The 144,179-nt window shown below is 42.4% G+C and overlaps 5 protein-coding genes and 1 pseudogene across 8 annotated transcripts; 3 read left to right on the top strand and 3 right to left on the bottom strand.

Moving 5' to 3' along the window:
* The window catches only part of LOC130375694 (beta-1,4 N-acetylgalactosaminyltransferase 2-like), a 13,432-nt pseudogene extending 9,071 nt beyond the window's left edge, over window positions 1-4,361 (bottom strand).
* Window positions 4,362-8,313: 3,952 nt separating this feature from the next.
* LOC130403555 (beta-1,4 N-acetylgalactosaminyltransferase 2-like) lies at window positions 8,314-13,400 on the bottom strand. Its single transcript, XM_056607971.1, has 11 exons — window positions 13,333-13,400; window positions 12,839-12,982; window positions 12,297-12,403; window positions 12,050-12,087; window positions 11,350-11,416; window positions 11,129-11,242; window positions 10,846-10,932; window positions 10,539-10,720; window positions 10,185-10,328; window positions 9,820-10,048; window positions 8,314-8,610 (listed from the first exon to the last, which is right to left on the bottom strand). The coding sequence occupies exons 1-11, from the start codon at window positions 13,395-13,397 to the stop codon at window positions 8,426-8,428; spliced, it is 1,362 nt and encodes a 453-aa protein (XP_056463946.1). The 5' UTR covers window positions 13,398-13,400; the 3' UTR covers window positions 8,314-8,425.
* A 47,114-nt stretch (window positions 13,401-60,514) lies between these two features.
* LOC130403565 (beta-1,4 N-acetylgalactosaminyltransferase 2-like) lies at window positions 60,515-65,601 on the top strand. Its single transcript, XM_056607983.1, has 11 exons — window positions 60,515-60,582; window positions 60,933-61,076; window positions 61,512-61,618; window positions 61,828-61,865; window positions 62,499-62,565; window positions 62,673-62,786; window positions 62,983-63,069; window positions 63,195-63,376; window positions 63,587-63,730; window positions 63,867-64,095; window positions 65,305-65,601. The coding sequence occupies exons 1-11, from the start codon at window positions 60,518-60,520 to the stop codon at window positions 65,487-65,489; spliced, it is 1,362 nt and encodes a 453-aa protein (XP_056463958.1). The 5' UTR covers window positions 60,515-60,517; the 3' UTR covers window positions 65,490-65,601.
* A 3,952-nt stretch (window positions 65,602-69,553) lies between these two features.
* LOC130375648 (beta-1,4 N-acetylgalactosaminyltransferase 2-like) lies at window positions 69,554-83,935 on the top strand. 3 transcript variants are annotated; one of them, XM_056582690.1, is made up of 12 exons: window positions 69,554-71,214; window positions 76,599-76,723; window positions 77,212-77,355; window positions 78,132-78,238; window positions 79,079-79,116; window positions 79,596-79,662; window positions 79,753-79,866; window positions 80,158-80,244; window positions 80,433-80,614; window positions 81,311-81,454; window positions 81,662-81,890; window positions 82,779-83,935. In XM_056582690.1, the coding sequence occupies exons 1-12, from the start codon at window positions 70,876-70,878 to the stop codon at window positions 82,961-82,963; spliced, it is 1,761 nt and encodes a 586-aa protein (XP_056438665.1). In that variant the 5' UTR covers window positions 69,554-70,875; the 3' UTR covers window positions 82,964-83,935. The 3 variants fall into 3 exon arrangements, with proteins under 3 accessions (XP_056438665.1, XP_056438672.1, XP_056438671.1); XM_056582697.1 differs by having other exon boundaries at window positions 69,554-70,374; window positions 82,779-83,926; XM_056582696.1 differs by having other exon boundaries at window positions 71,123-71,547; window positions 82,779-83,933.
* Window positions 83,936-100,051: 16,116 nt separating this feature from the next.
* LOC130375663 (uncharacterized) lies at window positions 100,052-113,226 on the top strand. The gene is made up of 4 exons (XM_056582698.1): window positions 100,052-109,519; window positions 111,158-111,265; window positions 111,495-111,702; window positions 112,536-113,226. The coding sequence occupies exons 1-4, from the start codon at window positions 109,359-109,361 to the stop codon at window positions 112,998-113,000; spliced, it is 942 nt and encodes a 313-aa protein (XP_056438673.1). The 5' UTR covers window positions 100,052-109,358; the 3' UTR covers window positions 113,001-113,226.
* On the bottom strand, window positions 104,120-109,418 carry LOC130375674 (coiled-coil domain-containing protein 106-like). 2 transcript variants are annotated; one of them, XM_056582718.1, is made up of 4 exons: window positions 109,378-109,418; window positions 107,629-107,742; window positions 104,938-105,138; window positions 104,120-104,618 (listed from the first exon to the last, which is right to left on the bottom strand). In XM_056582718.1, the coding sequence occupies exons 1-4, from the start codon at window positions 109,388-109,390 to the stop codon at window positions 104,320-104,322; spliced, it is 627 nt and encodes a 208-aa protein (XP_056438693.1). In that variant the 5' UTR covers window positions 109,391-109,418; the 3' UTR covers window positions 104,120-104,319. The 2 variants fall into 2 exon arrangements, with proteins under 2 accessions (XP_056438693.1, XP_056438684.1); XM_056582709.1 differs by lacking the exon at window positions 109,378-109,418 and having other exon boundaries at window positions 107,629-108,853.
* Window positions 113,227-144,179: the final 30,953 nt, after the last annotated feature.

Here is a 144,179-nt window from a genome sequence, read left to right as displayed (position 1 = left end):
TTGCAAAGGGATTCTGCACTCTCGTGTACATAAATCAAGACCAGTCTAAGAAATATCCCTTTCATTGTAATACAAAATGGGCAATTTCAAGGCAATGCAAGGAGAAAGGTTTAACTTTTAGAAATATATATTGCTCTAAAGTTGGGGGGGAATAAGGATTTTACGCTTCAGAGACACAAATATAGACACACGCAACAGGACATGACTTGACCCTACAACAATCGTTTAACAACGATTGTGTACTCATAGTAGGCCTATCTGTTGGCGTGTTGGAGGCAGCCTTCAACTCATTCCCCTCCCAGATACGGGAGATTCAGGCACTGCGTAAGTCTTCCTCGGTGAACACAGTGGATCGCAGTAGCTCGAATGGAGTGGTCATCAAAGGTAGGGGATAACTGTACATTATTAGACAGCCCCCAATCATCGGTCGAGGGCCGATGACAAAAGCCTGAAGTTGCACAGGATTTGGAAGGATGGATGTAGTTGATGAGAAGGGCGTCACAAATATAAGTTATTCCATTGGAGCTCTTTTTGGGGCAAGGAGAAATTTGGTGTGCGGAGTGGACCAAATGCGAACTACTGCAGCTGCTCTAAGTTAAACCCCAAACTAATCGGAATAAGTGTATGCACGTCGATTATAGCGGACTACACCAGCTCTTCTGTAGCCGAATAGAATTATATTCCGAACAGATAATTGTATTCCGATTGAGGCGTATATATGATGCTTTTCTATTCCGATTGAGGTGTTCTTCCACATCTATGCGGATCAGATGTGTCCATGTAAACACGGCTGACAGTGATCACACACACACACACACACACACACACACACACACACACACACACACACACACACACACACACACACACACACACACACACACACACACACACACACACACACACACACACACACACACACACACACACACACACACACACAGGCTTTGACGCCGAACTTCCTTATTCTAATAAGCATCTAATAAGCATCAGTCCTTCCACCCTCTCATCCCTCTCCAACTGTTTGACTGACATCAAGACCTGGATGCAAAACAGCTTCCTCAAACTCAACTCCAACAAATCCGAAATCCTCATCATTGGTCCTGACACCCTCACTCACTCCACTCTGAACTTCACCCTTAACATTGACGGCTCCACCATCACCCCCTCCACCAAAATCCGTAACCTTGGAGTTATCCTGGACCCCACTCTCTCCTTCCTCCCCCATGTTAACCATATTACCAAAACTGCCTTTTTCCACCTCCGAAACATTGCCCGCCTCCGCCCCAACCTGTCAACTACCGCTGCTGCGACACTCATCCACGCTTTCATTTCATCCAGGCTTGACTACTGCAATGGTCTTCTCTACGGCACCACCAACTAAGTCCTCAAAAAACTTCAATATGTCCAGATTCCAGCTGCACGCCTCCTCACTGGTACCCGCTCCAGAGAACACATCACACCTGTCCTCCGTGAACTCCATTGGCTTCCAATTAAACACAGAATCAACTACAAAATCTTACTCATCACCTACAAGGCCCTCAACAGCCTAGCCACCCCCTACCTTGCCGACCTCCTCCATCACCACGCCCCCTCCCGATTCCTCAGGTCCAATTCTGCCAACCTGCTACAAGTTCCACGGACTGAGCGACGGACTTGGGGTGAACGGGCCTTCTCAGTTGCTGCCCCCACCCTTTGGAATTCACTCCCCTCCCACATCAAAGTCTCTCCAACCCTCTCTTCTTTCAAATCTGCCCTCAAAACATACCTTTTCACACTAGCCTTCCCCACCTAACTCCCACCTAATTCTTCATGTTTAACCTCTGTTTTTCTTTTATTCCTAGTCTGTCTTACATAGTTTTGATAGGGCAATATGTAAAGCGTCTTAGAGTACCATATTAAGCGCTATATACATTTCATTTATTATTATTATTATTAATAATATATTTTGAATATCAAAAAATAAATCAAAATTCAAACGAATATTAGGCAGCCCTTAAGATTCGAACCTGTTATGGCAGGCCAAGAGGGAGAGACGTCGGAGAACCCGACGCAGTCTATTCAAAATATTGTAATGACCACGGAAGAGGCAGTGAATTAAGTATTGATTAGACAGCGATTTATTAGATACCTAATAAACCGTCGGAACACGCAGGACCGGTAACCATAGCAACGCCGGTAAACAAACCCCGCGAAGCTCGATCCAGGTCTTACTGAAGGAATTTAATGGTCAAAGTATTATGAATAGATATTTGAATATATTCGAATATTAATATTAATAAACAAACAAACTTCGAATATGATTTTTGGGCAAAAGTCAAAGCCCTACACACACAATTTTATTAATTTACTGTTTGGAATACTTACATTAAAATGATCCAGCATGAACTGTGATCCATAATACCGCGATATGATATGGCTGTCGGTGTCGTCCGTGGGCCAGTACCTCACATGGATATCCATCCGTTTGCTTTTAGTGGTTTTGTTAACTGTCATCGAACATGTGAGGACGTACTGTTTATCGCTTATGCTGCGTGACAGCTCGCTTTATGAAAGATGCGATGCCGTATTTTGCAAGATAGGCCGTTTTCTTTTGTTTTCACCCCAGGTGAACGACTTCGCAAACTCAGAATCTGGGAACATAGCAGTCAAGACGCTACTAATGTCCTCGTTCGATTTGAAGGAATTATGTCTGCTCACCGTGTGGAGAACCCACAATACCTCCGCCTTCTGGGTTTCTGGTGGCGACACAAAGCCGGTTAACGCCGTCTGATGTGAAGTACTAGCCACGGATGCTGAACTTTTCAGTCCACTTCTTTCAAATAATATGGGCATCGTTGTAGTCCCGCTAGCTGCCACGGAGTATCGGATATATTTCTGCGACCTCATGTGGGACTCAAGAGCTTTTGCTCCCATGGTCCCTAGTATGAATGCCTTTCGGGATAGACGACACCTTGCCTCGTAGCCACCTGCCTTCTCCAACCACCCCCAAAACGTATCCTCCTCAAACCATTTCTCATTGAATTTGCACCGTCCCATCCTGAAAGTAGCGCAAGTTGGCCTAATGATGTCAGCCGTCACTAGCTTAAAGTAGCGCCAGCAAGTTAGCCTACTGATGAGTAACTGATGTCAACGTTAACGTAACGTAAAACTCCTGAAAATGCCGTAATTAAAAGACGCACTATGTGATTTGTTGTGTGCGACAATTTCCCCTAGTCTTAAAAAACCCTCTGCAAAATGTAATACCTAGAGCAAATTTACAGTAAATTTAAGAAATTTTATGGCCTTAATTTCACACAAAAAAAAGTACGACTTTTTAAGGACCCGCGGGAACCATGGAATAGACACTGTTATTTTATTTAACAGTCTTGAAATTAATTAATGTGACGTCAGCTTTGCAAAGAAACAGCCGGTAGAAATGTCAGGGCTATTTTTTAGAAAAAAAATTATTGATACTTTGAGAACATTTCAGAGCCTGTACTTTTCCACTTTTCTTTTAGTATAAAGAAGTTCAGTGCAGTATTTTTTTAACCAAATTACCTGTATTTCTACTCGACTAAAGAATGCGTTGTAGTGCCGGAGGAAAAGGAGGACGTAGGCAACTTAATTATAACTGTTTAATCCAATAAAACAGATCAGAACAATCAGTCACAGTGCATGGCTAGATCTCGTGTGCAACACTCTAACGCGTCCCCCTAGCCCCAGTGACTCCTAACCAGTTCTTCTTCTTTTTGGTTTTATTGGCAGTTGGCAAACAAACATGTGCATTACCGCCACCTACTGGTTTCTTTATGCGTCTTTATTTACTATTGTAACCCTGAGTTACCCGGATTTCATATTTTCTTTATCAAATGTGTTTCTTTTAGATATCCAAATACGTGCCTATAGCATCTATCTCCTGACATCTTCCTTAATATATTCACCAACTCATATCTTTCTTTAATTTCTGCCAACTTATCCTGCATTTGTCGTCTCTCTACTTCATACTTCCTACAGCTGTTCATTACATGATCTACAGTTTCCTGCTCCTCACAATGATCACACCTCCCTGTGTCATGTTTTCCAACAATAAATAACGATGCATTTAGCCCTGTATGTCCAAATCTCAGCCTTGATATTACGGTTTCTTCCCTTCTGCTCCTTCCTGTTCCCCTGGCCTCTCCTACTTTCCTCTGAATTTTATAAAACCACCTTCCCTTCCTCTCCTCCTCCCACCTCTTCTGCCATTTCTCCTTCATTTTCCTTTTAATTATGTTTTTACCCTCCATCTTGCTGATATTTATACGTAATTCAATTTCCTCACATTTTGTTGCCTCTTTTGCCACCTTATCTACCACCTCATTCCCTCTCACTCCAATATGTGCCGGTACCCACACAAACACCACTGTTATACCCATCCTCTCTATTCTATATAAAATCTGTTTTATCTCTATTAAAATGTCCGGCCTGCTATCCGACTTACTGCTCTGTAGACTGGTTAAAACTGAACTTGAGTCCGAACATATTAAAACACTTACTGGTCTAGTTTCCTCTACCCAATGTATTGCCAATAAAATTGCAATCATTTCTGCTGTATACACCGATACTTCATCACTGACCCTTTTACCCACCCGCACCCGAAACTCCGGGACCCAAAATGCCACTCCTACTTTACTTTCTGCACTCTTTGATCCATCTGTATATATCTTTACATACCCATAGAACTCATCAATATACTCCTGCACACTTATGGCATTACAAACAAACTCTCTATCTTTATTTTTCCTTTCTAAAATTGTCAGATCTACTGTAGCATCTGGAAGAATCCAGGGTGCGAGTGCTGGAATTGGTACTGTTGGACTAAACTGTATCTTTTCAATTCCAATTTCTTTTGCCCTCTGCACTGCTGTCCAACCAAAATTCCTTACTTCCTTTTTCTCTTTTTCCCAACTAGGTTTTAACGTGTCTTGCGCTGGATGGTCCTTGCTATGTCCTTGTAAATGCACCCAGTATGTCAGTGACAATTGCAGCCTTCTCAGATCAATAGGCATGACCCCCATTTCTACCTGCAGCGCAGCTATAGGTGTTGTTTTAAAACCGCCTGTACATAAACGCAATGCCTGATTCTGTATCCCTTCCAGTTTCTTCATATGTGTCTCTGCTGCTGCCCCATATACCACACTCCCATAATCTATAAACGCTCTAATTAAACCATCATATATACCCTTTAGTGCCACTCTATCCGCCCCCCACTCTTTTCCAACTAGACACCTCATTATATTTATAACCTTTTTACATTTGTCCACAACCTTCTGAATGTGTATATTCCATGTTAACCTTTCATCAAACCACATTCCTAATAACTTAAAGTGTTTTACTCTTTTTAGGTCTTGTTTATAAAGTTTTACTTTAATCTCATCTCCCACTTTTCCTGGTGAAAAACATTAGGTTTGTCTTCCCTACCGAAAACTTAAAACCCCATTTATAAGACCATTCCTCCACTCTATTGATTGCCTCCTGTAATTTTTTAACAATGAATTTCATATTTTTCCCCCTCTTCCATATTGCCCCATCATCTGCAAATAATGAAAAACCCATACCACTCTCTATTTCTTCAAAAACGTCATTTATCATAATGGAAAATAATAGTGGACTAATTATGCTCCCCTGTGGTGTTCCATTCTCTATTTTAAATTTCCCTGACAAGCTTTTTCCTACTCTCACCTGTATTGATCTCTCAGTTAAAAAATCTTCAATCCATCTGTATATTCTCCCTTTAACTCCCAACTTCCTTAATCTAACTAATAATCCTTCTACCCACATCATGTCATATGCCTTCTCAATATCAAAAAACACAGCTACAACACTTTCCTTATTTATCTGTGCCTTTCTGATCTCATGTTCTAGACATATGGTCGGATCCATAGTGTTCCTCCCCTTTCTGAACCCACTCTGATACTTTGACATAAATCCTTTACTCTCCATATAGTATGTTAATCTTTCATTTATCATTTTCTCCATTATTTTACATATATTCGATGTTAAGGCAATTGGCCTATAGTTCTCTGGGTTAGAACTATCCTTCCCTGGTTTAGGTATTGGTACAATAACTGCCTCCTTCCAACTTTCTGGTAATTTACCTTCTTTCCAAACTCTATTGTATAACTCCAATAATATTCCTTTTGCTGCCTCACTTAAATTACTTATCATTATATAACAAACCTGATCCTTTCCTGGTGCGGTCATCTTTGTTTTCCTCAATGCACGATTCATTTCTGTCATTGTGAAAGTCTTATTAAGCAAATCTTCATTTTCTTCCTCATCTTGCATCAACACTTCATACTCCACTAAAGTAGCCTCCCTCCCTCTTTTTCCCTCTTCACTAATATTTTCTGAACTATGAACTTTCACAAAAGCCTTTGCTAACATCTCCCCCTTTTCTTCTTCCTTCATTGCTATTGTTTCCCCTACCTTCAAAACTGGATATCCATATTCTCTCTTAACTCCATTCATCTTTTTAATCATGCCCCAAATCTGTCCCAATTCCGTTTCCCGTCCCACCGAATTGCAAAAATTCCTCCAACAAGTTTTCCTTGCATTTTTAATAGTTCTCCTTACATTTGCTTGACTTCTTTTATATTCAATAAGGTTCTCAAACCTATGGTTTCCCTTTAGCCTTCTAAATGCTTTATTTCTACTCTTGATTGCTTTACTACATTCTTTGTTCCACCATGGTACCATCCTCTTTTTCCCTTTTCCTTCTTTCCTCTTAATTGTTCTCTCAACAGCCTCTAATATAACTCTGCACACATTCGTATTTAGCTGGTCAACATCTTCTCCTATCTCAATTTCTAACATTTCTTTCTCACTTATTTCCTTAAATAGTTCCCACTCTGCATTGTGAAAGTCCCAATTCATCACTCTTTCTAGATTGCACTCTTCAATTGTCAATTCTACTCCAATGATTATAGGATAGTGATCACTTCCAACAGTCGTTTCTTTCCTTACTTCCCATGAACATACTCCTGCCAGTGTATCTGTTACTAGTGTAAGATCTAACACTGACTCCACTCCATTGCTTACATTTATTCTTGTCCCCTCCCCATTATTTAAACAAACTATTCCCTTGTTGTCCATTAATTCCTCTATCACCTTCCCATTATCATCATCTTTCCTTCCTCCCCATAACGTGCTGTGTGCGTTAAAATCTCCACACCATATAGCATTTTGCCTTTGTCCTACCCTCTCCAATTCCTCCAACTTAATTTTCTTACATGGATTGTACAAATTGATTGTAGTCATTTTCCTTTTATTAACCCAGATTTCAATAACAATTATCTCTAGACTAGTTTCATAATTCATTGGTACTCTTTCATACAATATTCCTTCCTTAATAAACGTTGCACATCCCCCTGCCTGCCGCTCATTCCTATCCAGTCTAACTGAGTTGTATCCTACAATTTTAAAATCCAAGTGTGATTTCATCCATGTTTCTTGTATACAAATGATTGCTGGTTTAACGTCTAAGTTCTCTATATATCTCTTAAATTCTTGCCCATTCGATATCAGGCTTCTGGCATTCCACTGCAGAATAAGGAACACCATAATTATATTACTTAGTAACCCCTTCATTTCTATTGATCTCATCCTGTACCATCTCTCCCGTTTCATCCTTTATGTCTAAGTATTCCCTTGTTGCCTCCACAACAATCTTTATCCGATCTGACCTTGTATTTTTTTCCTGCATAGCTAGATTTATGACCTTCGCCATGAAGAATACAAAGTTAGCCTTATCCACAATCAAAGTGTCCTTATTCACATCACATTGCAAACCTACTGGCTCTAAAGCTTGCTGTGAATACTGAGAGGGTTCAACAACACCCACACTTGCACCACCTTGTGGTCCTTTTAATTGTTTGATTGCCTCTGCATATGTTACTTTATTCTGGACTTTATATTTCTGAATTTCTTTTGCTTTAATCTGTGCTTCGCATCCTTGATATGCCGCACTGTGATCCCCTCCACAATTGCAGCATTTAGCTTTACTCCTAACCAGTTCCCTCCAACTCGATCAGTAAGAGGGGAACACGAACCCATAATAGTAGTCACTACAGTGTGTACTTTTCCCAAAAGTGACATTTCAATGAAAAAAAAAAAAATGCATTAATGAAACAAGGTTACATACAACAGATTTAAACCCACACTGTCACTTTTCTACAGCAGGCATTTTCTGCATTAAATATATGAACTAGTGCAACATATTGTCTTCTGAAATAATAAAGGTTGTCTGAAAATGATGAAGACGTTACTCTAGCAATCACTCAAGCCAAAGGAGGTTGCTTATGGTAAAACATACATAGTGCCGGTTTAAATATGGTTCCAAAAAGTGGACCAGAAACTGGAAGTTGACTTTAACTTATAGGGTGAGGATCATTCGGGATTCTTTCTATCCATAGTGGATACATTTTAGATGGTTTTTGTAGTAGTGCAGCTGTAGTTTATACTGCACTTCAGCATTTCCGGAATGTCTGAAACGCTGATATTCAGCAATGGCCATTTTCGACTGATGGCCGATGGAAACATGGCCACACGAAGCAACCATCAATTGGCCGAGACCATCCATGAAGAATTCTATGGAAAAAACAAAAAATAATAATTGAACCTTAAGATGACTTACCATTCCCCCAGAGAGGGCTATTGTTTCAAGGAAAATAATCTATGAACTAGACTGTTAGATTGCCTCATTCTGCATCAAGTAAAATAACCAGGGCCGTACACAGACATATAACGGAGGACTAACAATTATAAACAGTATAGCTGAGTTGATGGCAAGGAATCCAGGTCTATGCAGTAAATGTCAATGTTATTTTTAATAAAGAAGAGGAAGATCAGTAATGGGTGGTATATCGATAAAAAAGAGATGGGCAGAAGGGCGGCTGACATCTGTATCAGAAAGCTAGATTTCATTAAAACCCAAACCTATTACCAGTGTGTTACCAATGTCTTTTAAAGCCACTATTATAATCTACAAAATGGATATCTACCCAATTCCGGAACAACAAGTCCTTGCACTTGCAAGGCTTGCAGTTTTTATTGTGCCATAGTGGTTTTCTGACAGTGGATGAGAAGACAGTTTTCTATGGCATTATATTCAAACAACAATATTTATAAAAGCACTTCTGCCCATGCCACAATAGCTGCCAACTCAAGCTGCTGTCCAATTCATGTGATAACTATAGGAAAGAAATGCAAAATATTTGCATGCTGAATTTAAATGACCCCTATATTTCATTAATACAAAACTTTGAAGAGATTCTGGTGTCATGTCGTGTATCATCAGTGCTTGTGCAACTGCTCCAAAGAGGACGTCATTTTACAGCCAGGAGTAGCACTCTATAACAGCTCTGTTGGTAGCTAATAATTAAAGAGTAAGGACCTACTTTGGCATCTAAGGATAGCCCTGTCTTTACCACATTGATATGTTTTTTGACACAACTTATCTTCTAGCAGGCTACAAGTCGTCTGTAGCCTGCTAACCCTAACCCTACTGACCTCCGTTCTAGTAAATCGCTACATTTAGCTGAAGCTCTTCTCAACTTCTCTTCCCAAAGGACTTGAGGTTTCACAGTCCTCCTCTTCCCTGAAGTTCTTCACCAATACACACTGGCTATAGTTCTGCTCAATAAGCCTTCCGGTCATACTGGGTCTATGCTCGGTTCTGCACTCTGCACGGTTTTCAACATTGACATTTCGATATTAGTGTGGGCCCACAAAGAACAAAAATAAAAACATTTGTGGATGTGTGTACACACCCACATGTAGAAATGGCCGGCTAAATACCTGAATGTGCCACTCTCTTCAGCTTGGGGTCAAATCTCACTCGATTCACAGCAACGGTACGAGCCAGGAAGAAGTTGACCACCCCATCGACTATGGAACATTGTGGGTAATTTGGTAGTGATCGGATCTTTACTTTGGACTTCCTTTGCAGGCAGCCTCCGTAGACTCCATCGCCTTCCTCATAGTCGATGGAGAAGTAGAACTCGCTTCCAATAACTGATGCCCCAACCTAAGAAGGATTACGAGACACTATAACCTCACACCTGCTGGTGTGAGGTTATAGTGTCTGCATTCTTTAAAAATCTGCATTCTTTAAAGATCCTGTAATAATAATATATTTGATCAATGAGTAATAACATTCTCACCACATCCAACTCTGGTGTTGCCTCCATCACCTCCACAAGATCCTCTATCTTTGTTTTATCAGTGAATAGAAAGTCGTCATCCACCCAAAGAAAGTACTTGGTGGTGACTTGAGAGACAGCCAGGGTTCTGCCAGCAAACCAGCCCTGTGGAAGGGAAAGATTTGACATCAACTTACTGTAAGAATGTCACTTCTTACTTGAATTGTTTTTGTTGATTATTATTTTCAATGAGTCATATTTTCCTCTAGAGGTCCCTCTTTCAATACATTATGCTAGACTACTCTTATACGACAAACACAGGAAATACATATTCTGTTCTGCGTGCATGCATGAGCTTGGTGCTAACACGCCTACCTGTCCCCCAGGCATGATGTATTGCAGAACATTTTCTTCTGTGATCTTTTCTGGAGTAAAGCTGTCATCGGCCACGATGAGCACCACGTCTTTGTAGAATTGTCTGAGGCTTCTTATGAGCACCTTCAACTCCTTGTAGCGCAGGAAGGTCTTGGTGGTGACTGTCACTTGGTCTCTAATGTCTTTGGAAGAATGTGTGTGTGTGGAAGGGGGGGGGCAGGGGATAGAGAGAGGAAGATGGTAAGGGTTCATGATTCTTCTTAGGTAAAAATGGAAGATTTATGAGGAAACACTTTTGTTGTTATACTTGTTCCCATGTCGAAAAGTACAGGAACGGTTGGTCGCCGAATGACAATGGGGAAGACAGCTTCATGATGCTCAAACGAGAAGTGAACTGCAAAACAAATTAAAACCATCCAGCATAAATAAGATTTGACCCACATACCATAATCCACTGTAATATTGGAAGGCTTTGAGTGCAGAATGAGAACATCAACAGAAAAAAAAGTTTAAACCTGACCACACGTTCAGTATGTATCTTTAAATTACATCACCCAACCCATACATCAATTGAAAAGGTCTTGGAGTACCCAGGTCTCCGGTGTGTATGTGGTACACAGTGCTGGTGTAGGTGACATTTGCCAGAAGTTTGTTGAGTTCCTCTAAGTTCAGCTTTTCCAAGATCAACAAGTTCTTCCCACCACCTATTGTTTTTTTTTCATAAATCATATTTCATACAAGTCAATCCCATTGACAAGTAGTTTATTAATTCATTTAAACAATGTAAACTATGCTGGGGTTCATTGATCACCTTCGACACTCTCTGCTTTACTTGTGCTCCCTAGACGGAGCACACCTTTGGTGACATTTAGTGATACCTAGAAAAAAACAGGGAGAGGCGTATTTAGAGTGAGTGAGTACCTAGCTGTGGTCAAAGGATTTTTTTTTTTTTATATTGTTACTTTTTGCAAACATCAGATGGAAGGCATGAACTCAAAGAACATCAAGCAGTAGTTTGCATGGATTATGCAAGCTGCATGGAACCAAATGATTATGGTATAATAAAAAATATATTGGAAAATTATCTGCATTGTTTAGAAAAATAATTATTCATCACACAATATTAAAAGCAGGATGATTAGAATAAAGTGGCATGTAACTGGGGGAAATGTGGCTTGATTTCAGTGTTGAAATCATCTGCAAGAAAAAAAGAGTGCTGCCAAGAAAACCCAGAAGTCACCAAAACACACTAAAATGATAAAGACCCATAGCAATGTCATTGAAGGGATGAAAGGACATTTCAAACATATAACTATTGCTTGATGAAACACAAAAATATTATTTTAGGGGGACCTGTGTGATGCTGGAAGATATAACATGGAACTGTAACCTGTAGCTACAGGTTACAGTTATATATCCAGAAATGTCCAGAAATGTCCCTTGTTCCAATATATCCAGAAATGTCCCTTGTATCCTGATTCTGACTTGAAACCCAGAGTTTTACTACCAACCTTGTAGCTGCTTCTTTGAGCTGAGTTCAACGCTAAACCTGAAACAAAGCTAGGATTAAACTATTTCCTGAGGTATACATTGAAAATGAAGACTGAAAGGATGCTGAGGAAAAAGCTTATTGGGCACATTTTCATTGTAAATGTTTGTATATCTGTGCATTGCACTTGCACAGCAACTGAACTACTCTTGACTTAAAAGCAGTATCAGGACAATTTCATTGAACCACCAAAGAGCAATATATTGTACCTGGAATAAGAGTGGGGACCAAGGGGCGTACTATGAAACCCTGAATGGGATACTGCAGTGGAGAGTTGGACGCAGCAAGGAGGAGTGTGTTCAAAATGGAGCCTGTTCTGGACACAGGTGATAGAAAGAAATATGATAATCCACAAATCAATTAACCAATACAAGCATTACGCCAATTAACCAATAATCAACCAATGTCAATTTAACAATATTCAAACTGAATAAAAAAAATAACACTATTTAACAGTTTCTGTACTAAATCATAAAATGACCATGATTTGAAATCAAACATTCAAGTCAAAATACTGGCTTCTCACAAGGTTTGTTTTGTTTTGGCCTGTGTGATGATTTAATTCTCAGGGTACTCAGGGTTGCTAGATATGAAAAAAAAACGATCATCTCAAAACTTTAATTTGAATAGTGAACATCATTTAGAAATGGATTAATTGATCAGTTAATACATTCTTTGTATTCTTTGTGTCTCTCCTCCCCACCATCACTTTGTTCCATCCTGTGTCCCTGGTACTGGTGGCCGTGCATACCTCGCCTGGTGCTTCTTGTACTCCTCTGCCCGTCGTTTCTGAATGTCTGCTCGGTTGGCAGTAGGAATGTGCCCGGCAAGATCATGTGCCATCGCTGAGCAATTGCAGGAAGCCAGGGGTTTCACTTGACCAGTTATCGGGGACCTACAGGTAACATTAATAATCATACACTTTATTTATTGTGTGCCTTTCATGAATGCAACTGCCTTCAAGAATGAATAACCATTACATTTAAAACATAAGAATAACATTTGATAAAAAACAATATCATTAATATCATTCCTTCCCCAAGACTTTTGTGTGTGTGCCTTGAATTTCTTGTTGGGATTGTGGTATTCCTTTGCTCCAAAACTGTTCACAAGCACTGATGTATTGACAAATCCACCCATTAGCTTATGCTTTGTCCGAGGTCAGCTGTGTAAATACATGAATATTGCACTGAGAGTGACTGAACTCTCACACGCGTACACTTTCAAATCAACTTTGAGCCTTACCACTTTTTCATTGGGGCTTCAAACTTGTCCTCTTTAGAGAATCTTGAATGCCAGAGGTAGCTCATTCCACTGAAGATAACAAGAGACAGCAGCAGTAGCAAACCTGTTCTGACAAATGAGGGCATCTGGAGACACAGAGAAAGACACTCGAAACACGATTCGATTCGATTTTAGTCAGACAAATGTATACATGCATCTTAAAGGGGACATATTATAGTTTTTTATTATAGCCATTTCAACAATATAGAAATACAGTTGATAGGAATGTGTTTTGGTATGCTCAAATGTATCACATAGCAACAATAACAACACAACCTAACAAGACAAAAAGCAAAAAACTGCACTTAAATAACAAGGAGTACAACACTTAACACACATTAAAAACACACAATGCATATTTCGCAGAGAATTGCAGCAGTAAAGTACAGTGCAGTAGTGCAAAAACTGCAAACTGACCATGAAGACCGTAAAGTGCTTAGTGCTAGTTCAAGTGGTGTATAGCTTGTAGATAGGTACTATCCCTAAAGCGTGATGTTTTACTTGTGATGCTTCTGTACCTCCTCCCTGATGTTAAGAGTGTGAATAAGTGGTGTGCTGGATGAGAGGGGTCAGAGATGATCTTCCTAGCTTTCCTGGAAATTCTGGTGTCATAGTGCAAGCCTATGGTAGGCAGACTACAGCCAATGATTTTAGAGGCCCTGCGTACTACCCTCTCAAGCTGTTGCGTTCTGCGCATGCTTGAGATCTTTTCCGGGGGCGTGAGCCGGAATTAGAAGGAGACGGTAGTCAAGTTGTTGTCGACGTAGGAAATCGAGAACCAGCGATTCATTAAAAAAGGTGGCGCAGAAGATGGAGGAAGCCGGTGTCGTGCCATTGTAGTTACCCTCTAGAATCATATGTATCATCATCAACATGCATTCGGTACACACTACGCTTCGATTTCCCCAAAGGCTCAATTAAAGTGCATGTTTTTCTAAATGTTGGTCATCAACGAAGTAGTAAAGTAGTAACTTTGGGCACATCTTTCAAAATAAATGTTTTTTTCTTTTAAGGGTTAGATCTTTATTCATTCAGTGCTCCGCGGCCTAACTGACAGGGATATTCTCTGATATTATGAATCTAAAGACTGCGTCAGGTTCTCTGACTCTCTGGTACTTCCCCAACAAGACTCGCACGTAGTGGGGGTTATCTCGGCCATGGTGGAGAAGGAAGTGGGGCAAAGGAACTTTGGCTTTGACTCTCTGAAGTCCAGATTTAGCCGCGACATGGAAGAGAAAGGGATTGTTCCCGTATGCAGACTCACCGCCGTAGGGGCTCTGCCGCCGGAGGAGTCCTCATACCAACGAGAGGTCGGACCAATCGGAGAAATGACATTGACCCGAAGTGAACTGACAGCTGTCTACTGGAAACATCTTTCTCGAATGCCACCTGAGTTTGTTATTACTGGTGACGTAGAGAGGTCAGCCGGTGGCTCTATTACCACTAGTTGAAATGGGTACAGTGCCACTGAATCTATTTTCTCCCCGTCGTATAATCAGACAATTGCTGTTGTCCAATTGAGGAGCATAGTCGGAATGGCTTTAATCTGATTAAGCTGTGCATGTAAACATACTGACTGATTACCCCCCAAAATAAATGAGGAAACTAGGTTTATGTCTGCACAGGTTAGACCAGCCATCACCACACACAATCAAAAAGATCTCCTACATGGCAGCATTGTTCAACATAGATTACCAACATAGTAATCTATTCAATTATATCACTGTTGATGAAAGAAGTCCCTAATTTTGAAGAAAAAAAGTTAAAGAATCCTATTTAGGCGAGTGCTGCATGCAGCGCTCAACTATAGCCCCTATTAGATTTTAATCTTTCTTTCTTTATTATTCTCTGCAAACTTTGGGACCCTCCTTCCAAAAAAAATCACCTAGAGATTCGCACTCTTCCTTTCATGTTTTTTTTTATATTTTTAACTTTCCGTCCGCCCACTCTCTGACACTTTGTAACTTGGTCAAATTTTAAGCGTTAAAGGCCTACGTGCAGGTTAACCAGAAGTTTTGATTAATGGGTACATAAAACACTCAAAATATGTGTATCATTCATAAAATGTCTCCAAAATAGTGTTGAAGTCCAGTTTTGGGCGTTTTTGGCAGTAATGGGTGTTTTCTAATGCCATTCGGCGATGACGTCACGTTGGGGAGACATGGTGGAAGGTAGCCTCAGCCTAGCACTAGAACTATGGCGTCTAAGAGGTGGCAAGAACCACAAATAAAATGTATGATGGCCCACAGCAGTATAATTTCGAACCTGTCAGACGTGAGAGGGCAAATGGGGAATTGCCGAGAACTGATGGAGGTCAAAGCAAATTGAATGCCTGGTCAGAGGAGAATGAGTGGAGAGTTGCTATCATTTAGCAACGCAGCAATGAGCGCTGGAGCTAGTCAATGAACAGCAGTGCATACAATAACGACACTTTTATTTATTTTTACTGTCAGCGAATAGCAGCGAGTGAAAGTCAACGTTTTCTTTATATCTAGCAAATACGACCAGAGAGGTGTACATTGAACACATACACAAAGCACATCATCCAACCCCGCGGGTGCTGACCGACAGCCCACAACAAGCCAAACATCACCACGGCGGGGGTGCTCTCTCTCACTCTTGCACGCCCGTACACAATCACTCCAACTTATCCAACTCAAAGGCTAAGCTGCTTCACTAAGACCACAACTAACCACAAGGCCTTCATAACCATGCAGTATGCCGAAGCCGGAAAGGACACATGCACAGTCGCATACACTCATCTAATGCAAAACAATCCGTTTTATCATCAACATTCAGTCACTGCAAATATTTAAAGACTAGCCTCTTACCATAAGTTAGTATGGACCCAAAGTATGTGATTGATACAGTCTGGTTTAGCTTTCGCTCGCTATCCGTTTTTAGTATGACTTCTCAACATTACGACTTTCTTGTGTTAGCCGCACATAGCTAATTTGCATACACGCACAGGATTGGCTGGCTCCGCAAGACAAATAATATATATTTGTCTTGCGTAATAAAACTTATGGAAAAAGTGCTATGTGCTAGAGTGCTTAGTTCTAAAGTGCTATGTGCTAAAGTGCTATGTGCTAAAGTACTATGTGCTAAAGTGCTAACCTATTTATTGCACATCATTCTATTGCACATTGTTCATCAGCATAATGGAGGCTGGGACAAATGATAATTTAAGGCGGTTGGATTTGCATAGCGGCACACGGAGTCTTCTCCGTGTGCCGCTCTGTCTGTCTGTCTGTCTGTCTGTCTGTCTGTCTGTCTGTCTGTCTGTCTGTCTGTCTGTCTGTCTGTCTGTCTGTCTGTCTGTCTGTCTGTCTGTCTGTCTGTCTGTCCATCTATCAACGCATGTGTCTAGTTTTAATGTGATGTATTTTGTGTATGTCCAGTCAGACTTGTTGTCTCCCTTGTTCTGTGTGGTTTTGTAGGCTATACTGTGTGAGCCGAATCACCTCAATGAATTCCCGACGATTTGTGTAGTTTGGTAATAATAAAGACTTGACTAGGCTATCTATCTAGACTTGACTAGGCTATTAACCAACAATTATTCGCCGAAGGCGAAGTGAATAGTGGGGAATAGCCCCTGAGATGAAGGTTTATTTGTTATAAGCGGACATTTGGCGATGAAAACAATATTGAGTTTGAGATGTCAATCATGGGATATTGCCCAATATCCCGAGATAGCGAACCAATCAAATTGCACCATCTTAGGAGGTTCACGTGTAGCATATACTAACTATAGATAGTATAAATGTATTTATCTATGTATCTGTATAATCTGCTGAACACTCTCTTACTAGTCTCTACTCTCAACGGTCTCAATGTGGCTTGCAATGCATTCTGGGGGAAATGAGAATCAATAGAAAACCGCTAAAATAGTACCTATTTTTTCGTATTACATTCCGTTTTGTGATAGGCCTACCTAACAACATTAAATACAATAAATTACAGTTTAAATCTTTATTACCAACAAGCAAATTGCACAAATTCGTTGGAAAATAAACCCTGCAACACAGCCTTTAACCTTCGTTGAAATATTTAACAAATAGACAAACTTCAATAACATGAAAGACAATTCGATATCGTTTATACTTTTACAGTTTAATTTCATACCGGCTTCGTATATTTCAAGTTGATCTCTTGACTTACGTTGAGGCGAGCTTGAGGACGTTCTAGCAGTGATGCCAGATTGAGCGGTTTTTAGGCTACTTTTAATCACGTTAGGCTGCAAAAATTAGCATTGGGCGGCTGATTTAAAAATAAATAGTTAACGAGTATTAAGGGGTGGTAGATGGCCAACTGTTCAATCGTAATTAGGGGCGAGGGAGGGCCATCAGACCTGTCAGTCAATCCTCCGCTCCAGATGTAAGGAGATTTGATTCATGATGTATTAGTCGAGCTGGCGTTGACTGTAGCCTACATAGCTATCCGGTTGATGTTCTTGAGGTTAATCTTATGCATGACTATTGTGAGGGTTGATTTATTTTAGCCTATGTAGCAAACATACTGTAGCAAGCAGCACGGGAAGGATGAGAAGGGAGCCCAAGTTTAGCTGTCAGAGTTGCCTTTATTGAACACCACATGACACACCAAAACACACTCAGTAACACTAACCAACCCATAGAGACAAACCCCACACAATGTATTTGCCCCAAAGGACCTAGGAGGGCGCCTATTGAAAGCCAAGAAAGCCACTAACTGGCCCTAGAATGGCGCGGTAAAAGTGCAAAACCGCACGGAAACCGTACGGAATCCATATGGATTCCGTGCGGTTTGGCAGGAATTCCGTACGGATTCCGTACGGTTTTTGAATGACGAATAGCCGCGGCTATTAGTTATTCACTCCAGCTTTTAGTTATTCACTCCGGCTATTAGGTATGCAGAAGGAGCCCCTCCCTCTTCTTTGCTTGACCACTAAGTTTGAAGGCTGTCTAACCAATCAGTGAAGAGAAATACCAGACTAAGGTAACGCATTGTCGAGAGCTGCAGTGCCTCCATGTTTCGCCGTAACATAAAGCTGTGTTGTCTTTACTAGTTTCACTACAATGTAATGACCACCACTAGCTAGTGGAAAATACATTTGTGTCTATTACAGTGATATATTTGTATATGTTAGGCTATATATTGAGATGGCAGTGTGCGAAATACCTGTCAATATTCGGGGATGTCCTCATCCCCAGATTGTTCTCGATATGCAGTAGCCAGCTAGGCCATAACATTACAATATTTCATGGATGCAAGCAAGCCAAGACAATCAATCTATATCTATAGCCTACATCGTACCTTAACGCGCCTGTGGCTGCGCTGGATTTAGGAGTCCGAGGTAGGAAACCCAAACGCCTCCGTGTTTGGGTGCATGATACATTTGTTTGTTTAATTATAAATTTGATTTTCTATTAAAATCCATTAATGATGTTTTTTTAATTAACATAACTAATGTTCTAATATTTTTTCAGGGCCCCTGTCACTCAAGGACCCTCAGAATTGTCCTAACTTTTCGCCCCCTAATGGCGCCTCTGACCTTTTGTGTAATAAAAGCTGGTTAAAATACATGAAAAAGTACTATTATTACTATATTATTTCATAATGATAATATGTAATGATTTTTCACTGCCGCATTGAAAATGTCCCCGATTTTCATTTCAGAAATCTGGTCGCCCCAAACGTTGCCCCCGGAACTACCCTTCATACCTCCGTCTGGTTTCAGCGTTGTTATGGATGTTACACAATAAATCCTCTAGAGGGCAGTGACTGTCGTTTCACAAATTAACGGCATCGACAATCGCAAACATGACATCTGTAGAGATGATTTTGCTTTGCGTCATCCGAAATTGGCAAAAAAAAGTGCAAAAAGTGTGCGGTGGCATGTGACACCCCTCACCAACCCGCAGATTATCTCCTCAAAATGTTGTTAAATGACCAGTTACAACTCATTGCCAAAGCAGGGGAACAATAACAATAAAATAAAAATGTCAGGTATATAGTATAATATAAGTACAAAACGTCAAATACTATATATATAGGCTATATATATGTATCAGATATTATAGTACTCTATTTTATCTATTTTCGCGAATGCTCTGACTTTTGACTCTATACTGCCGCCTCGATTTCTGGTGGCATTGCTCCGGTTCTCCCGGAGCACTCCGGATTCGTAAGCTCAGAGGCGACGGACCCATTTACGGACGAAACACCTCCGGGACCGGACGAAACTGTCCGTATCCGTATTTACCGTAGGGTGTGAATGGGCCTTAACGCCCCTAACGCAACGCTTCAACGCTTGTAACGCGCCTAGACCAATGGTTCCCTATGCAAAAATGCAGTTTTTCAACGCCCCTAACGCGGTTGGTGTGGCCGTACCTTAAACGCGCCTGTGGCTGCGCTGGATTTAGGAGTCCGAGGTAGGAAATCCAAACGCCGCCGTGTTTGGGTGCATGATAGAGCTTAGATCGGGTTAGATTAAATAATCTCGGATATAATAACAATAATCGGGTTAAATAACTTCACATGGTGTGTCTGGTGTGTTTCCAGCATTCGTAGTGTTGATCAGCAGATATAGTCCGCCAAGACGTTGAGGTTGCTTAGCAACCAGAGACGCTGTCCATGCAATTGAATGGAGCGTTCCCTCTTCGTCATGACTATCAAACCAAACATCCTTCACATTCACCGAGCGAACATTTTGAAAGTAAAATGCACATTTCTCGCTAAATTTTTTTTAAATAAACGCATTTAATGGCGTAACTATGTTACTATTTCGAACCAGAATAAAGAAAGATGTCGGCCGTATGCTTCTGTGCAAGCGTCACTACTTTCTGCCAGTGACGTCTGACTATCCACCATCCGTTCTACTTATGCGCACCGAATGAAGGATTAGCCAGCTCTGATCTGAAAACTGGATCCACAAAAGACTGAACCATAGAAAAAATAGAGAGAGGGGTCCATATAAATGTAAAATACAGATTATCTAGCCAAAATATGAGAGAACACACACAAGTTTGTTTCTTGGAACTGAACTCTTCCTAAAGTAATCCTTTTAAATGTATTCAACGAAGGATTTAAGTTTCTAAATCAAATGATGACATTAATAGAGCTCGAAGCCTGAATAAATAAAGAAGTCCAATGGCAAAGGCAAGGGATCATACAGTGGCGGATAAGTCTCAGAAAAGCTGAGAACAGCTCTGCTCCCCAGTAAAACTGGGTTAGCCAAATGGTAGTGGTCACCATTGATGGAACTCGTCGTCAATGAGGGACGTATCCGTTCCTTATCAGAGCCAGTGATCCTCGACTCCCTCGGTCAGGAAAGGGCACACCCAACAAAGGGCAATTAGAGATTATTATTTTTTATTACAATGAAGTCTGCATTATTTATATCGTCCATAACTACTTTCGTATTTTGATAAATTAATAGCGCACATTAAGGACAATTCAAAGACATAAACCTTTAGGCAATACCTTTCCATATTTAACAGTCTAACGAATCAAACTGAGTATTGTTTTAGTGTTACCATAAAGTGTAGGCAAAATCAACATTATTTTCAATATGATTAAAATTCAAACTTAATCAATCGACAATTCAATCATAGCATCAATAACATATCTCATCTAAATTACTTACCCTACAAACGGAGTAAAGTGCATCAAGTAGACCTAACCGTCAGGTTCATTCGGGCGAGTTGGTCCTATTGAGACACAGACAGGGGAGTGGCGACCTAGGCTATCATATAACAACATTGAGGATTTTCATTGTCCTCTTTATTTGCATTTAATATCTTTTGAAGGGTTAGGCTCTTGGATTTTAGGACAGACTTTTGTGAATCGGATGGGTGGAACCCAGTCTCATCAATATGCGTACAGATAGAAAAATAGGTGGGGCTGTAGGTGCCAGAAGCTTTCGGTAACTATCCCAATAAAAGAACCCAAATCAAAAGATACCATTGTTTTAGGGATAAACAATAATTATTTAATTGCCCTTTAAAAACAACAGTTTGACAGATAATGACAATGATATGAGATGAATAATAGTGAATACTATTAATACAAAATTCAAGTTCTTGAGAGACATTTACAAGTGGATGATTAAAAATAACTATATACAAAGAAAAACTGTGTCATAGGAAGATAAAATGTAACAATTGGATTAAATATATTAGTGAATACTCTCAGTACCTAATTACAATATCATTGTATATTATTGTAATATCTACAGGTGGATGATTAAAGTTAACTATACACAGAAAAACTGGTATAGGAACATAAAATGTACCAATTGGAGTCTAATCAGCATTTATGTCTCACTCCCTTGAAACCTGGGGACTGTGTGTAAATACCGAGTTGTATGAGTGAGTGAGTGAGTATATGTGTGAGTGTGTTTGTGAGTGAGTGAGTGTGTTTGTTTGTTTATTTGTGAGAGTGAGTGAGAGAGTGTGTGAGTGAGTGTGTTTGTGAGTGAGTGAGGGAGTTTGAGAGTGTGTGAGTGAGTTTGTGAGTGAGTGAGTGAGTGAGTGAGTGAGTGAGTGAGTGAGTGAGTGAGTGAGTGAGTGAGTTTGAAAGTGTGTGAGTGAGTGAATTTGAGAGTGTGTGTGAGTTAGTTTCAGAGTACGTGTGTGAGGGAGTGAGTGCTCTTATTTGTACATGAACTTTGCTCTTCTGTCTTTCTGAGTGGCAAACTTCTCAATGACTTTGGTGTTAAAGTCAGGAATGTTCTGTATCAGGTTTTTCTCCATGGAGAGCATAGCCACTGCGTTCAGGCGGTCTTGTGCCATGGTGTTCCTAAGGAATGTTTTTATCCTCTTTATCCTCTTTCTGTGGTAATCGGTGTGGTGATGAGAATCTTTAAAAGACTTACAGTCTCGCTGAATGTGTCCTAAAGGTTGTTTTCCATGAAAACCTGGAAGAGAGCCAGTGCGCCACTGCAAGCCTTGAACTCTTCATTTTCATAGACCAGGGACAATTCTGTCTTCAGTTTGGCCTTGTCCAGTGTGGGGTAGGCTTCCACAGCGGTTTCCAGCGCTGAATCTGGGAACTTTACTCTGTGTTGGGGGAACAAGTCTCCTTGCAGCAGAGTGGCACTGATGAGGTGCTTGGTGAAAGAGAACCTCTCCTTGGCATGACTCGTATCACATACCTATGAAATGATACATCATTTTACAAAAGCTCACTACACATAATAAACAGTAGAATTAAATGTTCATATATCACCATGTAAATATCATTAGTATCTCACAAGGACAAGGACAGCTTATTGTTAAATATCATAAATATGAAATAACTACATCTAAACATTTGCTTTTTTCAGTAGCTGTATGGTGAATAGTTCAAAATATTTAAATGCATAGGCCAACTGTTTTATACAGGAATTTAAGACAAACAAAGATACCAAAAGTAAAACACCTCATGTCCTGTATATAGAACAATGTTACAGCTTACCTCTGTAGCTAACCGGTGCTGCTCCTCTTGGCCTAGGGCCTTCCGTTTCTTGGTGAATGGCTGCTGCACAGATAGAGGAACGGAGTCCCTGATACAAAACAGATGATTCATAAGTCGCTGTGCACAATAACAGTTTCAGAAACCTGCTGGAGATATAAAATTAGTCCAGCTCTGTGTATTGTCACTGCATTAATACATTTTTACTAGCTCATCCCAACTGGATGTCTTTAAAATTTTGAAAAATGGTTTGGTTATCAAAATTATGAGTTATTCTACTGTGTTCTGACATGTAATTAATGTTTGTTCTTTTCATAGACATTTTATCAGTCAATGTGAAAATACCTGATAGCTAGAAATAGGAGGAAATAGAATAGAAGAAATGGAGTACCGCTTGATTTGAACTGCTAATTTATTTAATTTAACTGTCAGCCACCCCTTGCTCACCGTCATTTTATATATCCACTATATGATATGATATTTATCCACAATGCCGTATACAGCCATGTGTTTGTGTTTTTTTGTGTATGTGTATGTATGTGTAGGTATATATATATATATGTGTATATATATATATATATATATATATATATATATATATATATATATATATGTATGTGTGTGTATATATATATATATATGTATGTGTGTGTATATATATATGTATGTGTGTATATGTATATGTGTGTGTATATGTATATGTGTGTTTATGTTTATGTGTATATATATATATGTTTATTTATGTTTAGATTTATTTATTTATTTATATATATTAATTTATTTATATTTATATTTATCCTCTATACAGTTCTCTACATTTATCTTATTTTATTTTACTTGAATCCTTTTTTACTTCTATTATTCTATATTAGCTAAGAGTTTATAGTTTACTGTTTACTGTTTTGTTTACTTTTTATAGTTAGTTAGTTAAGAGTTTATTGTTTATCTTATATTATTATTATTGTCTACTGTTTACTTTTTTGTTTTACTTTTTATAGTTATCTAAGAGTTTATTGTTTATCTTATATTGTATATAATTTAATATTGTGTTGTGTTTCTTTCTGTAAACTACTGGACAATCAATTTCCTTGAGGGAGTCATCCCAAAAGGATCAATAAAGTCTAATCTAATCTAATCTAAACTCTAATCTATTTTGTATGCTGTTGGTGAACCTCTGAAAGACTCCTGCAGTGGCGGCTGGCCAATAGGGGGCGCTAGGGCGCCGCCCCACCTGATTGAAAGTGATTTTTTTAAATTAATTTAAATTATTATTTTTTTCCAAAATAATAATTTAAAATAAATAAGTACTGCTTATTCTACAAATAAATGTGTTTTGAATTATCAAGAGTGAGCCATATATATGATATAAACTATAAACCATTAGCTAGGGGGTAATTTGTGTCCATGGTCATTTCTCCTCCCTCCTGGGGCGCTGGGAAAGTCGCTCCAGCACTGCAGCAGCTCAGCCAATGGTAGGCTGTTGCTGAGACAAAAAAACACATAGCAACGGGTAAATTAGCCAATGAGCGTCATCAAATTTGATAAGCTTGGGGCGCTAAAAATATCGCCCAAAGCTTTAAGTATCCTAGCAACCAGAAATAAGTGTGGGAAATCGAGATGGCGGCGTCAAGTAGACAAGAACACACAGGGCTTCAGCTACCCATCAATTCTGTAAAATCTCTCTTGCCAAACCCCTTCGAAAGGAGAACTTTAGGGGAAAAGCAGAGAAGCCCGGCCTGAATTTAACACAGCAGACACAGGAGAAAGGTAAAACGTACCAGAGGAGCTTCTCTCTTAAATGGTATGACAGGAAGGCTTGGCTTCCTGTCATAGAATACTGCAGAATACTGCTTCCCGTCATACCACGGGAAGCAGTATTCTGCTTCCCGTGTTTACTTTTTAAAATGCCGGGGACAGATACTACGTGGACTGTAACAGGAGTTAGAGACCTAAAACATTTATCCGAGTGCATTAAAAAACATGAATGCTCGAAGGTGCACATGAACAACGCCGTCAAGCTAGCTATGCTGGGAAGGATTAGCATAGCTGCACAGCTGGATGAAGGACACAGGATTGCGGTGAGGAAACATAACGAAGAGGTGGATAAGAACAGACATGGCATTGCGGGGCCACGATGAAACGGCATCCTCCAACAACCCTGGCATTTTTCGGGGATTAGTCGATCTTGTGGCGTCACTGGACGGTGTGTTAGAGGAGCACCTGAAGACCGCTACTGTCTTTAAAGGCACCTCAAAGACAGTTCAAAACAAACTTTTGGACTGCATGCTGTCGGTTCTTCGAGACTGCATTCTGGAGGATGTAAAAAGGGCAGATTATCTGAGGGTCTAAGGGTCCCGAGGGTCTAACCCTAACCCTAACCCTAACCGCCCATCAGGCGTCCCCGTCATGACACAAAAATGTCCATCAGGCGTTCCTGTAGCGTTTCAATCACGAAGAGGTGAGTTTCGCAGGGCATACTGGGTATGCTACCCTTCCTTTATTGGCGGTTTTACCTCGTAGTATGTTTCCAGAAAAACGAAAGGGTAATGATGAGAGATTATGTCAGTAAGTATGATATTGTTTATTTGACAACATTGGCTGTGAAGTATTCTCATTTAAATCACTGATTTAGCTGTGGTATCGTTGTATCCGAATTCGAATCCGACATAAATACTCGTGACAAGCATGGTTCGGTAGCAGCAAATGCTATGCTATCTCGGGTTCGTGCGCGTGCGCGAAAGCTGCAGGCTGCCGGTTACGTTGCTCCAGCCTTTGAGTTCGCTTTTTTTTAACTTTCTTAACTTTTATTACTTTTGTTCATTCTTGTTTGTTTCACTTCTAACCCGGTGGAGTCCTACCCTCTCTAAAGAGGCTGCTTTTGAGGGTTTTAGTGCTTTTTTAGTGATTGTTTTTTATGCCGCAGCAACAAGCTGCCTTTGTTTACTCCGGGGAACAGCTGTTTGCGCTAATGCCGACCAGCATAGTGGACAGACCAGCTGATATCCCACCTGAACTCTGGAGGAAAGCTAACCGGGGATGCAGAGGAGGGAAACAATGTCGTGGGATGAGAGGAGGGTCGAGACGGGAAGGGCTTATGGATAGGAGAAGATTTAGGCTGTGTCTCCCCTCGGTTGTTATGGGAAATGTGCGGTCTCTTAGCAACAAAATGGACGAGCTGACGGCGCTGACGCGGAGCCACCGGGAGTACCGGGAGTGCAGCCTGATGTGTTTCACTGAGACATGGCTGCACAGGGACATTACGGACCAGATAGTCTCCGTGGATGGCTTCCACACCATCCGAGCTGACCGGGATTGTATTGAGAGCGGTAAGCGGAAAGGAGGGGGGGTTGCCGTTTTTGTAAACAGCAGTTGGTGCAATCCTGGTCACATCACCATTAAAGAACAGCTCTGTAGCCCGGATGCTGAACTGCTCGCCGTTGGACTTCGTCCATACCATCTGCCTAGAGAGATCCCGCATGTTATCATTGTTGTACTGTACATCCCTCCCTCTGCAAACCCAACATCTGCCTGCAGCATCGTCCACACCACCATCTCCAAACTCCAGACTCAACACCCCAGTGCCCTCATCATCATTTCGGGAGACTTTAACCACGTCACCTTGGATAGAGTTCTGCCGACCTTCAAGCAATATGTGAGCTGTCCTACCAGAGAGGAGAGGACCCTGGACCTGATGTATGCTAACATTAAGGATGCATACATCTCCTCTTCTCTCCCCCTTCTGGGCAGGTCAGATCATAACCTGGTTCACCTCAAACCCTGCTATGTGCCTCTGGTGAAGAGGAAGCCTACGACCACAAGGACTGTGAGGAGGTGGTCGGGGGAGGCTTATGAGGCACTGCAGGGCTGCTTTGAGGTGACTGACTGGCCTGCACTCTGTGAGCCCCACGGGGAGGACATTGATGGGCTTACAGAGTGCATCACGGACTATATCAACTTCTGTGTGGACTGCAATGTCCCTGCTCGGACTGTTACCTGTTATGCCAACAATAAGCCGTGGATCACCAAGGACATTAAGGCCATCCTGATTGAAAAGAAGAGGGCGTTCAGAGATGGCAACCGTGATGAGGTGAGGAGAGTACAGGTGGTACTCAAACTTGCAATCAAGGAGGCAAAAGGCAGATACAGGAGAAAGCTGGAGAATAAACTCCAGCAAAACAACACGAGGGATGTGTGGAGTGGTATGAGAAACATCACTGGGTTCCAGAAGACTGGTGGCATGGGGTTGGAGGGCTGTGTGGACCGGGCCAATGAACTGAACCTATTTTTCAATAGGTTTGATACTGTGGCCCCTCCCCCACAAGACTCTTCTGCTGGCTGCCAAACACCTACTGCCACTCCACCTCCCCCTGCTCCTTCTCCTTACAGACCTCTTGTCTGCCCCTTGACACCTCAATTCACTCCTACCTACTCCACCCCTCCTCCCTGCTCTGCATCATGTCCTCTACAACCTGAGGACCTCCCCCCTCCCCCAACTGTCACCTCTACAGTGTCCTTCACGCCTGACCTGGTGAGAAGACAGCTAACAAGACTCCACTCCGGCAAAGCTGCAGGCCCCGATGGTGTGTTGCCCAGGGTGCTTAAAGCCTGTGCGCATCAGCTGTGTGGAGTACTGAGTCTGGTCTTCAGCCTGAGCCTGCACCTCCAGAGGGTCCCCGTGCTGTGGAAGACGTCCTGCCTCGTTCCTGTACCTAAGAAGCCGTGTCCCAACGGCCCTCAGGACTACAGACCGGTGGCCCTGACGTCCTACGTCATGAAGACCCTGGAGAGGCTCATCCTGGAGCAGCTAAGGCCTATGGTCAGGCCCTTCACTGATCCACTACAGTTCGCCTACCAGCCCCGCCTGGGAGTTGAGGACGGCATCATCTACCTGCTGAACAGAGTCTACACTCATCTGAACAAGCCGGCAAGCACTGTGAGAGTCATGTTCTTTGACTTCTCCAGTGCCTTCAACACCATCCGTCCGGCTCTACTGGGTGAGAAGATGACTGCGATGGAGGTGGAGGCCCCCATCGTGTCCTGGATTGTTGATTACCTGACGGGAAGACCACAGTACGTACGCCTACAGAACTGTGTGTCTGACAAGGTGGTCAGCAACACTGGGGCCCCACAGGGGACTGTCCTCTCTCCCTTCCTCTTCACCCTTTTCACCTCAGACTTTAACTATTGCACTGAGTCCTGCCACCTTCAGAAGTTTTCTGATGACTCATCAATAGTTGGCTGCATTGAAAAGGGGGATGACCGTGAATACAGACTGTTGTGGACAACTTTGTCACTTGGAGTGAGCTGAATCACCTGCAACTCAACGTGACAAAGATGAAGGAGCTCATTGTGGATCTGAGGAGGGAGAAAACAGCAGCTGTGACCCCTGTTTCCATACAGGGGGTCCCAGTGGACACTGTTGAGGAATACAAGTACCTGGGGGTGAACTTTAATAACAAGTTGGACTGGACTAGAAACGCCGAGGCTGTCTACAAAAAAGGCCAAAGCCGACTCTTTTGCCTCAGGAGGCTGAGGTCCTTTAACTTCTGCCGGACGATGCTGAGGATGTTTTATGAGTCTGTTGTAGCCAGTGCAATATTCTTCGCTGTCACGTGCTGGGGCAGTGGGATGAGGGTTGCAGACACCAACAGACTTGAAAGACTGATTAGGAGGGCCGGTGATGTTGTGGGGGAGGAACTGGACACCCTGACGACCGTGGCAGAGAGGAGGATGCTGTCCAGGCTTCAGTCCATCTTGGACAATGTCTCACACCCTCTCTACGACACACTGGCCCTGCAGAGGAGCACCTTCAGCAGGAGATTCCTCTCACCCAGATGCACCACAGAGCGCCACAGGAAATCTTTCCTGCCTGTGGCCATTAAACTTTACAACGCCTCCCTTAGAATGTCAGACACCGTCCCTCTCTGTAATCTCTGACCTCAAACAAGGACTATAATTCTTGCACCTTTTGCACAATACTGTACAATTATTTTTGTACAGTGCTGTCTTTTGTGTATGTATGTGTATGTGTATGTATATATATATATATATATATATATATATATATATATGTGTATGCATATATGTATGTATGCGTGTATATGTATATATATGTATGTATATATGGTGTTGTATATATATTTATATTGTCCTTAAATTTGTTATTTGTATATTTTGTTTTTCTTAGGTTGTATCTTTTATCTTTTGTGTATGCATGTGTATTTATGTTGTATGTATATATATATATACATATATATATATATATGTGTGTGTGTATGTATATGTATATATATGGATATATATATGTTATATTTTATATTATATTTTATTCTTAATATTTATTTATTTGTGTATGTATATCTGGAGTTCGTGACAAAAATAATTTCTCTCTGGGATTATTAAAGTATCTATCTATCTATCTATCTATCTATCTATCTATCTATCTATCTATCTATCTATCTATCTATCTATCTATCTATCTATCTATCTATCTATCTATCTATCTATCTATCTATCTATCTATCTATCTATCTATCTATCTCGTCCATAAACGTAGCATATACTAGCCAGAAATCAGCAACGTTTTAGACGGTTTGTAGATAGAGGGTAAAGTTTGCAGCGAAGGCTTTGTCGGTTATTTTACTGGGAGGTTAACAAACCATAGTCCTAAATTGTTAAGTTGGATGTTAACGTGTCAGCTGGTATGGTAAGAGGCATGAAATCGCGGCCACGCTGCTTTGTTGTGGTGACACACGCATCGGATTAAACTGTGCATGTAAACGTACTAGTACGTTTACAATTATGGCATATCAGAGAATATCCCCATCAGTTCGGTCGCGGCGCAATGAATGAATAAAGATCGTTAACACTCTGAAAAACAGATGACAGATGTGCCCGAAGTTACTACTTTATTACCTCGTAAATGACCAACGTTTAGGAAAACATGTACTTTTAATTCACCCATCGAAGCGTAGTGTGTACTGAATGCGTGTAGATGATGATGCACTTTATAGGGGGAAACTACATTGGCATGACACCGGCTTCCTCCATCTTCTGCACTACATTTTTAAATAAATCGCCGTTTCTCGTTTTCCGACGGCGACAACCATAAAACATATAAAGAAATTATAAATATTAATATTTATGAAGAAATAAGAATTATTTACAGTCTATGGCGACAACAACACGACTACAGTCTCCTTCTACTTCCGGCTCATGTGTGTAGGCTACTCCGATATGCGATATGATGCTGGTATATTAGGTAGAAACCCGACTATGAACAAGTTATGGGTAGGTGGTTGTAGGTGTTGTTATCCGATTTCGCTTGTCTGTTTTTGTGCCGGTTTTTATGCGAAGTAGATCGGTTAATGGTGTTTACATGCATTTTTTTTCCAGTCCTGTTGAGGTCTTATTATTTTACCCGAGTATGACTCTGCATGTATACGCACTGCATGTAAGAGACCTGACATAGGAGCCACGCTGCTTCGTTATGGTGACGCAGTAGGTAAGAGCTAGGGCTAGGAGGGTGAGGAGAATTGAGCTTGGTTAATGTTCTCCATATGTCTCTCTATAGCTACACTTGTCAATTTTGCCCAGCGGCCACAAGCCCCAGGCCACAAACTGTTCAGAGCAAGGATGCCAACTTCTTCACTGCTCCTTTTGCCCGCTTTATAAGGGTGATTACTCAAAAGTGGAGACACATTTGCAGTCTCATCTAAAAACAGTGGTACAGCATGGAGGTATGTTTACTGCTTGCTGATTCATTGGTGAAGATTAATAACCTTGTGTTGACTTTAGTTATTAAAACCTGGTGTGTTTTTTAACTTCCTTTCAGAGTATGTGATGTATACCTGCAATTGGGGATGCAGAAATGACTCCCATTACCACTGCTCTGCGTGTGGTCTACTCTTTTCAAGGAAAATACAACTGCTTAAACACCTCATTACCTGCCACCCTAAGCCATCTAAAGGCCAACCTCACTCCCAGCCAGCAGAAGGCCAACCTCACTCGCAGCCAGCAGAAGGCCAACCTCACTCCCAGCCAGCAGAAGGCCAACCACACTCCCAGCCAGCAGAAGGCCAACCTCACTCCCAGCCGGCAGAAGGCCAACCTCACTCCCAGCCAGCAGAAGACCAACCACACTCCCAGCCAGCAGAAGGCCAACCACACTCCCAGCCATCTGAAGGCCAACCTCACTCCCAGCCAGCAGAAGACCAACCTCACTCCCAGCCAGCAGAAGGCCAACCTCATTCCCAGCCAGCAGAAGGCCCATCGCACTCTTTTTCACCTCAACCCTTAGATGGCCCACTGAACCCTGTGGAGGCCACGGTGAGACTGGACATGGCGATGCTTGGCGTGTTCAACAGGGTTTCAAACACGTTCCGAGAACTAGTCAAGCCTTTCCACCCTCCCATATATATAATGACAGTTTGGCAGGGGACCTTAAGCTTAATAAAGACAATCTCATATACATAACAGTTAGAAAGATTTACAACAATGCAGGCTGTGGCAGTGGCCTTGCGCTACGCCTCAAAGGCTTCTCAAAAAAGAGGAATTGGCCAAGCGCACGCCTGGTACTGAGGCACGTTGCATATGGCAGGTATGTCATAAAAGATGTCTGCCTAGCATAATGTTTTTATTACTCCTTTTTTGTTTTATTTGGGACGTCTTGTTTTGCAATCCCTTTCATTTGTAAATGTACATACTACTATAGTAAATGTATCTTCCCAGAAATGCTGGTATTTTATTACTCCTTTCTTTTTGTTTTTGTGACAGATGCTATACGATGGATACATTTGTGCCTATGATGTATAACATACATTTGTGCCTACGATGTATGTTGTAAGGTTAATTGTTACAGAACAATTACTGTATTTTGTCTTTATTGAAAAAAAAAATCATTGGGAAAAGTAAGTGGAGTCAAATGCCTTCATAGTGTCTGGTAACTGGATTTGAACTTCATAATGTCCCAAGTGTTATTTTAATCTATTCATTAGTTAATTTGGGCATATTCTTAAACAACTGTATCAAACATCTCACTTATACCTAATACCCTACCTATACTAAGTAACCCAGAAGATAATGAACATGTAGGCATACTGCACAACCCAAACATTCTCATTAGATTTAGCAATCATGGAACCTCCCTTAAATGATCGTGTTGTAATATCAAGTTTGATGCAAAGTTTGGGCTGAGATCCGACGCATAAATGTAAGCTAAAATTCTGTAGGCTTAGCTGGCTAAGGTACCCGTACTACGAGATCGAAGAAAAAGGCGGCGCTAACGTCAGTTCTATGCTGCCCATACTACTAGATAGACGAAGAAGAAGAAGCCTGCGTAAACGAGAACGCCCACCACACGAGAACGCCGGGGGGGGCGTTCTAGTCTGCGTAAACGGGAACGCCCACCACACGGGAACGCCCATTTGTTTCTGCAGTCGGATGATATTGGATTATCTGGCTATTCAGGCAGATGAAACAACAGACACTGCCACTCACTGTCAGCTGGTGCTTGTGCTACGTTACATTGACAGCCTGAATAAAGTCCAAGAGCGTTTTTATGAGTTCATCCAGCTTCCAAACTCGACCGCTGACACAGTCGCCACCGCGGTGTTGGAAAGGCTGAACACTTTTCTTCCTGAGGGACAACGGGGGAAATTAATCGCCCGCTATGATGGAGCTGCTGTGATGAGAGGAGCCACAGGTGGAGTGCAGCGCAAAGTTAATGACGTGTACGGAAGTGCCCACTACGTACACTGTTATGCTCATCAGCTCAACCTGATAATGCAGCAGGCAACATCCAACATCACCAAGGTCTGTGCTTTTTTTCAGATCTGGGTGGTTTTGCTTCGTTTTTCCCCAGGTCATCCAAGCGAACCGCTGTGCTTGATAAAGTCGTGGCACACAGACTTCCTAGAGCTTCATCAACAAGGTGGAACTTTCACAGTCGTGCTGTTAACACCATTTTTGAGCACAAGGACGACCTCCTGAAGTGTTTTCGGACCATCAGAGAGAATGGTGAATTTGATGCAACAACTGTGAGAGAGGCTGGGGGTTTTGAGAGGAGGCTGGAAGATGAAGTTTTGAGGTTTTTTTTTCATAAGATCATGGCACATGTAGACATGCTGTTTAACCAGCAAAAAGAGAACATTGACTCTGTCTACATCACAGGAGTCGGCTGGTGATCAAAAATGTTGGTGGGGCACAGTAATAGACAGGGGGTCTGAGGTTCCCCACCCCCCCCTACTTTTCATTCAGATTCATAGCCTACATCCTGATTTGCAGGGCCTGGACAAGCTTACACTGCATATATAGACCTACTTCATGGCCATTCCACGAGCCATTGTTATTTGACCCATGGTTGTTATTCTGATATTGAGACAAATCATGATCAATGTCCTATAGCGTCCATTTTTTGTGAGTCTCAATGTCTACTTTAAATGCAGTTAGAAATATGGGACAGTTGCTTCATTATGTTTATATGCTACAAGACTTTAATTAATATCTAACTTACTTGCTCCTTTTAAATATTACATTGCTTGGGGAGTCCAATTCCTCCAGTGAAAAGGATGGAAAGTGCTTGCAACTCTCTGCTAGTGATCTCTTCTCTGTATGTAGTTGTGGTGCGCGAATGCTGCTGAGGGAGGTAGCCTATTTGATTGATTCGCTGAATTGTCCAATCATGTGGTGATAACAAAAAGAAAAGCGATACCATTGGCCTGGGGCGCACACTGGTGTGACCCGAGGGGGAATTTTCTTGCGCCAATGTAAAGCTGTCTCTGCTTGATAGACAGCAAAAAGTTAGAGAGCTTACATTGACTTCAACGTGGCCGGCGCCCCTGACTTGGAGGAGGGCTTTATTTCGAATGACCAATAACTAGCCTATCCCAAATCATTGACGTTCAGTCGCATTTAAATGGTTGCTGGCAGTGACAAGTATATCGCACAATTAAACGACGATAAACACTATGTATTTTTGTTGATTTATTTCGTAATGATAATAGTTTATTAATAGTTGGCAGATATATTCAACTCAATATTTCACGGAGGGGCGGCGCCCTAGCGCCCTCTATTGAGTATCTAGTGTGGGCGAAGTTGCCAAGTAGTGCTCCTTTGTCACCTGGGAGCACTGTCATCGTAGAGCCCACCTCTTCCCGTTCCGCCCCTAGAGGCATCATCGTCGGACGGGTTGTGGCACCCATTTGGGGAGATCGCTGGGTCTCGATGAAGATCCTCAACCAACTAAGAGACCTGTGACTCTGCGCCGCAATGCAAGAGTGGCAGATGTCTTTCCCTGTGTCGCTGTGGAGGACCTTCCTACCTCCAAGGATGTGTGTCGGCCACAGGCTTTTCAGGCAGCTTATCCTGTCTCCAACTCAGAGGCCTCCTCTGCCCCCTTTCAGCGGCTTAAGGACTGTGGATTGGCAGATGTCAACCTTGAAGGCTGTGAAGGTGCCGATGAATGGAAACAACGGCTGGCTGACCTTGTGATCACCTATCAGGATGTCTTCTCCAAGGACAAACTGGACTGTAGGGAGGCGGAGGAGTTTGTACATCGGATTCACCTTACTGATGATCGCCCCTTCCGGCTACCCTATCGGCGTGTCCCTCCAGCTCACTATCATAAACTGAGAAAGTTGCTGCCTGAGATGAGGTTAAAAGGTATCATCAGTAAGTCTGTCAGTAAATATGCTTCGCCGCTGGTCCTGGTCTTGAAGAAGCCAGGAGACTTGAGGATCTGCACTGGCTTTCACTGGCTTAATGCCAAGACCCTCAAGGATTCCCACCCGCTGCCCCACCAAGCCGGCTACCTTGCTGCCCTTGGTGGAAACACCTTTTTCAACACCATGGATCTCACTTCGGGGTTTTACAACATCCCCCTCCATGAGTCTTACAGGCGGTACACGGCCTTTACGATACCCTTGGGCCTGTACGAGTACAACAGGCTTCCCCAAGGCCTGTGCAACAGTCCCGCATCCTTTATGCGGATGATGATCAGTGTCTTTGGTGACTTGAACTTCTCCAGTCTCCTCTGTTATCTGGATGACCTCAATGTGTCTTTGCTCCATCTGAGGAGGAAGCCCTGAAACGACTGGTCTTCTCACGTTTCAGAACCAACAACCTGAAGTTGGCACAGTGCCACTTTCTTCGGAAGTCTGTGAGGTTTCTTGGGCACATGGTGGACAGCAGTGGTGTCTCAGTCAACCAGGAAAAAGTGAAGGTTATCATCACTGGGGATTTTAATCAACCATGCCTAAAGACAGTCCTAGCCAGATGTGTACAGTATGTACGGGGCTCCACCAGAGGAAACAACACACAAGTGGACCGTGTCTATTCTAACATAAAACATTCTTATAGAGCAGTCCCCCTCCCACATCTAGGCCTGTCTGACCATCTTTCACTGCTCCTCATCCCAGCATACACTCCCCTTAGGAGGAAAACCAAGCCGGTCACAAGACTGTAAAAACCTGGCCGGAGGGTGCACTCTCCCAACTGCAGGACTGCTTCGGTCACACAGATTGGAGTATCCTTGAACAACAGGATCTACAGGGCTTCACGGACACCGTATTGTCATGCATCAAATACTGCACTGACAATGTGACGGTTGATAAGAACATCAAAGTCTATCCAACCCGAAAGCCCCGGATGACAAGTGAAGTCCAGTCACTCCTGAGAGCCCGAAACGCTGCCTTCAAAACAAAGGTCAAAAGGATGAGGCTTATGACTCATCACATCAAAGAATGCCTCCCTTCAACCTTTGACCCCTTCCAATTTGCATACAAAGCAAACCGATCAACTGATGGTGCCATCTCCACAGCCCTCCACATCGCACTCAGCCACCACGAACAACCGGGGACCTCCGTAAGGATGCTCTTCGTCGACTACAGCTCAGCCTTTAAAACCCTTATCCCTGACATCCTTGTGAGCAAGCTGGCTGCCCTGGACTTCCACCCCCCGCCACCTGTGCCTGGATAAAAGATTTTCTTACAATTCGACCGCAGTCTGTTAAAATGGGCACCCCCAGGTCCTCCAACCTCATGCTCAGTATGGGTTCTCTACTCAAGGCTGCATGCTGAGCCCACTCCTCTGTGCCATCTACACACATGACTGTACTCCCACCCACCCCACCAACACAATAGTCAAATTCGCGGATGATACGACTGAAGGAAGAGACGAGTTGGCCTATAGGGATGAGGTGCAGCGGCTGGTGGAGTGGTGTGCTGCAAAGAACCTGACCCTTAACACAAAAAAAACAAAGGAGGTTATAATGGATTTCAGTAGCTTGGGTATACCCATGCTGCCTTGCGCTTGATTTCATTTCACGCTGCTAGGCAGCCTGGATTCCATGGATGCGATTTTCGCCTGTGATAGGGAACCAATCACAGAACGGGGAGGGACGGCAAGCTGATGACGACGTCTAGGTGACACACCATCGTCTTCTTCCTCATCGAATTCCAATAAACGGCTCCGGGCAATCGTAATCCACGCCTCAAAAACAAGAAAATTAATGTATGGTTCCCAGACCTCTTCTCAATGTAGATTGAGATGAGGTCTGGCATTAGCCAGGATAGGATTTCAGGAGACACAGAGCTGACCCCGCCCCTCTCGACATAAATGGTGACTGTGTGGAGAGTCTCCACCTTCATGTTCCTCAGAACTCACATCTCTGAGGACATATCCTGGTAAGCTAACACGAGGTGGTGAGGAAGGCCCATCAATGACTCCACTTCCTGAGGGTACTCTAGAGAAACAAACTGGGGGGGAAGCTGCTGGTGACCTTTTACCGCTCCACCAACGAGAGTGTGCTGGCCTTCTCCATCACTGTGTGTTAGGGTTGGATTTAGTGATTAGTTTCCGTGATTCAGTTTACGTCGTTCAGTTCGCCAAGAGAAGTCGTTCGCGAATCGTTTGTTCGTTTGTTCAGTCGAGTTTCTGGTAGCGGTGAATCGAATCTTCACAACAAGAGCTGGTAGGCTGCAAAAAATGTGGTATAAAGGCTGGGACGAATTTCGAATTATAATATGTACAATGTATCATTTAAATACGTCCACGCAACAGATGGCAAATGGGAATAATGGATAGCTCGCTCACTAAGCCCATTTGTTTTTTGCCCAAGAAACCGGTTGATTTCTGTCTCTCATTGGCTAAAATTCAACAAGAGCGTCCTAGACTCAGTCCTAGAACTGCATACGATTGGCTGGCTCTCCTGAGTCGTGACGTCTCTCAGTCGGTCCCTCCTCACCACTCACACAGTGAGACAAACGAACGAGACGAGCGAGACAGAGGAACAAGTTTGGTTCGTTCGTCTTAAAGATTTGTTCCTTCGCCACCGAGCCAACTCTACTGTGTGGTATGCTGGCTGCACAGTGGCTGACAGAAAAAGGCTGCTGAGGGTGATAAGATCAGCTGAAAAAACGATTGGCCCTCCTGACATCGCCAGCTCTCGATGTATCTCAAGAACAAGAAAGATCATCCGTGACCACCTCCATCCCGGCCACCACCTGCTCAGCCTACTGCCCTCTGGTAGGAGGTACAGGAGCCTGAAGAGCAGAACCAACAGACCGAACAACAGCTTTGTTCCTTGCGCAATCAGGACACACACACAATAAAACATAAAACGTTAAACAGAAACACATATATAATGAATAACGGAAGAAGAGGAGATGTGACCCGGCCCGGAGGAAGCCCGGGGCCCCCGTCTGGAGCCAGGCCTAGACGGAGGGCTCGATGGCGAGCGCCTGGTGGCGCTCGCCATCAAGCCCTCCGTCTAGGCCTGGCTCCAGACGGGGGCCCCGGGCTTCCTCCGGGCCGGGTCACATCTCCTCTTCTTCCGTTATTCATTATATATGTGTTTCTGTTTAACGTTTTATGTTTTATTGTGTGTGTGTCCTGATTGCGCAAGGAACAAAGCTGTTGTTCGGTCTGTTGGTTCTGCTCTTCAGGCTCCTGTACCTCCTACCAGAGGGCAGTAGGCTGAGCAGGTGGTGGCCGGGATGGAGGTGGTCACGGATGATCTTTCTTGTTCTTGAGATACATCGAGAGCTGGCGATGTCAGGAGGGCCAATCGTTTTTTCAGCTGATCTTATCACCCTCAGCAGCCTTTTTCTGTCAGCCACTGTGCAGCCAGCATACCACACAGTAGAGTTGGCTCGGTGGCGAAGGAACAAATCTTTAAGACGAACGAACCAAACTTGTTCCTCTGTCTCGCTCGTCTCGTTCGTTTGTCTCACTGTGTGAGTGGTGAGGAGGGACCGACTGAGAGACGTCACGACTCAGGAGAGCCAGCCAATCGTATGCAGTTCTAGGACTGAGTCTAGGACGCTCTTGTTGAATTTTAGCCAATGAGAGACAGAAATCAACCGGTTTCTTGGGCAAAAAACAAATGGGCTTAGTGAGCGAGCTATCGATTATTCCCATTTGCCATCTGTTGCGTGGACGTATTTAAATGATACATTGTACATATTATAATTCGAAATTCGTCCCAGCCTTTATACCACATTTTTTGCAGCCTACCAGCTCTTGTTGTGAAGATTCGATTCACCGCTACCAGAAACTCGACTGAACAAACGAACAAACGATTCGCGAACGACTTCTCTTGGCGAACTGAACGACGTAAACTGAATCACGGAAACTAATCACTAAATCCAACCCTAACACACAGTGATGGAGAAGGCCAGCACACTCTCGTTGGTGGAGCGGTAAAAGGTCACCAGCAGCTTCCCCCCCAGTTTGTTTCTCTAGAGTACCCTCAGGAAGTGGAGTCATTGATGGGCCTTCCTCACCACCTCGTGTTAGCTTACCAGGATATGTCCTCAGAGATGTGAGTTCTGAGGAACATGAAGGTGGAGACTCTCCACACAGTCACCATTTATGTCGAGAGGGGCGGGGTCAGCTCTGTGTCTCCTGAAATCCTATCCTGGCTAATGCCAGACCTCATCTCAATCTACATTGAGAAGAGGTCTGGGAACCATACATTAATTTTCTTGTTTTTGAGGCGTGGATTACGATTGCCCGGAGCCGTTTATTGGAATTCGATGAGGAAGAAGACGATGGGTGTGTCACCTAGACGTCGTCATCAGCTTGCCGTCCCTCCCCGTTCTGTGATTGGTTCCCTATCACAGGCGAAAATCGCATCCATGGAATCCAGGCTGCCTAGCAGCGTGAAATGAAATCAAGCGCAAGGCAGCATGGGTATACCCAAGCTACTGAAATCCATTATAACCTCCTTTGTTTTTTTTGTGTTAAGGGTCAGGTTCTTTGCAGCACACCACTCCACCAGCCGCTGCACCTCATCCCTATAGGCCAACTCGTCTCTTCCTTCAGTCGTATCATCCGCGAATTTGACTATTGTGTTGGTGGGGTGGGTGGGAGTACAGTCATGTGTGTAGATGGCACAGAGGAGTGGGCTCAGCATGCAGCCTTGAGTAGAGAACCCATACTGAGCATGAGGTTGGAGGACCTGGGGGTGCCCATTTTAACAGACTGCGGTCGAATTGTAAGAAAATCTTTTATCCAGGCACAGGTGGCGGGGGGTGGAAGTCCAGGGCAGCCAGCTTGCTCACAAGGATGTCAGGGATAAGGGTTTTAAAGGCTGAGCTGTAGTCGACGAAGAGCATCCTTACGGAGGTCCCCGGTTGTTCGTGGTGGCTGAGTGCGATGTGGAGGGCTGTGGAGATGGCACCATCAGTTGATCGGTTTGCTTTGTATGCAAATTGGAAGGGGTCAAAGGTTGAAGGGAGGCATTCTTTGATGTGATGAGTCATAAGCCTCATCCTTTTGACCTTTGTTTTGAAGGCAGCGTTTCGGGCTCTCAGGAGTGACTGGACTTCACTTGTCATCCGGGGCTTTCGGGTTGGATAGACTTTGATGTTCTTATCAACCGTCACATTGTCAGTGCAGTATTTGATGCATGACAATACGGTGTCCGTGAAGCCCTGTAGATCCTGTTGTTCAAGGATACTCCAATCTGTGTGACCGAAGCAGTCCTGCAGTTGGGAGAGTGCACCCTCCGGCCAGGTTTTTACAGTCTTTGTGACCGGCTTGGTTTTCCTCCTAAGGGGAGTGTATGCTGGGATGAGGAGCAGTGAAAGATGGTCAGACAGGCCTAGATGTGGGAGGGGGACTGCTCTATAAGAATGTTTTATGTTAGAATAGACACGGTCCACTTGTGTGTTGTTTCCTCTGGTGGAGCCCCGTACATACTGTACACATCTGGCTAGGACTGTCTTTAGGCATGGTTGATTAAAATCCCCAGTGATGATAACCTTCACTTTTTCCTGGTTGACTGAGACACCACTGCTGTCCACCATGTGCCCAAGAAACCTCACAGACTTCCGAAGAAAGTGGCACTGTGCCAACTTCAGGTTGTTGGTTCTGAAACGTGAGAAGACCAGTCGTTTCAGGGCTTCCTCCTCAGATGGAGCAAAGACACATTGAGGTCATCCAGATAACAGAGGAGACTGGAGAAGTTCAAGTCACCAAAGACACTGATCATCATCCGCATAAAGGATGCGGGACTGTTGCACAGGCCTTGGGGAAGCCTGTTGTACTCGTACAGGCCCAAGGGTATCGTAAAGGCCGTGTACCGCCTGTAAGACTCATGGAGGGGGATGTTGTAAAACCCCGAAGTGAGATCCATGGTGTTGAAAAAGGTGTTTCCACCAAGGGCAGCAAGGTAGCCGGCTTGGTGGGGCAGCGGGTGGGAATCCTTGAGGGTCTTGGCATTAAGCCAGTGAAAGCCAGTGCAGATCCTCAAGTCTCCTGGCTTCTTCAAGACCAGGACCAGCGGCGAAGCATATTTACTGACAGACTTACTGATGATACCTTTTAACCTCATCTCAGGCAGCAACTTTCTCAGTTTATGATAGTGAGCTGGAGGGACACGCCGATAGGGTAGCCGGAAGGGGCGATCATCAGTAAGGTGAATCCGATGTACAAACTCCTCCGCCTCCCTACAGTCCAGTTTGTCCTTGGAGAAGACATCCTGATAGGTGATCACAAGGTCAGCCAGCCGTTGTTTCCATTCATCGGCACCTTCACAGCCTTCAAGGTTGACATCTGCCAATCCACAGTCCTTAAGCCGCTGAAAGGGGGCAGAGGAGGCCTCTGAGTTGGAGACAGGATAAGCTGCCTGAAAAGCCTGTGGCCGACACACATCCTTGGAGGTAGGAAGGTCCTCCACAGCGACACAGGGAAAGACATCTGCCACTCTTGCATTGCGGCGCAGAGTCACAGGTCTCTTAGTTGGGTTGAGGATCTTCATCGAGACCCAGCGATCTCCCCAAATGGGTGCCACAACCCGTCCGACGATGATGCCTCTAGGGGCGGAACGGGAAGAGGTGGGCTCTACGATGACAGTGCTCCCAGGTGACAAAGGAGCACTACTTGGCAACTTCGCCCACACTAGATACTCAATAGAGGGCGCTAGGGCGCCGCCCCTCCGTGAAATATTGAGTTGAATATATCTGCCAACTATTAATAAACTATTATCATTACGAAATAAATCAACAAAAATACATAGTGTTTATCGTCGTTTAATTGTGCGATATACTTGTCACTGCCAGCAACCATTTAAATGCGACTGAACGTCAATGATTTGGGATAGGCTAGTTATTGGTCATTCGAAATAAAGCCCTCCTCCAAGTCAGGGGCGCCGGCCACGTTGAAGTCAATGTAAGCTCTCTAACTTTTTGCTGTCTATCAAGCAGAGACAGCTTTACATTGGCGCAAGAAAATTCCCCCTCGGGTCACACCAGTGTGCGCCCCAGGCCAATGGTATCGCTTTTCTTTTTTGTTATCACCACATGATTGGACAATTCAGCGAATCAATCAAATAGGCTACCTCCCTCAGCAGCATTCGCGCACCACAACTACATACAGAGAAGAGATCACTAGCAGAGAGTTGCAAGCACTTTCCATCCTTTTCACTGGAGGAATTGGACTCCCCAAGCAATGTAATATTTAAAAGGAGCAAGTAAGTTAGATATTAATTAAAGTCTTGTAGCATATAAACATAATGAAGCAACTGTCCCATATTTCTAACTGCATTTAAAGTAGACATTGAGACTCACAAAAAATGGACGCTATAGGACATTGATCATGATTTGTCTCAATATCAGAATAACAACCATGGGTCAAATAACAATGGCTCGTGGAATGGCCATGAAGTAGGTCTATATATGCAGTGTAAGCTTGTCCAGGCCCTGCAAATCAGGATGTAGGCTATGAATCTGAATGAAAAGTAGGGGGGGGTGGGGAACCTCAGACCCCCTGTCTATTACTGTGCCCCACCAACATTTTTGATCACCAGCCGACTCCTGTGATGTAGACAGAGTCAATGTTCTCTTTTTGCTGGTTAAACAGCATGTCTACATGTGCCATGATCTTATGAAAAAAAACCCTCAAAACTTCATCTTCCAGCCTCCTCTCAAAACCCCCAGCCTCTCTCACAGTTGTTGCATCAAATTCACCATTCTCTCTGATGGTCCGAAAACACTTCAGGAGGTCGTCCTTGTGCTCAAAAATGGTGTTAACAGCACGACTGTGAAAGTTCCACCTTGTTGATGAAGCTCTAGGAAGTCTGTGTGCCACGACTTTATCAAGCACAGCGGTTCGCTTGGATGACCTGGGGAAAAACGAAGCAAAACCACCCAGATCTGAAAAAAAAGCACAGACCTTGGTGATGTTGGATGTTGCCTGCTGCATTATCAGGTTGAGCTGATGAGCATAACAGTGTACGTAGTGGGCACTTCCGTACACGTCATTAACTTTGCGCTGCACTCCACCTGTGGCTCCTCTCATCACAGCAGCTCCATCATAGACTTGGGCGATTAATTTCCCCCGTTGTCCCTCAGGAAGAAAAGTGTTCAGCCTTTCCAACACCGCGGTGGCGACTGTGTCAGCGGTCGAGTTTGGAAGCTGGATGAACTCATAAAAACGCTCTTGGACTTTATTCAGGCTGTCAATGTAACGTAGCACAAGCACCAGCTGACAGTGAGTGGCAGTGTCTGTTGTTTCATCTGCCTGAATAGCCAGATAATCCAATATCATCCGACTGCAGAAACAAATGGGCGTTCCCGTGTGGTGGGCGTTCCCGTTTACGCAGACTAGAACGCCCCCCCCGGCGTTCTCGTGTGGTGGGCGTTCTCGTTTACGCAGGCTTCTTCTTCTTCGTCTATCTAGTAGTATGGGCAGCATAGAACTGACGTTAGCGCCGCCTTTTTCTTCGATCTCGTAGTACGGGTACCTTAGCCAGCTAAGCCTACAGAATTTTAGCTTACATTTATGCGTCGGATCTCAGCCCAAACTTTGCATCAAACTTGATATTACAACACGATCATTTAAGGGAGGTTCCATGATTGCTAAATCTAATGAGAATGTTTGGGTTGTGCAGTATGCCTACATGTTCATTATCTTCTGGGTTACTTAGTATAGGTAGGGTATTAGGTATAAGTGAGATGTTTGATACAGTTGTTTAAGAATATGCCCAAATTAACTAATGAATAGATTAAAATAACACTTGGGACATTATGAAGTTCAAATCCAGTTACCAGACACTATGAAGGCATTTGACTCCACTTACTTTTCCCAATGATTTTTTTTTCAATAAAGACAAAATACAGTAATTGTTCTGTAACAATTAACCTTACAACATACATCGTAGGCACAAATGTATGTTATACATCATAGGCACAAATGTATCCATCGTATAGCATCTGTCACAAAAACAAAAAAGAAAGGAGTAATAAAATACCAGCATTTCTGGGAAGATACATTTACTATAGTAGTATGTACATTTACAAATGAAAGGGATTGCAAAACAAGACGTCCCAAATAAAACAAAAAAGGAGTAATAAAAACATTATGCTAGGCAGACATCTTTTATGACATACCTGCCATATGCAACGTGCCTCAGTACCAGGCGTGCGCTTGGCCAATTCCTCTTTTTTGAGAAGCCTTTGAGGCGTAGCGCAAGGCCACTGCCACAGCCTGCATTGTTGTAAATCTTTCTAACTGTTATGTATATGAGATTGTCTTTATTAAGCTTAAGGTCCCCTGCCAAACTGTCATTATATATATGGGAGGGTGGAAAGGCTTGACTAGTTCTCGGAACGTGTTTGAAACCCTGTTGAACACGCCAAGCATCGCCATGTCCAGTCTCACCGTGGCCTCCACAGGGTTCAGTGGGCCATCTAAGGGTTGAGGTGAAAAAGAGTGCGATGGGCCTTCTGCTGGCTGGGAATGAGGTTGGCCTTCTGCTGGCTGGGAGTGAGGTTGGTCTTCTGCTGGCTGGGAGTGAGGTTGGCCTTCAGATGGCTGGGAGTGTGGTTGGCCTTCTGCTGGCTGGGAGTGTGGTTGGTCTTCTGCTGGCTGGGAGTGAGGTTGGCCTTCTGCCGGCTGGGAGTGAGGTTGGCCTTCTGCTGGCTGGGAGTGTGGTTGGCCTTCTGCTGGCTGGGAGTGAGGTTGGCCTTCTGCTGGCTGCGAGTGAGGTTGGCCTTCTGCTGGCTGGGAGTGAGGTTGGCCTTTAGATGGCTTAGGGTGGCAGGTAATGAGGTGTTTAAGCAGTTGTATTTTCCTTGAAAAGAGTAGACCACACGCAGAGCAGTGGTAATGGGAGTCATTTCTGCATCCCCAATTGCAGGTATACATCACATACTCTGAAAGGAAGTTAAAAAACACACCAGGTTTTAATAACTAAAGTCAACACAAGGTTATTAATCTTCACCAATGAATCAGCAAGCAGTAAACATACCTCCATGCTGTACCACTGTTTTTAGATGAGACTGCAAATGTGTCTCCACTTTTGAGTAATCACCCTTATAAAGCGGGCAAAAGGAGCAGTGAAGAAGTTGGCATCCTTGCTCTGAACAGTTTGTGGCCTGGGGCTTGTGGCCGCTGGGCAAAATTGACAAGTGTAGCTATAGAGAGACATATGGAGAACATTAACCAAGCTCAATTCTCCTCACCCTCCTAGCCCTAGCTCTTACCTACTGCGTCACCATAACGAAGCAGCGTGGCTCCTATGTCAGGTCTCTTACATGCAGTGCGTATACATGCAGAGTCATACTCGGGTAAATAATAAGACCTCAACAGGACTGGAAAAAAAATGCATGTAAACACCATTAACCGATCTACTTCGCATAAAAACCGGCACAAAAACAGACAAGCGAAATCGGATAACAACACCTACAACCACCTACCCATAACTTGTTCATAGTCGGGTTTCTACCTAATATACCAGCATCATATCGCATATCGGAGTAGCCTACACACATGAGCCGGAAGTAGAAGGAGACTGTAGTCGTGTTGTTGTCGCCATAGACTGTAAATAATTCTTATTTCTTCATAAATATTAATATTTATAATTTCTTTATATGTTTTATGGTTGTCGCCGTCGGAAAACGAGAAACGGCGATTTATTTAAAAATGTAGTGCAGAAGATGGAGGAAGCCGGTGTCATGCCAATGTAGTTTCCCCCTATAAAGTGCATCATCATCTACACGCATTCAGTACACACTACGCTTCGATGGGTGAATTAAAAGTACATGTTTTCCTAAACGTTGGTCATTTACGAGGTAATAAAGTAGTAACTTCGGGCACATCTGTCATCTGTTTTTCAGAGTGTTAACGATCTTTATTCATTCATTGCGCCGCGACCGAACTGATGGGGATATTCTCTGATATGCCATAATTGTAAACGTACTAGTACGTTTACATGCACAGTTTAATCCGATGCGTGTGTCACCACAACAAAGCAGCGTGGCCGCGATTTCATGCCTCTTACCATACCAGCTGACACGTTAACATCCAACTTAACAATTTAGGACTATGGTTTGTTAACCTCCCAGTAAAATAACCGACAAAGCCTTCGCTGCAAACTTTACCCTCTATCTACAAACCGTCTAAAACGTTGCTGATTTCTGGCTAGTATATGCTACGTTTATGGACGAGATAGATAGATAGATAGATAGATAGATAGATAGATAGATAGATAGATAGATAGATAGATAGATAGATAGATAGATAGATAGATAGATAGATAGATAGATAGATAGATAGATAGATAGATAGATAGATAGATAGATACTTTAATAATCCCAGAGAGAAATTATTTTTGTCACGAACTCCAGATATACATACACAAATAAATAAATATTAAGAATAAAATATAATATAAAATATAACATATATATATCCATATATATACATATACATACACACACACATATATATATATATGTATATATATATATACATACAACATAAATACACATGCATACACAAAAGATAAAAGATACAACCTAAGAAAAACAAAATATACAAATAACAAATTTAAGGACAATATAAATATATATACAACACCATATATACATACATATATATACATATACACGCATACATACATATATGCATACACATATATATATATATATATATATATATATATATATATACATACACATACACATACATACACAAAAGACAGCACTGTACAAAAATAATTGTACAGTATTGTGCAAAAGGTGCAAGAATTATAGTCCTTGTTTGAGGTCAGAGATTACAGAGAGGGACGGTGTCTGACATTCTAAGGGAGGCGTTGTAAAGTTTAATGGCCACAGGCAGGAAAGATTTCCTGTGGCGCTCTGTGGTGCATCTGGGTGAGAGGAATCTCCTGCTGAAGGTGCTCCTCTGCAGGGCCAGTGTGTCGTAGAGAGGGTGTGAGACATTGTCCAAGATGGACTGAAGCCTGGACAGCATCCTCCTCTCTGCCACGGTCGTCAGGGTGTCCAGTTCCTCCCCCACAACATCACCGGCCCTCCTAATCAGTCTTTCAAGTCTGTTGGTGTCTGCAACCCTCATCCCACTGCCCCAGCACGTGACAGCGAAGAATATTGCACTGGCTACAACAGACTCATAAAACATCCTCAGCATCGTCCGGCAGAAGTTAAAGGACCTCAGCCTCCTGAGGCAAAAGAGTCGGCTTTGGCCTTTTTTGTAGACAGCCTCGGCGTTTCTAGTCCAGTCCAACTTGTTATTAAAGTTCACCCCCAGGTACTTGTATTCCTCAACAGTGTCCACTGGGACCCCCTGTATGGAAACAGGGGTCACAGCTGCTGTTTTCTCCCTCCTCAGATCCACAATGAGCTCCTTCATCTTTGTCACGTTGAGTTGCAGGTGATTCAGCTCACTCCAAGTGACAAAGTTGTCCACAACAGTCTGTATTCACGGTCATCCCCCTTTTCAATGCAGCCAACTATTGATGAGTCATCAGAAAACTTCTGAAGGTGGCAGGACTCAGTGCAATAGTTAAAGTCTGAGGTGAAAAGGGTGAAGAGGAAGGGAGAGAGGACAGTCCCCTGTGGGGCCCCAGTGTTGCTGACCACCTTGTCAGACACACAGTTCTGTAGGCGTACGTACTGTGGTCTTCCCGTCAGGTAATCAACAATCCAGGACACGATGGGGGCCTCCACCTCCATCGCAGTCATCTTCTCACCCAGTAGAGCCGGACGGATGGTGTTGAAGGCACTGGAGAAGTCAAAGAACATGACTCTCACAGTGCTTGCCGGCTTGTTCAGATGAGTGTAGACTCTGTTCAGCAGGTAGATGATGCCGTCCTCAACTCCCAGGCGGGGCTGGTAGGCGAACTGTAGTGGATCAGTGAAGGGCCTGACCATAGGCCTTAGCTGCTCCAGGATGAGCCTCTCCAGGGTCTTCATGACGTAGGACGTCAGGGCCACCGGTCTGTAGTCCTGAGGGCCGTTGGGACACGGCTTCTTAGGTACAGGAACGAGGCAGGACGTCTTCCACAGCACGGGGACCCTCTGGAGGTGCAGGCTCAGGCTGAAGACCAGACTCAGTACTCCACACAGCTGATGCGCACAGGCTTTAAGCACCCTGGGCAACACACCATCGGGGCCTGCAGCTTTGCCGGAGTGGAGTCTTGTTAGCTGTCTTCTCACCAGGTCAGGCGTGAAGGACACTGTAGAGGTGACAGTTGGGGGAGGGGGGAGGTCCTCAGGTTGTAGAGGACATGATGCAGAGCAGGGAGGAGGGGTGGAGTAGGTAGGAGTGAATTGAGGTGTCAAGGGGCAGACAAGAGGTCTGTAAGGAGAAGGAGCAGGGGGAGGTGGAGTGGCAGTAGGTGTTTGGCAGCCAGCAGAAGAGTCTTGTGGGGGAGGGGCCACAGTATCAAACCTATTGAAAAATAGGTTCAGTTCATTGGCCCGGTCCACACAGCCCTCCAACCCCATGCCACCAGTCTTCTGGAACCCAGTGATGTTTCTCATACCACTCCACACATCCCTCGTGTTGTTTTGCTGGAGTTTATTCTCCAGCTTTCTCCTGTATCTGCCTTTTGCCTCCTTGATTGCAAGTTTGAGTACCACCTGTACTCTCCTCACCTCATCACGGTTGCCATCTCTGAACGCCCTCTTCTTTTCAATCAGGATGGCCTTAATGTCCTTGGTGATCCACGGCTTATTGTTGGCATAACAGGTAACAGTCCGAGCAGGGACATTGCAGTCCACACAGAAGTTGATATAGTCCGTGATGCACTCTGTAAGCCCATCAATGTCCTCCCCGTGGGGCTCACAGAGTGCAGGCCAGTCAGTCACCTCAAAGCAGCCCTGCAGTGCCTCATAAGCCTCCCCCGACCACCTCCTCACAGTCCTTGTGGTCGTAGGCTTCCTCTTCACCAGAGGCACATAGCAGGGTTTGAGGTGAACCAGGTTATGATCTGACCTGCCCAGAAGGGGGAGAGAAGAGGAGATGTATGCATCCTTAATGTTAGCATACATCAGGTCCAGGGTCCTCTCCTCTCTGGTAGGACAGCTCACATATTGCTTGAAGGTCGGCAGAACTCTATCCAAGGTGACGTGGTTAAAGTCTCCCGAAATGATGATGAGGGCACTGGGGTGTTGAGTCTGGAGTTTGGAGATGGTGGTGTGGACGATGCTGCAGGCAGATGTTGGGTTTGCAGAGGGAGGGATGTACAGTACAACAATGATAACATGCGGGATCTCTCTAGGCAGATGGTATGGACGAAGTCCAACGGCGAGCAGTTCAGCATCCGGGCTACAGAGCTGTTCTTTAATGGTGATGTGACCAGGATTGCACCAACTGCTGTTTACAAAAACGGCAACCCCCCCTCCTTTCCGCTTACCGCTCTCAATACAATCCCGGTCAGCTCGGATGGTGTGGAAGCCATCCACGGAGACTATCTGGTCCGTAATGTCCCTGTGCAGCCATGTCTCAGTGAAACACATCAGGCTGCACTCCCGGTACTCCCGGTGGCTCCGCGTCAGCGCCGTCAGCTCGTCCATTTTGTTGCTAAGAGACCGCACATTTCCCATAACAACCGAGGGGAGACACAGCCTAAATCTTCTCCTATCCATAAGCCCTTCCCGTCTCGACCCTCCTCTCATCCCACGACATTGTTTCCCTCCTCTGCATCCCCGGTTAGCTTTCCTCCAGAGTTCAGGTGGGATATCAGCTGGTCTGTCCACTATGCTGGTCGGCATTAGCGCAAACAGCTGTTCCCCGGAGTAAACAAAGGCAGCTTGTTGCTGCGGCATAAAAAACAATCACTAAAAAAGCACTAAAACCCTCAAAAGCAGCCTCTTTAGAGAGGGTAGGACTCCACCGGGTTAGAAGTGAAACAAACAAGAATGAACAAAAGTAATAAAAGTTAAGAAAGTTAAAAAAAAAGCGAACTCAAAGGCTGGAGCAACGTAACCGGCAGCCTGCAGCTTTCGCGCACGCGCACGAACCCGAGATAGCATAGCATTTGCTGCTACCGAACCATGCTTGTCACGAGTATTTATGTCGGATTCGAATTCGGATACAACGATACCACAGCTAAATCAGTGATTTAAATGAGAATACTTCACAGCCAATGTTGTCAAATAAACAATATCATACTTACTGACATAATCTCTCATCATTACCCTTTCGTTTTTCTGGAAACATACTACGAGGTAAAACCGCCAATAAAGGAAGGGTAGCATACCCAGTATGCCCTGCGAAACTCACCTCTTCGTGATTGAAACGCTACAGGAACGCCTGATGGACATTTTTGTGTCATGACGGGGACGCCTGATGGGCGGTTAGGGTTAGGGTTAGGGTTAGACCCTCGGGACCCTTAGACCCTCAGATAATCTGCCCTTTTTACATCCTCCAGAATGCAGTCTCGAAGAACCGACAGCATGCAGTCCAAAAGTTTGTTTTGAACTGTCTTTGAGGTGCCTTTAAAGACAGTAGCGGTCTTCAGGTGCTCCTCTAACACACCGTCCAGTGACGCCACAAGATCGACTAATCCCCGAAAAATGCCAGGGTTGTTGGAGGATGCCGTTTCATCGTGGCCCCGCAATGCCATGTCTGTTCTTATCCACCTCTTCGTTATGTTTCCTCACCGCAATCCTGTGTCCTTCATCCAGCTGTGCAGCTATGCTAATCCTTCCCAGCATAGCTAGCTTGACGGCGTTGTTCATGTGCACCTTCGAGCATTCATGTTTTTTAATGCACTCGGATAAATGTTTTAGGTCTCTAACTCCTGTTACAGTCCACGTAGTATCTGTCCCCGGCATTTTAAAAAGTAAACACGGGAAGCAGAATACTGCTTCCCGTGGTATGACGGGAAGCAGTATTCTGCAGTATTCTATGACAGGAAGCCAAGCCTTCCTGTCATACCATTTAAGAGAGAAGCTCCTCTGGTACGTTTTACCTTTCTCCTGTGTCTGCTGTGTTAAATTCAGGCCGGGCTTCTCTGCTTTTCCCCTAAAGTTCTCCTTTCGAAGGGGTTTGGCAAGAGAGATTTTACAGAATTGATGGGTAGCTGAAGCCCTGTGTGTTCTTGTCTACTTGACGCCGCCATCTCGATTTCCCACACTTATTTCTGGTTGCTAGGATACTTAAAGCTTTGGGCGATATTTTTAGCGCCCCAAGCTTATCAAATTTGATGACGCTCATTGGCTAATTTACCCGTTGCTATGTGTTTTTTTGTCTCAGCAACAGCCTACCATTGGCTGAGCTGCTGCAGTGCTGGAGCGACTTTCCCAGCGCCCCAGGAGGGAGGAGAAATGACCATGGACACAAATTACCCCCTAGCTAATGGTTTATAGTTTATATCATATATATGGCTCACTCTTGATAATTCAAAACACATTTATTTGTAGAATAAGCAGTACTTATTTATTTTAAATTATTATTTTGGAAAAAAATAATAATTTAAATTAATTTAAAAAAATCACTTTCAATCAGGTGGGGCGGCGCCCTAGCGCCCCCTATTGGCCAGCCGCCACTGCAGGAGTCTTTCAGAGGTTCACCAACAGCATACAAAATAGATTAGAGTTTAGATTAGATTAGATTAGACTTTATTGATCCTTTTGGGATGACTCCCTCAAGGAAATTGATTGTCCAGTAGTTTACAGAAAGAAACACAACACAATATTAAATTATATACAATATAAGATAAACAATAAACTCTTAGATAACTATAAAAAGTAAAACAAAAAAGTAAACAGTAGACAATAATAATAATATAAGATAAACAATAAACTCTTAACTAACTAACTATAAAAAGTAAACAAAACAGTAAACAGTAAACTATAAACTCTTAGCTAATATAGAATAATAGAAGTAAAAAAGGATTCAAGTAAAATAAAATAAGATAAATGTAGAGAACTGTATAGAGGATAAATATAAATATAAATAAATTAATATATATAAATAAATAAATAAATCTAAACATAAATAAACATATATATATATACACATAAACATAAACACACATATACATATACACACATACATATATATATATACACACACATACATATATATATATATATACACACACATACATATATATATATATATATATATATATATATATATATATATATATATATATATATATACACATATATATATATATACCTACACATACATACACATACACAAAAAAACACAAACACATGGCTGTATACGGCATTGTGGATAAATATCATATCATATAGTGGATATATAAAATGACGGTGAGCAAGGGGTGGCTGACAGTTAAATTAAATAAATTAGCAGTTCAAATCAAGCGGTACTCCATTTCTTCTATTCTATTTCCTCCTATTTCTAGCTATCAGGTATTTTCACATTGACTGATAAAATGTCTATGAAAAGAACAAACATTAATTACATGTCAGAACACAGTAGAATAACTCATAATTTTGATAACCAAACCATTTTTCAAAATTTTAAAGACATCCAGTTGGGATGAGCTAGTAAAAATGTATTAATGCAGTGACAATACACAGAGCTGGACTAATTTTATATCTCCAGCAGGTTTCTGAAACTGTTATTGTGCACAGCGACTTATGAATCATCTGTTTTGTATCAGGGACTCCGTTCCTCTATCTGTGCAGCAGCCATTCACCAAGAAACGGAAGGCCCTAGGCCAAGAGGAGCAGCACCGGTTAGCTACAGAGGTAAGCTGTAACATTGTTCTATATACAGGACATGAGGTGTTTTACTTTTGGTATCTTTGTTTGTCTTAAATTCCTGTATAAAACAGTTGGCCTATGCATTTAAATATTTTGAACTATTCACCATACAGCTACTGAAAAAAGCAAATGTTTAGATGTAGTTATTTCATATTTATGATATTTAACAATAAGCTGTCCTTGTCCTTGTGAGATACTAATGATATTTACATGGTGATATATGAACATTTAATTCTACTGTTTATTATGTGTAGTGAGCTTTTGTAAAATGATGTATCATTTCATAGGTATGTGATACGAGTCATGCCAAGGAGAGGTTCTCTTTCACCAAGCACCTCATCAGTGCCACTCTGCTGCAAGGAGACTTGTTCCCCCAACACAGAGTAAAGTTCCCAGATTCAGCGCTGGAAACCGCTGTGGAAGCCTACCCCACACTGGACAAGGCCAAACTGAAGACAGAATTGTCCCTGGTCTATGAAAATGAAGAGTTCAAGGCTTGCAGTGGCGCACTGGCTCTCTTCCAGGTTTTCATGGAAAACAACCTTTAGGACACATTCAGCGAGACTGTAAGTCTTTTAAAGATTCTCATCACCACACCGATTACCACAGAAAGAGGATAAAGAGGATAAAAACATTCCTTAGGAACACCATGGCACAAGACCGCCTGAACGCAGTGGCTATGCTCTCCATGGAGAAAAACCTGATACAGAACATTCCTGACTTTAACACCAAAGTCATTGAGAAGTTTGCCACTCAGAAAGACAGAAGAGCAAAGTTCATGTACAAATAAGAGCACTCACTCCCTCACACACGTACTCTGAAACTAACTCACACACACTCTCAAATTCACTCACTCACACACTTTCAAACTCACTCACTCACTCACTCACTCACTCACTCACTCACTCACTCACTCACTCACTCACAAACTCACTCACACACTCTCAAACTCCCTCACTCACTCACAAACACACTCACTCACACACTCTCTCACTCACTCTCACAAATAAACAAACAAACACACTCACTCACTCACAAACACACTCACACATATACTCACTCACTCACTCATACAACTCGGTATTTACACACAGTCCCCAGGTTTCAAGGGAGTGAGACATAAATGCTGATTAGACTCCAATTGGTACATTTTATGTTCCTATACCAGTTTTTCTGTGTATAGTTAACTTTAATCATCCACCTGTAGATATTACAATAATATACAATGATATTGTAATTAGGTACTGAGAGTATTCACTAATATATTTAATCCAATTGTTACATTTTATCTTCCTATGACACAGTTTTTCTTTGTATATAGTTATTTTTAATCATCCACTTGTAAATGTCTCTCAAGAACTTGAATTTTGTATTAATAGTATTCACTATTATTCATCTCATATCATTGTCATTATCTGTCAAACTGTTGTTTTTAAAGGGCAATTAAATAATTATTGTTTATCCCTAAAACAATGGTATCTTTTGATTTGGGTTCTTTTATTGGGATAGTTACCGAAAGCTTCTGGCACCTACAGCCCCACCTATTTTTCTATCTGTACGCATATTGATGAGACTGGGTTCCACCCATCCGATTCACAAAAGTCTGTCCTAAAATCCAAGAGCCTAACCCTTCAAAAGATATTAAATGCAAATAAAGAGGACAATGAAAATCCTCAATGTTGTTATATGATAGCCTAGGTCGCCACTCCCCTGTCTGTGTCTCAATAGGACCAACTCGCCCGAATGAACCTGACGGTTAGGTCTACTTGATGCACTTTACTCCGTTTGTAGGGTAAGTAATTTAGATGAGATATGTTATTGATGCTATGATTGAATTGTCGATTGATTAAGTTTGAATTTTAATCATATTGAAAATAATGTTGATTTTGCCTACACTTTATGGTAACACTAAAACAATACTCAGTTTGATTCGTTAGACTGTTAAATATGGAAAGGTATTGCCTAAAGGTTTATGTCTTTGAATTGTCCTTAATGTGCGCTATTAATTTATCAAAATACGAAAGTAGTTATGGACGATATAAATAATGCAGACTTCATTGTAATAAAAAATAATAATCTCTAATTGCCCTTTGTTGGGTGTGCCCTTTCCTGACCGAGGGAGTCGAGGATCACTGGCTCTGATAAGGAACGGATACGTCCCTCATTGACGACGAGTTCCATCAATGGTGACCACTACCATTTGGCTAACCCAGTTTTACTGGGGAGCAGAGCTGTTCTCAGCTTTTCTGAGACTTATCCGCCACTGTATGATCCCTTGCCTTTGCCATTGGACTTCTTTATTTATTCAGGCTTCGAGCTCTATTAATGTCATCATTTGATTTAGAAACTTAAATCCTTCGTTGAATACATTTAAAAGGATTACTTTAGGAAGAGTTCAGTTCCAAGAAACAAACTTGTGTGTGTTCTCTCATATTTTGGCTAGATAATCTGTATTTTACATTTATATGGACCCCTCTCTCTATTTTTTCTATGGTTCAGTCTTTTGTGGATCCAGTTTTCAGATCAGAGCTGGCTAATCCTTCATTCGGTGCGCATAAGTAGAACGGATGGTGGATAGTCAGACGTCACTGGCAGAAAGTAGTGACGCTTGCACAGAAGCATACGGCCGACATCTTTCTTTATTCTGGTTCGAAATAGTAACATAGTTACGCCATTAAATGCGTTTATTTAAAAAAAATTTAGCGAGAAATGTGCATTTTACTTTCAAAATGTTCGCTCGGTGAATGTGAAGGATGTTTGGTTTGATAGTCATGACGAAGAGGGAACGCTCCATTCAATTGCATGGACAGCGTCTCTGGTTGCTAAGCAACCTCAACGTCTTGGCGGACTATATCTGCTGATCAACACTACGAATGCTGGAAACACACCAGACACACCATGTGAAGTTATTTAACCCGATTATTGTTATTATATCCGAGATTATTTAATCTAACCCGATCTAAGCTCTATCATGCACCCAAACACGGCGGCGTTTGGATTTCCTACCTCGGACTCCTAAATCCAGCGCAGCCACAGGCGCGTTTAAGGTACGGCCACACCAACCGCGTTAGGGGCGTTGAAAAACTGCATTTTTGCATAGGGAACCATTGGTCTAGGCGCGTTACAAGCGTTGAAGCGTTGCGTTAGGGGCGTTAAGGCCCATTCACACCCTACGGTAAATACGGATACGGACAGTTTCGTCCGGTCCCGGAGGTGTTTCGTCCGTAAATGGGTCCGTCGCCTCTGAGTTTACGAATCCGGAGTGCTCCGGGAGAACCGGAGCAATGCCACCAGAAATCGAGGCGGCAGTATAGAGTCAAAAGTCAGAGCATTCGCGAAAATAGATAAAATAGAGTACTATAATATCTGATACATATATATAGCCTATATATATAGTATTTGACGTTTTGTACTTATATTATACTATATACCTGACATTTTTATTTTATTGTTATTGTTCCCCTGCTTTGGCAATGAGTTGTAACTGGTCATTTAACAACATTTTGAGGAGATAATCTGCGGGTTGGTGAGGGGTGTCACATGCCACCGCACACTTTTTGCACTTTTTTTTGCCAATTTCGGATGACGCAAAGCAAAATCATCTCTACAGATGTCATGTTTGCGATTGTCGATGCCGTTAATTTGTGAAACGACAGTCACTGCCCTCTAGAGGATTTATTGTGTAACATCCATAACAACGCTGAAACCAGACGGAGGTATGAAGGGTAGTTCCGGGGGCAACGTTTGGGGCGACCAGATTTCTGAAATGAAAATCGGGGACATTTTCAATGCGGCAGTGAAAAATCATTACATATTATCATTATGAAATAATATAGTAATAATAGTACTTTTTCATGTATTTTAACCAGCTTTTATTACACAAAAGGTCAGAGGCGCCATTAGGGGGCGAAAAGTTAGGACAATTCTGAGGGTCCTTGAGTGACAGGGGCCCTGAAAAAATATTAGAACATTAGTTATGTTAATTAAAAAAACATCATTAATGGATTTTAATAGAAAATCAAATTTATAATTAAACAAACAAATGTATCATGCACCCAAACACGGAGGCGTTTGGGTTTCCTACCTCGGACTCCTAAATCCAGCGCAGCCACAGGCGCGTTAAGGTACGATGTAGGCTATAGATATAGATTGATTGTCTTGGCTTGCTTGCATCCATGAAATATTGTAATGTTATGGCCTAGCTGGCTACTGCATATCGAGAACAATCTGGGGATGAGGACATCCCCGAATATTGACAGGTATTTCGCACACTGCCATCTCAATATATAGCCTAACATATACAAATATATCACTGTAATAGACACAAATGTATTTTCCACTAGCTAGTGGTGGTCATTACATTGTAGTGAAACTAGTAAAGACAACACAGCTTTATGTTACGGCGAAACATGGAGGCACTGCAGCTCTCGACAATGCGTTACCTTAGTCTGGTATTTCTCTTCACTGATTGGTTAGACAGCCTTCAAACTTAGTGGTCAAGCAAAGAAGAGGGAGGGGCTCCTTCTGCATACCTAATAGCCGGAGTGAATAACTAAAAGCTGGAGTGAATAACTAATAGCCGCGGCTATTCGTCATTCAAAAACCGTACGGAATCCGTACGGAATTCCTGCCAAACCGCACGGAATCCATATGGATTCCGTACGGTTTCCGTGCGGTTTTGCACTTTTACCGCGCCATTCTAGGGCCAGTTAGTGGCTTTCTTGGCTTTCAATAGGCGCCCTCCTAGGTCCTTTGGGGCAAATACATTGTGTGGGGTTTGTCTCTATGGGTTGGTTAGTGTTACTGAGTGTGTTTTGGTGTGTCATGTGGTGTTCAATAAAGGCAACTCTGACAGCTAAACTTGGGCTCCCTTCTCATCCTTCCCGTGCTGCTTGCTACAGTATGTTTGCTACATAGGCTAAAATAAATCAACCCTCACAATAGTCATGCATAAGATTAACCTCAAGAACATCAACCGGATAGCTATGTAGGCTACAGTCAACGCCAGCTCGACTAATACATCATGAATCAAATCTCCTTACATCTGGAGCGGAGGATTGACTGACAGGTCTGATGGCCCTCCCTCGCCCCTAATTACGATTGAACAGTTGGCCATCTACCACCCCTTAATACTCGTTAACTATTTATTTTTAAATCAGCCGCCCAATGCTAATTTTTGCAGCCTAACGTGATTAAAAGTAGCCTAAAAACCGCTCAATCTGGCATCACTGCTAGAACGTCCTCAAGCTCGCCTCAACGTAAGTCAAGAGATCAACTTGAAATATACGAAGCCGGTATGAAATTAAACTGTAAAAGTATAAACGATATCGAATTGTCTTTCATGTTATTGAAGTTTGTCTATTTGTTAAATATTTCAACGAAGGTTAAAGGCTGTGTTGCAGGGTTTATTTTCCAACGAATTTGTGCAATTTGCTTGTTGGTAATAAAGATTTAAACTGTAATTTATTGTATTTAATGTTGTTAGGTAGGCCTATCACAAAACGGAATGTAATACGAAAAAATAGGTACTATTTTAGCGGTTTTCTATTGATTCTCATTTCCCCCAGAATGCATTGCAAGCCACATTGAGACCGTTGAGAGTAGAGACTAGTAAGAGAGTGTTCAGCAGATTATACAGATACATAGATAAATACATTTATACTATCTATAGTTAGTATATGCTACACGTGAACCTCCTAAGATGGTGCAATTTGATTGGTTCGCTATCTCGGGATATTGGGCAATATCCCATGATTGACATCTCAAACTCAATATTGTTTTCATCGCCAAATGTCCGCTTATAACAAATAAACCTTCATCTCAGGGGCTATTCCCCACTATTCACTTCGCCTTCGGCGAATAATTGTTGGTTAATAGCCTAGTCAAGTCTAGATAGATAGCCTAGTCAAGTCTTTATTATTACCAAACTACACAAATCGTCGGGAATTCATTGAGGTGATTCGGCTCACACAGTATAGCCTACAAAACCACACAGAACAAGGGAGACAACAAGTCTGACTGGACATACACAAAATACATCACATTAAAACTAGACACATGCGTTGATAGATGGACAGACAGACAGACAGACAGACAGACAGACAGACAGACAGACAGACAGACAGACAGACAGACAGACAGACAGACAGACAGACAGACAGACAGACAGACAGACAGAGCGGCACACGGAGAAGACTCCGTGTGCCGCTATGCAAATCCAACCGCCTTAAATTATCATTTGTCCCAGCCTCCATTATGCTGATGAACAATGTGCAATAGAATGATGTGCAATAAATAGGTTAGCACTTTAGCACATAGTACTTTAGCACATAGCACTTTAGCACATAGCACTTTAGAACTAAGCACTCTAGCACATAGCACTTTTTCCATAAGTTTTATTACGCAAGACAAATATATATTATTTGTCTTGCGGAGCCAGCCAATCCTGTGCGTGTATGCAAATTAGCTATGTGCGGCTAACACAAGAAAGTCGTAATGTTGAGAAGTCATACTAAAAACGGATAGCGAGCGAAAGCTAAACCAGACTGTATCAATCACATACTTTGGGTCCATACTAACTTATGGTAAGAGGCTAGTCTTTAAATATTTGCAGTGACTGAATGTTGATGATAAAACGGATTGTTTTGCATTAGATGAGTGTGTGCGACTGTGCATGTGTCCTTTCCGGCTTCGGCATACTGCATGGTTATGAAGGCCTTGTGGTTAGTTGTGGTCTTAGTGAAGCAGCTTAGCCTTTGAGTTGGATAAGTTGGAGTGATTGTGTACGGGCGTGCAAGAGTGAGAGAGAGCACCCCCGCCGTGGTGATGTTTGGCTTGTTGTGGGCTGTCGGTCAGCACCCGCGGGGTTGGATGATGTGCTTTGTGTATGTGTTCAATGTACACCTCTCTGGTCGTATTTGCTAGATATAAAGAAAACGTTGACTTTCACTCGCTGCTATTCGCTGACAGTAAAAATAAATAAAAGTGTCGTTATTGTATGCACTGCTGTTCATTGACTAGCTCCAGCGCTCATTGCTGCGTTGCTAAATGATAGCAACTCTCCACTCATTCTCCTCTGACCAGGCATTCAATTTGCTTTGACCTCCATCAGTTCTCGGCAATTCCCCATTTGCCCTCTCACGTCTGACAGGTTCGAAATGATACTGCTGTGGGCCATCATACATTTTATTTGTGGTTCTTGCCACCTCTTAGACGCCATAGTTCTAGTGCTAGGCTGAGGCTACCTTCCACCATGTCTCCCCAACGTGACGTCATCGCCGAATGGCATTAGAAAACACCCATTACTGCCAAAAACGCCCAAAACTGGACTTCAACACTATTTTGGAGACATTTTATGAATGATACACATATTTTGAGTGTTTTATGTACCCATTAATCAAAACTTCTGGTTAACCTGCACGTAGGCCTTTAACGCTTAAAATTTGACCAAGTTACAAAGTGTCAGAGAGTGGGCGGACGGAAAGTTAAAAATATAAAAAAAAACATGAAAGGAAGAGTGCGAATCTCTAGGTGATTTTTTTTGGAAGGAGGGTCCCAAAGTTTGCAGAGAATAATAAAGAAAGAAAGATTAAAATCTAATAGGGGCTATAGTTGAGCGCTGCATGCAGCACTCGCCTAAATAGGATTCTTTAACTTTTTTTCTTCAAAATTAGGGACTTCTTTCATCAACAGTGATATAATTGAATAGATTACTATGTTGGTAATCTATGTTGAACAATGCTGCCATGTAGGAGATCTTTTTGATTGTGTGTGGTGATGGCTGGTCTAACCTGTGCAGACATAAACCTAGTTTCCTCATTTATTTTGGGGGGTAATCAGTCAGTATGTTTACATGCACAGCTTAATCAGATTAAAGCCATTCCGACTATGCTCCTCAATTGGACAACAGCAATTGTCTGATTATACGACGGGGAGAAAATAGATTCAGTGGCACTGTACCCATTTCAACTAGTGGTAATAGAGCCACCGGCTGACCTCTCTACGTCACCAGTAATAACAAACTCAGGTGGCATTCGAGAAAGATGTTTCCAGTAGACAGCTGTCAGTTCACTTCGGGTCAATGTCATTTCTCCGATTGGTCCGACCTCTCGTTGGTATGAGGACTCCTCCGGCGGACTCCTCCGGCTCTGTGTCTCCAGATGCCCTCATTTGTCAGAACAGGTTTGCTACTGCTGCTGTCTCTTGTTATCTTCAGTGGAATGAGCTACCTCTGGCATTCAAGATTCTCTAAAGAGGACAAGTTTGAAGCCCCAATGAAAAAGTGGTAAGGCTCAAAGTTGATTTGAAAGTGTACGCGTGTGAGAGTTCAGTCACTCTCAGTGCAATATTCATGTATTTACACAGCTGACCTCGGACAAAGCATAAGCTAATGGGTGGATTTGTCAATACATCAGTGCTTGTGAACAGTTTTGGAGCAAAGGAATACCACAATCCCAACAAGAAATTCAAGGCACACACACAAAAGTCTTGGGGAAGGAATGATATTAATGATATTGTTTTTTATCAAATGTTATTCTTATGTTTTAAATGTAATGGTTATTCATTCTTGAAGGCAGTTGCATTCATGAAAGGCACACAATAAATAAAGTGTATGATTATTAATGTTACCTGTAGGTCCCCGATAACTGGTCAAGTGAAACCCCTGGCTTCCTGCAATTGCTCAGCGATGGCACATGATCTTGCCGGGCACATTCCTACTGCCAACCGAGCAGACATTCAGAAACGACGGGCAGAGGAGTACAAGAAGCACCAGGCGAGGTATGCACGGCCACCAGTACCAGGGACACAGGATGGAACAAAGTGATGGTGGGGAGGAGAGACACAAAGAATACAAAGAATGTATTAACTGATCAATTAATCCATTTCTAAATGATGTTCACTATTCAAATTAAAGTTTTGAGATGATCGTTTTTTTTTCATATCTAGCAACCCTGAGTACCCTGAGAATTAAATCATCACACAGGCCAAAACAAAACAAACCTTGTGAGAAGCCAGTATTTTGACTTGAATGTTTGATTTCAAATCATGGTCATTTTATGATTTAGTACAGAAACTGTTAAATAGTGTTATTTTTTTTATTCAGTTTGAATATTGTTAAATTGACATTGGTTGATTATTGGTTAATTGGCGTAATGCTTGTATTGGTTAATTGATTTGTGGATTATCATATTTCTTTCTATCACCTGTGTCCAGAACAGGCTCCATTTTGAACACACTCCTCCTTGCTGCGTCCAACTCTCCACTGCAGTATCCCATTCAGGGTTTCATAGTACGCCCCTTGGTCCCCACTCTTATTCCAGGTACAATATATTGCTCTTTGGTGGTTCAATGAAATTGTCCTGATACTGCTTTTAAGTCAAGAGTAGTTCAGTTGCTGTGCAAGTGCAATGCACAGATATACAAACATTTACAATGAAAATGTGCCCAATAAGCTTTTTCCTCAGCATCCTTTCAGTCTTCATTTTCAATGTATACCTCAGGAAATAGTTTAATCCTAGCTTTGTTTCAGGTTTAGCGTTGAACTCAGCTCAAAGAAGCAGCTACAAGGTTGGTAGTAAAACTCTGGGTTTCAAGTCAGAATCAGGATACAAGGGACATTTCTGGATATATTGGAACAAGGGACATTTCTGGACATTTCTGGATATATAACTGTAACCTGTAGCTACAGGTTACAGTTCCATGTTATATCTTCCAGCATCACACAGGTCCCCCTAAAATAATATTTTTGTGTTTCATCAAGCAATAGTTATATGTTTGAAATGTCCTTTCATCCCTTCAATGACATTGCTATGGGTCTTTATCATTTTAGTGTGTTTTGGTGACTTCTGGGTTTTCTTGGCAGCACTCTTTTTTTCTTGCAGATGATTTCAACACTGAAATCAAGCCACATTTCCCCCAGTTACATGCCACTTTATTCTAATCATCCTGCTTTTAATATTGTGTGATGAATAATTATTTTTCTAAACAATGCAGATAATTTTCCAATATATTTTTTATTATACCATAATCATTTGGTTCCATGCAGCTTGCATAATCCATGCAAACTACTGCTTGATGTTCTTTGAGTTCATGCCTTCCATCTGATGTTTGCAAAAAGTAACAATATAAAAAAAAAAAAATCCTTTGACCACAGCTAGGTACTCACTCACTCTAAATACGCCTCTCCCTGTTTTTTTCTAGGTATCACTAAATGTCACCAAAGGTGTGCTCCGTCTAGGGAGCACAAGTAAAGCAGAGAGTGTCGAAGGTGATCAATGAACCCCAGCATAGTTTACATTGTTTAAATGAATTAATAAACTACTTGTCAATGGGATTGACTTGTATGAAATATGATTTATGAAAAAAAAACAATAGGTGGTGGGAAGAACTTGTTGATCTTGGAAAAGCTGAACTTAGAGGAACTCAACAAACTTCTGGCAAATGTCACCTACACCAGCACTGTGTACCACATACACACCGGAGACCTGGGTACTCCAAGACCTTTTCAATTGATGTATGGGTTGGGTGATGTAATTTAAAGATACATACTGAACGTGTGGTCAGGTTTAAACTTTTTTTTCTGTTGATGTTCTCATTCTGCACTCAAAGCCTTCCAATATTACAGTGGATTATGGTATGTGGGTCAAATCTTATTTATGCTGGATGGTTTTAATTTGTTTTGCAGTTCACTTCTCGTTTGAGCATCATGAAGCTGTCTTCCCCATTGTCATTCGGCGACCAACCGTTCCTGTACTTTTCGACATGGGAACAAGTATAACAACAAAAGTGTTTCCTCATAAATCTTCCATTTTTACCTAAGAAGAATCATGAACCCTTACCATCTTCCTCTCTCTATCCCCTGCCCCCCCCCTTCCACACACACACATTCTTCCAAAGACATTAGAGACCAAGTGACAGTCACCACCAAGACCTTCCTGCGCTACAAGGAGTTGAAGGTGCTCATAAGAAGCCTCAGACAATTCTACAAAGACGTGGTGCTCATCGTGGCCGATGACAGCTTTACTCCAGAAAAGATCACAGAAGAAAATGTTCTGCAATACATCATGCCTGGGGGACAGGTAGGCGTGTTAGCACCAAGCTCATGCATGCACGCAGAACAGAATATGTATTTCCTGTGTTTGTCGTATAAGAGTAGTCTAGCATAATGTATTGAAAGAGGGACCTCTAGAGGAAAATATGACTCATTGAAAATAATAATCAACAAAAACAATTCAAGTAAGAAGTGACATTCTTACAGTAAGTTGATGTCAAATCTTTCCCTTCCACAGGGCTGGTTTGCTGGCAGAACCCTGGCTGTCTCTCAAGTCACCACCAAGTACTTTCTTTGGGTGGATGACGACTTTCTATTCACTGATAAAACAAAGATAGAGGATCTTGTGGAGGTGATGGAGGCAACACCAGAGTTGGATGTGGTGAGAATGTTATTACTCATTGATCAAATATATTATTATTACAGGATCTTTAAAGAATGCAGATTTTTAAAGAATGCAGACACTATAACCTCACACCAGCAGGTGTGAGGTTATAGTGTCTCGTAATCCTTCTTAGGTTGGGGCATCAGTTATTGGAAGCGAGTTCTACTTCTCCATCGACTATGAGGAAGGCGATGGAGTCTACGGAGGCTGCCTGCAAAGGAAGTCCAAAGTAAAGATCCGATCACTACCAAATTACCCACAATGTTCCATAGTCGATGGGGTGGTCAACTTCTTCCTGGCTCGTACCGTTGCTGTGAATCGAGTGAGATTTGACCCCAAGCTGAAGAGAGTGGCACATTCAGGTATTTAGCCGGCCATTTCTACATGTGGGTGTGTACACACATCCACAAATGTTTTTATTTTTGTTCTTTGTGGGCCCACACTAATATCGAAATGTCAATGTTGAAAACCGTGCAGAGTGCAGAACCGAGCATAGACCCAGTATGACCGGAAGGCTTATTGAGCAGAACTATAGCCAGTGTGTATTGGTGAAGAACTTCAGGGAAGAGGAGGACTGTGAAACCTCAAGTCCTTTGGGAAGAGAAGTTGAGAAGAGCTTCAGCTAAATGTAGCGATTTACTAGAACGGAGGTCAGTAGGGTTAGGGTTAGCAGGCTACAGACGACTTGTAGCCTGCTAGAAGATAAGTTGTGTCAAAAAACATATCAATGTGGTAAAGACAGGGCTATCCTTAGATGCCAAAGTAGGTCCTTACTCTTTAATTATTAGCTACCAACAGAGCTGTTATAGAGTGCTACTCCTGGCTGTAAAATGACGTCCTCTTTGGAGCAGTTGCACAAGCACTGATGATACACGACATGACACCAGAATCTCTTCAAAGTTTTGTATTAATGAAATATAGGGGTCATTTAAATTCAGCATGCAAATATTTTGCATTTCTTTCCTATAGTTATCACATGAATTGGACAGCAGCTTGAGTTGGCAGCTATTGTGGCATGGGCAGAAGTGCTTTTATAAATATTGTTGTTTGAATATAATGCCATAGAAAACTGTCTTCTCATCCACTGTCAGAAAACCACTATGGCACAATAAAAACTGCAAGCCTTGCAAGTGCAAGGACTTGTTGTTCCGGAATTGGGTAGATATCCATTTTGTAGATTATAATAGTGGCTTTAAAAGACATTGGTAACACACTGGTAATAGGTTTGGGTTTTAATGAAATCTAGCTTTCTGATACAGATGTCAGCCGCCCTTCTGCCCATCTCTTTTTTATCGATATACCACCCATTACTGATCTTCCTCTTCTTTATTAAAAATAACATTGACATTTACTGCATAGACCTGGATTCCTTGCCATCAACTCAGCTATACTGTTTATAATTGTTAGTCCTCCGTTATATGTCTGTGTACGGCCCTGGTTATTTTACTTGATGCAGAATGAGGCAATCTAACAGTCTAGTTCATAGATTATTTTCCTTGAAACAATAGCCCTCTCTGGGGGAATGGTAAGTCATCTTAAGGTTCAATTATTATTTTTTGTTTTTTCCATAGAATTCTTCATGGATGGTCTCGGCCAATTGATGGTTGCTTCGTGTGGCCATGTTTCCATCGGCCATCAGTCGAAAATGGCCATTGCTGAATATCAGCGTTTCAGACATTCCGGAAATGCTGAAGTGCAGTATAAACTACAGCTGCACTACTACAAAAACCATCTAAAATGTATCCACTATGGATAGAAAGAATCCCGAATGATCCTCACCCTATAAGTTAAAGTCAACTTCCAGTTTCTGGTCCACTTTTTGGAACCATATTTAAACCGGCACTATGTATGTTTTACCATAAGCAACCTCCTTTGGCTTGAGTGATTGCTAGAGTAACGTCTTCATCATTTTCAGACAACCTTTATTATTTCAGAAGACAATATGTTGCACTAGTTCATATATTTAATGCAGAAAATGCCTGCTGTAGAAAAGTGACAGTGTGGGTTTAAATCTGTTGTATGTAACCTTGTTTCATTAATGCATTTTTTTTTTTTTCATTGAAATGTCACTTTTGGGAAAAGTACACACTGTAGTGACTACTATTATGGGTTCGTGTTCCCCTCTTACTGATCGAGTTGGAGGGAACTGGTTAGGAGTAAAGCTAAATGCTGCAATTGTGGAGGGGATCACAGTGCGGCATATCAAGGATGCGAAGCACAGATTAAAGCAAAAGAAATTCAGAAATATAAAGTCCAGAATAAAGTAACATATGCAGAGGCAATCAAACAATTAAAAGGACCACAAGGTGGTGCAAGTGTGGGTGTTGTTGAACCCTCTCAGTATTCACAGCAAGCTTTAGAGCCAGTAGGTTTGCAATGTGATGTGAATAAGGACACTTTGATTGTGGATAAGGCTAACTTTGTATTCTTCATGGCGAAGGTCATAAATCTAGCTATGCAGGAAAAAAATACAAGGTCAGATCGGATAAAGATTGTTGTGGAGGCAACAAGGGAATACTTAGACATAAAGGATGAAACGGGAGAGATGGTACAGGATGAGATCAATAGAAATGAAGGGGTTACTAAGTAATATAATTATGGTGTTCCTTATTCTGCAGTGGAATGCCAGAAGCCTGATATCGAATGGGCAAGAATTTAAGAGATATATAGAGAACTTAGACGTTAAACCAGCAATCATTTGTATACAAGAAACATGGATGAAATCACACTTGGATTTTAAAATTGTAGGATACAACTCAGTTAGACTGGATAGGAATGAGCGGCAGGCAGGGGGATGTGCAACGTTTATTAAGGAAGGAATATTGTATGAAAGAGTACCAATGAATTATGAAACTAGTCTAGAGATAATTGTTATTGAAATCTGGGTTAATAAAAGGAAAATGACTACAATCAATTTGTACAATCCATGTAAGAAAATTAAGTTGGAGGAATTGGAGAGGGTAGGACAAAGGCAAAATGCTATATGGTGTGGAGATTTTAACGCACACAGCACGTTATGGGGAGGAAGGAAAGATGATGATAATGGGAAGGTGATAGAGGAATTAATGGACAACAAGGGAATAGTTTGTTTAAATAATGGGGAGGGGACAAGAATAAATGTAAGCAATGGAGTGGAGTCAGTGTTAGATCTTACACTAGTAACAGATACACTGGCAGGAGTATGTTCATGGGAAGTAAGGAAAGAAACGACTGTTGGAAGTGATCACTATCCTATAATCATTGGAGTAGAATTGACAATTGAAGAGTGCAATCTAGAAAGAGTGATGAATTGGGACTTTCACAATGCAGAGTGGGAACTATTTAAGGAAATAAGTGAGAAAGAAATGTTAGAAATTGAGATAGGAGAAGATGTTGACCAGCTAAATACGAATGTGTGCAGAGTTATATTAGAGGCTGTTGAGAGAACAATTAAGAGGAAAGAAGGAAAAGGGAAAAAGAGGATGGTACCATGGTGGAACAAAGAATGTAGTAAAGCAATCAAGAGTAGAAATAAAGCATTTAGAAGGCTAAAGGGAAACCATAGGTTTGAGAACCTTATTGAATATAAAAGAAGTCAAGCAAATGTAAGGAGAACTATTAAAAATGCAAGGAAAACTTGTTGGAGGAATTTTTGCAATTCGGTGGGACGGGAAACGGAATTGGGACAGATTTGGGGCATGATTAAAAAGATGAATGGAGTTAAGAGAGAATATGGATATCCAGTTTTGAAGGTAGGGGAAACAATAGCAATGAAGGAAGAAGAAAAGGGGGAGATGTTAGCAAAGGCTTTTGTGAAAGTTCATAGTTCAGAAAATATTAGTGAAGAGGGAAAAAGAGGGAGGGAGGCTACTTTAGTGGAGTATGAAGTGTTGATGCAAGATGAGGAAGAAAATGAAGATTTGCTTAATAAGACTTTCACAATGACAGAAATGAATCGTGCATTGAGGAAAACAAAGATGACCGCACCAGGAAAGGATCAGGTTTGTTATATAATGATAAGTAATTTAAGTGAGGCAGCAAAAGGAATATTATTGGAGTTATACAATAGAGTTTGGAAAGAAGGTAAATTACCAGAAAGTTGGAAGGAGGCAGTTATTGTACCAATACCTAAACCAGGGAAGGATAGTTCTAACCCAGAGAACTATAGGCCAATTGCCTTAACATCGAATATATGTAAAATAATGGAGAAAATGATAAATGAAAGATTAACATACTATATGGAGAGTAAAGGATTTATGTCAAAGTATCAGAGTGGGTTCAGAAAGGGGAGGAACACTATGGATCCGACCATATGTCTAGAACATGAGATCAGAAAGGCACAGATAAATAAGGAAAGTGTTGTAGCTGTGTTTTTTGATATTGAGAAGGCATATGACATGATGTGGGTAGAAGGATTATTAGTTAGATTAAGGAAGTTGGGAGTTAAAGGGAGAATATACAGATGGATTGAAGATTTTTTAACTGAGAGATCAATACAGGTGAGAGTAGGAAAAAGCTTGTCAGGGAAATTTAAAATAGAGAATGGAACACCACAGGGGAGCATAATTAGTCCACTATTATTTTCCATTATGATAAATGACGTTTTTGAAGAAATAGAGAGTGGTATGGGTTTTTCATTATTTGCAGATGATGGGGCAATATGGAAGAGGGGGAAAAATATGAAATTCATTGTTAAAAAATTACAGGAGGCAATCAATAGAGTGGAGGAATGGTCTTATAAATGGGGTTTTAAGTTTTCGGTAGGGAAGACAAACCTAATGTTTTTCACCAGGAAAAGTGGGAGATGAGATTAAAGTAAAACTTTATAAACAAGACCTAAAAAGAGTAAAACACTTTAAGTTATTAGGAATGTGGTTTGATGAAAGGTTAACATGGAATATACACATTCAGAAGGTTGTGGACAAATGTAAAAAGGTTATAAATATAATGAGGTGTCTAGTTGGAAAAGAGTGGGGGGCGGATAGAGTGGCACTAAAGGGTATATATGATGGTTTAATTAGAGCGTTTATAGATTATGGGAGTGTGGTATATGGGGCAGCAGCAGAGACACATATGAAGAAACTGGAAGGGATACAGAATCAGGCATTGCGTTTATGTACAGGCGGTTTTAAAACAACACCTATAGCTGCGCTGCAGGTAGAAATGGGGGTCATGCCTATTGATCTGAGAAGGCTGCAATTGTCACTGACATACTGGGTGCATTTACAAGGACATAGCAAGGACCATCCAGCGCAAGACACGTTAAAACCTAGTTGGGAAAAAGAGAAAAAGGAAGTAAGGAATTTTGGTTGGACAGCAGTGCAGAGGGCAAAAGAAATTGGAATTGAAAAGATACAGTTTAGTCCAACAGTACCAATTCCAGCACTCGCACCCTGGATTCTTCCAGATGCTACAGTAGATCTGACAATTTTAGAAAGGAAAAATAAAGATAGAGAGTTTGTTTGTAATGCCATAAGTGTGCAGGAGTATATTGATGAGTTCTATGGGTATGTAAAGATATATACAGATGGATCAAAGAGTGCAGAAAGTAAAGTAGGAGTGGCATTTTGGGTCCCGGAGTTTCGGGTGCGGGTGGGTAAAAGGGTCAGTGATGAAGTATCGGTGTATACAGCAGAAATGATTGCAATTTTATTGGCAATACATTGGGTAGAGGAAACTAGACCAGTAAGTGTTTTAATATGTTCGGACTCAAGTTCAGTTTTAACCAGTCTACAGAGCAGTAAGTCGGATAGCAGGCCGGACATTTTAATAGAGATAAAACAGATTTTATATAGAATAGAGAGGATGGGTATAACAGTGGTGTTTGTGTGGGTACCGGCACATATTGGAGTGAGAGGGAATGAGGTGGTAGATAAGGTGGCAAAAGAGGCAACAAAATGTGAGGAAATTGAATTACGTATAAATATCAGCAAGATGGAGGGTAAAAACATAATTAAAAGGAAAATGAAGGAGAAATGGCAGAAGAGGTGGGAGGAGGAGAGGAAGGGAAGGTGGTTTTATAAAATTCAGAGGAAAGTAGGAGAGGCCAGGGGAACAGGAAGGAGCAGAAGGGAAGAAACCGTAATATCAAGGCTGAGATTTGGACATACAGGGCTAAATGCATCGTTATTTATTGTTGGAAAACATGACACAGGGAGGTGTGATCATTGTGAGGAGCAGGAAACTGTAGATCATGTAATGAACAGCTGTAGGAAGTATGAAGTAGAGAGACGACAAATGCAGGATAAGTTGGCAGAAATTAAAGAAAGATATGAGTTGGTGAATATATTAAGGAAGATGTCAGGAGATAGATGCTATAGGCACGTATTTGGATATCTAAAAGAAACACATTTGATAAAGAAAATATGAAATCCGGGTAACTCAGGGTTACAATAGTAAATAAAGACGCATAAAGAAACCAGTAGGTGGCGGTAATGCACATGTTTGTTTGCCAACTGCCAATAAAACCAAAAAGAAGAAGAACTGGTTAGGAGTCACTGGGGCTAGGGGGACGCGTTAGAGTGTTGCACACGAGATCTAGCCATGCACTGTGACTGATTGTTCTGATCTGTTTTATTGGATTAAACAGTTATAATTAAGTTGCCTACGTCCTCCTTTTCCTCCGGCACTACAACGCATTCTTTAGTCGAGTAGAAATACAGGTAATTTGGTTAAAAAAATACTGCACTGAACTTCTTTATACTAAAAGAAAAGTGGAAAAGTACAGGCTCTGAAATGTTCTCAAAGTATCAATAATTTTTTTTCTAAAAAATAGCCCTGACATTTCTACCGGCTGTTTCTTTGCAAAGCTGACGTCACATTAATTAATTTCAAGACTGTTAAATAAAATAACAGTGTCTATTCCATGGTTCCCGCGGGTCCTTAAAAAGTCGTACTTTTTTTTGTGTGAAATTAAGGCCATAAAATTTCTTAAATTTACTGTAAATTTGCTCTAGGTATTACATTTTGCAGAGGGTTTTTTAAGACTAGGGGAAATTGTCGCACACAACAAATCACATAGTGCGTCTTTTAATTACGGCATTTTCAGGAGTTTTACGTTACGTTAACGTTGACATCAGTTACTCATCAGTAGGCTAACTTGCTGGCGCTACTTTAAGCTAGTGACGGCTGACATCATTAGGCCAACTTGCGCTACTTTCAGGATGGGACGGTGCAAATTCAATGAGAAATGGTTTGAGGAGGATACGTTTTGGGGGTGGTTGGAGAAGGCAGGTGGCTACGAGGCAAGGTGTCGTCTATCCCGAAAGGCATTCATACTAGGGACCATGGGAGCAAAAGCTCTTGAGTCCCACATGAGGTCGCAGAAATATATCCGATACTCCGTGGCAGCTAGCGGGACTACAACGATGCCCATATTATTTGAAAGAAGTGGACTGAAAAGTTCAGCATCCGTGGCTAGTACTTCACATCAGACGGCGTTAACCGGCTTTGTGTCGCCACCAGAAACCCAGAAGGCGGAGGTATTGTGGGTTCTCCACACGGTGAGCAGACATAATTCCTTCAAATCGAACGAGGACATTAGTAGCGTCTTGACTGCTATGTTCCCAGATTCTGAGTTTGCGAAGTCGTTCACCTGGGGTGAAAACAAAAGAAAACGGCCTATCTTGCAAAATACGGCATCGCATCTTTCATAAAGCGAGCTGTCACGCAGCATAAGCGATAAACAGTACGTCCTCACATGTTCGATGACAGTTAACAAAACCACTAAAAGCAAACGGATGGATATCCATGTGAGGTACTGGCCCACGGACGACACCGACAGCCATATCATATCGCGGTATTATGGATCACAGTTCATGCTGGATCATTTTAATGTAAGTATTCCAAACAGTAAATTAATAAAATTGTGTGTGTAGGGCTTTGACTTTTGCCCAAAAATCATATTCGAAGTTTGTTTGTTTATTAATATTAATATTCGAATATATTCAAATATCTATTCATAATACTTTGACCATTAAATTCCTTCAGTAAGACCTGGATCGAGCTTCGCGGGGTTTGTTTACCGGCGTTGCTATGGTTACCGGTCCTGCGTGTTCCGACGGTTTATTAGGTATCTAATAAATCGCTGTCTAATCAATACTTAATTCACTGCCTCTTCCGTGGTCATTACAATATTTTGAATAGACTGCGTCGGGTTCTCCGACGTCTCTCCCTCTTGGCCTGCCATAACAGGTTCGAATCTTAAGGGCTGCCTAATATTCGTTTGAATTTTGATTTATTTTTTGATATTCAAAATATATTATTAATAATAATAATAATAAATGAAATGTATATAGCGCTTAATATGGTACTCTAAGACGCTTTACATATTGCCCTATCAAAACTATGTAAGACAGACTAGGAATAAAAGAAAAACAGAGGTTAAACATGAAGAATTAGGTGGGAGTTAGGTGGGGAAGGCTAGTGTGAAAAGGTATGTTTTGAGGGCAGATTTGAAAGAAGAGAGGGTTGGAGAGACTTTGATGTGGGAGGGGAGTGAATTCCAAAGGGTGGGGGCAGCAACTGAGAAGGCCCGTTCACCCCAAGTCCGTCGCTCAGTCCGTGGAACTTGTAGCAGGTTGGCAGAATTGGACCTGAGGAATCGGGAGGGGGCGTGGTGATGGAGGAGGTCGGCAAGGTAGGGGGTGGCTAGGCTGTTGAGGGCCTTGTAGGTGATGAGTAAGATTTTGTAGTTGATTCTGTGTTTAATTGGAAGCCAATGGAGTTCACGGAGGACAGGTGTGATGTGTTCTCTGGAGCGGGTACCAGTGAGGAGGCGTGCAGCTGGAATCTGGACATATTGAAGTTTTTTGAGGACTTAGTTGGTGGTGCCGTAGAGAAGACCATTGCAGTAGTCAAGCCTGGATGAAATGAAAGCGTGGATGAGTGTCGCAGCAGCGGTAGTTGACAGGTTGGGGCGGAGGCGGGCAATGTTTCGGAGGTGGAAAAAGGCAGTTTTGGTAATATGGTTAACATGGGGGAGGAAGGAGAGAGTGGGGTCCAGGATAACTCCAAGGTTACGGATTTTGGTGGAGGGGGTGATGGTGGAGCCGTCAATGTTAAGGGTGAAGTTCAGAGTGGAGTGAGTGAGGGTGTCAGGACCAATGATGAGGATTTCGGATTTGTTGGAGTTGAGTTTGAGGAAGCTGTTTTGCATCCAGGTCTTGATGTCAGTCAAACAGTTGGAGAGGGATGAGAGGGTGGAAGGACTGATGCTTATTAGATGCTTATTAGAATAAGGAAGTTCGGCGTCAAAGCCTGTGTGTGTGTGTGTGTGTGTGTGTGTGTGTGTGTGTGTGTGTGTGTGTGTGTGTGTGTGTGTGTGTGTGTGTGTGTGTGTGTGTGTGTGTGTGTGTGTGTGTGTGTGTGTGTGTGTGTGTGTGTGTGTGTGTGTGATCACTGTCAGCCGTGTTTACATGGACACATCTGATCCGCATAGATGTGGAAGAACACCTCAATCGGAATAGAAAAGCATCATATATACGCCTCAATCGGAATACAATTATCTGTTCGGAATATAATTCTATTCGGCTACAGAAGAGCTGGTGTAGTCCGCTATAATCGACGTGCATACACTTATTCCGATTAGTTTGGGGTTTAACTTAGAGCAGCTGCAGTAGTTCGCATTTGGTCCACTCCGCACACCAAATTTCTCCTTGCCCCAAAAAGAGCTCCAATGGAATAACTTATATTTGTGACGCCCTTCTCATCAACTACATCCATCCTTCCAAATCCTGTGCAACTTCAGGCTTTTGTCATCGGCCCTCGACCGATGATTGGGGGCTGTCTAATAATGTACAGTTATCCCCTACCTTTGATGACCACTCCATTCGAGCTACTGCGATCCACTGTGTTCACCGAGGAAGACTTACGCAGTGCCTGAATCTCCCGTATCTGGGAGGGGAATGAGTTGAAGGCTGCCTCCAACACGCCAACAGATAGGCCTACTATGAGTACACAATCGTTGTTAAACGATTGTTGTAGGGTCAAGTCATGTCCTGTTGCGTGTGTCTATATTTGTGTCTCTGAAGCGTAAAATCCTTATTCCCCCCCAACTTTAGAGCAATATATATTTCTAAAAGTTAAACCTTTCTCCTTGCATTGCCTTGAAATTGCCCATTTTGTATTACAATGAAAGGGATATTTCTTAGACTGGTCTTGATTTATGTACACGAGAGTGCAGAATCCCTTTGCAAATCAGAGGTCATAGCATATATTATCGTTTATGATGCACATATTCTGATTGTTGAAATTATGATTATTGTTACTAATGATTATGCCAGTATTGCCGTGTTCTTGAAGAAAGTAGTCCAATCCGGGTCGCTTTAACTCACCTTATTTGTTATAGTATTTCGGCATGGTAACTATGCAGCAAAAGGAGGGGAATTGTATTGAACACGCGTGTGAGAGACAAACAGCAGGCCTCTGTATCTAATGGTGCGTTTTAATATCCATCCGACTCGGAGGTCCGAGGACATTGCCTAGCGACACGCACAAACACGCCCCTTTTCCTCGGACGGCGATCTCGCCATCTCGGTTGAACTCAGTGGTGACCGAGCAAAATTCCGAGACAGAATTCAAGATGGCTGCGCCTATTGTGACTTGAAGTATGCACTGTTTTCATTGTGCTTGGACCACTTTGGTAGCCTGGTTCTACCAGACTCTCGTACTTCACTTCATTTCATTTCATTTGTACAGAGAGTCTGGACCTAATCAATTGACAAACGTTAACTCACTTGAAGGCGGGTGTCTGTTGAAGTTTAAAATGATTGGATCTGCCCAGTGCCACTCTGGATCTGCCATCACCAATCGTTTGGTTGTGACGTATGTCATGCGCCGGGAATCACGCGCAGGTTGTACACAAACCAAACACCTTGCGCGTCTGCACGAAAATGTCCGGCAACGACAGCTGCAGGTTTTGTTCGTCGAATTTAATTTATCGGGGAAAAATTGCACATTGTAAATCAATATTTTATAGTAAGGCCAGAGATTATGTATGCAGTCAGCTTTCGAAGCTGGGTCTAATCGTTGACAACACGCCGCTTCAGTCGTTTCATTGTTCTCAGACACGCCCTCTGTTCGCTGATTGGGCGCACGCTGTGGTAGCGCAGAAAACCAAATTACATACAGCAGGTCCAGACCTAGTACTGAAGGGAAATTCAAATTGAGCAGAAGTACTTAGGCGGGCGGAGCCAGGCTACCACTTTGGTGGTTTAAATGGTCATTTCAATCACTCGTATTACTTCAATACCTTACTGCGTCCGTATCTCTGCCTATGTACACAAATATGTTTGTGTACAGCACTTTGGTCAACTACTGTTGTTTTAAATGTGCTATATAAATAAACTTGACTTGACTTGACTATGGCCTATAGCCTACTTATATTGGATCGCCTGTCGCTGCCGCGACAACAGCTTTCCGGCTGGCGTCCATGTTTTCCTCCAACGACCGAGCGAAATAATAAAACGCTTGAAGTGTGGGCGTGGCGTCAGATCCGAGATCCGAGTCGGTTCGCAGAGAATACTCGAACGCAGCATAACTCGCAAGTCTGGACTGCCGGATGTTTCTGCTCTCGTTGGCTCCAGGTCCTGTTTTAATACTGAGTAGGCGTGGCCTATGTGACGCATTAGCTGCGGCTTCCTCACCAGTCTAAAGGTGCTGCCATCTGTGGCTGGAGTAGTTATTGCAGCTTTCAGTTGGGTCCTGCTCCCCTTGTAGCTATGTATAGTAATTATGGCTTATGTGTTCGATCCTGCTTCCTAGTGGCTATGTGGGGGTAATGCAGCTTGTGTGTTCGATCCTGCTTCCTAGTGGCTATGTGTGGGCAGCTTTTGTGCTTAAAATACGTAACAGTATGAATCTATATGATTATCTAGTCCGTACTATGATTTGACTGGTAAAGCCTTATTTGGTTGCTTTGTTCTGATCAACCAATCTGAGTTAGTAGATTGCATCATCTGATTGGATTAATTTGCATAACATTTGCATTATTATTTTCCTTCTTGAAATTCACCATTCTTGACATTCTTCTTTCTTGACATTCCCCACATATGCCTTTCATGATTTCCTTTTCACACACCCAACACCTTGCCTACAATGCAGACATAATGTTCTCCTTATTCTACCAATTATAAATGTCATGATTTGCTCAAACTAAAGTGCCACGACCAGTAAAACGTGTTTGAGTTAAGCACTGAGGGCGTTGCCTCTCACAGACATTGCGAGGGGGCCACTGCCCCTCACAATTTCTGTGTATGGCCCTGGTTATTTTACTTGATGCAGTTCGAGGCAGACTAACTAACTAACTTCTAGTTTATCAATTATTTCCCTTGAAACAATAGCCCTCTCTTGGGCAACGGTAAGTCATCTTAATAATATAAATGCTAGTAGTTAATGCTGAAGGATTTGGTAGAATAATAATACTTTTTACAATTCGTAAATGGATTATTTGTTTTTAATATGGATAATTTACATTTACATAACATTATCCAGTTTTTCCCAGCATATTACCTTGGTTAGCATTTTTATTTTCTCTTTCATTTGGCGATATTTCCTCTGCACTAAAATTTGGGGAAAAAAGAATAACAATATATATGCTACTCTTATGCAAATCTTGTGTTGCACCTTAACCGCAAAGTATAATGTTTTTGCGGTTTTGCAGCAGCATACATTTTATTTTGCTGCTGTAAAATCCCAATATTCCTTCAGAGATGATGAAGTCTTATGTTGTTGGTGGATAAATGTCCATCCATAAACGTCCAACAAAGTTTGGAACACAATGCAAACAAGAGTGCACATATAAAACTGACCATTTTATTGTGCGCATCAAAATTGGTAAAAACCTTTCGTTTTTTCTGTTAAATTATCTTTATGTGTTTGTCTCCAGATGAGCAGTTTTATCAGATCGGGTTTGCTGCAGCTTCTTCTGCTTGGTTTCTTTGTTGTTATGGCCTTCTTCGGATTCTTCCAGAGCTGTACGGTAGAGCACAAGCGCTCCCTCATCAGAAGGTGGTAGGTGCACATCTTTATTTATGCATATGTGTATCATTCTATTTTAACCACAAACCTCTAGCTAATGGATGGAAATGTCTACATATGCAGCTTTCAACCTCTGAAGCTAAGAACGATCCCCACAATAAATTCTAGGCACACCTATTTAAAGTGTCCTAGCATTAAAGTTGTAGGAAAAGATTATAAAAAATTCAGAGAAAGATCAATGCAAGCAATTAAATTATTTGTCCAAAAAAAATGTATTATGTGGTTTCATTATTCAATAATGAAGCAACTCATAAATATACTACAATTATTTCATAAACCAGAAATACTTTCAAAAAGTTTTGCCAGCTCAATCTTGATGCTGTTCAGAAAATTGAATTCCAACATATTTCAAGGCAAAACATCTTGTCAAACGGCTTGTACGTGTTGGCCTGACATGACTGAATGACAACACCTGAACAAGCTTTTCAGGTTGATAATTCAACTAATCTTACCCTCTCTAGGTCTCCACCCACCGGCCTATTCATCCCCCCTTCTACCTGCTTCTGCATAAATGACTCGTATATTCTGGACAACAGCATTCCTAGTGACCAGCTGGCAGAGATTCTGGAACGACGGGGCAAGGAGTACAAGAAACACCAGGCCAGGTACGCACCGCCAATAGTTCCAGGGACAATTTTTTGGCATACTTTAATGTCATCAAGTAAGAGCTTGTAAAATATGTAATACTAATACGTTGTGGAATGTAACACAATTTGCTGCTGCCTCTATTCTCAACACTTTCAATCTCGCTGTCCAGATTAGTTTGATTGACGGATAGTCCCGCTTATGATAGCATTCCTTTCCCTCTGTGGGGGATACAGAGCTGACTGGTCAAGACAGAAAAAGGTTTACCTTTACTATAGGTACAAATTTACTCAAAACATTACTTCCCAAAAAATATATATAACTTTTTTTAAAGTATTTTGAGTAAAACAATTTGAATTGTATGGCACAACTCTGTCTTTTAATCACAGTACACAATTGTGTTACAAGTTGAAAACAATTGTGTTACAAGTTGAAAACTTTCGTTTTACAAATGAAAAAATCTTAATGGAATTAAAATGAACCCATACTGAATAGTATGACCAAGGGTGATGGATTGGTAGAGAAACATTTGGGCGTGAGGAATGATTAAATTCATTAGTTAATTAATCAACAAATCAATTTATAAACTGCATTGAACTGCATAAATGAATTTATTTATTGTTTATGTTTGAATGTGTTCATTGATGAAGTAAAGTTGGATAGTTGATAGTTATTAGTTAGAATATTAGTGAATTAATATTTATGATTGGTTAATTGGCCTATTGATCGTATTGGTTAATTGGATAAGCCCCTTATATATATTTATGTCTACATATTTTCTATCTCCCATGTCCAGAACAAGCTCCATTTTGAACACACTCCTCTTTGCTCCATCCAACTCTCCACTGCAGTATCCCATTCAGGGTTTCACAGTTCGTCCCATGGTCCCCACTCTCATTCCAGGTACAGTACTACAATGCACTTTGGTGGTTCAATTACGAAGGGCTAACACTGCCCTTTAGTCCATAGTAGTTCAGGTTAGGGCTGAACGTTTGGGGAAATAATCAGACTGCGATTATTTCAACTAATATTGCGATTGCGATTTAGCATGTGATTTTTCTTTTTAAAGTTCCTTATGTTCTGTATTACTCACTCGTCAATTGATTGACGGAACAGGGGCACGTCAGGGGCCAATCAGATTTCAGCAGGGGCCAGGGACCCTGTGGCCCCACCCCTAGAACCGCCACTGACTATGACCAACACAACAGTAGTCATCATATAAACTGCTATTTCCTTTAGGCCAGGCCTATATGTTGAGAAGAATTAATGCATACATTTATATTATAAAATCTTCATTTAACTATTGAATTTTAAAAGAAAAATAAATAAATTCGCCAGACCAAGCTCAATCGTAGATTGCAAGTTGGTCTGGGGAAGCTGCTGTCATTTTCTTCAGCACAAGAGGCGTGATCAATGGGCCTAGTTGAAATGACTCTGTACGCAATTGGCTGCATGCCGTTGCTTCCCTGTCGTCATTGTGTTAAACCAGCCAATAATGTGACAGGGGGAAAAGCCAGCTTGTGTGATTGGCTCCCGCAAAAACATATAGAAACTAGAAAGAAATGTATTGCTCTTCTGCAGGGTGAACTTAAATCGCCGGCAGAATGTGCTACCCAGTCTACTACACATGTGTTCAATGTGCTCTATCCACATCATCACTTTTGTCTTCCTTCTATGTTCAAAGTATTCCTCAGGAAGTAGCTTCACCCAAGAAATTCATTCTTAAAGATATATTTGTTTCAGGTTTAGCGCTGCACACACAGAAAAGAAGCAGCTACAAGGTTGGTATTTAAACTCTGGGTGTTATGTCAAAAATGTCCGGACATCTTACAGCTACTGGTTACATTTCCCTGATGCCCTGATACAGTCTTATGTCTGGCCAGCATCAATACACGTCCCCTTACATAATTATTGGTTTCTCATTAAAAGTATAGGGTATAGTCAATCAATCAATGAAATGCTCTTATAAGAAAATACATAATCTGGTATCTGAGGCTGTGCAATAATCCCATCCAATAAACAAACAGGTCAGCCTTCAGTTTATTTACTTCGGGCCTCTTACCTAAGCTCTGCCTGTGCACTTACGAATTAGTTAAACTGTACGATTTTGAGCCAAACACACACACACACACACACACACACACACACACACACACACACACACACACACACACACACACACACACACACACACACACACACACACACACACACACACACACACACACACACACACAATTAACATACTTGTATTTTACAGGTTTTACTAAATGTCACCAGAGGTATCCTCAGTCTAGGGACCCCAAGAGATGAAGATGTTGTCAATGGTGATTCATAAGCTCTATCATTGTTTACATTGTTCCAATGTGTAATTAACGTGAACAGGATTGACTTGTTTTATTTGTGAAAACCAATAGGTAGCAGGAAGAATTTGATCATCTTGGAGACGGATAGCTTAGCGGAAATGAACAAACTTCTGGCGAAGGTCACCTATACCAGCACTGTGTACCACATACACACCGGAGACCTGGGTAGTCTAAGTCCTTTTCAATTGATCTCGACTGGGAAACATTTAATGAGATATATGGGTTGGAGGATGTAATTCAAACTGAAATTAATGCACTGGTAAATATTTTATACTAAATATTCTTTGTTGAAGTTTTATATTGAAGATTTATCTTTGTTAAAGACTTATGCCAATGTAATGTTATCATTTTGGACTCAAAGCCATCCGCTACTTCTTCTACTCATTACATTTGTGTCAAATCTTATTTTCGGTTGGAAAGAAAAATATCCAACCCAACAAAATCTTTTCTTTGCAGTTCACTTCATGTGTGAGGTTCACCAAGCTGTGTTCCCCATCGTCATTCGTCAACCAACCCTACCTGTGCTCTTCGACATTGGAACAGGTAGAACAACAAATGTCTATTCTTATATATATATATTATCCGTTTTTACCGTTGTGTAGAACTATGCACCCTTACCTTCTTCCTCTCTCTATCCCCTTGCATCCTCTACTCCTGATGACCACGCCCTCCGACTCACTAACACACACACAAACAAACAAACAAACAAACAAACACTCTCTTTTCACAAGCCATCAGTGACCAAGTGACTGTCACCACTAAGACCTTCATGCGCTACAAGGAGTTGAAGCTCCTCATAAGAAGCTTAAGACAGCACTACAAAGACATGACACTCATTGTGGCTGACGACACCCATGAGCCGGAAAAAATCATTGAAGAAAATGTTCTGCATTACATTATGCCCGGGGGACAGGTAGGGCTTTATACAACAACCAGGGGGTGCTGTGAGTTCGGGGCTCCTGCACCCCCAAACCCTGCACACACACTTTTCCCTTTATAGTTTCTAATCACCTGAATAAATGGATCGCCGCAAATACCAGTCATCATCGCTTCACAGTTTACCCGGCCAACGACAACAGCTATGGATGAAAAGAAACGCTCAACTCTGGAATGCAACTTTCTTTAAATCTTAGCTTATCAGTTAACACAACAGATAAACAATGAATGCTGACATGGGGCTCGTTTCAAGTAGCTAGTTAAAATACCATTGATTGAACCCTGTATACAGACAGAGAACTTCCCTGTAATGTCTAGTTATTTTAATTTCAGAACATATGATTTAAATTCCAAGGAACGAGTTCACTCAATCTCGAATAGGTTGAACCACAAAATTGTTTCTTCATATCAAGCCCTCATCTTTTGCGCCCTAATAAAGGATGGATCAGGGAACTCAATAACCGTTGTTGCTTTTGCCAATATTGGTGGACGCCTAGTCTACGACAATCCACAGACAACTAAATATGTAGTGAAAAGCATTTGCCTTTGCTTAAATGTTTTATGAGAGTTTATGATGTTGAAAAGGGACCTCTTCAAAAGCAAAATTAAGAAAAACAATAGTAAAAAGTAAAATTCTTACAGTAAGTTAACGTCAAATCTTTCCGTTCCACAGGGCTGGTTTGCTGGCAGAACCCTGGCTGTCTCTCAAGTCACCACCAAGTACTTTCTTTGGGTGGATGATGACTTTCTATTCACTGAGAAAACAAAGATAGAGGATCTGGTGGAGGTGATGGAGGCAACACCAATGTTGGATGTGGTGAGAATCATATTACTCATTGATCAAATAAATTATTATTATTCTTCCTTATCCGGGGCCGGATTGAGGGGGCAGTAGCTCTAGCATCGGGCCCCAGACTTCCCTTTCCCCGGCCACATTGATCAGCTCTGATGGGGAGATTACTATTATTACATTAGGAATTAAGAAGAGTATGTGTGAGTTATAACGTCTAGTTATCTTTCTTAGGTTGGGGGTTCAGTGGATGGAAATCAGTTCTACTTCTCCATCAACTATGATGAGGGAGATGGAGTCACTGGAGGCTGTCTAGAGAAGAAAAACAACAGAAGATTCCACTCAGTACCTAATTTTCCACAATGCCACCTCGTCAGTGGGGTGGTCAACTTCTTCCTGGCTCGTACCGATGCTGTGAATCGAGTGAGATTTGACCCCAAGCTGAAGAGAGTGGGACATCCAGGTATGTAACCGGCCATATCTACATGTAGTCCTTTTTGGTTGTGTAAATACATACACAATGAATGATAATGAGATGCCTAAATTTGGAAAGGGGATTCTTGAATGAGGTTAGGCTGTTAGCTTCAAGATGTAATTCTTGGATGCCAAGGTAGCGGTTCTGTCTTTAAAGGTGACATATTAAACCACCAGGTGTGAGTGTGACTATCTGTCAAAAGTCGTTTTGAAAATCAGCCTTTTCTGACATCTCAAGTGGGCGTGTCCAACTAGATGTATGCTGGACGGCTTGCAACGGCTAATCATACTCACAACTGCTGGTATAATATGTCACCTTAATCACTTGCTACCACTCTCCTTATATGTCCACACAAACTTGTGGTTGGTTACCCAAGGTTCCACTCACTTTCAATCTGGAATGCAAAAAGTTTTCATACCGCATTGCAAAGGCTGGGTGGTGTCGTCTGGTCATTGGTGCAGGAATTTAGGGCTCCGGAATGGTGCATGATCATTGCAAGAGTGGCAAGAAAAGTAAGAAGTACCCCATGAAACTTTAAAGCATAAAGGAGAAGATTACACAGGTTATATAGAACAAGTGAGAAGGGACAAGTACATGTATCGTCTATCCATGTATGTGCGTAACTTAAGAAGATATTATTCTGGTCAGTACATCTACATGTCTTGGTATGTGAGGTAAACATAAACTTGGCCACACGAGGCTTCACCTGCTGGAACATATCCGTTCTCTAAATAGGCCTAGGACATGGTATAAATTGCCATACAGGAGAAACCTTTGATTCACATATTTGGAAGTTATATTAGCATTTACCAATGTTAGTGAAGTTCTATAATCTCTTCCACAACCTCAAATCTTCATTTGTTTTTTTCTCAATAGAATTCTTCATGGATGGACTTGGTCAATTGATGGTTGCAACATGTAGTCATGTTTCCATCAGCCATCAGCCTAGAATGATGAAACCTGAGTACAAGATATTCAGACACCCCACATCGGAGGAACAGGATTCAAAAAAACGGCTGTACCACTACAAAAACTACCTCAAATGTATCCGCTTTGGATAGGACAACAACTCTTTCAATGACAAATTCACATAAGGAAAATATTTGGCGGCAAATCCAGACATATTCAATAAAAGAAAGTCAACCTCTAGCTTCAGGTAAACTTTATGTCACACTCAAAGGAATACGCAGACAGTGTTGTGCCTGAACGCGTTCATTGAATGATAGTTCATGAACGCGTTCATATTTTGGGGCGAACGTGAACTGAACGTACTGTATTACTGCCTGATGAACATTACTGTGAACTCGTTCCTTCTGGTGTCTGTGAACGGCACACTCACTCGGTTTAACTTCGTTCAATAGGGGGGTTATTTGTTCATCAACACGGCGGATGCGCCGTGTTGCCATGTTTATCTCTGCGTTGCCATGGTTATCTCTGTGTGGTTAATTTGCAGTTTCGGTATTGTCAGCTTACTGTTACATTAAACTGTAATCAGAAAACACGGTTATATGCTTTAGACCAGGGGTCTCAAACTCGCGGGCCAATTGCGGCCCGCTGGACGATATTTTGTGACCCCCTACTCAAAGTTTAGTCACTTTTCTTTCTTATTTTTTTGCTGAGTCGCTGCGCTTGCCCGGGGGCCTCATTTAAAAGGCTTGCTGCGCACAAAAACCTTGGATAAGACGGAGGTGAAATGTACGTAGGCCAATGGTATGGCTTCTCCCAAGTCTGTGTGCGCTGGAGAAACGCCCTTTCTGTCTGTATCTCTGTGTGTAACACCATGCACCTGAACGGGTTCTCTCCTGTGTGATTCCTCTGATGTATTTCAAGCTTACTGAAGCATCTGAAACTTACCGCTTAGCAACCGAGTTCCTCAAATTGTGGAGCTTCATATCTCTGAGCATGAAATGTGCGTCAGTTTTTCTCACTGCAAACGTTGGTAGGCTATTTATAGAAAATGTCTATGTTTTGACATGTTTGATTACATTTTATAACTGCATGGGCCTGGATACGTCGGTAGGTGTGTGTGTGTGTGTGTGTGTGTGTGTGTGTGTGTGTGTGTGTGTGTGTGTGTGTGTGTGTTTCCAGTGGGAGAGGAAATATCGACGTGTGAAAGTGTTTTGTATCAAGTTTAGGCCGACACATATTAATTGAAATGTATATGTCATGAGATAAAATCATGTAATACATTTAAGAAATGATTACATGCATCTCTTCTCAAAAATATCAAAAATATTCGACCCTGGAAGTTTAAACTACCCAGTTTCTCTGCCGCAATCATCTGCGCGTCAAGGGCTTTTTTCTTTTTTTTTCTTACCGTGTTAAAATTATGAACAGATGAAGTAGGCAAGAAAAGCATGTTCAGAAGGACAGTTCATGTTCTGAAGAAGGTTCATATTTTAAAGAGCCGTTCATGTTCCAAAGAGCCATTCATGTTCAAAAAAGCATTCATGTTGCAGAACTGTTAATAGTAAAGCTTGAGAAGACTGGATATTTGTTATTTTTTGTGGAATACTTGATGCGGCCCAGCCTCACCCAGACTCTACCTCCAGCGGCCCCCAGGTAAATTGAGTTTGAGACCCCTGCTTTAGACCCTATCTGCTTTAGAGTATCTGTGGTATAAAGGCTGAGCTGAATTTCGAATTATAAATATGTACAATCCATAACGTTAGCTCTCTGGCTCATAGCTCAGTGGACTAGAATACCTCCTAGAACAGGGGTTTTCAAAGTGTGAGAGAGTGAGCCCCCCCTCAGAAAAAAATTCAGCTGAGCCCCCCCCCCCAAAACATTTTTTTTCTAAAGACCTGTGTTTTGAAAGCTATCTTAATGATTTTACACATTTTAAACATCTCTGATCATAATTTTAAAACATTTGAAACATATTTTTTGGACATTTGAAACATATTTTTTAAACATTTTAAACATATTTATGAAACATTACAACATCTTTGTGCGTTTTTAAACACATTTCTTAACACAATTTAACAACTTTATCTAAGCATGTTTTAGCTTAACCATTTTTAAATAGATTTGAACATCTTAATCTGTGTAAACTGCCAGTTTACAGATTCATTCAGGGTCCCCGACTCTTTTCAGAGTCGAATCAGATCTGCTTTTTCAGTCCAGAGATTCGACTATGCGGCGGGGTTTGTTTACCGGCGTTGCTATGGTGACCTAAATTATTATAAGCAACTAAAAACGATGCCGGTTTGAAACTAAAACTGTGATTCTGAAAAAAGTATAAATGCTATCAAAATTCCGTTTGGATAGTATTGAAGATACAAGTGTGTAGATTCGTTCAATGGTTTGAACGATGGTAAACGGTTGAAAAATGAATGAGTTACGATCAAGGGCGTCAGTTTGTTTTTAGAAGTGGTGGGGACAATAACCATAAGCTTGAGTGTGGTCTGAAAAGTGCTGGGTACCCTTATGTAAGATATTCATCCATTCAACGCTGCATTACAATATGCTCTACAGTGTATTGTCAGGTGTTGAAATTATTCGAATATTCGAATACTGGTTCGGAAAATTAGTATTTGAAGCTTAAATCAGTATTCGAAGCTTCGTTATTTTTTTTTTCCACGTAGGTGACTTTACCAGAGCGAGGGAGGCAAACTATAAGCGTCAGCGACACCAAGCAGAGAAGCGAGAGAGGTGGAGGAAGAATAGATATCTTGTTTCCCTTTACTTTATAACACAACATTAGCGGGATCTCTGGAGGAAAAGTAATACTTAAAACCTTAGATTAGTTGTTTGTTTACGTTCGCTGTACAGCGCCGCGCCAATCAACTGTGACTGGCTTGCTGCAGAGCGTGAGCGTCTTGGGAATACCCGGTCAATATAATGGATATAATATGGACACATAAGACAATCAATATTCGGTATTTGTTATGGATTTATTGTACAAATTCCCTGAAAAGATGCACGTTATGCGAGAACATATTTATGTCAGGATAGGCCTACCAGGCTCCAAGTCGTCACATATCTCAATCAGACAAAACCAACTATAACCACATTGGCATAGCAATCGCACCGTGTGTAGCTGCTACTAGCTGCAATCTATATATACAACGCATACTAACTGGAGCACCAACCAGAATCAGATCAAAATCGCTTGGGACCGTTGGTAACCTTTGGCCAGGTCATCACGATTCACGAGCAAACAGAACCAGCAGCAAAGTTTACGTAAACCAATTTCTTACCTTATGTGGCCCTCCACATGCAGGCTAGATGACGTATCCATATCGATATCCAGTGTCACAAACATGCTTTTTATAGGAAGCAAAAGGACCGGCTATTTTCTGAATAAAAATGTCAATTTTGGCTGTCTGTCTTGAAACTTCTCCAGTGCGTTCACCCCAAAATGCAACGGGACAACAAGATCCCATACAAAGTGAACGTATAGACGCGTATCGGGCGAGTATTTTTGATTCGTCGCGCCACACTTTCGCCGTGCACAGGCAAGCGCGTTCACGAGGATTTGTGCCGCGAAAAATGTCAACTTTGACACGAATTTCGCGTGATGACAGCCAATCAGCGTTCAACAGCGTGGCCACTGAGTGACATGTGTAACGTAACAGCCAATCAGCGTTCAACCGTCAAACTCAGCGCAGTGCAGTCCGGGGTGTACTGCAGCATGGAGGAGAAAGTGATTGTTGCCGTTTGCGACTCTCGGAGCTCTATATAAAATAGTATATAATATAATATAATTGTATATATAATATCACGGCCAAAAGCTCTGTGTGCCTCCGGATGGCCGTAGCGCAGGGAGCTCATAGGGATTGGGCTTCTCGGGAGTCGGGGTTTGTTTACTGGCGTTGCCATGGGTTCCGGTCTTGTGTGTTCCAGCGGTTTATTAGGTAGGCCTATCTAATAAATGATGTCTTCGAGCGCGCCTATCACATGATTTTAGACTCGACGATTTCGGTTGAGTATGTGGGGATTTTAATTGTATTTTTTTTTTTTCCCCTTTTTTAAAAGTGGTGGGGACAAAATTCGTTTTTCAAATAGTGGGGGGGACATGTCCCCCCCGTCCCCCCCGTAATCGACGCCTATGGTTACGATGTCTAGAACTAGGTGTGTCAGAATGGGCAGACGTCTTCAATGAAAACAGCTGAAAACGAAGCGGTATGAAACTAAAACGGTGGTTCTGAAGACATTTTAAATGAAATCGAAATTCTGTTTCGACATTATTGAAGATACAAGTGTGTAGATTTGTTAAATGGTTTGCACGAAGATAAACGGTTGAAAATTGATTTAGTTAGGTTACTTCTACAGTTGAAGTACGATTGATGATTTGAATCATCGACTTTCAGGTTTTTCTTCGGGTTTATTTTTTTCTCGCGCCCCCCCTGAAGAACTCTGGCGCGCCCCACAGTTTGAAAACCACTGTCCTAGAATCATTGCTTGTTGGCCGGAAACGGAAAGGGGGGCTGTTTACGTTTGGTTGTAGTCTTTTCGCTTGGTTCTCCGTCTCAACAGTAGGGCTAGAACCGAGCGAAAAGACTACAACCGTTTCGGGCCAACGACAATGAGTCTTCCAACAGAAATCAATGGGATTTACAAAATGCGTTAAATGTGCCATAAAACACCATAGAAACTGTATTTCGCTACAATACTTGATTCAACCACTCTATTTCATCCTAAACAAACCACAAAGGGGGCTCAATGTTCAAAATATAGGACAGAAATAATAGCTCACAGCAACATATTGAAAAAAAAGAAGAACTAGTTCATTTTTTGGAACTGTGAACTTTTTGAATTATGAACGTTTAACTGAACTCGTTCATTTGAAAATTTGCGAACTGAACTTTGAACTAGTTCACGTAGGAAGTGAACTTTCCCAACACTGTATGCAGAGATATCTGTAAATTGCCTTTTTGCCAGTCTCACCCAGAATCTGACGAGTTGTTCAATAAAAAATTATTCCCTGTGCGTCCAGAAGGGAAGTTAGCATATCCTAGCCAAGCTCTTTTTATGTGAGGGGAATACACTTGTTATTACTTCACACTGTTTTCCAATTTATTGAGAAATAGTCGCTTTTTTAAAACAAGATCCAGGCACAACAAGACGACAACAAGATTGTAGTTTTTCTACAAACACTGATAATTCTGCTATTTCTTTTTGCGTGATTGGCAAGATTTAATGATTCATCAGCTGGTCCTGGTTTGGTAGTCCACATGGGGGGCATCCTCTCAGCGGTGTAACACAGGTAGCGTAATAATCATTGACCAAAAATAGTGCTGTATTAGGAAACATCCGGTTGGAGGAATGGTTATACTACGGGACCAAAGTCCCGGTTATACAACGCTCAGTCAGTGCGCTTAGACCCCTTCACACTTGGCTTAGGGACTGTAGCTACCAATAACATAATAACGGGCAATAACGTAATAACTGCCAATAACGTAATAATTTAAATGTAATAAAGCCAATAACGTAATAACTTGCCAATAATGTATTAAAGTTCTTGAGCCGATAACGTAATAACTTTTTGCCAATAATGTAATAACTTATTACGTTATTGGCTGGTTATTACATTATTGGCCTTGTATTAAAAAATCCTTTGAAAATGTTATAACAGAGCCAATGATGTGATAACTGAGGCATCACTTTATTTTATTTTCAATATCTGGAAAGAAACTGTCACATTTGTATGAGCCTTAATATTAATATTAACAGCATTAATATTGCATCGTGCAACACATGCTTGAATATCTGACCCTACAGATACCCCTCCACCCTCCTACCCCCCTCCACAGGAGGTCTTAAAGGAGCCAAGAGTCAATTTGGATTCATATGTAACTCTTAGGGTTCCGTTATAGTGCTCCTTGTATCCAACTCCGTGACCACGCAGACGCTTCAACGGAGTCGTGAGCCTTTCGAAGATCTGCGTTGCAGTTGTCAGTATGGTATTGCAACTGTTACGTATATGCTGAACATATGCTGCCCCCACATAGCCTCTAGGAAGCAGATTCAAACACACAAGCTGTATTACCCTCACATAACCACTAGGAAGCAGGACCGAACATATAAGCCGTAAATACTGTACATAGCCACAAGGGAAGCAGGACCTTACCTTGAAGACCTTTAGATAGGTGAAGAAGCCGAGGCTAATACGTCACATAGGACACGCCCACTTCAAATAGGCCACGCCCACTTGACCCGATCAATCTAGACAGAGAGGTTGGAGGTCAGAAAACTTCAGGTAGTACAGGACTCGCGGGTTAGAGTTTTGATCAGCTGGGAGTCGCTCAGCACGTGTTCCACACACTTCCCCTCCTTTTGCTCCGTAGTTACCATACCGAAATACTTTAACAAATAAAGTGAGTTAAAAGCGATCCGGATTGGACTACTTTCTTTGAAGAATGCTGCACAACTCACCGCTGGAACGCTAGGGGCTACGGGAATGAGACGATACTGACCAATGACAGCCCTGCGGTCTCCATCGTTCTGAGTAGCCTCGACGGAGAGTAACATTTTTTGGAGGGACAGGTCGGGCTACGGAGACGGTCTCCGACAGGGTTTGCGACGATGGAGAGGCATTAAACAGTATCATAAAACAGGCTTTACTTTTACTCTGGGATTTTTTAATCGGACAAAACAGCTTCAATATTATCATATCATACTGCTTTATTCATTTTAACCCTAACCTGAATGTTTGTCTGATGCATATGCTCTTGGTGCTTGTAATGATATCATAAGGCCCCCGGGACACAAGGGGGCGCTGTTGTATAATGAATGATCACACTAGTAGCTGGAAGATTATGTATTTGTTTCATTAAAGCATTACGGTTTAGCAATCAATGTCAGTCGCAGTCTCATTACATGGTGTCAGAACGGACGAATCTTCGCCAAGATGGAAGCATTAAAAGCACCAGACCCTCTGAGTGGAAGGAAATATCGCAGACCCTGGGGAGTGGTTTGGCGTTGCACCTGTGTGTCTAGCGTCAGTGAGCGCTGATGCACGGAGCTGGTGAGTTCCGTTTGTGTCTCTCTCCGTTAGATTTTTATGTTAACCCCTTGTTTGTTGCCCTTGAACGGCTGTGGTGGTTCACACTGCTTTGCGACGTGCTTTTAGACACGCGGGAGAAACTCTGGTGCGTAGACAATTTAATTGAACTGTTGGAAGGGTGGATTTTGATTAACTCGTAACCTAGCTTGAGCCGGTGGTAGCTTAGTTTTTTTCCCCGCCTTGATATTTCAAATGCGGTTGTTTTATCCGTTATGTGTGGTCAATGGGCCTATCTCACAACTTCCTGGTTCGGCGTTCGATTTTGCCTTCACCGGGTAAAGTGACTTCCGGTCGCGTAGTCCATGATATTTGACAATGGCGCGGTCAAAAAACAAAAGCTTCTGTTGTGTACCTCTATGCGCCAATTCAAAACCATAACAACCGTATTTACATTTCCACGATTTCCCAAATAATACCCAATACAGCAGTGGCGATCAGACGGAATGAAGGAGTTAATTTCGTAATTCAGAATGGGAGTACACTGGTCTGTAGTCGGCATTTCTCAGCGGCTGATTATGACGACGGGAGTACTACGCTGAATACTGGAGCTGTTCCTAGTCGTTTTGGCTGGAACAGCTACACCACAGCCCCGAAAAAAACACCCGTGTATAAACGGGTGTCAGCTCGAAAAGCTGAAGGAGAGGACAAAACACAAACGGACCGGAGAGGTACTGGGGAACATGACTACACGACACGCCCCCCTGCCGGTAAGTAGATGTGTGCTAACTAGCTGTTATGTCTGTTATTTGTGTTCAACACTTGTTGGGCTATTGTATAATTTTGCCAAACATGGCATGGTTAACGTTAAAACATTCAATCAACATCAGACGTACTGTTAAACTGGGGTTGCATATTAATTCAGATTCATCTTTATTGGCCAGGTTTGCGAACAAACGAGGAATTTGACAACCTATAGTTAATACATAAAAAAGAAAAACAGAAAACAGTACAAATCTAATAATAATAAATATAAATAAACTTAAGTATACAGAATATCAATACAATAAAAAGAAAGGGTGAATACGAATGAATGGTAATGAAGACTGATTTGTCTTCTTTTTTTGTAGGTGCACTGGATGATGCCCTGGAGTATATTGCTGAGCTGGAGGCAAGGCTGCAAGAAATGTCCATGGGGCCACTAACTGTCCTCAACAGATTTTGTGTGTCTGATCAGACCATGACATATTATGCTCGGTTTCCATCTCAAGAAGTGTTTCAAGTGTTTTGGGAGTCTATTTTGCCCCTCAACACAATATATTCTTTATTGGAGCAAAGCACAGAGGATTGGACAAGAGGCGATTCCAACACCAAGCCCTTCAAGGAAGATTCCAGTCATTGATGAGTTGTTCATCTACTGTTGTAGAGTAGCAACTGGCCTTAAAGAACAGGTCATTGCTGACATCTTCCAGGTCAGCACAGCTGAGATGGTACCAACTCCAAGCTGGATATTCCCTGTAGGATGTGGGACATCAAAGGGCGAAACGTCAAATAAAAATGTGACTTTTTTTTTATATTGTAGTGATAACAGATGTATTCAAATATGCATCTTTTCATAATGAGCAAGTTTAACAGAGTGCAAATTGCAAAACAAATGTCTTACCAGCATACGCTCTGTAGAGTGTGGACTTGACTCCAGTCTTCCCCACCGACTTGGGTTTCTTCACCACCAGGTCACTCACAGCCTCTGGATGGATTCCCTGAGGCGAACAACAATACAGGAAATGCTCATATACTCTAGACAAATACTGAAGTGTATGATTTGCAGAGGACACAACAGCACACGTGGGTTCGAGGTCGATGCCACATCTGTGGTTGACTGGTACAGGCCAGGGAAGGTGGAACCACATCAAGGCCCAGCTGCACATAATGCGCTGTCTGGAACAGCAGAGCGGTTACATGGCTACAGAAGCCTTTGCCCGCAGCACAGCTACAGCTCTGAGAGACCCAGTTGTCCCAACAGCCTCCAGGGTGATCTGTGAACACCATAAGAATTGAGTTACTGAACTTAGTAGGTAGGACCTTGATATGGAGCCTGCAACCGCAGAAAAGCCATGTACAGTTCCGTGCAAAACTCTTGGGCCACCATTACATCTGTTGTTTTAGCAATGTTATAACTAGCCTAGATGTTTGTCCTTTTAATGCACTCAACAAATTTCCTTTATTTACGGCTTGTGCCTTAATGAAGAGGAAGAAAAATACATAGGTCTGCAGGGGTTGACACTAACGGTTGCCCGCTTGCCCGGGGCAAGTAAAAAAAATGTTTGGGCAAGTTGAGATTTTTTCTGGTTGCCCGAACGGGCAAGTGGATTATGGGTGGATGTTAATATAAAAGCTATTTATTCAAATGTTTTTAGAAACTGCAGAACAACCTTTTGTTCCGCAAAACCACACAAAATAGAAGTATTTGCAATTGATCAGCGCGCTGTCTTCTCTTCTCTCGGAAAGCGAGTTAACAGACACGCATCGCTTCAGTGCGAATATAGCCCCGCCTTCTGTCACTCACTCGCAGTGCGGTCTCTGGCAGTGATTCGCTAAAGGTTAGCCAACACAGCTAGCATCTCAAGTAGAGCACCTCTGCGAACGGTTTAGGTAGAAGTTAAATGGAGTAGTGATGGAGGAGTGCAGTTTGGAAGTACTTTCGATTGAGGCAAATTATCAAGGAAAGTCAAGAACACGGTTTTGGGTTTCATAACTGTGCACATGCACACAGCAATAGCGATCTTTTTCACGAAATTGGACCCTCACAAACTACATTACATGAAAGCTGAGCCTCCACTTATTCCAACAGTCCAAACCATTTCATTCTGTGACTAAAACTCGCAAATAACAACTTAATAAGAAACGTCCCCTTTTCTTTTAACAACCAAAATGAAGTAGGCCTATTACCTTTGTGATTTTTGTCCACAAAGTGGATTCCACCATAAACAGATTATCCAGTATCTGGCCCAAATTTTGCAACTAAACATGGTGCTTTCAATCAATGAATAAGAGAAGGTTTCTTAGGAAATAGGTAAATTGCCTTCAATCAGAAAACATATTCTTCAGCGCAATCTAGTGGCCATATATTTATTTGCGAGTGTTTGGCTTGGCGCATTCGATTGCCCTGAACTTTAAATAGAGGTGTCAAGTGTCAAAATTGTAAGATATCTACCTTTATTTGTGTCTCATAGTAAGACAGCGCTCCCAACTGATAACGACCAACTGATACTGATAATTATTTCAGGTGGAAATGTTATCTTCCACTTATGCTGTGTTCCATGGCATTATTCACTTTAACCAAGTATTATCCCCATTGAATATTTCACTTGCACATAAATCTTTCTTTTGGCCCAAAGATGACATTATCGCCCTTGCAGTTGTGGAGATATAATCTATTTACTTTGGGTATGTTCTTTCCTGAAAAAAACTTTTCCCCTGATATCGAAAATGGTATAGAATATCGATCTTTTTCCAGGTATAGTGTTGAAGTTAGAAAATCCAGTATCGTGACTGACAACCCTACTAGAAACGCGATTGTGATTATTCAGTTAGAGCTACAAGAAACTTGAAAGTTAAAAAAGACATATCTTTGCTACTACCTCTGACATTTAGTTATGTACATTTGCATCAAATCATGCAGGTCTGCATATAACTTGGCGATAGCTTTAATAGGTTGCAACTGTGGACTGAAATCATTTCATGGCACGGTGTGACCGCTCGATAAATAAGTAAACAAAGAGAAGTTTGTTAGTTTTTAAACACAACATGTGTGGAAGCTAACATTCAGCTTCAGTCTGAGCTAGGATGATTTTTCTGAGCCCCCCCAAAACCAGGCCGGGTGCCTGGCAAAAAGTGGCCCGTTCACGATTCTGATTATAATTTGGGCAAGTGAACATTACATTCGGGCAAGTTGATCCTGACCTGTACTTGCCCGATGGGCAAGTGCTTTTGAAACCTTAGTGTCAACCCCTGGGTCTGTACAGCCACAACATTGCAGCAAGCTAGGTGGGCCAAGTCTTAAGCACGCTACTGTTTGTAAGAAAGAACAATGAAAATGATCTGAACTTCAGAAGAAGAGGACAACTGCAACTGCAGTTGTTAGTCCAGACAGACTATCAAAACTAACAGACTTGGGCCAACGGGCCCTAACTCAGCAGAAACCTGTAGTATGTGGGGCTCCTCATTCCTCCTCATCGAGCGGTTGCATCTACCTCTCACTACCACCTTTCCATCAACTATATTTGACACTTAGCATATACATAATGTTAATAATATGTCGCTGATCGGTAGAAAACTGGTCAGCAAATAACTAGCTGAACCTGTCCTTGCCTAAACTAATGCTAAAATGCTAACGCTACACACGGAGACTTCATAGCCACCATGGCTAATTATATTCATAATATTATAGTCTACACGTAACAAATATGATCATTTTACTCACATTTCACACAGACAATATTTCTGACGATTTATATGGATCGTATATGGTTTGCTTGTCATCACAAAACATGAATGAGCAAGGCGGCCATTGAATAGCCTACTGACAACAACAAAACACCTTAGACAACTTACCTTGATAATTGTGTACAAACTCCTCCACAAAAAACTTGTACCCCTTTGTCAGCCTGGGCTGTGGTGTTGCTGAGTGTGTCTCCACAATCTTCTGCACATCTTCGAATCGTAATTTGGGAAAACCCACCAGGGAAGTGGCGAAGAAACGATCCATTTTTGCATTGACGGCAATACAAAAATGACTACGCCGGAAGAATGTTTACCCGGTGTGACGTCATTTCCGATTTTTGTGAGATAGGCCCATTGTTGGCTTCCTTTGTTTTGTAGAGTGGAGAGTGATATCCCGGATTGTGTGTGACGCCCGTGTTGTTTTGACTCCTTTGGAAAGGTATGCCTGTTATGTGCCTTGTTTATGGTAAAATATGTAAAATGAGTGTGAGGAAAATGACGATTCTATTATATTTTATTTCCTTTATTAGTGTATATATTTAATATACTGTCTTTTTATTTATTTGAGATCATTTTATGCTTTGTTTACATTTTTATAATTTATTCCCTGCATGTATTCATTGAAAGTCACAGGATATATTAAGCTAGCGTGAGTGAGTGAGCGCTGATGCACGGAGCTGAGTGGAGAGTGATATCCCGGATTGTGTGTGACGCCCGTGTTGTTTTGTCTCTTTTGGAAAGAATAAACCTCCAGTACTCGACTCCTGTGTGTACCTCACTCAAAGATACAAAACACAACGCAGAAAGACATCGGTTACAAATGGTGCCGTGACCCGGATTCTTCAGATCAGCCGCTGCAGATCGCCGAGGTTATGCTGTGAGCAAGTAAGCGTATCGTACAGCAAGCAGGAAGGATCCGTTGATCGTTGAGACCTTTCATAAAAGTTTTTTTTATTTGTGGCTGTGTTTTTCCACAATTTATTATTATTTTTCCTCAAATACAGTGTCCCTGTACAGTTAAATATTATTTTAACATCACATTTCGACTGTTATATTCCACCATATTCATTGTGTTTTAATTATAATGGATTTTACACGATTTGGGATGGGTAGAGGGTGTTTGCAACCAGGGAATGCAGAGCAAACTAGGACGCCAGGCATTAGCAGCCCTCAGAGTATAGATAATGGTACGCCTGTAGCAAGGCAGATGTTTTCCACTCCCGCCACTGCTGATAATGACACTCTGGCACAACTGCGTGACCTCTTAGGGGAGCTGGGAACCCACATTGGTAACACTGTTGTGAGTCGCATATTAGCCAACCAAACAAGTACCCCCAAACTCAATGCTAGACACAGGCTCAATGGCTTGTACAATGAGTGAAGAAGCAGAAGAGGAGCTCCACAAGGCAGGGTTGCTCTCAGAGGATGCTCAGTCCAGCGAAGACATCTTTCTGGTGGGTTGTGGTGGTGTGCATGTGCGGCCCAAGTGCATTCATCAGTTAAAGTTGAAAATCTATGGACAAGAAGCAATCGTGCCCACATTAGTCGTGCCAGGTCAGCGTGACCAAATGATAGTAGGCACCAATGTGCTGAAACACCTGCTACGCCAACTCAAGCAAAATCCCAGCTATTGGCGCGTGCTGAGTAAAGCTGACTCCACTGGTGAACCAGGCATCGAACAGTTCTTGAGCATGCTCTCGGGCATAACAAGATGGAAAGGTGACATTATCCCAGACGTCATTGGGACTGTGAAACTTACCAATGCTGTGACGCTGATGCCCAAACAGGAGCACATAGTGTGGGGAAAGCTTCCTGGAAAGGCTCCTATCTCAGAGGGAAGTACCATACTGGTGGAACCTTCAAAGTCCCACTCAAACCGGAAAAGCATCATGGTAGGGAGAACTGTGTTATCAATGAGTGTAGACAGGTGGGTTCCTGTGAAGGTCGTGAACCCAAGTGACAAGCCTGTAACACTGAGGAGGAACATGAAGTTAGCTGAGGTTTCACCGTGTGTGGCACTTGAAGACTTCGAGCTCGGAGTGGACCATGTCACCGACACAGAGCTAAAAGCACAAGGCCAAAGCGTAAGAGTAAGCACTGACCATGTCCCTGATACCTCTGTAGCTACCACCCTTCAGGACAAGCTTGCTGGTCTTGGATTGAACGATATAGACATCAACTCTTGTGAAGTGTCCCTGTATTGGAAGAACCAGCTTGTGGAACTCATACAGCGGCATGGAGATGTGTTCTCCAAGGACAAGCTGGACTGTGGCCTGGCCAAAGACTTTGTCCACCGGATTCATCTGACTGATGAGCGCCCCTTCCGTCTAGCATACCGCCGTGTCCCACCAAGCCAATACCAGAAACTAAGAGAAGTCCTCTCTGAGATGGAAGAGAAGAACATCATACGCAAGTCATCAAGTGAGTGGGCTTCGCCATTAGTACTGGTTTGGAAAAAAAATGGAGAGCTGCGCATCTGTGTGGACTACCGGTGGCTCAATGCTCGCACAGTGAAGGATGCCCACCCAGTACCCCACCAAGCTGACTGTTTGGCTGCGTTAGGGGGAAATACCATATTCAGCGCCATGGACTTGACATCGGGGTTCTACAATGTCCCCATGCATGAACCGGACAAGAAGTTTACTGCCTTCACTACACCAGTAGGCCTCCATGAGTTCAACCAACTACCCCAAGGCCTGTGCAACAGCCCGGCGAGTTTCATGCGCCTCATGATGAGTGTCTTTGGAGACCAAAACTTCTTGACCCTGCTGTGCTACCTTGACGATGTTTTGGTCTTTGCCCCAAATGAAGAGGAAGCCCTGAACAGACTCAAAATGGTCTTTAAGCGGTTGAGAGGACATGGGCTTAAGTTGGCACCGAAGAAATGCCATTTCTTTAGGCGAAGCGTCAGAGTGAAGCGGATTTGATGATGGAGGATGGAGTCACACCGTCAGCAAAAAGGATCAAGTCTTTCCTCGGTATGATAATGTATTACCAGAGATTCATACAAAACTGTTCCAGCATGGCAAAGCCCCTGTTCTCCCTGACCGCCGCTGCCACTGGAAAGGCCAACGCAAAACGGGCTTCTCACTTCAAAAGGCTCAGCCCAGGTGATTGGACCCAAGAACAGAGCAACTCATTCAACCAACTAAAGGCTGCTCTACTGAACTCAGTTGTGTTGGCTCATCCAGACTTTGGTCGCCCTTTCATTCTCTCAACCGACGCTTCATTGGATGGATTGGGAGCTGTACTCTCTCAAGTCCCCGAAGGAGGGAGCAAGGCACGTCCCATAGCCTTCGCAAGCAAGGCTCTGACTGGCCCTCAAATGAAGTATCCAGCTCATCGGTTGGAGTTCCTCGCTCTCAAATGGTCTGTGTGTGATAAATTCAGCCATTGGTTAAAGGGACATTCCTTCACCGTCTGGACCGACAATAACCCGTTAACCTACATCCTCACAAAGCCAAAGTTGGATGCTTGTGAACAGCGGTGGGTGTCGAAGCTGGCTCCATACAACTTCAGTATCCAATATATCCCAGGCAGCAAGAACATCGTCGCGGATGCCTTGAGTAGACAACCCTTTGTCAAGCCACGGGTCAGCGAGAGACTTATAGCAGAGCCGTATGGAGCTCTGCTGGAAGAAGCGCAGCAGATCCGAGATGACAGGATACAGGATGTGTTTCGGCTGAGCACCAACTGCCAAGAGGTCAAAATGGGTGGATCTGAAGTGGCATGCAGTTCAATGAGCAGTGAAGAAGTGACAGCCGTCCTGGATGGTCAAGTTGAGTGGGTTGAGGGACCCAAAGGACGAGTGATCTCCTGGCTGGCAAACAATGTGCATAAGCTTGTTCCACCAGGTGAAAGTGCCTTACCTGTCTTCTCCCTTAAAGAGCTCCAAGACAAGCAACAGGAAGACACTATACTGGCAAGAGTCATACACTACGTGTCACGTGGTAGTAGACCATCGAGGCGAGAAAGAGTCAAAGAGCCTCTCAAAGTCCAGAAAACTCTAAAGCAGTGGGAAAAGCTCAAGATGTTGGATGGTATCCTGTATAGAGTGATCAAAGACTCACTAACTGGCAGAAGGCGTTACCAGTATGTCGTGGCTGCATCACTGACCAAGCAGGCTCTGCAGGGTGTCCATGATGAGGCTGGGCACCAGGGACAGCATAGGACTCTATATCTTGCGAGGCAGAGGTTCTTCTGGATTGACATGGAACGAGATGTCCGTGAATATGTCAAGTCATGCAAGCGCTGTGTGGTAAGCAAGACACCCGAACCTGAAGGGAGAGCGCCTCTCGAGAGCATCAAAACAACAAGCCCTCTCGAGATGGTCTGCATTGACTTTTGGTCAGCCGAAATCCCAAATGGAAAAACTGTCGATGTCCTGGTCATCACTGACCATTTCACAAAAATGGCTCACGCTTTTCCATGTCACGATCAGTCAGCAAAGCAGGTTGCCCGTCAGCTCTGGGATCGATACTTCTGTGTCTACGGCTTCCCAGAGAGAATTCACTCCGACCAAGGAGCCAACTTCGAGAGCCAGTTGATCCGAGAGTTACTGCTGATTTCTGGTGTAAAGAAGTCGAGGACAACGGCTTATCATCCCATGGGAAACGGTGTGGTTGAACGCTTCAACCGGACATTGGGAAGCATGATCAGAGCTCTCCCTCCAAGAGCCAAGCAAAAATGGCCCCAGATGTTGCAGACGTTGACTTTCGCCTACAACTGCACTGCCCACGAGTCAACAGGCTACGCCCCGTTCTATCTAATGTATGGGAGGATCCCCAGACTCCCAGTTGACGTGATGTTCCACAATGTGGAGAGGGACTGTGACATCGCTGACTATGATAAATATGTCCTTAAACTGAGGGAGGAGTTAAAAGAGGCATTATCATCTGCTCAGGCCAATGCTGTCACCAGTCAGCAACACCAAACTGAACTGTACAACAAGAGGACCAAAGGTCATGACATCGCTGAGGGAGACCAAGTACTCTTGTCAAACAAATGTGAAAGGGGACGCAAGAAATTGTCTGACAAATGGGAGTCTGTCCCGTACATGGTGGTCTCAAGAGATCCTAGGTGTCATACCTATCGGATAAGGAATACAAGCAGTGGCCGTGAAAAGGTTGTGCATCGCAATCACCTCCTGTGCGCAAACTTTCTTCCACTTGAGGTGGAAGATGAAGAGGATGTTGACGCATCGTTCACTGAGTCATCTGAGTTGATTCATGACGAGACACAAAGCCGCGTGTCAGATGTGGCGACAGGTGATGTCACAGAAGACAGGACATCCAGTTGGGTTCTGGATAGTGCTTCTGTTGTCCAAACATGTCTTGACGATGATGAAGAGCTTGGAGACATTGACCTGCGGGAAAGTGTTAGCCGGAGGTCAATGAGTGTGTCAAGTGTGGTCGATGAAACAGGCTGTAGCAATGACCCCCCAAGCACTGTGATCAGTGTTGTCTCCCGTATTAGAACAAGGGTGGGTAGGCTGGTGAAACCTGTAGATAGACTCATTCAGAACATGACCCAGAGGAAAATACTAGCTTGAGTGATGAACCTCTGTAAGCCATCAAGTACCTTGAGACAATTCTTTAATCCAGTGTTTGGGTTGAAAATGTGTTAGAGTAGCAGTGATAAATATTAGGTACTCCTTCTTTTGAAAGGTATATTTAAGTATTACCTTTATGAAGTAATGTGTAAGGTGGTGTAAAAGGCACCCTTTTTTGCAAGTGTACCCTGGAGGGTTGCGCAGCCCTCGGCCATTTTCTCAGTAATATGAGTAACTAATGAGTTGCATAACGTGAATGTATTGGGAGTGTTCTGCTAAAGTCTTAATGTATTTTGGTGAAGTTCAGAGGGGAGTATGTAGCCGAGCTAAATTTAATTTGATTTTGTTTTATTTTTTTATCATTGTTCATACCTTTTTTATTGTGAACTCCACCAAATATTGGTTCCTAAGTAAGTTGATTTCGTTGTTTCATATGGCATGCCTTTTGTTTCCCTGGGGAGTGGTTTGGCGTTGCACCTGTGTGTCTAGCGTCAGTGAGCGCTGATGCACGGAGCTGGTGAATTCCGTTTGTGTCTCTCCGTTAGATTTTTATGTTAACCCCTTGTTTGTTGCCCTTGAACGGCTGTGGTGGTTCACACTGCTTTGCGACGTGCTTTTAGACACGCGGGAGAAAGTCTGGTGCGTAGACAATTTAATTGAACTGTTGGAAGGGTGGATTTTGATTAACTCGTAACCTAGCTTGAGCCGGTGGTAGCTTAGTTTTTTTCCCGCCTTGATATTTCAAATGCGGTTGTTTTATCCGGTATGTGTGGTCAATTGTTTGCTTCCTTTGTTTTGTAGAGTGGAGAGTGATACCCCGGATTGTGTGTGACGCCCGTGTTGTTTTGTCTCCTTTGGAAAGGTATGCCTGTTATGTGCCTTGTTTATGGTAAAATATGTAAAATGAGTGTGAGGAAAATGACGATTCTATTATATTTTATTTCCTTTATTAGTGTATATATTTAATATACTGTCTTTTTATTTTATTTATTTATTTGAGATCATTTTATGCTTTGTTTACATTTTTATAATTTATTCCCTGCATGTATTCATTGAAAGTCACAGGATATATTAAGCTAGCGTGAGTGAGTGAGCGCTGATGCACGGAGCTGAGTGGAGAGTGATATCCCGGATTGTGTGTGACGCCCGTGTTGTTTTGTCTCCTTTGGAAAGAATAAACCTCCAGTACTCGACTCCTGTGTGTGCCTCACTCAAAGATACAAGACACAACACAGAAAGACATCGGTTACACATGTACCAAGGAAGGTCCCCGTGGCCTTGAGAGACAAAGTAAAGGCAGAACTGAGAAGAATGGAAAAACCTGGACGTCATTGAAAAAGTAACAGAACCCAGGCCGTGGGTAAGCAGCATGGTCACAGTATGGAAACCAGAAAAACTGAAAATCCGGATATGCATGGACCCCAAGGACTTGAATGCCGCTATTGAAAGGGAGCACTACCCCATGAGGACGATCGAAGAAGTGATGGCTCGGAAGGCTGGAGCAAAAGTGTTCAGCACACTAGATGCTCAATGTGGATACTGGCAGGTCAAGTTGGACAAAGAAAGTTCAGCGCTGTGCACCTTTAACACCCGTTTCGGTCGCTACGCATACAAAAGGCTACCCTTGGAATAAACACAGCTGGAGAAATATAATATAAATTAAGTCTACTTCAGGAAAAGTGGCAGGTGCTTCTTGATGAAAAGGAGCTTCTCTGCTTTGTCACATGAAAGTCTGTTCCTCTTCTCATCGATGACATGAGAAGCAGCGCTAAACTCTCTCTTGCTATCGGTGCTTGTGCATGGAGCAGACAAGTATCTAGGATGGGAACAGAGAATCAAAACAGTTATCTCATAGCATCGACATTGTAGGCTATCTGTTTTTTGTAGGTCTTTTTATTTTTATTGATGGCATGTTTTTCTTTTCTGCCTAAGAAATAATTACATTTTTGAATGTCGGTATATGCCTTCTATTTTTACACACTATAGTATATAAGTATAGTATAATAGTTCAAAATATATAGCCTAACAAGAACTTTATGAATAACATATTTAATTCCATTTCCTAAATAGCTAACCTGCGTGCCGTCTGTGCCAGGTCGGGAAAGCGGCCTTGATTTGCCCTCCAATATCCGAGAGGGTTAATGCTCCTGGGGATGGGGACTTCTGATAGAAAAGCATCCAGCTGTTGAGCTTGTCTTCTGACTGGTATTTGGATTGCTCTCTTGGAGAATCTCTTCGAACATGTCAGACAGTAAGCAGGTGTTGACACTATGGTTTCAAAAGCACTTGCCCATCGGGCAAGTACAGGTCAGGTTCAACTTGCCCGAATGTGATGTTCACTTGCCCAAATTATAATCAGAATCGTGAACAGGCCTCTTTTTGCCAGGCACGCGGCCTGGTTTTCGGGGGGCTCAGAAAAATCATCCTAGCTCAGACTGAGGCTGAATGTTAGCTTCCACACATGTTGTGTTTAAAAAATAAGAAACTTCTCTTTGTTTACTTATTTAGAGAGCGGTCACATCGTGCCATGAAGTGATTTCAGTCCACCGTTGTAACCTATTAAATCTAACGCCAAGTTATATGTAGACCTGCATGATTTCATGCAAATTTACTTAAAGGAGCATTTCACTGGTGGAGGCATGAATATGTATTGAAATTGGGTCCTATATGTAGTCGGATAAAAAAATAAAATTCTAATTTGGTGCCGTCTTGACCGAGAAAATGCAGAAAGTGATTTTTTTGTGCTTATGGATGGAAGACAACAACTCCCACCATGCACCACGATGCACTGCTTTGCTGGCCACTCCCGCTGATCTAGATCTCCGCCTATCGGACACCTCAGTGGCTGTTCCATCTACCAAGCTGATACCGCAAGACTGCTTGATAATCATTTCACAAAACATTTCGGTAACACTTTAGTTTGATAGTCCACTGTTGACACTCAACAAGCCATCAGTAGATATGCAGTTGCATGTCAACAGTGAATGAGTTGACATTCAACCGAACTATCTCAACTGATAAGCAACATGTATTCAACTAACTGTAAGTTAACTATAAGTTGCACTATTAGTAGATGGTTAGTTGATATTTGACAGAGCTTGTTCAACAGATAAGAAACATGGATTCAACTAACTGTCTGTTAACTATAAGTTGCGCTATTAGTAGATGTTGTTTTGTACACGTAGCATGCATTCAACTAACTGTCAGTTAACTATTAGTTGCATTATTAGTAGATGGTTAGTTGATAATCAACAAAGCTTTCAACAGATAAGAAACAAGCATTCAACTAACTAAGTTAACTACACGTTGCATTATTAGCTGGCGTTTAGTTGATATTCAACAGTGAGTTAGTTGATACTCTACAGAGCTTGTCAACAAATATGTAACATGCATTCAACTAAGTGTTAGTTGACTATAGTATATTTTTATTTCGTTCATTTGTTTTTACAAAAACAGTCTGCAACAGACATTGTGCTTTTTACTACATGTTCTTTACAAATATTCAACTATCAGTTGAGTGTCAACTTCTAGTAAGTTGACTATCAACTGCTGTTATTAACCAATTCTCAACTTACGTTTCATATGGATCAACTTACCCTCCACTCACAAGGAACACATCTAATGAATGAACATTCAACCCTCTGTTGATCAGATATGTTCATTGTAAAATAAAGATGAGAATATTTTATCAATCAATAGGCACCCTGTGTAGGTGACAACCTGTTGATTGTCATATGACTGTCGACAAACTATCAGTCAATATTCAACTAAGCATTAGTAGAGAGGTCTTAGGACTGTCAAATTAAAGTGAAAACAGTTTAGTGTCTACACACTATTAACAGAGCAAAACAGAGAAAATAGTTCATTCTCAACAAACTATCAGTCGATGTTCAACTAAGCATTAGTAGAGAGGTCTTAGGACTGTCAAATTAAAGTGAAAACAGTTTAGTGTCTACACACTATTAACAGAGCAAAACAGAGAAAATAGTTGATTCTCAACAAACTATCAGTCGATGTTCAACTAAGCATTAGTAGAGGTCTTAGGACTGTCAAATTAAAGTGAAAACAGTTGAGAACAGTAGCGGTCTACAAACTAGTAACAGTACAAAATAGAGACAAGTTTTGCTCAACTGATCAGTAAAACTGGATGACCGCAAAGTGAAATAAACAACACATAAGCAGCATATCAGAGAAGAAAGCAACTTTATTATTTAAAAAAAACTAAGAGTCAAAAGAAACAAGAATACTATATACCGTTTGAACAAATAAAACAAAAACATTTTTTTTTTTTTAAATAAACTAAGAGTCAAAAGAAACAAGAATACTATAAACCGTTTGAACAAATAAAACAAAAACATTATTTTTTTTTTTAAATAAATAAACACTTTCCCCTTTCTCCTCTGTCCATTTCAGCCTCAGCCTCTTTTGGTGAATGGTATCAGTTTCTTTTTCTTTTTAAGTTCATCAATCTTCAAAGAAAGCTCTCCAACTATTTTTGAGTCGCAGACCTTTGATAAATGGAGGAGCGTCTTTTTGCCCTTTATCTCCTCCAGGACACTTCTGTCAGCTATGTACAGTTCCGCGATTGCGGCGGTGTCCTTCACAGCATTTCTTGAGACGCCTGCCTTTGCGAATGCCCTTGACATTGTGTGTCCCCTTTCCATTATTCGAAGGACCTGGCGGTACCGCTTCACCACATCCGATATGGTTGTCACTGAAAATGGAAAAAAAATCCATTTCATCACTCAATTTGGCCCACCTGATTGTGTTTACCTGCTCGATACTGCTCAACAGTTGGCAAATCATTTGTTTGATCTGTTTTAACAATTGATTTCCGGAAAAGAAAAATGTTGAATTGATAAACAATTCTGTTATTTAAAAAAAAAGTACTGGTATTGATAAAAAATGAGTTAATAATGGTTAAACACAATACAATTCCAAAATGGTCAAGGGGTTCACAAACTTTCAAGCAGCACTGTATATGTAATTTCTGAACCTAAAGAAATACAGGACAATTATATCATTTACTTTACCACGATATCCTTTGGCCTTTGACTTCTTCGACTTCTTCGACTTTTTGCTCCTTTTTTTTGCTTTTTTCTTGTGCTTCCTCTTTTTTTTTCGGCCATCAGAGGAGGAAGAGCTGCTGCTGCTGGAATCTGAGTCTGTGCTGGAGCTGCTACTTGCGTCAGTGTTTGACTCTGGTTCGGGGTCAGTGTTGTCCACTGTGTCACCTAGGAAATGACGAAAAGCAGAAAAAAGCACTTAAAACAACTTTTAAGGGTAACTTTACCCCCAGTCTCAGCATAACTTGTCACACTGCACAATTTTGAAAAATGCGTTCTGACCAAGGTTCTGACGGCTCAGTTAGGAAGGAGGTGGCTGTAAAGGACACTGGGTTAATCTAGCTGTCACTCAGGAAGATCTAAATGATATAACTTCCTTGAAAAGCAGAGTGACAGAGAGTCTAAGGGCGCTATCGCTACACGATGTGAGCTCATGTCACACAGATGTGTTGTTTGAGGTGGAGGATTTTTCTGATTTTAAATTGTTGGAGGGCAATTCGGAAGTAGATGATGTATCTTGATAGTAGTGTTATGAGACAGAGTAGCCTGAGTGAGTGAGCGAGAATGGCAGTGTGTTGTTGTTTGAGGGATTTCAGTGAGTGAATGGACGAGCGAGGAGAGCGAGCGGTAGCATGTGTCTGGGTGTGTAAATGCAAGCGAGAGAAAGCAGCATAAGCTAATGCAACCAACTGTAAAGTGAGTGCAACGGGAATAAAGTAAGCCTGTCAAGAATCGGTGTCCTCCTCATTCCGAACCACTGCCGGTAGAGTTAAGGGTGTTACCGTAACAGTTGTGTAATTTTTAAAAGAGCGCAGCTGGCTGGCTTTGCAGCGTTCACCTGTAAGGCGCAGGTGTGAATAGTGCCCACCTGATATGCTGATGTCTATCAGATGTTGTGACGTAGAGTGACCCTCCTACAATGGGTGAACTCCAATATTGTGATTGTTGTAGTGAAGCCACATACATTACAGTTTTTTTTCGATCGCTAACCTGAAAAAAACCCACATTGAGCTCCAGTTATGGGCACAACTGGAGCTCAATGTGCAAAAATCTAACTACAGTCTGCACTACCAACAGTCACTGGAGCTGAACAGTTCACATCACCTGCAAAATAGGCTCAGAGCAGTAAACACTATGAACCAGCCTCATCGCGATGACACATAATGTCACTCAGAACACATCCACACTCTCACTGCCACTCTTCTCCCTCCACCAACCTTTCTTCCTTGGTCCATTTCCAAAAGAAAGTATTTTTGCACTTTCCCTATATACTGTATATGTTCACTCACAAGTCTAAAACAAGACACCTTGTGTTTCAGTTGAAATAGCAATCCACAGTAGGGCTTTGACTTTTGCCCAAAAGTCATATTCGAAGTTCGTTTGTTTATTAATATTAATATTTGAATATATTCGAATATTTATTAATAGTATTTTGACCATTTAATGCCTTCAGTAAGACCTGGGCTGAATCCAAATACTTAGTACATACTATTTCTGTTCAGTGTCTACTGAACAGAAGCGTTCTACGCATAGCTGAAGACCATACTACACTGTCAAGTGTAGTACGGTCTACAGCTATGTGTAGAACGCTTCTGAAAGCTTCCGAACACCGCCGAAACTCCACCGGATGTTTGGAGATGACGTATCTCCCCTCAGATGCCGGCAAAACTACCTTGATAAGTTACCTGTTTTCCGTCTTGTCATCGTTGCTATAAAATTAAAAATGTCTCTTTTTACTTGATGACTTACTTTACTTTTTTACTCTTTTTAATGACTCTTTTTTCGCCGCTTTCTACGACGTCTTTCTAAGCCGCTGTTGGTAGTGTCGGGTCAGCCATCACTTCTTCGTTCGTTACCAGACTCCGGTTGCATTGTGGGATAGCGTAGTGACCTACCGTTGTATACTGTGGCGGTAGTACCAATGGGTAGTACGCATTCTTTAACGTTTTCTGTACTACACAATGCGTACTGAGCATTCGGACGCGCTATATTTGTGGCGTACTACAAAATGCATACTATAAGTATGAGTATTCGGATTCAGCCCTGGATTGGGTTTTGCAAGGTTAGTTTACCGGCGTTGCTATGGTTACCGGTCTTGTGTGTTCCAACGGTTTATTGGGTTTCTGATAAATCGCTGTCTAATCAATACTTCATTCACTGCCTCTTCCGTGGTCATTACAATATTATGAATAGACTGCGTCGGGTTCTCCGACGTCTCTCCTCTTGGCCTGCCGATAACAGGTTCGAATATTAAGGGCTGCCTAATATTCGTTGATTTATTTTTTGATATTCGAATTACCGGTATATTCGAATTACGAAGTTCGAAGTCAAAGCCCTAATCCACAGTGTTTAAAATGCACCAGGATGAAGTCCATTCTGTTTTGAATGTGTGGTTTACAGTTGTGACAGCAGTGTGTTAGCATTTGATCAAAGTGCTGAAAATCCACAGTGTTGTGCAGGTTGTGATATAAGCCATGAGATAAGTGTGTAGAGTTCTGAAAATTGTGTTTAAGCAATGAAAAATTAGCTAGTGGTTGGTCCACAGGAACTGCATGCTGAGTTTTGCACGTGTCGCTCCAGTTGTGCCCACTGTGGTTAAGCGATCATAAAAAACTGTATTGAAGTCCTCAGGTAATACTATACTCTAGCTTTACAAACCTTGCTCTGCTGAAGGCCTTTGCTCAAGCTGCTGCTTCAGTAAAGCATTCTCCTCCTCCAGCAACTCGATCCGGGTCTGCAGCTCTTCTGACCGCTTCTTCCATTGGACTTTGCCTAGTTGAAAAATAATATTTTCCATATTAACAACTGCAACATATGACATGATAGATAACAAATTCATGTTAGTAGAGTATATGAGGCAAACTTGTAGGAAAAGTAAAATGTTGATCTATAAAACATACTACTGAAGTCTCGACTGGACACACTGACAAGCATAGAAGAAATTCAAATCTCCTCATGAAGCACATGAATCTGCACCTGCCACTGTCAGGCAACTCGGAGTCCAACAAAAATAATCCCACACAAGGATCAATTCTTCCCCACCATAATATGTGTTAAGGTGTGTTTTTCTGCACAATCCTCCTCTCTCTGGATGTGTTTTACATAGCGTGGTTCCAGAGTACGCCTGTTTTAGGCACCTGAATACTGTGGATATTGTCTTTAATAATCGTGATTACACTGTCAATCAAAATAATCGTGATTATGATTATGATTTTTGCCATAATACACATGCTGATATGTTCAGCGATCAGATGGAGAGGAGCGTCTCCCGTAGCCTACAGTGCCAACAGGTTCACGCTGCGCTTTGCATGAAGTGTGTGTGTTTTTATTTTTCTTCCCAACGGGACCGTCAATACTGTCCCAGTGTCAGTTTGGAGCTGAACTGCGCCGAACTGACACCCAGCTGATACACAGCTAAATCAGCTGTGTTTCAGCTTGAGCCTATTCTTCTCGCGAGCCGCGCGTCCAGCAGCAAAAATACAGTAGGCTATACATTATGTTTCACATCGTAGGCTACAAACCACATAACGTGGCATTGACATAGGGCTACATATTATAAACATATGAAACAACAATAATTAGATGTTTTTCTTCTTTATTTATAGGCTAGATGTAGGCATTTTTATTATTTTTAACCCCATATTATATCAATGATATATTTCGCAGTTTTTATTTCGATCTTCCTGCTTCTCTCCACCCCAGAATGTCTGTCCAATGAATGAATGACCTCAGATCACGTGTGGTTTTGCTTCGTAATGCTGGTTCACTTGCAAAAGGGGCAGTATGAAAGTGGACCACACCAAACAAAAAAAATCTAAATTCTATTTGGTCTGGACCAAAGCAAGTGAACCAACGGACTTTCCATGTGTGAATACACCTTAAGTCACACCACTAAATACATGAGTAATACCATCTGATGACACTAAAATGCGCCTTGATAGGCGCTCATAGGCGCACAGGTCACACGAGACAAAAACCTGCAAAAATTATGTAGATAAATATCACTGGTAAGGGCTTCTGTTTTTGGTTGAAATACAGTTGCTTAATTGCAGCTGAATTATTACTTTGAAAAGTAGTCTAGCCACCGTCTCGCAATTAAACGCTTGTGGTGGCGTTAATAAAAAGTCCCACAATTTTATGGTTCATGGTCTAAAGCTAATTATGAGCCTTTGGTTGATATCCAGACAATCCTCTATTATTCAGTTGGCAATGACCACCCGCAACACTGCTACATGCGCCAAAGTATGTGAATATCGAGATGGGAAGAAAAGTCTACGATGTCGCCAAGCAGCTATTAACGTCGTCACCCCCCAGCTAAGCAAAGCTAACGTTACTAGCTCTTGCCGAGCCCGGCCAGAAACAGTTTGAGTATTACAATAACTTTACAAATGTGTCAACCCAACTTACCAGCAGTAGGCATATCGGAGCTTTCTCCTTCATTCCCCCGCTGTCCTTTTGAAAGGTTGCTGCAAAGAAAAGTGAAATGCAAAAACTGCAGACACAAAATGAAGATGGTCTACTACACACAGTCCACAGATCTCCACATCTGGTAAGTGTGCTAATGTTATTAATTATTGTTAACTCATGGGCCCATCAGTTGTTTGGCAATCGGCACAACCATTTAGGTTGGAATATGATATTATTGCGAGTTTCCGCGCCTCCACCGCGCAGCAGCTGGTCGCCTCCCTTCATTTCAAAGAGGGAACGCGGCAGAGGGGAGGCGGTTGCCCTACCGCTCAGCTTTCCCAAACTGTTCTCTCGACTTTATTATTGGTAAAAGCTCATACAGAGACTATTACACCGGTATACATGTTTTAAAAGAGCAATACATGTGATGAATTTCTGGTCAAGCTATCCCAACGAGGATGATTTTTTAAAAAGTCACTTTTCGCTTTTCGTGTTTTGATTTCCAAACGGATATGGATTGAACGGAAGATACACTGATTTTGGGGCCATAGGATTTGGGGCTGTCACGTTAAAAATTGTACCGGGGGCGAAAATTGTACCGGCCTACGTCATCCATAGTAATCCATTCCAAACCTGCCTGGCAACAGACGATCGCAACGGGGGATCGCGTCGAATGACGTGGAAGGTTCTTGAACATTCGCGAACTCGTTCATTGAGAGCGACAAGACAGATAACACTTATTTTACAAATTACATTTATTAGCGTTCCTAACTTTATATTTGTATTGTATTGCATTGTATTTATCTATTTCCCTACACAGTAATAGCTAAATGTTATGGGGATAACGTGAATAATAATAATAAAAAACAGTTAGTAAATGCCTGCTCACCTATCTACCTATCTATCTATCTATTAGCTATCTATTACCTATAATCTATTCTCTAAATTTAATTAAGGAAATTAAATTAACACAAGCTAGCTAGACTATGAACACATTAAACACTCAGTTTACTAGCTAAATTCGATTAAACAATTAAATGCAATACAAATATAAAGTAAAAACAAGTGTTATCTAGCGCGATCCGTTATCTGTATTATATTATTTCGTCTTCGGCAACATGAGCGCAATTGAAACCTGCCTGGCAACGAACAACCCCTTACGTAATCTGTTGTGAAGACGTAGGCCGGTACAATTTTCGCCCCCGGTACAATTTTAACGTGACACCGCCCCAAAAAAACAAATGCTAATATTGAAATATTTGTATGGTAGCCCTTATTAACAATTCCCATTTGAATGTAATATATGTAAGTAATGAATCAAATGCTAATGAATGGTTTGATTGATTCAATGTTATTATTTCAGACATATCAAAAAAACAAAATGAAATGAAAAGCATGAAAATACAATAGACAAAAATTATGTTCAAATCAATTCACAAAAATAAAAAAATAAAATAAATTAGATATATTTAATTGATATGCCTGAAACAAGTAGGAAGAACTATACACTTAATCCTACCCCTTTGTAATGCATGATTGAAATGATGAATAAGCTTGTACACAGCGAATAGCCGGAAGCATGTAGCTTGATATGTAGTATCAAGCTAGTTTAAGTTTTAAGATATCTATTTGATCAAGTTATAATTTATGACATGATCGTCAATAAGGGTTATTTACATCGCCACAATGTTTTAGGCTGAGCAGTTTGTAGACAATGTATGTATGTATATGTCAAACTTATAGACATCATTTAAATTTCCAATTTGTTTGTAATTTTCAGGGAGTGCCGTCGTAAAAGATGTGGACGTTTGAGGAGAAGTGTAAGGACCAAGTCTCTTTTCTCAAACTCACACTGTAGTCTCTTCACATGGATGAAGTACATTCACAGGTAATCATTTTAGGTTTTCTCCAACTCCAGTATTTCACAGATTACAGCTCTAGGTTCAGAGTGTGAAATGTTTGTACAATTTAAGCTGAAACTATAGTTGCAAGTTGCAACAGTAGTTTTTCAGTAGAAAAAGCTTTGTGACAAAAGTAGACTTACGGATTGATCAAACAAGCACATATTTTCTTTGTTTATGTAAACAGTTCTGATTAAATCTTTGTTTTCTTTGTAGATTTGCACAGGGTTTGCAGCTACGGCAGGTAGACATGCTTCAGGATGGCATCACTAAAAGCACTGCTACACTCTCAATGATGTCTAAAAAACTGCGAAGAATGTGCCTAAAAAGCCTTAAAAGGCACAGGAAAGAAAAAGGCCAGAAAATCGGTGGAGTCAACGCTATCGTCCACATTGACGAGAGCAAGTTCTGCCATAAGCGCAAGGTATATTTGTAATATAATTCACTAAATATGGGGTCATTCAATTTCAACTCATCAAAAACCTGATCTTTCCTCAGTTCTTGTTTTGGATTTTATTATAAACTTAATGTTGAAATATCAATTGTCTTCAAGAGAAATCTTTAAGCTTTACTTTTAGATTAATTATTGTGGAAGTTTGGCTCTATGAACATAATTTCTGAATTTTCGGAATTTGTATTTAAAGCCTCACCATTCAAAATATTTTCCCTGGAATGGTTTTAACCACACTTGAAAAAAAATATTAATTTAAGTACTTGATGATGTTAATGCAATCAAATAAATAGCACTATGTACTGTATTCACATGCAAATCGGCATATTGGAGGGGCCGATGAAAAGTTACAAGGTCATGACTTGTGTGCTGTATGCATCTTTCAAGAAGTATGGAAGACGCCTCGGAGTGTTTTGATACTATTTGCTATAACCAATCTATGCCTTAAGAAAACATGGGCTACATTATAGTTTTTTCAGGTAGAGCAAGTTGAAATAAGAAATAAAATTAGACTGTATGCTATATCATATCAAGGTAATCATGCAACTTCTAGGTAACTGTCAGGTAGTTCAATGCATGAAAGAGTTATCAACTCATTCACTGTTGACATGTAACAACACATACTAATAATAATATGCATTCCAAACTTAAAAAAACAAAAGTTTTTATATTACTCCATTATTTATATCATTTGGAAATTAGCATAATCATCCTACTTCTCACTGGCAGTAATATAACATTGATTATGTATATGTTTGACTGTAGGGTATTATTTATTTTATAACATTAATATTGTGTTTTGGCAGTACGGAAGAGGGCGCTTCGGGAACAGCTGGAGGAGAAAAAGGACATGGGTCTTTGGAATGCTCCAAATCAAACGGTCTGACAGGCGTCCTATTCTTCGCCTCGTGCAGAGACGAAATAAGGAGACCCTTGTTCCTATCATCAAAAAGCATGTTAAGCATCACAGTCTCGTCGTAAGTGATGAGTGGAGAGCGTATGCCGGTCTCGCCACAGAGGGCTACAGGCATGTCAGGGTGAACCACAGCCAACATTATGTTGACCCTCAGACAGGACTCCATACTCAGAACCTCGAGAGAGCGTGGCAGACCTATAAAAAGGAAATTTGGAGAATGCGGGGGAATCGGTCGGAGAAGGCCTTGAAAGAGCAGCTCTGCTTTATTGAGTGGACCTACTGGTTAGCGAGGAAAAATTCAGAAGGTGTCCTTGGCAGGCTTGTCAAGGACATAAGGCGCTCCTATCAGAAATAGGAAGCAGAGCTTGGCATTGATCAAAATAAGCTGAAATGGACAGAGGAGAAAGGGGAGTGTTTTAATTTATTTTTAAAAGAAAAGTTTTTGTTGTATATGTTCAAACGGTTTATAGTATTCTTGGTTCTTTTGACTCTTCAAACTCTTCCTTTGTAAAAAGAGTTCTGTTAAAGATTAGTTTTTTTTTAATAATAAAGTTGTTTATTTCACTTTATTTCACACTTGTCTCTATTTTGTACAGTTACTAGTTTTTAGTTTGTCTACTGTTCTCATCTGTTTTCACTTTAATTTGACAGTCCTAAGACCTCTCTACTAATACTTGGTTGAATATCGACTGATAGTTTGTTGAGAATCAACTATTTTCTCTGTTTTGCTCTGTTAATAGTTTGCACACACCAAACTGTTTTCACTTTAATTTGACAGTCCTAAGACCTGTCTACTAATGCTTAATTGAATATCGACTGATAGTTTGTTGAGAATCAACTGATAGTCAACTATTTTCTCTGTTTTGCTCTGTTAATAGTGTGCAGACACTAAACTGTTTTCACTTTAATTTGACAGTCCTAAGACCTGTCTACTAATGCTTAATTGAATATCGACTGATAGTTAGTTGAGAATCAACAATTTTCTCTGTTTTGCTCTGTTAATAGTTTGCACACACTAAACTGTTTTCACTTTAATTTGACAGTCCGAAGACCTGTCTACTAATGCTTAATTGAATATCGACTGATAGTTTGTTGAGAATCAACTGATAGTCAACTATTTTCTCTGTTTTGCTCTGTTAATAGTGTGTAGACACTAAACTGTTTTCACTTTAATTTGACAGTCCTAAGACCTCTCTACTAATGCTTAGTTGAATATTGACTGATAGTTTGTCGACAGTCATATGACAATCAACAGGTTGTCACCTACACAGGGTGCCTATTGATTGATAAAATATTCTCATCTTTATTTTACAATGAACATATATGATCAACAGAGGGTTGTTTATTCATTAGATGTGTTCCTTGTGAGTGGAGGGTAAGTTGATCCATATGAAACGTAAGTTGAGAATTGGTTAATAACAGCAGTTGATAGTCAACTTACTAGAAGTTGACACTCAACTGATAGTTGAATATTTGTAAAGAACATGTAGTAAAAAGCACAATGTCTGTTGCAGACTGTTTTTGTAAAAATAAATGAACGAAATAAAAATATACTATAGTTAACTAACACTTAGTTGAATGCATGTTACATATTTGTTGACAAGCTCTGTAGAATATCAACTAAACACCAGCTAATAGTGCAACGTGTAGTTAAATTAGTTAGTTGAATGCTTGTTTCTTATCTGTTGAAAGCTTTGTTGATTATCAACTAACCATCTACTAATAATGCAACTAATAGTTAACTGACAGTTAGTTGAATGCATGCTACGTGTACAAAACAACATCTACTAATAGCGCAACTTATAGTTAACAGACAGTTAGTTGAATCCATGTTTCTTATCTGTTGAACAAGCTCTGTCAAATATCAACTAACCATCTACTAATAGTGCAAGTTATAGTTAACTTACAGTTAGTTGAATACATGTTGCTTAGTTAGTTGAATCCATGTTTCTTATCTGTTGAACAAGCACTGTCAAATATCAACTAACCATCTACTAATAGTGCAACTTATAGTTAACTTACAGTTAGTTGAATACATGTTGCTTATCAGTTGAGATAGTTCGGTTGAATGTCAACTCATTCACTGTTGACATGCAACTGAATATCTACTGATGGCTTGTTGAGTGTCAACAGTGGACTATCAAACTAAAGTGTTACCAACATTTCTAGTGAAGAGTATTAGTTGGTGAAAACGATCCAATTTCGTTTTATGCGGTTCAGGGATATCTCCGTAAAGACAGAGTCATTTCCAAACCGCCTCGAGCTGTAGTAGAAACGCTGTAGTAAATATTCAAGGCGCTGGTTCTCCACAGAAAAAAGTGGAACGCATCAAGCCTGCGCGCTGTATACAAACATTCAGTCACGAGGAGATTCAACCTTTTAAATAGAGCAGAAATACTTTTTAATGTACAGTTACTAATTACATTTATCAAGGGGCTTTATTTAAAGCTACAAAAAGAATACAAATAAAATAATAAATAAAAAATTCAACGCAACTCTGACGTCCCGCAGCTGGTGGGGGGCTAATGCCATCAAGCGTTTCAGACGTCCGCACGAATCATAACACGAAACCGCATAGGTCCGGATAGATTTGAAACCACCACCGAGGGTGGTTTCAGAAATGTGCGGTTTCGGGCACCGGATTCGCCGGCTCCGTCTGGACGTCGGCCGAAAGGACAAGACTTATGCGGTCTCACCATAAAATCGGCTTTGTGTGGACGGGGCCTTAGAAGGCGAACACACGTTCACCAAGACGGGGAGACAGCGCCGGGCGTCTTACGCCACTATCTGCCAATGGATCGTGGATGCCTGGGCTGATATATCAGTCTCAACTGTGGTCCAAGCTTTCACAAAGGCAGGAATAATCACTGAACTGCCAGGCAACAGCAGCGACACAGACTCGGATAATGACGAGAGGGAGCCGGGCATGTTGGATGCCGTACTCGCCCAACTGTTCAATTCGGACACTGAAGAAGAAGAATTCGAGGGATTCGTGGACGGGGAATGAACTGAAAAAGTGAGCCTTACGTGTTATACGTAACTGAACAATGTTGAGTTATGCACTAACGTTTGAATTAGCGGTATCAGACTGTGTCTCTTTTACGTGTTTACAACTGAACAAGGCTGGGAGATATTGTTAATATGCACATTAACGTTTGAACATCGTTACCATGGGAGTGAACGGAGTTGTCAGAACGCTTAATAAAGTTTGACTTTATCTGACTGTTTTGACATTCTCTTTAGCACAGCTCCATCTAGTCGATGCATAACGCAACCCCAGTCTAACGCTTGACTGCAGTATCTTCTATTCTATGCGCCTCATAATCCGTTGTGCCCTATATATGAAAACAGTTCTAAAATAGGCCATTCATTGAAGGTGCGCCTTATAATCCGGTGCGCCTTATAGTGCGGAAAATACGGTAGTCCTCGTTTGTATTTCCTTCGAAATGGTGAACTTTTGCATGGTGCCATCTTCTATGTCAGATCCAGTACCCTCCACCATTGTACTTCAGTTGTATCAACAGCCTCTGTTAGCTTAGCTTCAGACGCTGTGGATGTTAGTTTCTGGTGGTGAAGTCCCACCCACTGGCACTGCTCTAATAGGTCTGTAAAACCTACAGACCTATTAGTGGGTCCCACCCCCTAGAGGGGGGTGGGACTAGTGGTTGTAGTCTTACGAGAATCATCCCCTTTTACACTTCCTATTTTCTTGTACGCAAAAATCGTCATATTGCGTCATTGAAAACAGGAAGTGTTGGAGATTGATACGGATCTCTCCAGTCTCTCCAGAAAATAAGGGAATGATGCTCGACCATTCAAAAATATGAGTGTGTTTCTGACGATAAAAAGCTTAAGTGAAATGGGTGAAGTTGCCCTTTAACTAAATGTCAGAGGTAGTAGCAAAGATATGTCTTTTTTAACTTTCACGTTTCTTGTAGCTCTGACTGAATAATCACAATCTCGTTTCTAGTAGTGTTGTCAGTCACGATACTGGATTTTCTAACTTTGACACTATACCTGGAAAAATATTGATATTCTATATATTCTATAGTTTTTTTCAGGAAAGAACATACCCAAAGTAAATAGAGTATATCTCCACAACTGCAAGGGCGATAATGTCATCTTTGTGCCAAAAGAAAGATTGTTGTGCAAGTGAAATATTCAATGGGGATGATACTTGGTTAAAGTGAATAAAGCCATGGAACACAGCATAAGTGGAAGATAACATTTCCACCTGAAATAATTATCAGTTGGGAGCGATGTCTTACTATGAGACACAAATAAAGGTAGATATCTTACAATTTTGACACTTGCCTGTACACCAGTAGAACTTTACGACCACAACGCAGCCTTATTAAGGTGTCATTGAACTGGACTGAACCTGGTCCAAGCACACTAATATTATAAACGCAGTTTCTCCGGCCCACCCAAGCTGTGAGAGATTGGCCACAGCTCGCCTCAATTAAACACATCAGCATTTTTCTGTTTGTATTTATAGTGGATAGTGTAGATAAGCTGTTTTATGCCATCAAATATCAATTTTATCCCTCAGGTATGTACTGTATGCATCCTTGAGAATAATTTTAGCAATGGTATGAAATAGCAAGGTCTAGGTGTTAAACAGGCCTTTATAATTGAACCAGACTAGCAGATCCTCTCTGTAACATCCCAATCATTTTAAAACGTGTTTGATATTTTTGCCATAGCTCTTGTAGTTTGAATGGTATGTCGAGGCAATTCTTTACACTGGCCAGTGAGAAGGCTGCATCAGTGAGCCTTAAAATTCTGAAGTGTGACCCAAGCTTGTCATTATAGCCTACATCCATGGACACAAGCCCATCAATACATTTAATTCTATTTCTCTTGTCTTTGTTAGAGCTGCAGTTATGCAGTGTATTGTATTTTTTGTGTGTTTTTTGTTCAAGCCTAGATTGTGGATTTTGATTAAAGGTCCCATGACATGAAAATCTCACTTTGGGAGGTTTTCTAACATAAATATGAGTTCCCCTAGCCTGCCTATGGTCCCCCAGTGGCTAAAACTTGCGTTTGGTATAAAACTAGCACTAGCTGTTCTGCTCGCCTTTGAAAAAACGGAGGCTCAAGCGCGCTGATTTGGAATGTCTGTGCTCATGACGTCATCAGGAATCTCAGCTCCTCCCCTTACTCTGCCTGGCCCGCCCAGAGACTTTGGCCCGCCAATGAGACTCGACCGTGCGAGCGCCACATGTGTGTGTGTGAATACACACACTGTAACGCAAGTGTTTCTTGTCGGTTCTTTGACGTGTCTTGTATTTCCACAACGAGACTGTCGTGGGGGTTATCTGAGCCATGGTTGAGAAGGAATTGGGGGAAAGGAACTTTGGTTTGACTCGCTGAAGTACATGAACTGCGACATGCCGCCGGTTGCCGCGAGGCACCATCGCCCGGCAGCGGGCAGCCGGCAGCAGGCAGCGCGCGGTTCAGTCGACTTCAGGTTGATGTGAAAGTGGAAGAACCAGAGACGTCGCAGAACCCGACAAAGTCGTTTGCGATTCATAATATCGTCTGGAGGCGCACACAATATGTTATATGATATAGATATCTATGTATTATGATATTATTTAGATATAGAGCTCCAGGACTGTAACGCAAGTGTTGTACACTTCCTTGTTATTTGGATAACCGTTCTGCTGTTGGTGTGATGGCGCATAACACGTCGGACTCTGGTCTCTGGTATTTCTACAACGAGACTCGTATTGGGGGTTATCTCAGCCAAGGTTGAGAATGAATTGGGGGGAAGGAACTTTGGCTTTGACTCCCTCAAGAACATGAACCACGACAAGGAGGAGAAACGGATCTTTGCCGGGCAGCGCTTATGCACCTCCGCCTCCGGCGGTGGTCCCTCAGCGGGGCTCAAGCGGGAGACATTCGCCGCCAACAATCACTTTCTCCTCCATGTCGTGGTTCATGTTCTTGAGGGAGTCAAAGCCAAAGTTCCTTCCCCCCAATTCATTCTCAACCTTGGCTGAGATAACCCTCAATACGAGCCTCGTTGTAGAAATACCAGATACGAGAGTCCGACGTGTTATGCGCCATCACACCAACAGCAGAACGGTTATCCAAATAACAAGGAAGTGTACAACACTTGCATTACAGTCCTGGAGCTCTATATCTAAATAATATCATATAATACATAGATATCTATATCATATAACATATTGTGTGCGCCTCCAGACGATATTATGAATCACAAACGACTTTGTCGGGTTCTGCGACGTCTCTGGTTCTTCCACTTTCACATCAACCTGAAGTCGACTGAACCGCGCGCTGCCGGCTGCCCGCTGCCGGGCGATGGTGCCTCGCGGCAACCGGCGGCATGTCGCAGTTCATGTACTTCAGCGAGTCAAACCAAAGTTCCTTTCCCCCAATTCCTTCTCAACCATGGCTCAGATAACCCCCACGACAGTCTCGTTGTGGAAATACAAGACACGTCAAAGAACCGACAAGAAACACTTGCGTTACAGCGTGTGTATTCACATTGATGTGGACGTTGAAGAACCAGGAACGTCGGAGAACCCAACGCGGTCGTTTGAGATTAATAATATCGGCTCACACAGCTTTTGGCCGTGATAATATATATTATATGATATAGATATCTGTGTAGGCTATATGATAATATTTAGATATAGAGCTCCAGGACTCCCGTGTGTTCTAGAATATTTACAGAACACGGTTAAAGGCTGTGTGCGCCTCACCATTGCGATACATCCACTGTAAATAGAGCGCATGGTGGCTGCAAGCTGCTCAGGGCCACACCCCCACCCTCCTCCTTGACACGCCCACCGAAACAGCGCATTTGGGGGAAGCTCAATGTGCGACTGGCTCAGAGTGGCTGTAACTCTGCACCACGGCTGAATTTAGGGAACGTCTTTGAATACTGTGTTAGTTGCCCACTAATACCTATATTAAAGAATACATAAAATAGCATGGGGCCTTTAAGGGACAGTGGATTTTATGGTTATTATTTTGCTGTTGGATACCAAGAAGATATTCGTTCCTTTACAATTTTACTGAGTTGGTTTTGGTTTTAGGGAAATATTATAAATAATATATATTGTGAATAATATATATTATATAATTGATGAAGTGTATTTGTTATAATAAATGCTTTTATTTTGAACGGTTCCTATCAATGTAATCCTTTCATGCTGTCTTGAATCCCTGCTACGTCGGATGCCTAATAAGGGTCTTAACAGCTATTACTTATTTCAATTAGTAATACGGGTCTCTCTCTCAGTCCGCACTTCGCTCGCATTCTCACCCCAGATGGGCTGATTGGTTTGCTCCTGCCTATAAGTCCACTGTCCACCACTTTGGCTTTTCTGCTAATTAGGCAGGTTGATAGGGATTTTCCTAGTCATCGCCCTGATGATCACTGTCCCCATCTACTTGACAGAGTACCTCAACCGACCAGACTCCAACACCACACACACTGACCACTCCACTGACATCTCACCCGAAAAAGGTGGGATGTTTGGGGATACCTGCTGCACTTTCAATCCTAACCCCACACAGCGGCATGATGATTCTAGTAGGTCTGGCTGGTTGGACTCAATGTTTGGACGATGGAAACCCATCATTGTTGCTGTTTAGAACACTCTGGTTACTGCCTTTTTTGACTTGCTAGGGTTATGTGGATATATATATGTCCGAGGCCTCATAATGAGAGCTATAGAACATGGAATCTCCCATCAGATGGCCGGTATCAGCTCATATCTTACAGTGACCCTGATGGCAATTACCATGACTTTCCTCAACATCAATGTTTAAATTGCCTATTGCTTACATATTTGGAACATTAATGTTGAAGGTTTTAAGAACCAATTTGTATATTCCATTTGGCCATTACAGTATGATAATGCTTCTTAAACCATGAAGAAGTGAAGTGTTTGATGTTCTGACTGTAATGATTGCAATACTTTTTAAGCATAATGTTGTCTTGAACGATTTTATCCTAGTGCACACCCAGTACCAGCAATGGCATAAAAACCACCCAAAAGCCAAACCAACAACCCTGAAGTGAATTGACTGACGCATATTATGAAAACTGATTGTGTCAATCACACTCAGTTTGCTCAGATGTGAATCTTCCCTGAATAAACTCTTTAATTTTATGCTGAGTTGCGTTGTAAAAACACAACATAGGCTACACATTTCTAGTTCTTAACTATACCCAAAGAATACAACTATACAATCACAAAAGCATTATGATTCAATAACCGAGCTGCCGGTTTACAACACCATTATAACAATAAGAGCAAACACAGTATTCTCCTTTTCGTAAACTTTAAAACTCATGTGTGCTGGAGACAGAAAGAAGGGGGAGAGGGCCGACCCCACCCTTTCTACAATTGTATTGATTTGTTGAAGATACACTGTATTTTAGTTGTTTCAGTTGTTTTTTGCTTCTTAAGCTCTATAGCTCATTGAGAGATGATTTACCTCTGATTATTAGTGTTGTTTACATATTGAGTGCCACGAGCTTGATTTGAGGAAAACCTTAAATTCCAGATGAGGTGTGAAATATAGGTATAAAGGTGTCTTCAGACCTAGACTAATCTGGAAGAAATCTTCCCTATATCAACGATTTTTTGTCATCATTATAGGTGTTATAGACTGAATTAGTGTTGCACTCATTTATATCCTGCACCCCGGAACCTCTGTGCTTATAACTGTGTACCCCGCCGTATTGTTCTAGTGATTGCTCTGCACCTGAATGTCTTGTGTATACCTTGGCTGTTATGCTGTGAGCATGGTTTCAGTAAAGACGTTAAACTGAGTTACAAGTGTGCGTGCATTATTGCCCTCGGGTTACCACAATAGGCATACCCTTAGTTAGGCTTACATGAAGGATCGAAAAGTAACGATTTGATCTTTTTAGTCCATATGCTGTGTGAATGGCTCTGCGTTTCAGACTCAATAACGCAGAGTCTATTGCATTTCACTGGTCTATATTCTTACAATGTGAGAGAATACATCTCAGGCCAGCTGGCGTCACCTCAGCCCGTTTCGAGCAGCGCTTTGAGGCGGACCTGGCGCACCTTGATCCGTCCTCGGAGATGGAAAAACCGAACATGTTTTGAGTTCTTCGCCGGAATCCCGTTGAGTGAGAGGCCAGGTGTAGGTAGCTTGAGTGTAACCACTCAAGTTGTTGTCACGTAATGTGCACTGCCTTGGTCATTTTACTTGACGCAGCCAGACGGCTGCCCAACAGCCCAGGTCATAGTTATTCGAGGTAATTTGAGTCAACTCTGGAGGAATGGTAAGTCATTTCGATGAGATATCATATATGTTCTTCTATTTGTCTTTTAAATATATAGCCATAATCTACCCAACTAACACACGACGTTTTCAAACTTAAACTTACATTTTTTGTTGCATAAAGGTGTTGCTAAAATTGTCGTTTTGATAACTAGCCTGAAATCAATACGCTACCTGACATGTATTGCAAGTTCTCAATAGGTGTCAAAGAAATATTTGGAATTGTTTGTATTTTACTCGTTTACTGCACGTTCTCATATGGTGTCAAGTTAAACGTTGTAATATAATCTATTTGAAACCTTTATTATTTCTAATTTGGCAGGGTTGCCAACTTTGGGACTTTGGCTGGAGTGAGACTCTAAAATATTAGTGTGAGCGGCTAATTTTTTGGACGACCCATAACCCTAAAAAAATGTTTTATACAAAATAGTCCTCGTTTAGTATAAACCCTCATCTATGAAAAAAAGTTAAAGAATGGACAAAATGGACAATCTGGGCCACCTTGAATCATTTGGGGAATTTAAAAGTGCCACTAGCCCGATTCGCAAGTATTCCAAGATATGCCCTGGACTAGGCTCTACCCCTGTGAAAATCGACAAGACATACTATTTTGCATTGGCAAACGTCCCACCAATATTTATACCACTTGCTTACTCTCTATATGTCATTCATGGTTTTATAATTTTTATTTTACTTTACATTTAATTCTTCATAATTCAGGCATTACAGAACTTTCATGGTCATAAATAAAAAAATACGAACTGCAGTTTAATTTATTTGTTTGTTCTTGAATTGACGTAGAATGGAGAAAAGGCTCATGGGATTGGGAAATGCGTTTATCCAATAAACAGATGGAGGTCAAGTCTATTTTTGGAAATGTAGGGGGATATATTAGTGGCTCCACGTCGAATGGTATGACCCAAGATACGTCAGACAGAGAAAGCGCGCAAATTCGACGGTACCACCTTGTCATTTGTTTAACCAGGTGCCATGGCAACACCATTGCTACCTCTCATTGGCTGAATCTTTGTGAACGTTGTAGACTTAATCGATATAAGGTGGCGGGGAGACGAAGCTCTGATCGTTTGTATATTTTATTTACGTGACCATATTTTTGTTTTATGTTAAAAAAAAAAGAATCGTTGGTTGTGAACGGATCGGTCGCGACGGACCCATCCCCAAACGCGCATCAGTGGGCTCCGACTCCGGCTCTGAACTCTCTCTGACCTTTTCAAACGCAACTTAGTATCAGGTGCGTGGTTTTCAGCGAATCAACGATCAGAGAATACTGCCGTGATCACGTTGTAGGTAGGCAGATGTTACAGCTGTTAGTCTGCTCCCGCAGAAAATGAACGGGAGGATTTTTTATTTTGGCGTGACATTTCTTGCGTGTGCGTGACAGCGTGAGATTGATGGTGAAAGCGTGAGAGTCACGCCAGGGGCATGACTGTTGGCAACCCTGAATTTGGTGTCCAACAATACGTTTAGAATATACTGTAGGCTAATGCGAATTTCTTCCCACTTTGTTATTTATGTCAAACAAACAATTCGGTTGTATTCGAAACGTTTACCACACCTTTTGTTATAGAGACGGAAACCACGAAAGGAGCATACTCGAATGCTACTCTCAGTTATGGGGAGCGTCAAGAGGACAGCGTTTACATGTTTATCAGTAAGCTGTTTCTCTGGCTGATTGTTCTGGCCCTCTGATGGCAGGCTATGGAGGACAGGTTACTTAAGTACATGAGCCTTTTGAAAAATCTTTGGATAGGCTGTGAAGTTCATCAAGCTGTTCTGAGCCTACCAGTGCTACTGGGATTTTTGGGTCCATCTCAGCTCAGAAAGTAGGACATTGAGAAAGTCCACAAAGTCTCTGACATGGCCCTGAATGCGTACACCATTGATGCGCATAAAAATGGCGTTGTTTTCGTCTGCAAGAGAACGCTGGAAGAGGAAATGTCTGCTGATACTTTGGTGTCTGCTGCGAGTTCATAGAGGGCTTGTATTGGGCTTGGATGGGTTGTGAGAGTACTCTTGAAGACATCAAAAGCATTGCTTTGCTTTTGGCCGCACAACCACACAATGTTTCTGTTTAGTTACTCTCTGAGGGGACTGTATGGGTATACTGTACTCCAATTCAAACTTTGCTTTCAAGGTCCGGCCTGCCAGTTGTTGGGAAAAACGGTCTGTCTAGTTACTGGACCAGATGAAATGAGACGGAGAGGTAATAAAGTCTGTCGGCACGAGGACCTTGGATTTATTAAGTAAAGTGGCAACGGTTATACAGAGTCATAAAGCGTGAGAAATCGAATATGTCTAAGTCCCTAATCAGCGCTGATGGTTCGTCCAGAGCTTCGCCTCCGTGGAAGGTCTGCTTCAGAAGAAGAGGGGAGAAGTGTCTGTGTGATACAGTTTTATGCTGTATCTTCCTCTTGGTGAGGTGTGTGCGTTTGAGACGTATGTGGTTCTGTGTGTCTTTGCGTGACCTTGGCTCTCAGGCCCTAGTGTATCTTCTCGTGTTCTTCCTGATGGGGGAGCGCCTCAAAGAGTCTCCTGTTTGTGGCCCTCCCGTTCTGAGGATGAAACAGTGCATTGTCTGAGTGTTTACCATTTGCCTGGCGGAGAAATGGGGCCTTAGCTCTGGCCTCGACCTGACTATGTTATCATGTGTGTGTTATGTGTTAAAAGTTTGACTATATTGTAACGTGACTGCCATGTGTTGTGCTCCTCAAGCTAGGGTGGGAGTTAGCTATATTTATAATGTACATGTGATGTGCTCAGCAGGTTATTTTGCCCAACATATCCCCCTCAAGTCGTCGCAAGACGACTTTTACTCATTAGGGATACGAGGGATAGGACTCCAGCGCGGGACTATCATTATAACACTTTTAGAAGTAACAGAAAGAAGGCAAAACAATCATAAAAACAAACAACCATGAGCATGGGACTAAAACAACTCGCTGGACCGGGTGTATGGGGAACCACGTGGGAGAAACGCCACCCATGCTTCAGACATGGGTATGCCATACACACCCCACCTAGGGGGTGGCATCCACCCCGGCCGTACATCGCGAGCAGCAATACCAACAATACTGGCAGCAGATAATACACGAAAACATACCACAAGCAAACCATAATACAAAAAACAAATATCAAACGATACCAAAAAACAACAACAACCAACAACAAAGCTAACACCAAACCCTAATAATAACAACGAAATGCAACAATAAAACAAACAGTAAACAATAAACAAAAATGCAACAATCACACAAATACTACACAATAACAATCACAGGAAAGAAATGCAACCATGAAACGTGTCCCTAAATAATAGTAATAATAATAGAAAGATATGAGGTGGATAACGAATGGCAATCCCCCTCAACCCATCCCCAGATGACCACACACTAAGGATGTGAGGAGGAGTTAACTGGTCGTGTAACAATAAGCAATCACACGCATGGGGTATCCAGGGTAGGCCCGGGGCACGGGAACAACTGAAACCACGGAATAGTCCTGAGCGTCATCACGGGCAGGTGGTCGCAAGGCGCCACCTGAGCATTAGACCCTTTTATTCAACTGCGCTCAGGACCTCATCTGATAAACGGGCAATCAAGGCCCCTGGAATCTCGCCCGTGTGTATCCCCGAGCTCCATCTAGTGGGACAGCGATATAAACAACAACATTTGCGTTCCCGGCGTCGGTTGCGTAGACGCGGGCATAGATATGGGAGCGGCTAAAAACAGTGAAGCGTACAGAAGCGAATACAGCCAGGGGCGCCCTCAAGCCTTAAGGGAACGGGCCGCAGCCCCTGGTGCCGGAACGCAGATCCCTGGTCCGGGCGACGTGGGTGCATCAGGTGGGAGGGGGGTGGTGCCGTTGGCGGGGACGGGAATGGGGCAGCCCACCTGGAGAGGTTACTAGTACGTCACAGGCGGGGGGGAGGGGGGTGTGGTGGTGGGGTTTGCTTGTAGTGGCTGGGATGGGGAAGGGAGGGGGGGTGGGTGGGGGGGGGGGGTCAGGTGATCTTCATGTATTGGCGCGCTGCATTGCGTGGGGGGCTCTTGGACAGTGGGGCAGGGGTCTGTTCCATGTTCTCCAGCCGGATCAGGTCGGGCCCCTCTGGTGGTCCCTCGTCCAAACTCTCGATCCCCAGGTAAGCTTGGATGGCACCTGCTGCACCTGTAGCGCCCATCGCTCATTGGGCTCTCCATCCATCCTGTGAAGGGGTCATTAATGCCGGAATTCTCTCTGCCAAATCTAATCTGAGGGACTGTAACCCTGCCAGCACCCTGGCCACCGACCCATCCGGTGCTGTGTTATTGGGGATAAAAGTACAACATGTCGTCTTTATCATCCCACACACCCCTCCTTGCTCTGCCAATAGCATATCTATATCTATATAGTCCCTTGACCTTATCCGTGGAAAAATTGACAAAACGTTGCTGATTATAGTATATACTATTTATCCAAACAACATTTTTGTTAATAGTGGACCACCAAAACAGGACTGATTCAAACCCTGCCGAAATCTGATTGCATCATCCTTGGGTAGTTGGTCGGCTCCGGGCGTGTCTGCATCTGGCTCCTCCTCTGGCCCTGGAACTTTGTGTTCCTCTTGCTGGAATTACAAACTTATGTACAACAGTTAGATGTTCAAACATATTTTCCTTAATCCTATTTCTAATTATTCTAATGGAAGTCCCTTTTGGGACCCTTGAATGTTAAGTGAAGGCATGGGTCGACCCTTAAGCATTTCATGCGGGGTTAGATGCGTCGTTCTGTTAGTTTTCATGCGATAACTCATTAGTGTCAGTGGTAGTGCATCAATTCAATTTAGTGCCTGCACAAATGTTGTTAATTTTTGTCTTGAGCGTCCCATTCACTCTTTCCACCATACCTTGTGGTTGAGGATTGGGGCGTAATCTAGTCTTTATTTGACATGCAAATGTTGAATCACTTGTTTGAGTGTTCTCTGAATAAACGTTTTGTCTGAGCTTATTTCTGACGGAAGTCCAAACCTTGCCTTGACTTCTCCAGTCAGAAACTTGATTACTGTAGTCGCACTTTGGTCTTTTGATGGGACTGCTTCTACCCATCTGTTGAACACTGTATTTCACACTCATTTAGCTGGATGTCAATCATTGTTTGCAAGTATGGTGAAGAAAAACCTTGTTTTCTAATTATTATTATTATTATTATTATTATTATTATTATTATTATTATTTTTTTTTTTTTTAATTCTCCTCAATACCTCCCCCCTTGCGCAATGGTCAAAACCATGCACATTAAATGATAAGCAAATCTAAGAACGCCGTTGGTGCAACCAACGTCGAAACGTCTAACCTTAACCATCAGCAAATTAAAGCCAATCTTTTGGGAAGGGAAATCGAAACCAGTATGTCCAAAACCAAAGCCCAATATGGGTGGGTTTACCATCAGCCGCCTGAAACCACGCTGTTCCAAAGTCATGCACTAAACCGAAAAACGTACATGTGTTAGTGGGCTTCTATACCACAAAGGTAAAATAAAATAAAATAAAATAAAACGCGACATGCCCCGTTCCAAGACCACCTCTGCTGCCAGAGCTGACATATCTGACCCCTGTTCCTCCTCCACCTTACACCCCACCCGGCACTTCCTATGATTGTTGCAGCTCGTGACTTCATGATCAAGTAAGCCAATGCCCACAGCGACTCTGCCAAGTAATCGTGACTGTGCCTGCCTTAGGTCGTCCCGGGTGTCAAGGTGGGATCTTACCCGTCGTTGGCTAACCAGCCTTCCATACTGGCTCGCTGCAGGATGCCATACCTGGGATACAATCAATCCCCACCCATATGGTGGTATAGATCGCAAAGTGGAGGGATGGAGACAGAGTCTTCAGCCCCAACTGCCCTATGCAGCCAAATGTGTGTGCGTAATGAATACTCCTCAGGGAAACTATAAAACAAAAAGTCATTTATCAGAGTTAAAATTATTAAAGTGTTGCAGCAGCAGTAGTGGCATTTGAAAGGTAAACCCACTACTTCCGAATCCAATTTGACAACATAGCATGTAGGATCCCTTCCCAGCAGATGTGGCATCAATCCACCTGTCATCCTTGACCAAAGAGATACACCCCATATTTTAATAGGTGTAGTCCTACCTGTACAGTTTATCAAGATTACGTTTTTACTTTATGTATATATATTTTTTTTTAATTATTATCCTCATCTTTATCATATCCATATTTATTCAATTATTCTTTCCTGTGTGAAAATAATATGAATCACTTAGTTAATAGAAACACCTTCTTTAGTCCAATTGCATTAGATTAGCATCACTGTTGTCCCATTAAAGTATCAACGTTATTGTCCTTATAACCTCCTCATGAACTTCGATGTTCATCATCATGAATGATAACTGTTGTCCTAGGAAGACAAAAAACAAAACTAAAACTAAAACAAATTAGCCATAATGTGAATATCCACTGTGTGTCTCCCTGTTTCTCTCTCCCTCCTTCGGGAGAACACGCTCTCTCTCCCTCCTCAGTACGGGGTGCTGTTTGGTGCAAGACAACAGATAAGGGTGGAATGTGGCTTCTCTCTCTCTCTCTGTGTCTCCCTCCCACGTTGGGTGCAGCCATAACGCCTTGAAAGCGAGTGTGCTCTGGGGGCTGGGTGTGAGAGATACCATGGGTAGTTCCTTTTCTCGGCCAGCAGAGGGGTTTTTCAGGTGAAACCTATGGACAGAGACTACAAGGAACTTCAAACATGGCAGACAGGGAACTACAAATTTATCAAAGCCTGAAAACTCAACAGAGCTCTACCTGCATTCCTTGGATATGTGGTGTTTTATGGCGTATGGCCACCACACGCTTTCAGTTGAACACACTCTATTTCCTTTCTCTGTACTGTGTGTTAGTGTGTCTCTCTGTACTGCCTGAATGGTGTAGCTCGACAAATGGGGGGGGAAATGTGTTCTCTCTCTCTCACCCTTCCTCACTCCCCTCAGGGTCAAGCAGCAGCTAGGACCGTTAACAGATAAGCCTGGAATGCAACATCCTCAACTCTCCATCATGGAACAAGGCCTAATAACTATCTCTCACACACAAAAAGATCCTTCTGTCCCTTCATTCACAAATAACTTTTCACTTTATTATATATAACTTAATACTGCTCCCCCTTTCCAAATTTCTATATACACAAAACTAGAAGCTGACCACCGAAATTGGTACAGGCCTCGTCAGGCCGAACCAAAACACCCTCACAGGTTCTAACTTCCATACAATTTTAGGGAGGGGAACTACAACATGAGGTGGAGTAGAGGACTTCAAATATGGTGGACGGGGACCTCAAATGGGAGGACTACACATATGGGAAAGGGGATTACACTCTGGGCCTGAAAACCATACAGAGCCCCTTCTCGTGGTCCTGAAACAACCGTTCATTGTTAGAAAAACACGCACTCTATCGCTACCTCCAACTGTCTAGAGGGAAAATGGTCCCTCTCGATCGTCCTTCGACTTTAGCTCTCCTTGCTATCTCTCCTTGCTATCTCTCTCGCTCCCTCTCACACACACACCTAAACAGACCTTTCTCATTCTGTCTCCTCCAAACGCACACACAGAAACATATCAACGGACCTCTCGTTCTGTCTCCCGCAGACGCACACACAGAAACATATCAACGGACCTCTCGTTCTGTGTCCCGCACCCACACTAATCAGACACGGCAAAATAGCGTTGGGCATAACAAAGCAGGTAAGCGTTGCACACATAGCCGGGTTATCATTGATTGATTTATTTCTATATTTCGCCGGCCCACAAATACGCTCGTTCTCTTCTCTCTCTCTCTCTGGGCCTCTCACACACACACACACACAGTCTCTCCGTCTCAATCTCTCTGGGCCTCTTACACACACACACACACACACAGTCTCTCCGTCTCAATCTCTCTGGGCCTCTTACACACACACACACAGCCTCTCTCACGCATACACACACTGTCTCTCTGTGTGTCACTCGTGCCCCAGGCATACGGTTTCCTCTGCAAAGGGACTCTAACCTTCTTACCACATAGAATTATTTAATACACATTCATTACTTGGCCATCGGTAGTCTTGTATCACTATGACCGATTCTTATAGGCCCTAGGGTCTCGAGGGTATTTCATTCACCATGCAACGAGCCTAGTTTCTTCTCATTTCCTCTGGGTTCCACCCGCGGCCCAGGCATTTATTACCACATAGAATTATTTAATACACATTCAATACTTGGCCATCGGTAGTCTTGAATCACTATGACCGATTCTTATAGGCCCTTCTCTTTCCCTCTGGGTTCCACCCGCGGCCCAGGCATCCCTCTGGGCTCCACTCTTGGCCCAGGCATCCATTACACGGCCATCCGTAGTCTTGTATCACTATGACCGATTCTTATAGGCCCTTCTCTTTCTTCTCATTCCCTCTGGGTTCCACCCGCGGCCCAGGCATCCCTCCGGGTTCCATTCTTGGCCCAGGCATTTATTACTAGGCCATCGGTAGTCTTGTATCACTATGACCGATTCTTATAGGCCCTAGTTTTTTCTTCTCATTCCCTCTGGGTTCCACCCGCGGCCCAGGCATCCCTCCGGGTTCCATTCTTGGCCCAGGCATACATTATTCGGCCATCGGTAGTCTTGTATCACTATGACCGATTCTTATAGGCCCTATGGTCTCGAGGGTATTCTTTCACCATGCAACGAGCCGATATTCGATGTGTCACGCGTTCAGGGTCAATTGGGTTTATGGGGCAATGCTGGAATGTAACTCTATTCGTCCCCACGAGATATCCCGTAGCGAACCGCTCTCACAGTCTCACCTCCTAATGTGGTTCCTATATAACTATGCAGAATTTGGATTTTATCAACAGGTTCTGCCTACCTTTTGTTGGGCGTACGCGAGGTGAGACTGCAGGAATCGGTCCGGTGCTCCGGGGTCCCGAGGTCGTGCCGCTCTCCGTCTCTCGTTTCCCAGTTGCGTGTTCAATTCAGAAAAAATCACGTCGGAGGTCACCAAATTGTTGGGAAAAACGGTCTGTCTAGTTACTGGACCAGATGAAATGAGACGGAGAGGTAATAAAGTCTGTCGGCACGAGGACCTTGGATTTATTAAGTAAAGTGGCAACGGTTATACAGAGTCATAAAGCGTGAGAAATCGAATATGTCTAAGTCCCTAATCAGCGCTGATGGTTCGTCCAGAGCTTCGCCTCCGTGGAAGGTCTGCTTCAGAAGAAGAGGGGAGAAGTGTCTGTGTGATACAGTTTTATGCTGTATCTTCCTCTTGGTGAGGTGTGTGCGTTTGAGACGTATGTGGTTCTGTGTGTCTTTGCGTGACCTTGGCTCTCAGGCCCTAGTGTATCTTCTCGTGTTCTTCCTGATGGGGGAGCGCCTCAAAGAGTCTCCTGTTTGTGGCCCTCCCGTTCTGAGGATGAAACAGTGCATTGTCTGAGTGTTTACCATTTGCCTGGCGGAGAAATGGGGCCTTAGCTCTGGCCTCGACCTGACTATGTTATCATGTGTGTGTTATGTGTTAAAAGTTTGACTATATTGTAACGTGACTGCCATGTGTTGTGCTCCTCAAGCTAGGGTGGGAGTTAGCTATATTTATAATGTACATGTGATGTGCTCAGCAGGTTATTTTGCCCAACACAGTTCTAGACATTCTAGAAGCGTGAGCAGGCGGTCATCATGGAGGTCCTGTGTGGGAGCATGCACGAGGACTTCATCCATCTGGCACACTACTCCCACCAAATGTAAATTGTGTGATTCTACTTTTCAGTGCAGTAGTAGTAGCAATCTGCTGTACCACGTCAAGATAATGCACCCGGGGCCATGAAGGGAATCTCAGTGTTGTCTGTGCTGACCATTCATAGTGCCACTAGAGCGTGGCGGTACAAGAGAGGAGTGCAGAGACCTTTGAACACTTCAATGTCTTGTTAATTGGAAATTTCCCGCCTGGAATTTACTTTGTGACACCATGATAGAAACTTGAAAATTTTTCCTACATCTCATACATTCCTTTACTGCACCCCTAAGGGTGTAACTATGGCCACACTCATATAACATCAAACTAAATGGTGTAAATGATTCTATTGGAAACTTATAATATACATTCTAATTGGGTGTCGGAAACTTTAACATTTTGCATTGGACACCTAATAATCGGACATACACTTTTTCAAAGATCAAAACGTCTAATTTTAGATGTTAATCATAACCCTGCGTTCACACCAAAAGATGCATTTGCTGCCCGAACGCGTTGACGCCTGAGTTTTGCGGCGCGTCAAATCAAGTTTTGCGGCGCGCCAAACTTTTGACGCGCGTCAAAAGTTGAAATATTTCAACTCGAGCAGCATTTGACACGCCGCAAAATACGTGAACGCGCCCTTCGCCCGTGCCCGCTGCCGGGCACGGGCATGCCGTGCCGCAAATCAGATTTTGACGCGCCGCAAATCAAGTTTTGCTGCCCGTTTTCTCGGCAGCAAAGCAGCAACGCGTCTCTACATTCACTTTGAATGGGATCACGACGCGCGTCAACTTTTTGCATCTTTTGGTGTGAACGCAGGGTAATGGTTTGCAACGTATATACATCGTCCATCCAACAGTTTATTGAGTGCACAGGTTGAGCCTCATGTTTATACTTTCCAGGCAATATGGCTCAGGCCGTAGAGCGGGTTGTTAAACAGAGGGTTGCTTGATCGATCCCTGAATCCTGCTAGCCGAGTGTCAAGATGTCACTGGGCAAAACACCTAACCCTATCTGCTCCCTATGAACTAGCTGTTGCGTATGAATGAGTTAATGTGAGGCAATAATATCTACGCTCAACCGGTTCTTTGTTCCATTTTTCCCATTATATACATTTTGTTTGCATTTATTGGAATGCGTACACATTTGTTCATAGTCCTTTGTTACTTTTCCATCGTGTTCACAGTTGGGGACAAATAATGATTAAAAAAGCTAGTTTTTTCATCCACCCTTGCACATTAACCACCTTTAATTGGGAACTTTATGCACTTTACCTTTATACAAATCACTGGAGGCTTCTCCATTGAGGAGAGGGAGGAATATCCTCCCTAACATTGTTGAGAATAAAAAATGTAGATTTCCCAGACTATTGTAATGAATTAATGCCATTAAATATGACATTAGCACCCCCTATCGCCTATTGACAATTACTTCAGGGAGGAATGTCCTCCCTCCGCCGTTGACTCCCATTCATTTCCCCGAAAGTACTGGCGGTGTCATGCCAAATTTGTACCGGCTGCCAAATTTGTACCGGGCGCGTCATCCATACGTAATCCACTCCAAATCTGCCTGGCAACAGATGATCGCTTCGTCCGTTGCCTGGCAACGGACAATCGCGTCGAATGACGTGAACATTCGCGAACCTTCTATCTAGCGATCCGTTATCTGTATTGTGCTATTTCGTCCATGACCTGCTTTAAACACTCAGTTTACTTGCTAAATTTGATTAAACAATTAAATACAATACAAATATAAAGTAAAAACAAGTGTAATCTGTCATGATATCAACATCAGTTATTAGACCGTCACACGGAGCATGCGCAGTTGGATTGGCGCGCTGCATGTTGATGTCTGTTCCAAGATACATCATGTGTTTATTAAGGAACCCAACAAAACATTACATTATCTAGCGATCCGTTAACTGTATTATGTTATTTCCTCTTTGGCAACATGAGCGCGAATGTTTTTTGAAACCTGCCCGGCAACGGACGACGCGATCATCTGCTGCCATGCAGGTTTGGAATGGATTACGTATGGATGACGCGCCCGGTACAAATTTGGCAGCCGGTACAAATTTGGCATGACAGCGGCCAGTGGATAACATGGGTTTCAATGGGAGAGAGGAGGAAAATCCTCCTCTGAGTGGGTGGGATCTTAAGGGGTCTGATTCGCGCAAAAATCTATCCGTCTGCGCTATGAACCAATAAGCAGGATCCCTGGACGTTGAGCAGTGTTGCCAGATTCGTCCGATTTCCCACCCAATTGGGCTACTTTTAACCATGTTAGGCTGGGACAATTATCTTTGGGCGGGAAATCTGCCCAATCTGGCAACGCTATCGATAACAAACCCGGTCTGCATTGCCGCGGTGCTCAGTCGAGACGCAGAGCAAGTGAAATCTGCGATAGCGAGATCCTAAATGAACAATGGAAACATTGGAAACGGAGGACATTGTTAACGTCTTATTACAAAAATCATTCCATTCATTCAGTTACAGTGCTAAGTAAGCGACCAAAGAAAGAGGTAGACCACTTCCCAAAATCAAGGTCACCAGAAGTAATGGCAACGTCAGTGTTGTAAGTGCTACATGGTTTGCTAGGTACGCATGGCTTACTGGTAGCATTACAAGCAATCGACTTTATTGCTGGCCTTGTTTGCTTCTGAATAATAGCAAATCTCCAACGTGGGCTGTTCATGGTTTCACTGATGTTGTCTTCGCAACGCAAACAGCAAGGAGGATTGACCTGATCTATAAATGAAGTCCCTCAATCTGAATAGTTAGGCTTACAGCCCATGTAAATAGTTTTGAAAAAATGTTCTTGTTCTTTTACTAGTTTGTTACTCTGACCGCTCTGTTTGATATTGTGGAAAGGGTGTTAGTGAATGATTCAGAGCATGATGCATTTTAAATGGCATCACTTTGGTTCTTGAGTCTTTTCTTAAAACAATTGTAACTGAAAATAAACATAGCTAAATAACTTCAGTCAGTGAGGGCAATAATAGGCCCAATGATAGGCCCAGATTTTTCTATTTACTTTTACAAATCAATAGTAGGCCTGATTTGACTAATATGCTTTGCATCCTTTCCTTCTTAAATTACGGTGTTGCCACTGGTGGCTTTGTATACATTTTATTCACATAACTCTCTCCCTGCTATTTTGTAGTTCACCAAAACACCCTGAAACAACTTGAGTCTCACATTCTTATGCCACCATACACCAACAGTGCAAACAGGCCAATGGCAACCAAGCGCGCAGTCCTTCCTCCCTCACTTTAAAAACCACCAGCCGCCACTGATACAAATAAAGTATATACCTTTTATAAACTATCTATGGTGTATATACATGTGAACACAAATGTACTTTGCTGCTATAACCCGAATATCCGTTCAGGGATATTCCATCAATATTGTAAATAAAACACCATGCCTATAAAAGCTAGAGTTTGAGGTTTTGAGAGAAGATGGTGCTTTAAAATTGAAATACGCATTTGAAATACAATTCAAATTAGAGAGCAGGAAGCAAAACAGACAACGGAACCTCCTTAGTCGATTTACTTTTGTTGGGTAATCTGTTTTTATATGTGCGGCTCCAGATGCCTAAGATATTCAGATACTCTTTGGTACTGCTGCATCTTGGTTCCTGCATGGTAACGTGGTATGTCTGGTTCATCCACCCCTGCATGGACGTGGTCAAGACTAAATCACTGAAAAGATGGTGGTAATTAGATGGCGGGCAAGGAGAAGACGAAGGGTTTGGGTGCACCCCATCAATGAAAGGAGACAAGAACAGGGGATATGCCACAATCTGGTCCAGGAGCTCCGTGCAGATCCTGAGAGGCACGCCAATATTTCAATTCGCCACTAAGTGTGCAATGGCAGAACCATATGGTGCAGCCATATGATGATAAATACATACGGATAAATACAGTGATGTTATTGCTGTGCTGGATTCAGTAGTCAGTGTATTTTATTTGAGTGCTCGAGATACTTAATGTTATTTTTCCTTAAATCCAGAGAGACAGATAATACATGATCTGATACCAGAGAGACAGTTAATAGAATAGTTTTCTCACAAACGAAAGAGGGCGACATCCAGTGGTGAGGAGTAGATATAGAGGTGCCTACGGGACCCGGGATGTACAAACCAGGTAATTTGCGCGTGCGAGAGGCTGTTTTGCGCGCGCAGAGATCATTTGCGCGCTCGCAGTTAATATCTACGCGTGTGGAATAATATAATACGCCCGAATGCATCTTTTATCACATTAGTGAATTATGGCACTAATGTGTCGCCATACAACTGGGGACTGCCAAGAAGGGGGTCTGTTTATAAAAGAGCATCAACTCGCTTAGGCCATGACGTTCACCCAGCCCTTCCTCTGGAGCAACCGCTGCCCTGTGAGAGCCGATGGCGGAGATCGCAGCCTCGGTGGTGATGACAGAACATGATTTCGGTTCTGCTCCTAAACCAGGTTTGTCAGTGTTTGTTAGTGTTCTGAAATATTGGCCTACGATTACCCCATACTGTTCTTAAGCCACCTACCTGACAGGATGTGCTACCTATGGTTTAATCACAGAATGGGCTCTTAGTAGGTTATACCGAGGAGGTAGGTCAACTTTTCAGTACTTGGGCACAAAATGTTTAGTCTTATTGATGTACCAGCATTTGACCAAACCACAACCAAGTACAAATGTTGCATTTTATATCTTACTTAATTAATTGTAAAGGTGAACATTGAGCTATAAAAAGCACATTTTAAAAGCAATATTGAGCTACAAAAAGCAATTTCTTTGGAGGTCCAAACTGCTTCCAATATGCAAGTCACAGTCAAAATCTGGGTTAGATGTTGGTTTATTGGTCGAAAGCTCAGAAAAAGAAACAAACATTTGAACCCATTTCTCCCAGTCCAACGTGTAGACTGCAACTGGTTGAGTTTTTTCTCTTCTGCTGCCGGGTTGCTGCAGGCCTGCAAGAGAAGGTGCTGGCTGACATGTTTCAGGTCAGTGTGTCCACTGTCTCCCATGTTGTTATACTGTGGGCCAACTACCGTTACCTGCTCCTTGGCTCCCTCCCCATGAGTAAACAGCAAGTCAAGAACACCATGCCAAGCAAATTTGTGCAGTACAGTCCAGATATGATGTTCGGGTAATCATCGACTGCACCGAGGTGCAGTCGATGATTACCCGAACATCATCTTACAAGAACACAACAACCTTTAAGGCCTTGATTGGGATTGCCCCTTGTAGTGCTGCGACTTTTGTGTCAAGTCTCTTCACCGGCTCCATCTCCGACCCAGAGCTGACTGAACGAAGTGGACTGCTGGATTTACTGGAGCCAGGAGATGGCTGCATGGCAGACAAGGGTTTCACCATCGAGAAGCCACTAGCTGATCGTGGGGCAACGCTGATTATACCACCCTTCAAGATGACAGGCATGAAAGGAATGAACATTTCAAATTAAAACTTTGACCCAAATGTGACCATTAAGATATGTAGACAAATTTTTAAGATGGACTGAAGCACTCACAATAATAATACTAATTAACTTATCTCTAATCACTGCGCAGTTCACCGAAGAGGATGCTCTGAAAACACAAGCAATCGCCCGACTTCGAATCCTCGTAGAAAGAGCAATAGGCAGAGTCAAGGAATACCGCATCTGGGAACGCACTTTCCTTTCACCTTGTCTGCGACAGTCAACCAGCTGTGGACCGTCTGCTGTGTGATGACCAACTTCCAGGGACCACTTGATTTAAAAGGTTACATCCCTGTTGAATAGTGTTTCTACTCAAACATGTACCTATAAATCTTAAATATAATATATAAGTATTAAAACGAGAGGCACTGAACATTTGGAGTGGTCCCTTCATTTTTTCCGGAGCTGTAATTCTGTATACTGAAAACATTGTATATATTGAATGACATGTATGTAATTGAATGAGAAGTCTCATCTATAATCAATTTTAAAGACCAGTCAGTCCATCCTGAAAGTATTCTAAATAATGTTAATATGTAATGTAGTAAATGATGTAGCCTACTCAGAAAAAGGGAATGAATTAAATCCTTTTATTCTTTCAGTTCCTTTATTCATTCAGTTCATTTCACATTCTGCTGAAGATACACATTCATTTATGTACCAAAGAAGTACAAGTCTACCTTATTTTTCATCTCTTATCATTTCATCATCCCTCCAGACTGAGCTGACGCCAAACTGACGTTAGCACCTACCTAGCGTAAGCTAGCTAGCAGACACTCGTTGACATTCGTAGTCGATATATTTCTCGAAAAATAAACAATCCCTTGTCCAGATTGGAGCGGGCTGTTATGGAGTGTTGTTCGGTAAGTATGTGAACTTCAGAAAACGTGACTTTGGGTACATTTACCAGGGATGTCGTGAAAGTGAACTGCCGGTCCTCCATCATCAGTTCGCCAGAGTGACGAGTGATTCACCGGATGTCACAGTGCACAAAGAACACCAAATGCGGAAGTACTAGGTATCAGTGTGATAATCCCCCAATGCCCGACTACGGCTCTAAGACGCTGTGAGCATCTTTCCTATTGGATCGTTTTTAGGATATTTATTTATTATATAGGCTACGGAGACCACCAGACTTCCTCGAAGCAACAAGAATGGTCTATTAAATTCACGATGGGTGTGCGAGAATAGGGATATAGCGCCATACCGTCAATATGAATTTCATTCAGGCTGTTCAATGGTCATGATACAGATCTTGTTATAACGATAATTGAATAAAAGCTATGGTCTACTTATAATATTATAACTAAATAATTGTATATTTCTATATATAATATATATTTTAATATTCAATTAATTAAATACAATAACGGCTTTAAACATGTGACATGCCTACGTTTTTTTGGTCTTTTCTTTTCAATTGGGCCTGCGTCAAACGTCACGTGACCTAAGGTCCGCTGGTTAGGAAATAAACAGATATTCCAAGGTTTCCTTCAAAAGGCACCTTGGATTATGTTATTTTCCGCAGTTTAGACTTGTAATTAATAAATTACTTTTTTAATGACTTGAATAATTTTTTTTAAATCGCTGTCTGGTGGTTTGTTACGTCCCTCTGAGAGACACGCATGGACAGATTTTATAGTGACACAGCCTATAACCTATTCTTGAAAGCAAAACACCAAGCTGATTGATTTAACCAGGCAGGGTTATTTGAAACAATTAATTAACCCTAACCCTAACCCGAAACCTCAGACCCCCCCCCCCCTCCCTGCCCTCGGGGTCCGACCGGGCCAAATTTCGGTGTGGGGGTCCCAGTTAGGCCTAGAATAAGGTATTCAAATTTCAGGGCGGTAGGACCTTCCTATCTCAAAAACTGTTTTTCCACCACATTCTGAACCACTTTGTCCAAATAATGCCACATTTCCACTGCAGGGTGCGGAACGGATTGGTTCGCAAAGGTGCGGTAGGGAGGGGACGGTATAGCCCAGCTCAGTTCCGAGGTCGCGTTTCCACCGCCGACAGTACCCTTATGCCGCGTTTCCACTGCAGGGTGCGGAGCGGAGCGGATCGCAAAGGTGCGGTAGGGAGGGGGCGGTATAGCCCAGCTCAGTTCCGAGGTCGCGTTTCCACTGCCGACAGTACCCTTGGTGGTAGGCCGGATGTCGATCGCCGCGGCAGCTACGTAAACATCGTAAACAATGTCTTCCTCCCCAAGAATCCACCTCCTTGTTCGCCCAAGCAAGCTTTTTACGCGACATGTTAATTGTAAAGAATAATACCTCGAGGCTACTGTTTGTTTGTTTTTATCCCCGCGTCACCCGGAAGTGACGATTCTGTCGACCAATCAACGGAGGGGGGGTGTAGCTAGAATTTCACGGGACCCTTTCAGGCGTCTGGTCTCGTTTTGGGTACCGCAACGGAGGAGTCCCGAGAATGGGGCCGGAACGGGTACGGCAAAGTCCGGGTCACGCCCACTTTTGGCGGTGGAAACGCGACCCGACCCGCACCTTTGCGATCCGATCCGTTCCACACCCTGCAGTGGAAACGCGCCATTACGCCCCGTGCCCACTACATGCGTCCGTTGCGTGATCCCCATTGACTTTAATGGGGACGGACGCGCAATGCATTGTGGATCCGTATGTTCCGTTGGAGCCTTCGGCTCAGTCAAGAAGTTGAAAAATTTTCAACTTTTTCGGCAGCGACGGATCCGTCATCCAATCAGATCGCGTCTGCAAATTTAAGCATTGTGACGCGACTCGGGCTCTGACGATACTGGAAAGCGGGAAAGCGGGTCATCTTGCATCGCAACAAGCAGGAAGTAGCGGGAAGAACCCGGCGAAGCGATTTGATTGGCTGACGGATGCCTCTGCAAAGACTACTCCCCCATCAGTCAGCAACGCCTTCCCACCTCCGTTGACTGAAGGAGGTAGTGGGCACGGGGCTTGAGGGCCCTTACATAGTCGACGCGAGCGACGCGCGTAAACGACGCGAGCGACGCGCTTCCTTTCATAGTCTACACAGCATACGCGAACGTCGCGGGCAATGCATGACATGCAATACACCACTCACGCCATGGGTGGCAGCAGAGTCACCGGTGTTTTTGCGGGGGGACATTCCAGGTGACGTTCCGATCAAAGTTGCTACGGAAGAAGAGTGATGAAGCGCAGAGATAGGCGGTGGTATGTGCGCCCTTTAAATACCACACGAGATCAGGATGGGGAATTTGTTTCTCTGGTGCTTCCAATGCGAAGCATGGACGAGGAGAGGCATTTCCAGTATTTTCGGATGTCTGCGCCAAAGTTTGATTATCTCCTTTCGCGAGTCATCCGATATCTTCCCGACTCTGACCAAAACCGGCCCTTGTCAGGGAGCAGCTGGCAGATTATTTTTTGTCAGATGCTGGCGTGTTTCCCCACCAGTACAATGTGCTACGATTGGGTATGCGCACTGACCAATACATGTATATACATTGGTCACTTGGAAGCATGACTTTTGATTCATTAGTTATCATGTTACACAAGTTACCTAATTTGGTTTACGTCAAACTCATTAATTCATATCCATATAAAATGTTTATACAACGAGCTATTGCCTTGACAGATGAATGAATTATTTAAGTGTAACCCTATAGCCAAAGGCTTTAAGCTATAGCGCATAATGTCCACAGAAATTATATGGTAGGAAACATTATTAGAGAAAAGGGGTTTATTTATCAAATACAGAAAATAGTCCCACCATACACGCACACATTTTTCATTCACTACACACTCACGCTTTCAAATTCCATTCACTCAAAGAGGCTACTGAACTTATGTTTCACACAGAACATGAACACTTATGTTTCACACAGAACGTGAACACAAAACATTACGTAATTAATTCAAATAGGCTAAACAAATAAGGCCAGTAATAGAACGAATATCGGGTGACAAGAAGATCATTAAAATGGCTCACAATCCCGCATCAGCTGTTTGATGTAGCGCATCAAAATAGCACTTTACCCCTGTGGAAGGGTTCGCATTAATAGGTAGGCCTACAGGTAATTAGTAAAAGAGACGTGAATGTCATTCTTATCACGGTCCCGCATCCTCTCATATGTTCTTCTTCTGTAAATATAACCTATAGTGGAAATAATGTACAATATTTTCAGTATCGCCCCCACCGACAACGCTTGGTATTGCATGGATCGGCGCGTCGCGTATCAAAAATTTGGAGGACGCGTTTTGCTACGCTTCTACGCTTAATGGCGGCCGAAGCGTCGCGTCGCGTAGCCTTTTGGACGCGTAACGCCCCGTGCCCACTACCTCCTTCAGTCAACGGAGGTGGGAAGGCGTTGCTGACTGATGGGGGAGTAGTCTTTGCAGAGGCATCCGTCAGCCAATCAAATCGCTTCGCCGGGTTCTTCCCGCTACTTCCTGCTTGTTGCGATGCAAGATGACCCGCTTTCCCGCTTTCCAGTATCGTCAGAGCCCGAGTCGCGTCACAGTGCTTAAATTTGCAGACGCGATCTGATTGGATGACGGATCCGTCGCTGCCGAATAAGTTGAACATATTTCAACTTCTTGACTGAGCCGAAGGCTCCAACAGAACGTACGGATCCACAACGCATTGCGCGTCCGTCCCCATTAAAGTCAATGGGGATCACGCAACGGACGCATGTAGTGGGCACGGGACGTAACGCCCCGTGCCCACTGCATGCGTCCGGATCCGTCATCCAATCAGATCGCGTCTGCAAATTTAAGCACTGTGACGCGACTCGGGCTCTGACGATACTGGAAAGCGGGAAAGCAGGTCATCTTGCATCGCAACAAGCAGGAAGTAGCGGGAAGAACCCGGCGAAGCGATTTGATTGGCTGACGGATGCCTCTGCAAAGACTACTCCCCCATCCGTCAGCAACGCCTTCCCACCTCCGTTGACTGAAGGAGGTAGTGGGCACGGGGCGTTACGCCCCGTGCCCACTACATGCGTCCGTTGCGTGATCCCCATTGACTTTAATGGGGACGGACGCACAATGCATTGTGGATCCGTACGTTCCGTTGGAGCCTTCGGCTCAGTCAAGAAGTTGAAATATGTTAAACTTTTTCGGCAGCGACGGATCCGTCATCCAATCAGATCGCGTCTGCAAATTTAAGCACTGTGACGCGACTCGGGCTCTGACGATACTGGAAAGCGGGAAAGCGGGTCATCTTGCATCGCAACAAGCAGGAAGTAGCGGGGGCACGGGGCATAACGCCCCGTGCCCACTACCTCCTTCAGTCAACGGAGGTGGGAAGGCGTTGCTGACGGATGGGGGAGTAGTCTTTGCAGAGGCATCCGGCAGCCAATCAAATCGCTTCGCCGGGTTCTTCCCGCTACTTCCTGCTTGTTGCGATGCAAGATGACCCGCTTTCCGGCTTTCCAGTATCGTCAGAGCCCGAGTCGCGTCACAATGCTTAAATTTGCAGACGCGATCTGATTGGATGACGGATCTGTCGCTGCCGAAAAAGTTGAACATTTTTCAACTTCTTGACTGAGCCGAAGGCTCCAACGGCATGGACGGATCCACAATGCATTGCGCGTCCGTCCCCATTAAAGTCAATGGGGATCACGCAACGGACGGAGGTAGTGGGCACGGAGCGTAACGCCCCGTGCCCACTACCTCCTTCAGTCAACGGAGGTGGGAAGGCGTTGCTGACTGATGGGGGAGTAGTCTTTGCAGAGGCATCCGTCAGCCAATCAAATCGCTTCGCCGGGTTCTTCCCGCTACTTCCTGCTTGTTGCGATGCAAGATGACCCGCTTTCCCGCTTTCCAGTATCGTCAGAGCCCGAGTCACGTCACAGTGCTTAAATTTGCAGACGCGATCTGATTGGATGACGGATCCGTCGCTGCCGAAAAAGTTGAACATATTTCAACTTCTTGACTGAGCCGAAGGCTCCAACGGCACGTACGGATCCACAATGCATTGCGCGTCCGTCCCCATTAAAGTCAATGGGGATCACGCAACGGACGCATGTAGTGGGCACGGGGCGTAAGCGTAGCGATGCGTCGACTATGTAAGGGCCCTTAAGGTAGGCCGGATGTCGATCGCCGCGGCAGCTACGTAAACATCATAAACAACGTCTTCCTCCCCAAGAATGCAGACGAACGTCTCCACCTCCTTGTTCGCCAAAGCAAGCGTTTTACGCAACATGTTAATTGTAAAGAATAATACCTCGAGGCTTCTGTTTGTTTGTTTTTATCCCCACGTCGCCCGGAAGTGATGATTCTGTCGACCAATCAACGGAGGGGGTGTGTAGCTACACTGTAAAAAAAGTTGTTACAACTAACAAAAGTTAGTGTCCGGGCTGCCTTAAAATGTTAAGTTAGCTGAACTTGTGAAGATTAGTTGAGACAATTGTGTAATGGTTCAAAACAAATAAACTTTTCTAGTCAAATAAAATGAACCTTTAGTTTACATAACTTAATCAAAATTCAGTTCCTATAGAATTATTTAGTTGAGTCAACACAATCTTAATTTATTTCAACTGGAATTCCAAAGCTGAAAAGAATTAATCTACATTTCAGTCTACCTACAATATCTAGTTTACCTAACTTATTATGTTATGTCAACTTCATTATACATTTCTATTTGAGTCAACTTTCATCATTGAGTTCTTAAGATTACATTTGTACTACATAATTGTTAATTCTCTTTTAACTTTATTTTACATTATGCTTAAAGATCTCATCTCTATAGGTTATTGGTTGTTCCAAAGAAACCAAATCAATTCCAGTTCTTCAAAGCTTTAATAAACCAGATGGGCAAGGTAAACACAGCAACACATCCCATCAAGTACAAAACGTCCCCAAAAACAGCACAAGCTTATGGGTAAAACATCTCCTCTTTAGAATAACACAAATGAGTACTCATTACGTCCATTGAGTACCAGCAAGAGAAGGATCCGTATTACCTTTCCTCCCTTCTCCATCTCTCTAGAAGCACTTACCGCACAAGATCATCTGAGCTTATCAAACTC

Source organism: Gadus chalcogrammus, chromosome 2 (assembly GCF_026213295.1).
Source record: "Gadus chalcogrammus isolate NIFS_2021 chromosome 2, NIFS_Gcha_1.0, whole genome shotgun sequence".
Lineage (NCBI taxonomy): Eukaryota > Metazoa > Chordata > Actinopteri > Gadiformes > Gadidae > Gadus > Gadus chalcogrammus.
The sequence above is the reverse complement of the archived record's forward strand: the minus strand, read 5'-3'. Positions and strand labels throughout refer to the sequence as shown.

What these genes read in the sequence shown, in the direction of transcription:
- LOC130403555 (XM_056607971.1), bottom strand. Translation starts at nt 13,397, where the DNA reads ATGAGCTACCTCTGGCATTCAAGATTCTCTAAAGAGGACAAGTTTGAA. An exon ending in TACAAGAAGCACCAGGCGAG is followed by an intron (nt 12,404 to 12,838) that starts GTATGCACGGCC and finishes ACCTGTGTCCAG; the next exon opens with AACAGGCTCCATTTTGAACA. An exon ending in CTCAAAGAAGCAGCTACAAG is followed by an intron (nt 11,417 to 12,049) that starts GTTGGTAGTAAA and finishes GTTTTTTTCTAG; the next exon opens with GTATCACTAAATGTCACCAA.
- LOC130403565 (XM_056607983.1), top strand. Translation starts at nt 60,518, where the DNA reads ATGAGCTACCTCTGGCATTCAAGATTCTCTAAAGAGGACAAGTTTGAA. An exon ending in TACAAGAAGCACCAGGCGAG is followed by an intron (nt 61,077 to 61,511) that starts GTATGCACGGCC and finishes ACCTGTGTCCAG; the next exon opens with AACAGGCTCCATTTTGAACA. An exon ending in ACATCATGCCTGGGGGACAG is followed by an intron (nt 63,377 to 63,586) that starts GTAGGCGTGTTA and finishes TCCCTTCCACAG; the next exon opens with GGCTGGTTTGCTGGCAGAAC.
- LOC130375648 (XM_056582690.1), top strand. Translation starts at nt 70,876, where the DNA reads ATGGGACGGTGCAAATTCAATGAGAAATGGTTTGAGGAGGATACGTTT. An exon ending in AGAAAAGAAGCAGCTACAAG is followed by an intron (nt 79,117 to 79,595) that starts GTTGGTATTTAA and finishes TGTATTTTACAG; the next exon opens with GTTTTACTAAATGTCACCAG. An exon ending in CAACACCAATGTTGGATGTG is followed by an intron (nt 81,455 to 81,661) that starts GTGAGAATCATA and finishes TATCTTTCTTAG; the next exon opens with GTTGGGGGTTCAGTGGATGG.
- LOC130375674 (XM_056582709.1), bottom strand. Translation starts at nt 107,809, where the DNA reads ATGAATTTGTTATCTATCATGTCATATGTTGCAGTTGTTAATATGGAA. An exon ending in AAGGCCTTCAGCAGAGCAAG is followed by an intron (nt 105,139 to 107,628) that starts GTTTGTAAAGCT and finishes GTCATTTCCTAG; the next exon opens with GTGACACAGTGGACAACACT. An exon ending in AAAGGCCAAAGGATATCGTG is followed by an intron (nt 104,619 to 104,937) that starts GTAAAGTAAATG and finishes TTCCATTTTCAG; the next exon opens with TGACAACCATATCGGATGTG.
- LOC130375663 (XM_056582698.1), top strand. Translation starts at nt 109,359, where the DNA reads ATGTGTCAACCCAACTTACCAGCAGTAGGCATATCGGAGCTTTCTCCT. An exon ending in TGGATGAAGTACATTCACAG is followed by an intron (nt 111,266 to 111,494) that starts GTAATCATTTTA and finishes TTTTCTTTGTAG; the next exon opens with ATTTGCACAGGGTTTGCAGC. An exon ending in AGTTCTGCCATAAGCGCAAG is followed by an intron (nt 111,703 to 112,535) that starts GTATATTTGTAA and finishes GTGTTTTGGCAG; the next exon opens with TACGGAAGAGGGCGCTTCGG.